We start from the raw sequence: 144,179 nt of genomic DNA, 5'->3' as shown, positions 1-144,179 counted from the left end.
AATAGAGAGTTTCAGTGGGAGCTTCTGTCCCTTGGTACATGGCTTTAAATCCAGGTAAGGTTGGACATTGGTTTGTGGGATGGTCCTCCTCACAAACAAAACACACTTCAACTGAATGCAATGGACATTCGTTCTTAGGGTGTCTCCTGGTACATCTAGGGCAGAAGATAGCCAAGGCTCTCTCAGCTTCTTCCTTCTTCTGCTGGATCCTGAATGTGTCCAGCTGCATGGCAATGGTCTGTCTCACCTCACTCTAAAGATCTTCCAATTGATTTGCAAACTCATGTTTGGAGAAAGGGACACCAGTTGAGAGGAGGTTTCCTCTACCTCGTTTCCGAGCTGCCCTGGAGTGGTTTCCAAACACAGTCTTGATGTCCTCATAAGGCAGTTGGTAAATATTCCCCCCAGCTAACATGTGAAGGTTATCTAAGAGGTCTTCAGGGACTCCTCGGAGCAGGACCAACTTGAGGGATTCAGGGTCAAGTGTGCACCTGGCCCGCTTATAGCTAAGTTGGAACCTCTCCTCATAATCCTCTAAGGACTCATCATTTCCCATGGTCATCCGAAATATTTCTCCCTTGGTTTCCTTGGACCTACAGTAGTCCCGGTACTTGGTATTGAAAGCTTGCTGCATCTGAGCCCAAGTAGTGATACTATTCCCAGGTAAGCCCATGAACCAGCGTAATGCTGCATCCTTAAGAGTTGAAGGGAAGAGTTTCAACTTCTGCTCATCTTCAGTATAGTCATAGGTTCTACAAAGGACAGCAAATTCAAACAGGAAGGTATCAGGATCTTCAGTAGTCAGTCCATGGAAGTGAGGTAAAGTAGAGGGGCTAATGTTCTTCATTTTCATCTCTCCATTGGTCTCTCGGATGGGGAAGGCACCTTCTATTCTCTCGTCTTCCCCTCTATTGTCAGCCATAGCTTCAGATGGGATGGTCTCTAATTCTTCTTCTGCTATAGGATCTTCGTATATCTCAGGAGGTTCACCTATAGGTTCTTCTGGATCACTGTCACCGAAGAAGAGAGAAGGGTGACTCAGTGATGTGGTGGGGGTGTTGGGTAAGAATTTGCCTGTTTTATCTCGATTCCTACGAGGCATGAAATGAAAAGACTTTTTTGATTGCTTTTGTCTTTTTTCTTTGGTACCTGCAAAACTGAAACAGATTGATCTACAACTAACTATCTTACTGAAATAAAGATGCAGAATTAAATTGAAAGCAGGAAAGAACTAATCTACTTTGCTCAAATGAAATTGCAGGAATGGAAATGCTAGTCTACGCTTGCAGAATTGAAACACTAATCTACGCTTGCAGAAATGAAATGGCAGAATTGAAATGCTAATCTATGAAAGCAGGAAATGCTAATCTATGAAAGCAGGAAATGCTAATCTATGAAAGCAGGAAATGTCTATGCTACTTTTGCAGAATGGAAATGAAATAAACTACTTAGCAGAAGGCAAGAGTAAGAAAATAGAAGAAAAGCAACAATTACTAATACTCTGAAGCTTCCCCGGCAACGGCGCCAAAAAGATGGTGGGCTCCAGTATTGTAGCAATAATGCTACAACTCCTAGAGCTTCCTATCTTTAATTTTATCAACCCGGTAGTTCGTAACAAACTTGGAAGCGACGGTGCTGTATGCACAAGTACTAGCTCTTGTCGCAGCTGTCACTTGGTCAGCTGGCACAAGTCCGCTAGGGCTCAAGCCAACTTCTATATGTTCTAAGAAGAAGCTTTCTAAATGATGAACGAAGACTATCTGAAAGGAAATTAACCTACTTTGCAAGAATGAACTGAAAGCCAACAAAACATGGAAACCCTAGTAAACCCTAATCTGACTAGTCTAATCTCTATGATGCAATGGTGGGAGTGCAAACTTCTAGAAATGATGCCATTACTTCTAGTGATATGAGATGCATGAATTTAAACTACTTCTACTGAAAAGAACATTGTTTTTATATTTTTGCTTAAGTGGTTGGAGTTATTATGACTTGTTTCTTATTAGGTTTTGACTGTGCAGGGGTGGTTTGAACGGAAAGAAAGCTTGGGAAAGGTCAGGAGGGCTAGGAGAGGTTCCAGGGGATCCAAAACATCATTCCATAGAAGTCCACAACATTCAGGTGCTCGGCAACCGAGTTTGCAGGCTTCTACAGGATGTCTGCAGGGGATCCTACAGGAAGCTCGGGATTTCTACAAGAAGTCTGCTAACTTCTACAGGATGTTCTGTGGTTGGAGTTTTGGGTGATGGAGGAGTGGAGGAGTTGTATGGGTGGATAGGTAGAATGGAAAGGGAGCTTATGGTGGCTCAGGGATAGAGATATGAGATGGAGAAAGAGTGGGTAAAGTTGGTTGGTGGATAGAAGGGTGGAAGCAATGAAAGGTCAAAAAGATGGAGCTACGTGAACAGTAGAAGTGTTGGAAGGCAAACGAGCTGAACAGAGGTTGGGTAGGTGACTTTAGGCATGGTTGAGAAGAAGAAGAAGATAACAGAGTGATGCAACGCAGTGTAAAGGAAACAAATCTGCACAAAACCGAGAATTCATCAACCTATCCTAACTGTGTTATTAAACTAACGAACAACAATGTAAACTTCAGAGAGAAATCGTGCATGGTGTTGGAATGAAGAAGTACTGCTCAAGATCAGAATGCATGGATGGATCTACAATTGAAATGACTGTGTTGCAGCTTGAATGAAAGTATAAGACTGCGTTTTTTGGTGGCTGGTACGGTCTACACCCCCAATCTCTAAATAGAGATGGCAGTGAGTGCACTGTCAATCTTTTCTTGGAGCTCTAATGAATGTTGATCCTCCTACTCCAATCTAAGCAACTAAAATCACTTGAACCATAAACTAATCCTACTCAATCACATAAAAGAAATCAAATCAGCAAACTGTAATTTCCAAATGCATGTCAAAACAGAGGAATAAAGTGCTGAAAGGAAAGACAAGTAACAATACAAGGAAAAGGAGGTCTATTGCTCTCAGGTTGGGCCCTAACCTGAGAGCTATAGCTCCCTTAAAAACTCAGAATTGAATCCAAAGCTGCCTGCCTTTATTGAATAATCATGAGTCTAACATCATGCCAAAACTGGCTTACAAACAGCAAAAACCGAGCTGTAGCTCGTGCTTAGAAATTGCAACAGTAGTTCAAAAGTTCAAAAATCTCCTATCAAAGGCTATGGCCTTAATATTTATACATGATGAGGATCCAGCTGGCTTCCTCAATACGTGGAGCTTGGCTGTCCAACTGAAAGTTAAACTACTGTTCCTGTAGAATCCGTTGGCTGCCTTTAAGCTCGGTGGGGAGAGCTGTTGGAGCTCGGAGTTAGGGTGGAGATCACGAGGGAGGTCATTTAAGGCTGTAGACAACCTCCCTATAAACCTGCAATGCCACCTTTGTTGTCTCCTTGTCTCCTTCTGCGTGGTCTTTGCTCCCTTTAATGCCAAAAAACCTGAAATCATCATGTATTAGCCACATAGATATAATGCCTGCCCTTCTTCCTACAAATAACACGAATATACCAAGAAATGAATGCATAAGTGATAAAAGATGAAGGGTTGAGCAAGGTAAGTAGGCCAAATGAGCCCAAATTGTTACCAAAAATTGGGTCTCATCATATATTATGGATTCTGCCTATCAACTTGAAAACATTCACTTAAAAGAAATGAAATGATTAATGAGGTACAAAAAACATTCTAGCATATGGTCACAATAGAGAAAACTAAACTGAACATCATAACACATGGATCCCAAAGAAATAGCTGCAACTTTTCATTAATCTCCTACTGAAAACTGATACAAAATGATGCTTACTCAAAGCCTAAGCATCCAATTGAGTCCAACCCTTTACAATGAGAAAGAAGAAGAAGATATAGACATTGATTCAGCCTCCTCCCATCCTCAGGGGTCGAATCCCTAGGATGAGGAACTCATCCATCAAAAACTGAATAAGAAACTGGAATTTAGGCAACTTAGCAACTAGGCTCTAAAAGGGAGGAAACTGATTCATTTGTCCTCAAGATAGCTTTTGATCTAATGAATCTACCTTCTAGTAACTATTATTCATCCTATTTACATTCCTAGTTACCATTTACATTAGTAGAATCATCATTCATGAGAGAAAACTCAAAATTACAGTGATGGCACAGTGAAGTGAAAATTCAGGATAAAATTGTCCTATGCGCAGCGCTTTTTGTAGGACCATTTTGGAGGCCTTACCGGTGTCACAATTGGGCCCAAAATAGCTTGTTGGAAATATCTTCAAGTCTACATTCTTGAACATCTTGCATTTTGGCATTTGGAGTTGATTTGACCCCTCAAAAACGGATTCTCCCAAGATTGCTTCTGTGGCTCAAAAAGAAGGCAGAAAGGTCATTTTTTGAGTGTTTTTCGACATTTTGGTTTACCAATTCTGCTACAAAAGCTTAGAAAATGTACACAGTGCATGTACTCATCATTTTGAATGCAAAAATGCTGACCATTTCCTCATTGGATGCCCCTAGGAAAAGTGTAGCACCAGTGGCGTTGCGCGTAGAGCCAAAATTTATGTGTCAAAAATTGCTAATTCTGCAAAAGGAAAAAATTCTTCAAAACTTACTTAAAATTTGTGGATAACACCACCATAAAGTGTCTTGGTTAGCCAAGGAATTTCCAGCAAGCAACCTAATTCTATCACCCTCCTTTTTTCCTTTGAGTGCTTGTTTTAGCCTTGTCTTCATTTGCTTGACCCTTATGTTGCAAATCTTGTTCCGGGTCATGTAATGGCAAGCCATGTGCCTGATGATCTGATTGTCCCTGTTGGTCTTTTGTAGAAGCTTCTCCAAATGAAAATTGACGCTGTCAAGTCAAGGTGGCCGGGGTTTCTTCTTCTTGCATTACTGACTTGCCCTTGTCACCTTTCCTCTTTGCTTTGAGAAGTTCCAGCTCCATGAGGACTTGTTTGTCACTTAGCTGTTTGTTCTCTTGCTCAAGGTATGAAATAACATACTTAGCTCTTGCCAAGTTGTCCATCAGTGCTTGGATCTATGCATCTTTTTCCCTTATGGTTATATTTTCATTTGTTGCCTCATCTTGAGCCTCCAAGTCAACTATCTCAATGCCATGATGGATGTGTGGTTGTTCTAGTTCATCATCTTCCATCAAATCAAATTCCATTTCCTCTTCATCATTGAGGCTTTCCTCTAGTGTCTTTTCCTTCCCTTTATGCACCTGCTGCACTTGTTGTGCCTGTTGTGTTGATGAAGAAGGAAGAGCCCCTTCTACATTTTGTGGAGCAAGCATTTGCCTATGATTTGATGAAGAAGGCAAGGCCCCTTCCACATCAAGTGAAGTAAACACTTTCCTATCCACTACAAACAACTTTATGGCCCCTCTTTGATATGTTTTGTAGGCTTCTGGCTTCTCAACAACTTTAGTCTCTTAAGCCTTCTCACTTTTCTTTACTTTGGCACTGCTGGAAGGCTTTTCTACTTCTTGGGGCACCGGTGGAGGAATATGAGGACCATTGAAGATGTCATTGACAATGAATGTATCCCATGAGATGTTGAGGAGGTTGAGGTGATGTAGCACAATCATCTTAATCAAGGAATAGTGATAGATACTACTCATTTGTTGGGGGTATGGCTTTTTATGTATAATGTAGGGCATCTCCTCAATGTTCCTGAATAATAAATACGGGATGTTCAACATTTTCACTCTTGTGAAGTGCATAAGAAGCCTAATATGATAGGTGTACAATCTAGAAAATCTGCCCTCACATGTAAAACACTTCATAATGATCCTCATCGTAGGGGCATACTTGTATTCAAGGAACCTGAAAGGAAAGGTCCTCTTCTTTTCATTCATGTACCTGGATTTGATGTATGGCTCATATTAGTGCTCATCCAAATCTTGTGCCTTATACCATTCCCCCCCCACATTTGGAATCCTTGTAGAATCAACAATGAAGGAGGATGAAACCGTAAATGTCACCCCGACAAGAGTTACCTTGTTATCATGGAGATTGGTTACAAAAGGCCTGGTTAGCTCAGGATGATGTTGAACTCTTTCCACCTGCTCACAAAACTCATAACACCCTAGATGCCTAAAAAAAGAGGTAGTCACATGAGAAGCCTATAACTCTCTGATGTTTGATGGTTCCTCTTTGATGATTCAGCCTCCCTTATGTGGCTTTCTTTGATGCTAAGGTTCATCTCCCAAACTTTCACTGCCATTGTTTTCCTCCTCCTCATAATCTTATCCTCTTTGTCCATGTTTGTTGAATTTTGAAGCTTTGAAACCCTAGATAAGGTAGTCAAGAAATGAGTTATGGTGAATAGGGATAGGGGAAGGGGAGAGGAGATTATGCGATGTAGGATGAGATATATATGATATGAGAGTGAGAAGGAGGGTATTTTTGGTAGGGATTGTTTAGTAAATAGGGTTTTAAGGATTTTGTTTCGGGGATTTACGGTATAAGGGATTTGAGGGAATTATGGCATAACGGATAGGTGGAGGGATTTGTTTGAGGGAATTAGGGTATAAGGGATATGTGGAGGGATTTGTAGGCAACCTAGGGTTTGAAATTTTAAATAGCAAACCAACTTCAAAATCATGAACTTAATGCCGGGAGGATAGTTCAAAGAGTTCACTTACTTGTTTAGAAGGTCTAAGTGGCAAAAAATAAATTTTGATGATTGAACGGGTGGTTTTGGTGCTTGTTGGGCCTATGTGCAGCCCGTTGTACAGGTGCACGACGCTCCAGTTCTATGCGCAGTGCTGTGTAAAATTGCACTGGAAAATCGGTCCTATCCACAGTGCTCCATCCTTATACACAACTCTCCATCTCCTATGCGCAACGCCTCCTTCTCCTATGCGCAATGCTCCATCTCCTATGCGCATCGCCTCCTTCTCCTATCTGCAATGCCTCCTCTTTGTTCAGCCACCAATTGGCTTTAATTCCCCTCTCTTCTTCAACTCTCTTCTTTCTCTTTGTCAAATTAAAATGATGAATTTGGAAAAGGAATTTGAAATCTTATATAGAGGTGATTTTGATTTTTCTTTAGCAAAAAACCACTTTCTAATGTTTTTGGAACTTTTTCTTTGTCTTCAAATCTCTATTTAATACCTTTCTCTCTTTTTCTCTTTGTAGGTGGATTACGCTTGGTTAGAACTAATTTCTTCAATGGTTTCATTTTCTTGCAAGAAGGAGAAATGCTTGGGGCAGCTGGGAACAATTATTACATGAAATGAATTGAATTACATCAAAAATATATATATATATATAAATCAACTAAAAATACTATGTTTTCATCTCAAAAACATGTTTTTGAGATGAAAATTACATTAGTGACATAAGATCTTTGTACAATCACCATGACTTACTAGCAATCACTCTTTGTTTATTGGCCATCCTCATACCTTTGATGCCCTTTATTTACACTAGAAACCATGCTCTTGACCTTGGAAATGAACTCTAAGTCCTAATGTAAAGACAACTGTCTTGACACTAAAAATTACATATTTGACACCACAACTGAATACAACATGTATATGGGTTAACACATGTACCTCATGAGGGAAGATTTTATTTTCTGAGAAGAAGACAACCATTAGTGGACCATTTTGACATGACCTAATGGAATGGTCCAAAAATTTAGTATGAGACACCTAAAATGAAAATGCAAAGAGCAGATTTGATCCCTGATGGAAGTATGCATATACTGACACTAACATTGGCCTTATTGGGGATGGAAACTCCTTGGAGGTGTCAATAACACCATATACCAAGTTCCTAGCTGATTAGGCCATTACGGTCAAACAAATGAAAGACTGAACTCTTTTTTTTGAAAAATAACTCGATAGAAACTAAAGACTGACTCTAAATTGACTCTAAAATGACTCAAAAACCAACTAAACTCATCACAAAGCATTTAAGCTTTATAGCCTTCACTTCGGGCCCCAAGCTCAAATGATATTGTACTTCAAAACTTGCAGGGAAAGGAAACTGGTATATACAATGACAATGAAACAACTTCAACAAGATGCATTAGAAACAGTAGTGTTTCAGGAGCCTACCATTCACTAGTCCTCCTGAGCATTCTTGACCATCCATTTCCTTTAATAAAAATGCATTATGTCCTCGATAAGCTGAGATTTTATACGGTCCTTTCCATAGATTTTCAAACTTACCATGTTTCCCTTTTTCTTCATTTTGTGCATCCCATCGTAGCACTACATATTCCAACTAAAAATTTTCTGCCTTGGTTTTGCGGGCATAAATTTTCTTTATATTCTCTTGTAGCCGAAAAGTGTTTTGAGAAGCATCTTCTCTTTTTTGTTGAAAGTGAATCATTTGATTGATCTGGCACTGAATATCATCTTCTTCACTGTCGGCTTCTTGTAATAATCTCATGACCAGGACTGCAAGGGATGTGGGAAACACTGTATCAGTACCATAAACCAATTCAAAAGGCGACATACCTATTGATTTCTTACTGCTTACTCTGTCAGCCCACAAAGCATTGACAAGCTTCTGATGCCAGTTCTTTTTGTTTGCCTCCAACATCTTCTTAATAATGTTTATGAAGGATTTATTTGAAGACTCAGCTAGTCCATTTCCCTGTGGGTAGTATGTTGTGGAATGACCCAATGTGATGTTGTATTTGTTGCAAAACTCAATAATTCTCTTCAACTTAAATGCTGTTGTATTATCTGTAATAATCTTATGAGGCCAACCAAAACGAGACAAGATATTGGACTCTAAAAACTGAATAATTAATGTGTCTATAGCTTGCCTTGTCGGAAGGGCTTCGATCCATTTGGTGAAGTAATCAGTAGCTGTCAAAATCCATATGTGATGTGTGATGATGTAGGATGAATTTATCCTATGAAATCGAGCCCCCGTTGCTGGAAAGGTGCATTAAATACAACTGGCTTCAAAGGAAGAGGAAGCATCTTCCTTTTTCCCTGAAAAACTTGACATTTGTGGCAGCTCATGACTATCTTATATAAATATGAAAACAAGGATGGCCAATAATATCCTACTCTCAAGATTTTATTACCTATTGTTTTCCAAAATAAGTGACCCCCACAATCTCCTCTATGAAAATCATTCATTACCTGCTGAGCTTCATTTTCAACCAAACAATTAAGGAGAACGCCTCCCAGATCTTTCCAATAGAGAGCACTATCTAAAATGCAGAATTTTTGCAGACTCGAGTTTTAGTGATCTACATTTACTTCTTGACATTCCAGGAGGAGGAGAAAGATGTTGAAGAACATATACTATATCGGAATACCAAGGTGAGTTGAGAAACATCTCTGATACTTGAATGTGGGTGCCACCATATTCGTCATCTGACATTGCTGCAATGAGATTTATGTCCAAAGCATGAAGATTCGACTCAGCCATGAGTTTTTCTAAGCCTTGACCTTTGATTAGTTTGGGACTTAATCTCAAGATCATACTCTAACATTGTTGCTATCCACTTACCTCTTCTTCCTTCTGGATCAGTTTTCATGAGGAAATCTTTGACAGTCATGTTAGGAACATATGCTATGTTATGTGAATGCAAAATGTAAACTCGGAAATACTTCAATGCCTTTATAAGAGCCAAAGCTTGTTTCTCAATGATATTATAGCGCAAAGCAGCATCTTTGATAGTTCGACAAAAAATGCAATGGGTTGTTCCACCTGATCCTTCTTTTGCATCAACACCACAACCAAAGTGTGCTCAGATACAAATGAAAATATAATAAAATCATGAGTATAATTGGGATTGATCAAAACCGGGGTTGTGGTCAAAGCAAACTTTACCAAGTTGAAAGATTTCATGGCATCCTTGGTCCATTTTAGAGTGTTGTCCTTCTTCAACATATTAGTTAACGCGCGCAAATGCTCAGCCAAATTTGGTATAAGTCTGCGTAAGAAGTTCATCTTACCGTTGAAATCTTGAATCTCCTTTTTGTTGCACGGAAATTCTATTTGTTGGATTGCCTCCACCCTAGAAGGATCAATGTGAATACCATCTTTAGAAATTATATGACCGAGGAGTTTACCTTCCTCCATGGCAAAAAGACTCTTCTTTGGATTTAAAGAAATCCCAAACTCCCTGCATTTCTTAAAAACAATCCTCAAGTGGTGTAAATGCTCCTCTTCCGAACTAGAAAATATTGTCAAGTCATCTAAATAAACCACTAAGAAAACATCCTTCTCACTAGCGAAATATATCCATGGCCCGCTGAAAAGTGGCCCCAACATTCTTCAGCCCAAATGGCATCTTGGCATACTGAAACGTTCCCCATGGTGTTGTGAAGGCAGTTTTGTCTTGGTCTTTTTCGTGCACCAAGATCTGATTGTAACCTGAGTAGCCATCTAGTAGCGACATCTGTGATGCTCCAACTACTTTGTGCAGAATATGGTCCATCTTAGGAAGAGGATAATTATCTTTCAAGGATACTTTATTTAGGTTCCGGAAATCAATGCACAACCTTATCTCTCCGGTCTTTTTTCGTACCAGGACCAAATTTGAAACCCAATTAGAGAATCTAATTGGAACAATGATACCAACTTTAAACAATCTATTTACCTCTTTCTCGATGGATGGAAACAACTTTGGATTGATTCTCCTCAATTTTTTTCTAGAAGAATTTTTATCCAACTTGATATGAATGGTATGCTGAATGATGTTCTTGTCATATACTTTCAAATCTGAGTAATCCCACGCAAAAACATCAGAAAATTCAAAAAGCAATTTAACATACTTTTCTTTTGACTCAGGAGATAATGTTTTTGATAACTTAACAAGCTTAGGTTGGTCTGTTGTCCTAATGTTTACATCTTCAACTCCTTTGTCAGTAGGAACCAAGGTTGGTTTTCTCGCCACATCATCTTGATCAAACAACTCCTCTAAAGGTATAAGACCTCTAGGAATAACATTATCCTTCAGCTGTAAAACATCCATCTGATTTACCTCAATGTCTTGTTCATCAGAATCACAAACATCATCAATGAAAGCATTCTTAAACTTCCCTTCATTCTGCAAAAAGGAATTAATTTCATTGTCATCCCAGAAAACTTGCCAATATCTCAAATTATCAGGAACAGTAGGCCTATGTTTGACATGAATTTCAAATTTATTGCTAGAATTCATTAGAATTTTCAGATTTCTTGCTACTGTAGCAAGTGAATCAGCAATGATGTTTTGACTTCTCGGCACCACTATCAATGTGTATTCTAGAAACATTTTCAAGATATCTAGGACTGCATTCCTATAAGCTCTCATCTATGGATTCTTCACTTGATATTCTCCTTTGACTTGTTTAATCACTAGCTATGAATCACCATAAACAGAGATCCTTTTCGCACCCAACTTCTTCAAAATATTTAGACCTGTAATCAATGCCTCATACTCCGCTTCATTATTAGAGCAATCGAAAGCTAATTTATAGGAACACACTCTAACATTACTTGGGACTTTGTCTGGCTGAAAAATAGGACTTCGAACCCAAATTCCAATACCTGCACCATCTTTACCCAAAGCACCATCGAAGTCCATGCTCCAAAGGTCATATTCATCTTCCAGATGTTGGAATTTTGCTTTAGTTTCGATCTTACCTTTGCTGGTTGCTTCATTTTTCTGCTCTTCACTGACTTTCTACTCTTGTGGAGGCTACTCAGAAGGAATTGTCATTTTTTCCATTTCTTGCTGAAAACATAGAGTCTTGGCTTGAGAAAGTGAACACACACTTGGAGACTCTCTTGGACAAAGCAAACAAAGATGTTGAGTTACAAAGGAAGATGGCCAAGTATTATGCAACGAGAAACCAAGTGGCATGGAGCAAGCTCAAAAGAACTCATGAGAAAATTGACAAATTGACCAAGCAAGAGGAGAGGAGGAGACTTGACATGCTTTTTGAGGCACCCCTACATGCCTCTAATATTTGATCAGTCACAAAAAACACATTTTTGGGCATCATTGACCATTTTTGAGTTTGAAGGAAGTTGCTCTATTTTTCAGTGCATTTTTTGCACAGTCATGATAGGCAAACGCGCAGTTTCATGGGCGTTGCGTTCGTTTTTGGGACATCCACTGAGGAAACGGTCAGCATTTTTGGATTCACAGTGATGAGTACATGCACCTTGTGCATTTGCTAAGGTTTTGGAGCAGAACTAGTTGACCAAAAGGGCCAAACACCCTCAAAAAATGACCTTTTTGCCCTCTTTTTGGCCTGGGCGCTGTGAGCTGAGCCGTCTTGGGAGAATTGACTTTTGGCAGGGTAAATGAACTCCAAATGAAAATATTCAAGATGTTACAGAAAGTAGACAGGTAGAGCTTTCCAACAAGCTATTGTGGGCCCAATTTGGACATCGGGAATACCTCCAAACGTGTAGCTGAAGTTGAAGGGTGCACCTGGAATTGGCGTTGCGCGCCTGGCATTGGCGTTGCATGCCTAGCACTGGTGCTGCACGTTTGACAGTTTGTCTATATTTTCACTGTTTTCTCCCAGTTTTCACTTTCACCTTGGAAAATCATGATTTTATCCTTGTAATTGATTAGTTGAATGTAATTATTATGCTTCTAGAGCTTACTAGGGTAGATTCATTATGTAAAACAAGTTCATGAGGTGTAATGTATCAGTTTTTTTGGGTTAGGGATGAGTCACTTTGACCACCCTATTTTCCTGTTAGCAGTTCAAATTTTATTCGAAACAGCTCCTCCTCTCATGGATTTGAATCCTTGAGCTTAGGATGAGTTGTTTGGGGTCTATATGATGCTTTTCCTTAGTCATTGTGTGGGTTCAACTCATATGGATGCTTAGGCTTTGAGTAGACATCATTTTGTATCAGTTTTCAGCAGGAGATTAATGAATAGTTGCAACTATTTCTTTGGGATCCATGTGGTATGATGTTCAGTTCATTTTTCTCTATTGTAATCATATGTTAAAATGTTTTTATACTTCATCAATCATTTCATTGCTTCTAACTAGATGCTTTCAAGTTGATAGGCAAAGCCCATCATATTTATGCTCTGTTTTGGGAAAATATTCGCAGTCTATGTTTTCTTCAGTTTAGGAAGAATCCATGTTGCTTACATGCTCTTTCTAGCTTCTCGCCTGTCTTGAAGCACCTCACCCATCAAACCCTAGATTGTTGAGCCTTGTGCCTACCTTGCCCCATTGAACACCCTGTAATTTTGACCTAATTTCCCTACCTTAACTGTTTGGCTCCTCCTGATCCAACAAAACGCTGCAAAATCAAATCAAACCTTGTGCCACTATACCTAGCCTAATATCATTTTCTTGATCTAGTCATCTTGGCTGAGATCCTTACAAAGAGAGCCCTCTCCTGGCCTAGTAGGGCTAGCTACTTTGCTAGCGTGGTTTGTGGTTACCTTGGCATTGCCTTCCTTCAGCCTGAGGTTCAATCCAAGTGATAACAGTAATGCTTCCAAAAGATGTTATTTAATAAATATTGTATAATAACATCATTCCAATCATTCCAATACAAGGGTTTGTCTGCATTAGCATTAATGTTTCCCTCTAATTCTGTCACTGGCCAACAAGGCTTACAATTGTTCCAATGTCACTAATTCCATTTGTGCATTAATGCACATCAAAATGCTCTTTGCTCTCCAACGATCATGGCCTAATGCAGGGCACAAAAAAAATAAAAATTAATTCAATTTAGTATAACTCACCATTGAATAAATTAGGAATATATGAAATGTATCTTAGTGGAATATATGGTTGTGAGTATTCATTATCTGACATTTTTGTCTCCTACCATCTCTGCTATCCATTTGCTTGCTATGTGAGAGATAATCGTTATTTTCCACAACATTCATAGATATGGAGAATTCCCTCTTTGTATGATGCATTTTTTTCTTTTTCAACTAAGCATATCTTTGTAATATATTTTTTGTTTAAACATAGCCTCATGTTAAGAAGATGCCTCTTTTAATTTAAGTGCTATGCTTTAGAATAGCTATAAGCTCCTGATATATTGATTTTTCATTCAAATCCTTATGACATGTTGGATCTTCATCTGATCTTTATCTTCAACTATGTTGTTGATGCTTTTCAAGAGATTTATTTTATTGATGATGAATATATTTTAATTCTTCTTGCATCCAAATTTTTGTGTTCATAAGAATAGTGTTGAAGGATTTAGAGAAATCCTACTGATGCAGTGAAATGTAGTAATGTAACTTAATTACTTACAAAACCTTCCTCATTTCAATAGGAGTCTCTTACACTCATAAAGGATATATACATGAAATTATTGTTTACATTAGTACAACATTTAATTAGTTGTTGAGATAGATGTCTACACATAGAGATCACAAACAATATGGTTCAGATGCAGATCTCATGATGCTTCATGATGAATGCTTATATAAAACAAACTTAAAAATATATAAAGAATCGGATCCTTCGCTTGATGGCAATACCTTTCCTTTTTCTTGCATCCATATATATATTTGAATATAATATAATTTCATACTCCGCTTAATGTCAATACCTTTGCTTTTGCTTCCATGCATATATTTGGATGGATCTTAGGTTTTTCATAGATCAAATGGTAATTAAATACAGGGATCATCATAATGTACATTGATGCATTCCATATAAACACTTAGATTTATCAGAAGGTGAAGAATTTTGAGAGAAAATTGATGAAGAAATTATACAATAAGTTAGCCTTATCTTATAACACGATTTCAATAGATATGAAATTGTCTTAGCAATACTATTTATGCTTGAAAATATTTATTTACACATTTATGTACAAGAGATATACATGCGTATATAATAAATTATCATTGAAGAATGGACTTTTGAATGGTGACTTATTGATGTTTCTAGCTCATGAAGAAAGTGGCGTGATCTCACAATTTGATTATGCTTTTGTTCTTGTTGCTTCTTAATTGCTTCAAATTGTTGACATAATCATAAGTCTCTTGTTCCTCTTCATTACTCCTTCCTGCACCTATAATCTCCCCCTTAGATCGTGATCAATTTCATATACTCTGTAGAATTTTAAGTTCTTATTTTGAAGTCACATTAGTGAACAGAGTTTGCGAAAATTATCCCTAGCTTGTCTCTCAGATATTCAAATTGTTCTCTAGCAAGAGGCCTGTAAATATATTTTTTATTTGTTTTTTTTTGGGTATGTACTCCAACTTCATTGTTTGGTGAGCGACTTATTCTCTGAGAAAGTGGTACTTTATAGGTATATGCTTAGTCTTTGAGTGGAGCATAGGATTTTTGAAATGTTTATTTCACTTTTATTGTTGCATTTGATAGATACAGGTTCATTAAAATTAACCTTCATATCATGTAGTGTATGTTTCATCCACAACACTTATGTGCAACAAGCTGCAAATGCTATAGATTCTGCTTCTGTTGTAGATAAAGAAGTTGATGATTATTTATTGCTTAAACAAGTAGCCAAAGACTCTCATAGGTAGAATGCACCACCACTTGTACTTTTTCTATCATCCACACAACAAGCCCAATCCACATTTGTGTATGTTGTCAATGTAAATTCCATCCCTTTTGGATACCATAGACCATAGCCTGTAGTTTGTTGGAAAATGTAACTATGTTCAGTCTTGATAATGTACTTAAGTAATTAAGTAACGTACTATTCAAAATAATAAAGAAAAAAAAATATTATTATTATTTTGACCTACTAAAGCATGGGTTTCATGCTTGGGTCACCATGTTTTAGGTAAAAGTCCCCATTGTGGACTTATAGGATTTATTCTGAGTCTAAAGAATTATTTTACATTTAGAGAGACACTTCTTGGGATTTTGAATCATGTAAAGAGGTTAAGAATTGAGTCAAATATGAATTATGTAATCTCCACACCATGTCAGCCTAATGGAATATCAAGTGGAACTAAGGACCCTACTCGACCCCACAAGAAGCCTATACAAGCAAGGTCATCGAATTCATTTGGAGCATCACTCTCTCATCAAGCTTGAATACTCTTGTAGCAGGGAAGAAGTGCAAAAATATTTTGTTGCTGGGAAGATGTGTGAAGTTCTCTTGTAGCTAGGAAATCTTGTTGACAAGAAGCCAAAGTGAGTGTGAGTTTGGTGAAGTCTAATGAGACAAGGAAAATAATAATTTTGGTGTCTCTCTCTGGCTATTCTGTGCTCTAGATTGGGAGATCAAATTCTTCCAAGTTTCAATATTGTCGGAAGGTGTGAGTTGTCATAAGTTGTTGAATAGTCGAAGTTGTTGGGAAGAGGTCGAAATTATGGGAGGTTGACTTGGTGTGGAGGGAATGTTTGGTCTTGGTCTAGTGTGAATAGTATCAAATAATACTATTGAAAGGGAGAATTATCTTAACTGGGTCTTCCCCTCGAGGGGGGTTTTGCCCTAGTGTGTGCCTACATCTTCATCTTGTGTCTATTGTTTTATGTGATGCTGCTTTTGGTAATTTGTTAATAAAATAAAGAAAGAAGATATAAATAATCATAATAATAAGAAACATCAAAAGTAATTATCAATATCAAGAAAATATTTACTACCTTAGTGATTTCTAACATGCTATCGGAGCTTTTATGAAGAAAGAAGAAAAAGGCAATTTCAACTTGATCCATTCATAGGTACTATCTCAGGGAAGGAGTATATTATATTTGAGGAAGATAACTCAATCAAGGGTGACAAAAAACTTGAAAGAGTATATAACTTCATATCCTGGAAGAAGAGGATTTACCTAATCCTCGAGAAGAACAAGGTGTTGGATTTGGTAAAAGGAAATGTAAACAACATTATAGAAGAAGCCATTGATGCTGACAAAGCAAAGTTTACGGATTTAGAATTGGTGGCTATGACTCTGATGATACAAGGGATAAAAAACAACCTTGTCCCATTCATATCTAACATTGATTATGCTTAAGATATGTATGAAGCCTTTTTGAAGCTGTTCACTATTAAGAACATTGGTCAAGTAGCAAGTTTGAAGAATGAGTTGAGGAATACAAAGATGACTAAAGAAGATATTGTGGCAACCTTATTTGTGAAGATAACTAGACTCAGAGATGATATCTTAGCCATCCATGAGATTTTTCCAAACAAAGAAGTTGTGATCACTACTCTATTATAATCGTCACCCTCTTGGAGTGGATTTGTTGCAGGTCTCAATAGTTCGAAGGTATCTCCCACCTTTGAAGAATTATGGACCACATGTAGTCAAGAAGAATTAAGGATCTCAATCATTGTCAATCCTGAAGGAGTATCAAATTATTATGTTTCTCATCATAAATGAAAGAGACCGAAGGAATCGAGGAAGAAAGTTGATAGGTCCAAGATAGAGTGCTATCAATGTCATAAGAAGGGTCACTACAAAAGTGACTTCCTAAGAATCCAAAGAATAATAAGAGAGGAATGGATCAATCCAAACTTGATGTACAAAGAGACTCCAAGAAAGTCATGCCCGAAAAATCTGACATTAGAAACTTACAATATTAAGTCCCTTGCTTGTAGCTTTATATAGCTTGTTTTATATGTTTTAGAATTTATAGGTTTTAAATATTTTGGAAAATGAATTTTTGTATTGTCTTAAGTTTGTAGGTTTCCATCAAGCTTTGGATGGAGCCCCCAACAACTCCCAAAGATAAGTATCTCATGTCTTTTCAGTATTATGTTGTTTTCGAAAATCATACCACATGGATTGGCTCCAAATGTTGAAGAAAATGGGGTATGATGGTCTTCATCCCTGACAATTCCATTGAATTACCATTTACGCAATGAGGATCCTCACTGGCCAACAAGGCTTACAATTGTTCCAATATCACTAATTCCATTTGTGCATTAATGCACATCAAAATGCTCTTCACTCTCCAACTGTCATGACCTAATGCAGGGCACAAAAAAATTAAAATAAAATAAAATAATATATATATATATATATATATATATATATATATATATATATATATATATATATATATATATATATATATATATATATATATATATATATATATATATATATATATATAAATTCAATTTAGTATAACGCACCATTGAATAAATTAGGAATATATGAAATGTATCTTAGTGGAATATATGGTTGTCAGTATTCATTATCTGACTTTTTTGTCTCCTGCCATCTCTGCTGTCCATTTGCTCGCTATGTGAGAGATAATCCTTATTTTCCACAACATTGATAGATATGGAGAATTCCCTCTCTGTATGATGCAATTTTTTCTTTTTCAAATAAGCATATTTTTGCAATATATTTTTTGTTTAAACATAGCCTCATGTTAAGAAGATGCCTCTTTTAATTTAAATGCTATGCTTTAGAATAGCTATAAGCTCCTAATATATTGATTTTTCGTTCAAATCCTTATGACATGTTGGATCTTCATCTGATCTTCATCTTCAACTATGTTGTTGATGCTTTTCAAGAGATTTATTTCATTGATGATGAATATATTTTAATTCTTCTTGCATCCAAATTTTTGTGTTCATAAGAATAGTGTTGAAGGATTTAGAGAAATCCTGCTGATGCAGTGAAATGTAGTAATGTAACTTAATTACTTACAAAACCTTCTTCATTTCAATAGGAGTCTCTTGCACTCATAAAGGATATATACATGAAATTATTGTTTACATTAGTACAACATTTAATTAGTTGTTGAGATAGATGTCTACACATAGAGATTGCAAATAATATGGTTCAGATGTAGATCTCATGATGCTTCATGATGAATGCTTATATAAAACAAACTTAAAAATATATAAAGAATCTGATCCTTCGCTTGATGGCAATACCTTTCCTTTTTCTTGCATCCATATTTGAATATAATATAATTTTTTACTCCGCTTAATGTCAATACCTTTGCTTTTGCTTCCATGCATATATTTGGATGGATCTTAGGTTTTTCATAGATCAAATGGTAATTAAATGCAGGGATCATCATAATGTACATTGATGCATTCCATATAAACACTTAGATTTATCAAAAGGTGAAGAATTTTGAGAAAAAATTGATGAAGAAATTATACAATAAGTTAGCCTTATCTTATAACACGCTTTCAATAGATATGAAATTGTCTTAGCAGTACTATTTATGCTTGAAAATATTTATTTACACATTTATGTACAGGAGATATACATGCGTACATAATAAATTATCATTGAAGAATGGACTTTTGAATGGTGACTGATTGATGTTTCTAGCTCATGAAGAAAGTGGCGTGATCTCACAATTTGATTATGCTTTTGTTCTTGTTGCTTCTTAATTGCTTCAAATTTTTGACATAATCATAAGCCTCTTGTTCCTCTTCATTACTCCTTCCTACACCTACAATCTCCCCCTTAGATCGTGATCAATTTCATATGCTCTATAGAATTTTAAGTTCTCCTTTTGAAGTCACATTAGTGAAGAGAGTTTGCAAAAATTATCCCTAACTTGTTTCTCAGATATTCAAATTGTTCTCTAGCAAGAGGCTTGTAAATATATTTTTTCTTTGTTCTTTTGTGGGTATGTACTCCAACTTCATTGTTTGGTGAGCGACTTATTCTCTGAGAAAGTGGTACTTTATAGGTATATGCTTAGTCTTTGAGTGGAGCATAGGATTTTTGAAATGTTTATTTCACTTTTATTGTCACATTTGATAGATATAGGTTCATTAAAATTAACCTTCATATCCTGTAGTGTATGTTTCATCCACAACACTTGTGTGCAACAAGCTTCAAATGCTATATATTCTGCTTCTGTTGTAGATAGAGAAGCTGATGATTATTTATTGCTTAAACAAGCAGCCAAAGACTCTCATAGCTAGAATGCACCACCACTTGTACTTCTTATATCATCCGCACAACAAGCCCAATCCACATCTGTGTATGTTGTCAGTCTAAAGTTCGTCCCTTTTGGATAACATAGACCATAGCCTGTAGTTTGTTGGAAAATGTAACTATGTTCAGTCTTCGATAATGTACTTAAGTAATTAAGGAACGTACTAGTCAAAATAATAAAGAAAAAAAAATATTATTATTATTTTGACTTATTAAAGCATGGGTTTCATGCTTGGGTCACCATGTTTTAGGTAAAAGTCCCCATTGTGGACTTATAGGATTTATTCTGAGTCTATAGAATTATTTTACATTTAAAGAGACCCTTCTTGGGATTTTGAATCAAGTAAAGAGGTTAAGTATTGAGTCAAATATGAATTATGTAACCTCTACACCATGTCAGCCTAAGGGAATATCAAGTTGAACTAAGGACCTTACTCGACCCCACAAGAAGCCTATATAAGCAAATTCATAAAATTTTGGAGCATCACTCTCTCATCAAGCTTGAATAATCTCGTAGCAGGGAAGAAGTGCAAAAATAGCTTGTTGCTTGGAAGAAGTGTGAAGTTGTATTGTAGCTAGGAAATCCTGTTGACGAGAAACCAAAGTGAGTGCGAGTTTGGTGAAGTCTAACGAGACAAGGAAAATAAAAATTTTGGTGTCTCTCTATGTCTATTTTGTGCTCTAGATTGGGAGATCAAAGTCTTCCAAGTTTCAATAGTGTTGAAAGCTGCGAGTTGTCATAAGTTGTTGAATAGTCAAAGTCGTTGGGAAGAGGTCGAAATTATGGGAGGTTGACTTGGTGTGGAGGAAATGTCTGGTCTTGGTCTAGTGTGAAGAGTATCAAATAATACTATTGAGAGGAAGAATTATCTTAACTGGGTTTTCCCCTCGAGGGGGATTTTGCCCTAGTGTGTGCCTACATCTTCATCTTGTGTCTATTGTTTTATGTGATGTTGCTTTTGGTAATTTGTTAATAAACTAAATAAAGAATATATAAATAATCATATTAATAAAAAACATCAAAAGTAATTATCAATATCAAGAAAATATTTACTACCTTAGTGATTTTCTAACATGCTATTAGAGCTTTTGTGAGGAAAGAAGAAAAAGGTAGTCTCAACTTGATCCATTCATAGGTACTATCTCAAGGAAGGAGTCTATTATATTTGTGGAAGATGTCTAACTCAATCAAGGGTGATAAAAAACTTGAAGGAGTATATAACTTCATATCCTGGAAGAAGAGGATTTACCTAATCCTCGAGAATAACAAGGTGTTGGATTTGGTAAAAGGAAATGTAAACAACATTATAGAAGAAGCCATTGATGCCGACAAAGCAAAGTTTACAGATTTATAATTGGTGGCTATGACTCTGATGATAGAAGGGATAAAAAACAACCTTGTCCCAGTCATATCTAACATTGATTATGCTCAAGATATGTATGAAGCCTTTTTGAAGCTGTTCACTATTAAGAACATTGGTCAAGTAGCAAGTTTGAAGAATGAGTTGAGGAATACAAAGATGACTAAAGAAGATATTGTGGCAACCTTATTTGTGAAGATAACTAGACTCAGAGGTGATATCCTAGCCATCGATGAGATTTTTCCAGTCAAAGAACTTGTGATCACTACTCTATTATGATCATCACCCTCTTGGAGTGGATTTGTTGCAGGTCTCAATAGTTCGAAGATATCTTCCACCTTTGAAGAATTATGGACCACATGTAGTCAAGAAGAATTAAGGATCTCAATCGTTGTCAATCCTGAAGGAGTATCAAATGCTTATGTTTCTCATCATAAATGAAAGAGACCGAAGGAATCGAGGAAGAAAGTTGATAGGTCCAAGATAGAGTGCTATCAATGTCATAAGAAGGGTCACTACAAAAGTGACTTCCTAAGAATCCAAAGAATAAGAAGAGAGGAAGGGATCAATCCAACCTTGATGTACAAGGAGACTCCAAAAGTCATGCCCGAAGAACCTGACATTAGAAACCTACAATATTAAGTCCCTTGCTTGTAGCTTTATATAGCTTGTTTTATATGTTTTAGAATTTATAGGTTTTTAACATATTTTGGAAAAAGAATTTTTGTATTGTCTTAAGTTTGTAGGTTTCCATCAAGCTTTGGATCGAGCACCCAACAACTCCCAAAGATAAGTATCTCATGTCTTTTCACTATTGCGTTGTTTTCAAAAATCATACCACATGAATTGGCTCCAAATGTTAAAGAAAATGGGGTATGATCGTCTTCATCCGTGAAAATTCCATTGAATTACCATTTACACAATGAGGATCCTCCCTTGTGTCTCCAAAGATTTTTGGGCATAATGCTCTAATGGAAATAGTGAAACATCCAAACCAAGCGGAGGCATAAACTAATGACCAAACTCTACATAATTTATTGCAAGTACTAAGGAATGAAACCACCAGTAGATCTTAGGAGAGGAATGCAATGATGAAATCTGAAAGAATCACATATTTGACGGCTAAGGGATATCTTGTATTAAATTCCCTTATTTATTAAGATGTCTTTCAACCAAAACAAGTGAAGTAAAATTCCAAAGCAACTATATCTTCAATCCTGCAGAGTATAAATTTGATGGGCGCTCCTACCCGTCAAGTAAATATAACTTTGATGGGCACTCAAACCCGTCAAGTAAATATTTTATGATGTGTCTCTTTTTAAATGTGCACTTTCTCCCACACATACACTTCTCTCTCTTTCTCTCTCTCTCTCTCTCTCTCTCTCTCTCTCTTTCATAGACACGCACACGCACATATCTGCTCCCAAATAGATATGGGTAAATTTCTATTTCACCCAAATTTACATTTTTTTTTTTTTTTTTTTTAAATTTACTTCAAGAGATTTGTGATTTGGGAGTTCTAGAAGGGGGAATTTGAAACCTCAAGAGTTCAACTTGGGAGAGCTACACCTTTATGAGGGCTATGAGACAACTAGATGGAGTTCATTCTAAAAGATTTCAAAATGATTGAATATGTTGACGAATACTTTACGAGACAAAGATCAAGACAAGTAGTCATAAATGAGGGAGGGTGTTGGAGATATTAAATCCCACCTTTATTGTGCTTGGAGTTCATTCTAAAAGATTTCAAAATGATTGAATATGTTGACGAATACTTTACGAGACAAAGATCAAGACAAGTAGTCATAAATGAGGGAGGGTGTTGGAGATATTAAATCCCACCTTAATTGTGCTTAATATTTGATATCAGTCATCATATGTATTGGTTATTGTAATCTCTATGTGAATTGTTTATTTGTTTTATGTAAGAGAGGGTTAGTTAGTTTGATTTAAGAGATTTTTCCAACTCATGTAAATATGTACTCTTGTGATGATAATAATAAATGTAGAATAGTTTTTCTGTGCAATAATTTCTACTCTCCACAATTTTATCTAAATTCATCAGTATTTCATAAGTTTATGTAAAGTTTTAAAAGTAGATAATTTTTTTTTGAAATAGTGAGAGTACTTATCATAAATTAGTTATGTATTAGTATTAAGGATAATAATTATTAATTATTATCTTAATAGATAAAAAATAGACAGTGGTTGTCAAATTCATTTTCGACACATAGTTTGTTTTAAGCTTTTCCAAAGTTGCAATAGTATATTTTTAAAAATATAGGGGGAATAGTTATCATTCAAAGCTCCATTAATAATAGAGATAAATACTATTGGTTGTTATCCATAACTGTAAACTAATTCGTCATAGATGTTCAAAGAATTGAAGTTAAAGATTTCATAAAAAATTGGAATTTTCATGTATGTTCCCATAGATAGAATTTGTTCAAAAAATATTTTTAATTTTGGATATAGAATTAAGATTAAGATATTTTTAATAAAACCATTTTTTATTTTTATTTAATATATAGTCAAAAGAATGATGATAGATTGAATTTGTTGCTAAAAAAAATTATTTCTTATTTTGGATATAAAATTAAGATTAAAGATATAATAAAAAAATATGATTTTATTGACTTGGTTAATATTATTTATATTAATATAAATTTTTTGGTTTTGGAAAAAAATTTAAAACTATTTTTAATTTCTGAGAAATCACTAACAAATACATTTACATTTAAGAGTGACAGTTTACTCATTACAAACTATGGACAAAATACATTAAATATATTTAATTAAGTTAATGACTGTGAGTGAGGAAGAATTTAACTGCAGTGCTAAAATCTAATTTGTGTTATTTTGATAGTCGAAAAAAACATTAAATAGGCGAGGGGAGGGGAGAAGATTGTTCGTTGAGGGGAGAAGATTGTTCGTTGATTGTAATGCCGGTGATTGTTCATACAGAGCAGCACAGCACAATTCGGGATGGGCAGTTACGTTTCTTGCGCTTCCAAGACTGTACCTTCCAGCACTGTGAAAGTCATCCATTGGAATGGCAGCGTACTAATGCTGGACAATCCTCAGCACTTTGTATGCCACGCCAATGGCTTGCAGATCGGGCGGAGGATTAATCCTCTCACGGCAGATGAAGAACTGGAATTGGGGCATCTCTATTTTCTTGTGCCCATGCCCAAGCTGCATTCCCTACTCTCTGAGACAGACATGGCCGCCCTGGGATTGAAGGCCAATTCCGCCATGAAAGCTAAAGCTAAAGCTACAAACAGAAGAAGCTCCAGAGCCAGCGCCAGAGGCAGAGTACTCCCTTTCTGTGGTGACCTCATGCGTCCAGAGCCAGAAACAGAAATGAAGACTGATGCATTATTGTTATTGGAGGAGGAGAAACAAATTAGCGGAGCGCAGGAGGAGAAGGAGCTGCTGGAGCTGAATTTGGAAAACGAAGAAGATCCAGAGGAGCTGCTGGAGCTGAATTTGGAAAACGAAGAAGATCCACAGGTGTTAAGGGCGCTTGCGCAGCTAAGATTGAACCCAAGCAAACGCTGGAAGCCAAAGTTGGAGACAGTTCAGGAGTTCCGGCCAAAGCTTCAGGATCTGTTGCAGTGGAATGTGGAGCTACATGAGAATTACTGAGCTGCACATTGAATTTTCTTTCTTCCACAATATGGATCAATCCTTTACAAACATACACATTCCTCCTCCGCGTCTGTTGGAATTCTGGGTTCTGTGCCAACACAACTTTTGCCTGTCTCAAATCTGCCAAAGATGTTGGAATTCTGGGTTCTGTACCAACAGATCTGCCAAAGATGTTGGAACTTCTACCTGTCTCAAATCTGCCAGGCGGCTGAATTACAGAGAGGCTCCTCTCTTCTTCATGTACTGCAAACTTGTATTTATTTGGGGACAATGATTATTATAAATATATTTGATTCTTTTATATATTGTGGATGGTTGTCCTATGCCTCCTTTTTATCCTGGCAATGGTTATGTTAATTTTAATATATTTAAAATTCATAAATTAAAACCCCAATTTCCCCAATTTTTCTTTTTAAAAGAAAAGGGAACTTCAAAATTCATATATTGGGGATGGTTGTCCTCCATTTTGCATTTAGGATTGTCCTTAAATCTATCCTTTATTTCTTTTTTTCATTTAGGATTGTCCTTAAATTTAAATGTAATAATGCTTTTGATATTAAAACTGGCATCTTTATATCATCCTCATCCATGGTTCCTTTTGGCTAGACTTTCAAGTAGTTTGTTGGATCCGCATTACGTTCGTGCTTTTTTTCTTGTTCTTGCACATTACCTACTAATCATAGCCATGCCCTCAAATCTTAAACTCAAATTTTAGAAAAGCAACAAAGTGTGGAAGTATCCTCTTTCAGGGCTCCCACAGGACATAGCCAAGACATCAAAGAAAAATACAAGGAAATTAAGGCAAGGAATGAAAGATTAAAGTTACAAAGTTATGCACATTACCAGAAGATGGCTCCAACAAACCAGACAAGGCAAATGTCAACCTTTGATATAAAGGAGGAAATTCAATGGAAGATTACCTTAAGATAGATATCCATCCTATTGACCAAATTGAGTTGCATAAAGAAAACAGGCGAAATGGTCTATTCCACCTTGACCAATAAGGAAATAGCAGCCCATCAACTTTAGAATTCATTGAACAACATATCTGCACAATTTCAGTTGGAAAATGCCTATACATAGAACACGAAATCAAGCACTTATTCACAAGCAAACCAAATTTTGCTAAGTATACAGAAGCCGATGAAATCTACAGGAAAATGATCAGAACAAAGTTACCTAACAGTGAATGGTGGACCAGTTTGACTGATTTGAAATCTACAGGAAAATGATCAGAACAAAGTTACCTAACAGTGAATGGTGGACCAGTTTGACTGATTTACTATAAAGTTATTGTAGTAAATATATAAGGTAAAAAGATAACTGCCAGGTAAAACAGGTAAGACATGATCAAACAACATAGGTAAAGAGTATCAGTAGGTCAAATATAAAAGTGATTCCAGCACATAACTACAAGGCAAACTGCAAGAGCCAAATCCAAGCAACAACAACCAGCACAGTCACAATTAAAGGGACAACAAACAAACGGTTCTCCATCTGTCTCTATCTTCATGTTGAAGATATCTTCTATTTCCTAGAATAATTCTCATATTGTTATGAGATATTTTGTATCAAATTTTGTATAAATACTTCACAAATTGAAGTAATTAGGTGGGACTAAAATACATTTATGTAGACATATTATTTTGGGCCAAGGAGCTATTATACTCAAGGCTGGACTGGTTTTGCTGGAAATGAAATAAAGCTGAGGACACTTCATTGGATTCTTGTGCACATTTGGAACAAATAAGTATCATTATCTCGTGTTTAAATATCATTTCCTCTTTATTTCATGAAATAGTCATATGTGTTTTTTATAAAATCTTAAAAGAAAACAAGGAATGATATCATCAGAATTAGCTTAAGTGCTCTCTGTTTTAACTCTTTGCTTTATTTATGTTTTCTACTAAACTGCCTTGGTATGGAGATTCTTAATTGCCCCCTTACTTCCGTAGTTTATCCCCCCTTTGGCCCATAGTACAGGATTCTTCATTGGCCTTTGCTACTAACCATCCTTCCTTTCTTCATCCCAATCCCGGTTAAGGATTCTTCATTGCCCTTGGCCCTGGTTAGGACTTTCCATTCATTGAAACCTGCAGATTTTCTCTTGCTGTGTTAGCCTGCCCTGTGAACTCTTACCTCAGTGATAAATCAAATCTAGTTAAACTTTCCTTGATTAACTCCATGGCCCAATGGCCTTAATATTTGCTCTGCCCATCTGTCTTCTTAATTCCACCACCCAATCAAAACAAACAACCCTGAACATTAAGAAACTAGCCTGAAATATTATTCAAACAAAACTAAATCATAAAGAGAGAGCCCTCTTTGGACTTAGGTTGGCTAGAACCTGAGTCTAAAAGATTGGTTTGTGGTTACCTTGGGCTATTCCTTCTTTGATAACTAAAGAAAAAACCTGAGTGATAACATGGTCAAAGCAAGCTTTACCAAGTTGAAAGATTTCATGGCATCCTCGGTCCATTTCAGAGTGTTGTCCTTCTTCAACATATTAGTTAACTCACACAAATGCTCAGCCAAATTTGGTATAAATCTGCGTAAGAAGTTCATCTTACCGTTGAAAGCTTGAATCTCCTTTTTGTTGTACGGAAAGTCTATTTTCTAGATTACCTCCACCCTAGAAGGATCAATGCGAATACCATCTTTAGAAATTATATGACCGAGGAGTTTACCTTCCTCCGTGGCAAAAAGACTCTTCTTTGGATTTAAAGAAATCCTGAACTCCCTGCATTTCTTAAAAACAATCCTCAGGTGGTGTAAATGCTCCTCATCAGAACTAGAAAATACTATCAAGTCATCTAAATAAACCACTAAGAAAACATCCTTCTCATTAGTGAAAGCTATATCCATGGCCCGCTAAAAAGTAGCCCCAACATTCTTCAGCCCAAATGGCATCTTGGCATATTGAAAAGTTCCCCATGGTGTAGTGATGATAGTTTTGTCTTGGTCTTTTTCGTGCACCAAGATCTCATTGTAACCTGAGTAGCCATCTAGTAGTGACATCTGTGATGCTCCAACTATTCTTTGCAGAATATAGTCCATCTTAGGAAGAGGATAATTATCTTTCAAGGATACTTTATTTAGGTTCCGGAAATCAATGCACAACCTTATCTCTCCAGTGTTTTTTCGTACCGGGACCAAATTTGAAACCCAATCAAAGAATTTAACTGGAACAATGATACCAGCTTTAAACAATCTATTTCTCGATGGATGGCAATAGCTTTGGATTGATTCTCCTCAAATTTTGTCTAATTTTTTTTTGATTTGGCTTGATAGGAATGGTATGTTGAATGATGTTCTTGTCATATACTTTCAAATCTGAGTAATCCCACGCAAAAAAATCAAAAAATTCAAAAAGCAATTTAACATACTTAGCTTTTGACTCAGGAGATAATGTTTTTTATAACTTAACAAGCTTAGGCTGGTTCGTCGTCCCAATGTTTACATCTGAAACTCCTTTGTCAGTAGGAACCAAGGCTGGTTTTATCGCCACATCATCTTGATCAAACAACTCCTTTAAAGGTATAAGACCTCTAGGAATAACATTATCCTTCAGCTGTAAAACATCCATTGATTTACCTCAATGTCTTGTTCATCAAAATCACAAACATCATCAATGAAAGCATTCTTAAACTTCCCTTCATTCTGCAAAAAGGAATTAATTTCATTGTCATCCCAAAAAACTTGCCAATATCTCAGATTATGAGGAACAGTAGGTCTATGTTTGACATGAATTTCAAATTTATTGCTAGAATTCATTAGAATTTTCAGATTTCTTGCTGTTGTAGCAAGTGAATCAGCAATGATGTTTCGACTTCTTGGCACCGCTATCAATGTGTATTCTAGAAAAAATTTCAAGATATCCAGGACTGTGTTCCTATAAGCTCTCATCCGTAGATCTTCACTTGGTATTATCCTTTGACTTGTTTAATCACTAGCTTTGAATCACCATAAACAGAGATCCTTTTCACACTGAGCTTCTTCAAAATCTTTAAACCTGTAATCAATGCCTCATACTCTGCTTCATTATTAGAGCAATCGAAAGCTAATTTATAGGAACACACTCTAACATTACTTGGGACTTTGTCTGGCTGAAAAATAGGAATTCGAACCCAAATTCCAATACCTGTACCATCTTTACCCAAAGCACCATTGAAGTCCATGCTCCAAAGGTCGTCTTCATCTTCCAGATGTTGGAATTCTACTTTAGTTTCGATCTTACTTTTGTTGGTTACTTTCTGCTTCGGTGGAGGCTGCTCAGAAGGAATTGCCATTTTTTCCTTTTCTTGCTGAAAAAAGAGAGTCTTGGCTTGAGAAAGTGAACACACACTTGGAGACCCAGTTGGACAAAGAAAACAGAGATGTTGAGTTACAAAGGAAGACAACCAAGTATTATGCAAGGAGAAACCAAGTGGCAAGGAGCAAACTCAAAAGAGCTCATGAGAAAATTGACAAATTGATCGAGCAAGAGGAGAGGAAGAGACTTGACATGCTTGTTGAGGCATCCCTACATGCCTCTAATATTTGATCAGTCACAAAAAACACATTTTTGGGCATGATTGACCATTTTTGAGTTTAAAGGAAGTTGCTCTATTTTTCAGTACATTTTTTGCACACTCATGATAGGAAAACTCGCAGCACCATGGGTGTTGCGCTCTTTTCTAGAACATCCAATGAGGAAACAATATGCATTTTTGGATTCAAAGTGATGAGTACATGCACCTTGTGCATTTGCTAAGGTTGTGGAGCAGAACTAGTTGACCAAAAGGGCCAAACACCCTTAAAAAATGACCTTTCTGCCCTCTTTTTCGCCAGGGCACTACGTGCTAAGCAGTGTTGGGAGAATTGACTTTTGGCAAGGGTAAATGAACTCCAAATGAAAATATTAAGGATGTTCTAGAAATTAGACAGACAAAGCTTTCCAACAAGCTATTGTGGTCCCAATTTGGACATCAGGAAAACCTCCAATCGTGTAGTTGAAGTTGAAGGGCACGCCTAGCACTCGTGCTGTGCGTTTGACAATTTGTCTAGATTTTCACTATTTTCTCCCATTTTTAACTTTCACCTTGGCAAATCATGATTTTATCCTTGAAATTGATCAGTTGAATGTAATTATGATGCTTTTATAGCTTACTAGGGTATATTCATTAGGTAAAACAAGTTCATGAGGTGTAATGTATTAGTTTGTTTGGGTTAGGGATGAGTCACTTTGACCACCCTATTTTCTTGTTAGCCGTTCAGATTTTGTTCAAAACAGCTTCTCCTCTCACGGGTTTGACCCCCTGAGCTTAGGATGAGTTTTTTGGGGTCTATATGATGCTTTTCCTCAGTCATTATGTGGGTTCGACTCAATTGGATGCTTAGGCTTTGAGTAGACATCATTTTGTATCAGTTTTCAGCAGGAGATTAATGAAAAGTTGTAGCTATTTCTTTGGGATCCATGTGGTATGATGTTCAGTTCAGTTTTCTCTATTGTAATCATATGTTAGAATGTTTTTTGTACTTCATCAATCATTTCATTGCTTTTAAGTGGATGTTTTCAAGTTGATAGGTAGAACCCATAATATTTATGCTCCGTTTTGGGAAAATATTCACAGTCTATGTTTTCTTTAGTTTAGGAAGAATCCATGTTGCTTACATGCTCTTTCTAGCTTCTCACCTATCTTGAATCACCTCACCCATTAGACCCTAGAGTTCTAAGCCATGTGCCTACCTTGCCCCATCGAACACCTTGCAATTTTGACCTAATTTCCTTGCCCTAACTGTTTGGCTCCTCCTGATCCAGCAAAACCCTTCAAAATCAAATCAAACCTTGTACTACTATACCTAGCCTAATATCATTTTCTTGATCCAGTCATCTTGGTTGAGATCCTGATGAAGAGAGCCCTCTCCTGTTCTAGTAGGGCTAGCTATTTGGCTAAGCATGGTTTGTGGTTACACTGGCAATGCCTTCCTTCAGCCTGAGGTTCAATCCAGGTGATAACAGTAACGCTTCCAAAAGATGTTATATAATAAATATTGTATAATAACATCATTCCAATCATTCCAATACAAGGGTTTGTCTGCATTAGCATTAATGTTTCTCTCTAATTCCGTCACTGACCAACAAGGCTTACAATTGTTCCAATGTCACTAATTCCATTTGTGCATTAATTCACATCAAAATTCTCTTCGATCTCCAAAGGTCATGGCTTAATTTAGGGCACAGAAGAAAAAAAAAAAATGATTTCAATTTAGTATAACGCACCATTGAATAAATTAGGAATATATGAAATGTATCTTAGTGGAATATATGGTTGTTGGTATTCATTATTTGACTTTTTTGTCTCCTGCCATCTTTGCTGTCCATTTTCTTGCTATGTGAGAGATAATCCTTATTTTCCACAACATTCATAGACATGGAGAATTCCCTCTCTGTATGATGCAATTTTTTCTTTTTCAAATAAGCATATCTTTGTAATATATTTTTTGTTTAACCATAGCCTCATGTTAAGAAGATGCCTCTTTTAATTTAAGTGTTATGCTTTAGAATAGCTATAAGCTCCTGATATATTGATTCTTCATTCAAATCCTTATGACATGTTGGATCTTCATCTGATCTTCATCTTCAACTATGTTGTTGATGCTTTTCAAGAGATTTATTTTATTGATGATGAATATATTTTAATTCTTCTTGCATCCAAATATTTGTGTTCATAAGAATAGTGTTGAAGGATTTAGAGAAATCCTACTGATGCAGTGAAATGCAGTAATGTAACTTAATTACATACAGAACCTTCTTCATTTCAATAGGAGTCTCTTGCACTCATAAATGATATATACATGAAATTATTTTTTACAATAGTACAACATTTAATTAGCTGTTGAGATATATGTCTACACATAGAGATTGCAAATAATATGGTTCAGATCTAGATCTCATGATGCTTCATGCTGAATGCTTATTTAAAACAAACTTAAAAATATATAAAGAATCTGATCCTTCGCTTGATGGCAATACCTTTTCTTTTTCTTGCATCCATATATATTTGAATATAATATAATTTTCTACTCCGCTTAATGTCAATACCTTTGTTTTTGCTTCCATGCATATATTTTGATGGATCTTATGTTTTTCATAGATTAAACGGTAGTTAAATACAAGGATCATCATAATGTACATTGATGCATTCCATATAAGCACTTAGATTTATTAGAAGGTGAAGGATTTTGAGAGAAAATTGATGAAGAAATTATACAATAAGTTAGCCTTATCTTATAACACGCTTTCAATAGATATGAAATTGTCTTAGCAGTACTATTTATGCTTGAAAATATTTATTTACACATTTATGTATAGGAGATACACATGCGTACATAATAAATTATCATTGAAGAATGGACTTTTGAATGGTTACTGATTGATGTTTCTAGCTCATGAAGAAAGTGGCGTGATCTCACAATTGGATTATGCTTTTGTTCTTGTTGCTTCTTAATTTCTTCAAATTGTTGACATAATCATAAGCCTCTTGTTCCTCTTCATTACTCCTTCCTTCACCTATAATATTCCCCTTAGATCGTGCTCAATTTCATATACTCTGTAGAATTTTAAGTTCTGCTTTTGAAGTCACATTAGTGAAGAGAGTTTGCAAAAATTATCCCTAACTTGTTTCTCAGATATTCAAATTGTTCTCTAGCAAGAGGCTTGTAAATATATTTTTTATTTCTTCTTTTGTGGGTATGTACTCCAACTTCATTGTTTGTTGAGCGACATATTCTCTGAGAAAGTGGTACTTTATAGCTATATTCTTAGTCTTTGAGTGGAGCATAGGATTTTGGAAATGTTTATTTCACTTTTATTGTTGCATTTGATAGATACAGGTTCATTAAAATTAACCTTCATATCCTATAGTGTATGTTTCATCCACAACAGTTGTGTGCAACAAGCTGAAAATGCTATATATTCTGCTTCTGGTGTAGATAGAGAAGCTGATGATTATTTATTGCTTAAACAAGAAGACAAAGACTCTCATAGGTAGAATGCACCACCACTTGTACTTTTTCTATCATCCACACAACAGACCCAATCCACATCTGTGTATGTTATCAATGTAAATCCTGTCCCTTTTGGATACCGTAGACTATAGCCTATAGTTTGTTGGAAAATGTAACAATGTTCGGTCTTCAATAATGTACTTAACTAATTAAGTAACGTACTAGTCAAAATAATAAAGAAAAAAATTTATTATTATTATTATGACTTATTAAAGCATGGGTTTCATGCTTGGGTCACCATGTTTTAGGTAAAAGTCCCCATTGTGGACTTATAGGATTTATTCTAAGTCTATAGAATTATTTTACATTTAAAGAGACCCTTCTTGACCCCACAAGAAGCCTATACAAGCAAGGTCATCGAGTTCATTTGGATCATCACTCTCTCATCAAGCTTGAATTCTATTGTAGCAGGGAAGAAGTGCAAAAATATCTTGTTGCTGGGAAGAACTGTGAAGTTCTCTTGTAGTTGGGGAAATCTTGTTGACGAGAAGCGAAAGTGAGTGCGAGTTTGGTGAAGTCTAATGAGACAAGGAATATCAAAATTTTGGTGTCTCTCTCTGTCTATTTTGTGCTCTAGATTGGGAGATCAAAGTCTTCCAAGTTTCAATATTGTCGGAAGCTGTGAGTTGTTGAATAGTCGAAGTTGTTGGGAAGAGGTCGAAATTATGGGAGGTTGACTTGGTGTGGATGGAATGTCTGGTCTTGGTCTAGTATGAAGAGTACCAAATGATACTATTTAAAGGAAGAATTATCTTAACTGGGTTTTCCCCTCGAGGGGTGTTTTTCCCAAGCGTGTGCCTACATCTTCATCTTGTGTCTATTGTTTTATGTGATGGTGCTTTTGGTTATTTGTTAATAAAATAAAGAATGAATATATAAATAATCATAATAATAAGAAACATCAAAAGTAATTATCAATATCAAGAAAATATTTACTACCTTAGTGATTTTTTAACATGCTATTGGAGCTTTTGTGAAGAAAGAAGAAAAAGGCAGTCTCAACTTGATCCATTCATAGGTACTATCTCAGGGAAGGAGTCTATTATATTTGAGGAAGATGTCTAACTCAATCAAGGGTGATAAAAAACTTGAAGGAGTATATAACTTCATATCCCGGAAGAAGAGGATTTACCTAATCCTCGAGAAGGACAAGGTGTTGGAATTGGTAAAAGGAAATGTAAACAACATTATAGAAGAAGCCATTGATGCCGACAAAGCAAAGTTTACAGATTTAGAATTGGTGGCTATGACTCTGATGATAGAAGGGATAAAAAACAACCTTTTCCCATTCATATCTAATATTTATGATGCTCAGGATATGTATGAAGCCTTTTTGAAGCCATTCACTATTAAGAACATTGGTCAAGTAGCAAGTTTGAAGAATGAGCCGAGGAATACAAAGATGACTAAAGAAGTTATTGTGGCAACCTTATTTGTGAAGATAGCTAGACTCGGAGATGATATCTTAGCCATCGATGAGATTTTTCTAGACAAAGAACTTGTAATCACTACTCTATTATGATCATCACCCTCTTGGAGTGGATTTGTTGTAGGTCTCAATAGTTCGAAGGTATCTCCCACCTTTGAAGAATTATGGACCACATGTAGTCAAGAAGAATTAAGGATCTTAATCGTTGTCAATACTAAAGGAGTATCAAATTCTTATGTTTCTCATGATAAATGAAAGAGACCGAAGGAATCGAGGAAGAAATTTGATAGGTCCAAGATAGAATGCTATCAATGTCATAAGAAGGGTCACTACAAAAGTGACTTCCTAAGAATCCAAAGAATAAGAAGAGAGGAATGGATCAATCCAACCTTGATGTACAGGGAGACTCCAAGAAGGTCATGCCCAAAGAACCTGACATTAGAAACTTACAATATTAAGTCCCTTGCTTGTAGCTTTATATAGCTTGTTTTATATATTTTAGAATTTATAGGTTTTTAACATATTTTGGAAAAGGAATTTTTGTATTGTCTTAAGTTTGTAGGTTTCCCTCAAGCTTTGGATGGAGCCCCCAACAACTCCAAAAGATAAGAATCTCATGTCTTTTCAGTATTGCGCTCATGTACTCATTTAGTTTTTATTATATTAAATACTAACCACATTTCTCCCTCTATTGTCTTGATTAGGAAAACATCTGCAAGAAGGAGGATCTCTCAAGACAAGGTTATTCAAGAGACAAAGGTATGCTTTGAATACATTGATTGAAAGGATTATTCATTTAATGATCTATTACTAACTTTTTTTATGACTATCTGTATTGAATCTTAGTAATTCTTATTTGGGTGATTCGTCTCTTGATAAACCTATCCACCCCACTCATATTCTTGATTGATTGTGTAGACCCTAGATAGGTTCTAGAAAAACCTAACCGAAGGTTATGCTAATGTGAATGTCTGAAACCCTAAACTACTGAGGGATATTGTGAAATTCTAGTTTAAGTTTTATTGATGAGGTCATGTTTAGAATTTTTGTATGGTCGGGAAATCCTAACTTGTTAGGATTGAGTGATAATGTCCAAAATCTTGGAACCTTTGAAGTTTTGGTAATATAGGGTTTGATGTGTTTATACATTAGAACCCTATCTCATTAGGGTTTGGTGGAATGTATGTTCTACATTGGAACCATAGCTCATTAGATTTTGGAGGAATGTGTGAGAAAGACCCTTATATTTTCTTAGAAACGTTTCCTTTGGTATGTGTGTGTTTTTGTGATCAAACCCTAGTGTAATAAAGATGGTTGTGTGTTTAACTCTTATTGATCATTGTGAAGTTGGGTTTTACTATCACAGGATAAGCAATGTATTTGCATGATGATGAAATCTAGGCATATATGTCCTTTTGGTTGAATTCCTAGGTTGGTCTAGGTCAATATGTATTGATATTGTTGATGATATGATATGCTTATGTATGGTTATAAGTTCCTAGATATGTGTGTTGACCTAGTAATTGATGGTCATGAGTCTTAGGTCTCAACAGAAGTCCTTGTCTTAGGACTTAATGGAAGTCCTTGTTTTAAGACTTAATGGAAGTCCTTCTTTTAGGATTTAATGGAATTCCTTGTCTGAGATAATAGGATGATGATATATGGAATTCTAGGGTGTTGTAGCTAAACCCTAGTGAAGTTAAATTGTCTAGTATGTGTGATATATCAATTGGAAATCTATTAAGTGATTATTAAAAATGAAAATCTATGGTTTTGCAGTTAAATCCTAGTAGTAACATTATCTAGTGTGAAATATAACAATCTAGGATCTATGTATTTAGTGATTGTTGAGTTTGTGGAATTTTAGGGTTTTGGTATTAAACCTCAGTTAATGTAAAATCTCTCAAATATGATGATTTGAGATCTATGTAAGATTGTTGAGATTGTGAAATTGGAATTCTGTGGTTTTGGAGTTAAACCTTAGTCAAAGTAGCTGATATATGATGACTATATGATTTGAGATTTGTGAAGAGATTGTTGAAATTTGAATTCTATGGTTGAATCTGATGATTGCTTCGAAATCTATGGTTTGCAACTAACTCTAGTGATAGCTAGTCATGTTAGTGGTTGTTTGATGGTTAATTTAAAATCTAGGGGTTGGAACTAACCCTAGTGGAAGTTCGTCAAGTTAATGACTAAATTGTTATTGACTTTGATTGATTTGTTTGTATGAAAGCTAGGATTTCTATGAATCCCTAATGAGAATTCTAACATATGTATTTTGAGAGGTTGTTAGATACTTTGTAGATATATATTTGTGTGAATTATTTCTAGGGTTTTCTATATGCTATAGCAAGGTATGTCATACCTCTGGAAGACACAATAAAACCCTAGATGGAATGAATGTTGTAATAGTCTAGGGTGTATAACAAAGTCCCTAGCAAGAGGTTGAAGGATATGTGTCTCTTGTTTGTAATTAAGTTTGGGTATCTGATATGCATAAATATGAAATTCTTCGGTGATTCTGATATGGCTAACATCATGGTTCTATAGATTAGGTTATACTTTCTATTTAAGTTGTGCAGGTACACAAACTTCAATTTGGTGAATATTCTCATTGATGTGATAAGAATGATGATATTGATGATAACTCTAATGAAATGGTTGGAAGCCACGAAAGATTCTCCAATGTCGAGAAGGAAAAAATTGATCTCCTAGAAGAAGCATGAATAAAAGTGATCTCCCTAAGTTTAAGAGAGAGTTTGAATAAAGAGGTGCTTCCTAGTTGAGAGGGAGGGCATAATTTGGTATTAACTGAAGAATAAACTCCGCAGGATATGTTGTTGCATGAGAAGTAGGAAGGAAAACATATGATTGAGGAATCTTATTTCAAAGGTTCAATTGATAGTCCTACTATGGAATGTTGAGAAGCAACATCAAGTTGTCTATAAAGACCCAGCAGGTTTGTATTTGATTATGTACATGTGAAAGTATCTTACTGATGGGGGTTATGTTTGAATAGGTGAATCTCTCAATTTCATAGTATGTTGGTTACCAATCAAGTTTGATTGGGAGAGATTGGTCATTCTTGATTTGTCAGATCAATGGGTGTTGAAGCTTTACAAGTGAAGCATTGCCTGGGAAGACATCTGGTTGACAGTTTATGTTGATTTCTGAAGTTGGAAAGGTGTTGTTGATCAAATAGCTATGTTTTGGATACACACCTGGATTTGTTTTTTGGTTTGATGGTTAGAAAGTAAGCCTGAGGGTACCCAAAGGGGATGAAATCTTGATTCCATCTTAGTCCGACCTAGGTAGATTTCCTTGGTCAGGAATTTGTTCCATGGCATTGTGGTGCCTAAACTGATGAGTCACTGGCTGGATAGATTGCACTGGTCAGGAATCTAGTCTATGGCATTGTGTGTTAGGATATTCCGACACATAGGATATAGTTAAGTTCAACTTGGTCTAGTATAGAGTTAGGTTAGAGTTAGGTAAAGTGTGTTTCTTTACCGTTGTACATTTTGTAACTTACAATCCGACGGTCACGATATGTAGTGATCCGACGGTTCACTCTCACCTCGGTATTACCGACACTTGATCCGTGGCTTGACACCCGATTGGTCCATGAGTTCTATTTAAAGCGCATGGAGGGTCATTGTTCGGGTAATCCGTGCATGAGAGAAGCTTATGTAAATTTTCATTCTTTGATTAATAAATTGTCTGTACCCACGTTGGGACAGGCCGTGGACTGTTTCCCTCCTTGCACTCTGAGGGTTTTAACCACGTCAAAAATACTGGTGTATTGATTTGAGATCTGGTTGTGAGCGGTGTCCTTTTGGTATTCTTCTGTGGAACTTACCCTGTAAATTCCTACATGGTATCAGAGCTATTTGAGGGCCGCGTCCGTTGGTGATCCAAATCTGAAGCCGGTAGAACTGCATGCGGCTGTCGTTTCCTAGATCTGCTGTTTCTGACTGCTTTCGGGCCGAGAGGACTGCTCTGTTGCGTTCGGAGCATCTGTTTCAGTGAGGAACCCCTTTCGTTTCACGCGAAAAGGTTTCCGGTAGCCCTAGCTGCGTCATTTTTCAGATCGGGAGGTATACAGTGTTTTTTTTTGCAGTTTACTGTCATTTTCTCTCTGCTTATTTCGGTTTCGGTTTATTTAGCCTTTTTTTTCCCGGATCTATACCTTTCATTTCTGCGTATGCTCTTTGCCCTGCGACTCTGTGCGATCTGGGCAAATCAGAAACAGAAAGAAAGGATTTTTCTCATGCGTATGCTCTTTTCCCTGCACCTTAGTGTGATCTCGGAAAATCAGAAACATTGAGGAAAATATTTAGTTTTTCGGCTAAAAGCTAACTTTGAGATTTTTTTTTAAAATTTCTAGTTTTTTGGCTAAAGCTAACTTCGAGCCGTAAGGTTCGTTTTTCTTTGGATATTCGTGTTGGGTTTTGTGTTTTGTGTTTTGTAGGGGAAAAGAGTCTTCCCAAGGCAAGCACGCAAATCGAGGCCCCCCCCCCCCTCTCTCTCTCTCTCTCTCTCTCTCTCTCTCTCTCTCTCTCAAATTTTTGTATAGATCAATTGGTTCAAAGACCTTTTAAGAGAGTAGAGGTCTTGGGTTCAAGTCTCCATTTTGTGGGGGCGGATTTTTTCATTCCCGCACATTCGCGCACTTTGCCGGCAACGTCAACAATTTTTTTTCAAAAAGCCATAACTTCTTCATCCGGAAGCCTTTTTCAGAGCCGTTTTTTTTAAAACCGCCTATTTTTTCGAGATCTATCCATTGGACCACTTACTTTCAGCATCTTCAGCTTCAGTTTTTTTCAAAAATGGAAAGTCCATGCCAAGTCATTCTTGACAGCACTAACTACTTCCAATGGGTAGCCTACATGGGAGATTTACTTAGAAGTAAAGGTCTCTTCAGAATAGCCACAGACCAAGAGAAGAAACCCAAAGATGAAGACAAGGCCGAAAAATGGGAAAATAGACAAGATCAAGCACGTGGTTTGATAGGAATGTCTGTTTCTCCTGATCTTAGATTCCACATTGCAGAAATTGAAACTCCTCATGAAGCATTAGAAAAACTTGCTAAAGTTTTTGGGATTAAAAATGAAATTAGAGCCCATCAACTTGAAAATGAGCTGCTTACTTTGGATCCTAATAATTTTTCTTGCATTGAAGATTTCTTGTCCAAATTCAAGAACCTTAGATATCTCTTGGAAGGTGTTAAAGTTAAGAAAGAAGATGGTAACCTTATTTATTCCATCCTTACTAAGTTGGGACCAGCCTACTCTGTATTTGTTTCCACTTTCCATTCTACCAGGGAAGCTTTCATTTGTCAAGGCAAAGACTACAAGCCCCCTTCCTTTGACTCCTTTTGTGATTCCTTAATAAGAGAACAAGAAAAACTCTTACACCTTGGTCTTCTTAATCTTGGAAACTCTTCCACGAAAGCGTTAGCCGCCCAGCAGCAACCAAATTCAAAGAATCCTAAGAAGTCTTATCCTCAAAGGAATGGTCCTAAACCAACTCAGCCTCAAGATGAAAGATCATTTCAGCAAAATGATAAGACCAATAAAAACAAATGGAAGAAGACTGATAGACATTGTAACTTTTGTAATCGAGATGGCCACTTAGAATCTAAATGCTTTAAGAAGATGGAAGCCTTGGAAGCCGCAATGAAGAAACATAACATCCATCTGGAGCCTACTTCAACTTCAACTTCCGGAACGGCACTTTCTGCATGTCATCGTCAATCATCTCAGTCTGGTTATGCATTAAATGTATCTTCTTCTTCTTCTCATTCTCATGAGTGGCTCATTGATTCTGGAGCCTCTTGTCACATGGCCAAAAACCAAGCCATGTTTTCTTCTTTAAATGATTGTAACACCAAAAATATATATGTTGGTGATGATAGATCTCTTAATGTTGTAGGGACTGGAACTGTTCATCTAGACAATGGTCAGTTCAATGATGTATTATGTGTTCCAAACTTATCCTGCAACCTTCTATCTGTCTATCAGATAACTCATTCAGGTGAAGGTAAAATTGTTGAATTTTCACCTCATGATGTTGTAATCAAGGATCTAAAAGATCCTAAACAGATTCTAGCTACTGGTCTTGCTGATGATTCCAAAAGGTTGTATAAGTTTCACAACTTTGGGTCATCCCATCTTCCCTCAGTATTTGTTGCTCATAATGATGAAGTGAGCAAACTTTGGCATGAGCGGTTTGGTCACTTAAACTATCGCTCCCTTCAGCATCTATGTAAAGAAAATATGGTGACAGGTCTTCCTATGGTATCTTGCAAAGATGGTGTTTGTTCCGGATGTGTACTCGGAAAACATCATCGGGACAGTTTTGACAAACGTGCCTCTTGGCACGCCTCAGCCCCTTTACAGCTTGTGCACAGTGATTTATGTGGTCCTCTTCCTGTTGCTTCATTCTCTGGCTGCAAGTACTTCTTAACTTTCATTGATGATTTCTCCAGACGCACTTGGGTATACTTCTTAAAACTCAAGAGCGAAGTATTTACCACCTTTTTGGCCTTCAAAGCATTTGTTGAAAAACAATCTGGACATCAAATTCTTAAGCTAAGAACTGATAATGGTGGAGAATATGTTAAAAATGCATTCATCAACTTTTGCACCGAAAATGGAATTCAAATGCAACATACTGTTCCATACACTCCACAACAAAATGGTGTAGCTGAAAGGAAAAATCGCACCTTAAAGGAAATGGCTAATTGTATGCTGCAATCTAAAGGACTCAGTCTTAGTTTTTGGGCCGAAGCAATTAATTGTGCAAATTATATAATCAATCGCACTCCTACTAAGGTTCTAGAGAATATCACTCCAGAAGAAGCTTGGAGTTCCATTAAACCAGATGTAAGTCACTTTCGTGTGTTTGGAAGTGAAGCATGGGCCCATATTCCAGATGAAAAGCATAAAGCTTTAGAACCTAAGAGTGAGAAATGTACTTTTGTTGGATATTCTGAAGATGTAAAAGGTTATAGACTTATTCCATTTAAGTCCAAAAATGTTATCATTAGAAGAGATGTAAAATTTGATGAAAATAAATCGGCCTGCGAGCCTAGTCCGGCGGATGTGCCACCTCTTCCTATCTCTTCTATCTTTGAAAACATTTCTTCTTCTGATGATGAAAGCGAGGATGATAATCCTTCCCCACCTTCTCAGGATCCTCAACTTCCAAGATGGGTCCGTGCTACTCGGGATGCAGCAGGTGATCTTGCCGGTGATCCTACAGATCAGCGACGTACACGTTCTCAGTTTGAAAGAGCCTCTTCTTTACTGGCTCAAGCTCCAGTAAATCATGATCCTGACACTTTTGCAGAAGCTTCAGGCCATCCACATTGGGAAACAGCTATGAATGAAGAATATCATTCATTGATGACAAATGATACATGGGATCTTGTTCCTCTACCAAAGGGACGCAAACTTGTTAGATGCAAATGGGTTTACAGAACCAAGTATGGACCAGATGGGAAAGTTGATAAACATAAAGCTCGTCTAGTTGCTAAGGGCTTTTCACAGGTTGAAGGCATTGACTACACTGAAACCTTCTCTCCAGTTGCCAAAATGAACTCTATCCGCCTTGTTCTTTCCCTTGCTGCCTCTTTAAAATGGGAAGTCCATCAAATGGATGTTAAATCTGCCTTCTTGCATGGGGACTTGCAGGAAGAAATCTATATGGAACAACCCATTGGCTTCATACAAACAGACTCCAGCCTCGTTTGTCGACTTAAGAAATCCCTTTATGGCCTCAAGCAAGCTCCTCGAGCTTGGTATGCCAAAATGGATAGCTTTCTTTTAGAATCTGGCTTTTCTAGGTGTCATTCTGACAATACTGTCTACACCAAGAAAGTGGGCAACTCTCTTATCATCCTTGTTCTTTATGTTGATGATCTTATTCTTACTGGTAGTGATCCCAACCTTATAAACCATGTGAAGTCCAGCCTTAAAAAGAAATTTGAAATGACAGACTTAGGACACTTACACTATTTTCTCGGTCTTCAAGTCTTGCAATCCCAAGAGGGTATTTTCCTTTCCCAGTCCAAGTATGCTTGTGATATTCTTCGTCATTTTCACATGGAAGACTGTAAGCCAGCCCCTTCTCCCTTTCAGTCTGGAGTCAAACTTTCAGTCTCTTGTACTTCTCCTGAAGTTGATGCTACCTTATACCGTCAACTTGTCGGAAAACTCTTGTATTTAACCCATACTCGTCCTGATCTTTCCTTTGTTGTTGGCCTTGTTGCTCGTTTTATGCAAAACCCCCGTGAAAGTCATTGGAAAGCAGCTAAAAGAATACTTCGTTATGTTCGAGGTACAGTACAGTTTGGGATTCATTACAGTGCCAAAGCAGCTCCTCTGTTAGTTGGTTTCACTGATTCTGATTGGGCTGGTGACCTTGATGATCGGAAGTCTACTGCCGGTTATGTCTTCACTCTTGGTTCAGGACCTATTACATGGGCTTGTAAGAAACAGGCTGCCATTTCTCTTTCGTCAGCAGAAGCAGAGTATCGTGGTGCCGTGGAAGCTAGTAAGGAAGCCTTGTGGCTTCGTCAGATCCTATCAGAGTTTGGCTTTGAGCAGCAGCATCCAACCACACTTTGGTGTGATAATCAAAGTGCCATTCAGCTATGCAAAGATCCAGTCCAGCATCAGCGCAGCAAACACATTGAACTACACATGCACTTCATCAGAAAGCTCATTCATGACCATGTTCTTGAAGTGCAATATTGTCCAACAGATGATCAGGTTGCAGACATCTTCACAAAGGCTCTCACAGAGGCGAAGTTCACTAAACTTCGATATATGCTTGGAGTTCAGGAAGTTGTCACTAAGGGGGGATAGGCTCTAGTGCCTCCTTCCTTCTCCTATTGTGTCATATTTGTAAATCCTTCAATCCTATCCCAAGTTGTTCTTAAGGGGGGATGTTAGGATATTCCGACACATAGGATATAGTTAAGTTCAACTTGGTCTAGTATAGAGTTAGGTTAGAGTTAGGTAAAGTGTGTTTCTTTACCGTTGTACATTTTGTAACTTACAATCCGACGGTCACGATATGTAGTGATCCGACGGTTCACTCTCACCTCGGTATTACCGACACTTGATCCGTGGCTTGACACCCGATTGGTCCATGAGTTCTATTTAAAGCGCATGGAGGGTCATTGTTCGGGTAATCCGTGCATGAGAGAAGCTTATGTAAATTTTCATTCTTTGATTAATAAATTGTCTGTACCCACGTTGGGACAGGCCGTGGACTGTTTCCCTCCTTGCACTCTGAGGGTTTTAACCACGTCAAAAATACTGGTGTATTGATTTGAGATCTGGTTGTGAGCGGTGTCCTTTTGGTATTCTTCTGTGGAACTTACCCTGTAAATTCCTACATTGTGGTGCCTAAAGTTCTTCATGGTTCATATAGTTAAGATCTTCCATTGTATTTGTACATTATGAATACCTCCCTAGTTAAGAGCGAGTGTTGGAAAATGTAACTATGTTCGGTCTTCAATAATGTACTTGAGGCATTATGTAATGTACTTGTCAAAAGAATAAAGAAAAGAATTATTATTATTATTATTATTATTATTAATGTGACTTATTAAAGCATGGGTTTCATGCTTGGGTGACCATATTTTAGGTCAAAGTCCTGATTGTGTACAACTGGTATCAGAGCCGAAGGTCTATTTGGCTGATAAACTCGCAGGAAAGAAGGGTTCCTCGTTCGAGTGGGAGAAATGGTGGAAGATGGTAAGTTTAGGGTTGAGAAATTTAACGACCAAAACTTCTCACTGTGGAAGGTGCAGATGGAAGATTATCTGTATCAAAAAGATCTGTACCTACCATTGGGCGGAGAAACAAAGATGCCGATGGGTATGACAGATGAAGAATGGAACCTTCTCGATAGAAAGGCACTGGGAATAGTACGGTTGTGCCTCACAGCGTCGTTTGCCTTCAACATTTCGAAGGAAACTGTTACAAGTTAGTTAAGTTCTGTAGGGGTAAACTTTGATGATAAAGTTAGAGCTCTGTTATTCTTATGCTCATTGCCAGAAAGTTGGAATGGTTTAGTAATGGCCACTAGTAACTCTGTTTTTGATCTAGTACTTTAAAGTTTGATGATGTTTTCGGTGCTATCCTTAGCGAGGAAATGCGACAGAAAAGCTCCGATGAGACATCGGGTAATGCTTTGAGTGCAGAGTCTAGGGGAAGAAAAATGGAAAGAGGAAGGAGCTCAGGATATTGCAGTGAATCAAGGAAAGGCAGATCCAAGTCCAGATCGTGGATAGTGTGTTGGAAATGCGGAAAGAAAGGACACCTAAACAAAGAATGTAGATCTCGGAAGGGAAAAGAAGGATATGCACAACAAGAAAACAATCATGAAGCAAATGTGACAGGTGAGGTGTTACAAGATGCTTTGATTCTTTCTTTCGAAAATATTACGGATTCCTGGGTGGTAGATTCAGGGGCCTCATTCCATGCCGCACCTGATAAGAAATACTTTCATGACTATGTTCAAGGAGATTTTGGACAAGTCCGTTTGGGTGATGATAAACCCTGTAAAATTGTTGGAATGGGTAAGGTTCTTGTAAAACAGCAGAATGGAAGCCAATGACTACTAAAGGAGGTAAGGCATGTTCCAGATCTGAAGAAAAATCTGATTTTAACAAGGCAGTTAGGCGGTGAAGGTTGTGTGACAAATTTCACAGATAAAGCTTGGAAGGTCACCAAAGAAGCCCTGGTAATAGCAAAAGGCGAAAAGGTTGGTACATTGTATTTATGCAATGGTATTTCTAACTATGTTAATGCTTTAACTTCCAAAGGAGCAGATGTAGCATTATGGCATCATAGGCTCGGACACATGAGTGAGAAGGGGATGAAGATTCTTCACTCAAGGAATTTGTTGTTGGGTTTGAATAATGTTGATTTGGACTTCTGTGAGAATTGCATTTACGGAAAACAAAAGAGAGACAGATTTCTTAGAGTTGGGAAAGAAAAGAAGAGTGAAAAATTAGAGCTTGTGCATACAGATGTATGGGGACCTGCTCAGGTATCATCTCTCAATGGCTCTCGTTATTATGTTACTTTTATTGATGATGCAACTAGAAAAACTTCGATTTATTGTATTAAGAATAATCTGATGTATTTGATACTTTCAAGAAATGGAAAGATTTGGTTGAGATTGAGATAGGAAAGCAATTGAAGTGTCTCAGATCAGATAATGGAGGTGAATATTGCAGCAAAGAGTTTGATAGGTACTGTTTAGAGCATGGAATTCGCAGAGAGAAGACAGTTCCAAGAACACCACAAGAAAATGGTGTGTCAGAAAGAATGAATAGAACAACCATGGAGAGTGCAAGGTGCATGAGATTGCATGCAGGATTGCCTTTACAATTTTGGGCAAATGCTGTAGATACTGATGTTTATCTAATAAACAGAGGGCCTTCAAGTTCCTTGGATGGTGGTGTTCCAAAGGAAGCATGGATAGGAAAAAAGGTAAACTACTCTTTTTTAAAGCCTTTTGGTTGTGAAGCTTTTGCCCATATTAATAAAGAAAATAGAACAAAGCTTGAGGCAAAATCAAAGAAATGTACCTTTATTGGATATGGTGTTAATGATTTTTGTTATCGCTTATATGATTATGGAAATCACAAAATCATTAGGAGCAGAGATGTAATATTGAATGAAAAGGTCTTGTATAAGAATCAGTTGCATGAAAAGAAACAGGAAAAAGAAAACAAGGAATACATAGTTCTTCATGAGATCACAGAAAAATTAAAGGTGCCTGAAAATAATAATAATCAATAGCCACAACAACAAAAACCACCACAACAGCAACAGGCACCCCAAACACCTGAAAGCGGTGTTAGAAGATCTACCAGGATAAGTATACCCCCTGAACGATACTCTCCTTCTTATATTATTTATTGTTGACTGGTTCTGGTGAACCCGAATGTTATGAAGAAGCAATGTAAGTTGAAAGCAGGAAGAAGTGGGAGCTAGCCATGGAAGAAGAGATGGACTCCTTAATGCATAACCAGACTTGGGACTTAGTCAAGTTGCCTGTAGGTAAAACTGCATTGTAGAATAAATGGGTTTACAGGCTAAAGGAAGAAGATGGAGGAAAACAGAGGTACAAAGCTATACTTGTGTTGAAGGGGTTTGCACAGAAGAAATATATTGATTTTGATAAAATATTTTCTCCTGTTGTTAAAATAACTTCAATCATAACTATTTTAAGTCTAATAGCAGTTGAAGCTTTGCATCTTGAGCCGTTAGATGTAAAGACAACCTTTCTCCATGGGGATTTGGAGGAAGAGATATATGTGTAGCAACCACAAGGATATGAGGTAAAAGGGAAGGAGAAACTAGTGTGTAGGTTGAAGAAGAGCTTGTATGGCTTAAAACAAGCTCCAAGGCAGTGGTATCTAAAATTTGACAAGTTTATGTCTGAACAAGGTTATACTAGATGTCACTCTGATCATTGTGTTTATCTGAAAAAGAAAAATGATGGCAGCTACATTATATTATTATTGTATGTGGATGACATGCTTGTTGCAGGGTCTAACATGCAGGAAATAAATGTGCTCAAAATAAAACTAGAAAATTCATTTGCAATGAAGGATTTGGGAGCTGCAAAACAAATCCTTTGTATGAGAATAACTAGAGACAGGAAAAATCGCAAATTAACATTGTCTCAGAATGAGTACATACAAAAGGTGTTGAAAAGATTTAATATGCACAATGCAAAACCAGTTAGTACACCTTTAGCTAGCCATTTCAAACTTAGTAAGGAAATGTGCGCAAAGACCCAAGAAGACATGGATTATATGTCTAAAGTTCCATATGCATCAGCATTTGGAAGCTTAATGTATGCAATGGTCTGCACAAGGCCTGATATTGCACATGCAGTGGGAGTTGTAAGCAGGTACATGAAAAATCCAGGAAAGGGACATTGGATGGCAGTGAAATGGAATCTCAGATATTTGAAAGGTACCACAAATCAAGCATTATGCTTTGGGGGTTCAAACATTTCTCTACAGGGATATGTTGATGCAGATATGGCAGGTCATAGAGATAACAGGAGGAGCACTACAGGATATGTATTTACTGTAGGTGGAACAGTTTTCAGTTGGGTTTCAAAAATCCAAAGTGTTGTTTCACTTTCAACAACAGAAGCAGAGTATGTTGCTGCTATAGAGGCTAGTAAAGAAATGATATGGTTACAAAGGTTTATGGGTGAATTGGGTAAGAAGCATGATATGGGCACATTATATAGTGATAGCCAAAGTGCCATTCATCTTGCAAAGAACTCAACATTTTACTCCACGACTAAACACATACAGCTCAAGTACCATTTCATACGATCAGTGTTCGAAGATGGAGAGTTGAAGCTGCAAGAGATACACACTAGCTAGAATCCTGCAGATATGCTAACAAAAGTTGTAACCAGGGAGAAACTAAGAATATGCTCAATTTCAATTGGTCTTCAAGGATGACGATGAAGATGAGAAACAACCAGGTCCAAAGAGGAGTCATTGTCTAGCAAATGAAGCAGCGGTGGAGTTGCTACAATCATTCTCCAAGTGGGAGATTGTTGGGTGTGGAGCATGATTATTTAGAGGTCTTGGTTTCAGCCGGATGTATACCCCAGGAAGTTTGTACACACCTCCATGCGGGGGGGTGCGGGGGGGACTTATCCCCCCCGCAAGGGTCCAGGGTGGCTAATCCCCCCCGGCTGGGAGGTCCGGGGGCCAGCGGTCCCCCGGCGGGGGTTTCAGCGGTAGCGCCCTCGAAGCTAAAAACAGATGTAAAATTTCCTTGTAAAAGTATAGTAATTTCTAGTCAATCTGGGCCGTTGATTAGGCAGATGATCTAATGGTAGAACTTACGTTTGGTTTAGGGTTTTTTTCCCTAGAAGGAAACCCCTCTCTTTGTATGAGGGCATTGTATTGAGGCTGTGTAATAGATGTGTATTCTCTGAGTGAGAAATAGAGAGGTGAGACTGTGAGAGAAAACAGAGGATATTACAGTGGATTTGTCGTAGGTTGTGTCTCTTCATTTTCGTTCGATAATAGAAAGGAAGGAATGGTTGTTCGGGGTGGACGTAGCCCAAACTAGGTGAACCACGTATATCTGTGTCTCTCTGGTTTTATGCATTTTCTGTGTTTATATTTATGCAATATTCTATGTATTCCATTGCTCTGTAATATATAATTTTCTAGACGATTGAAGCTTTCTTACCATGCCATAGTTCATAAGGTTTCTTATCACAGTTTGGTTTTGAGATGCCTTATTAAGAATATGTATTGTTTTATGTATTGCCTCTACCCAATAAGTTTAAGGAATGTTTCTTTCTTGCATCATGGCTATGGCCATTTGCTGAACAAATCTATTTTGTCTTTCTACAACTCCATTTTGTTGAGGTGTGTCTGCAATAGTATGTTTTCATTTTATGCCAAATTCATTACACAGATCAACAAACTCATCTGAGGTAAATTCACCTCCTCTTTCTAACCTTATGCACTTTATATTGCATCCTTTTTCATTTTCTGCCAATGCCTTGAATGTTTTAAATTTCTCAAATTCTTCTGACTTATTTATGTGAAATTCCATCCAAGTCAATCTCGAATAATTATCAATTACCAGTATGGAATATTGTTCTCCTCCTAGTGCTTTTGTTCTGGAAGGCCCACACAAATCCATATGAACTGTCTACAAAGGCTTACTACTTGATAGTTTGTCTTTGACTTTAAATGATGTTCATGTTTGTATACCCATTTGACATGACTTGCAAATAATGTTTTGAGGCTTATTTAATGTTGGTAGATCTCTATCTGCACTCTTCTTATCAAGTCTGATGATGTGATCAAAATTGGGATGCCCCAATCTCCTATGCCACAACCAGGATTCATCTTGTTTGCTAATGTAGCATTCTTCACTTTCTTCCTTCAAGATATATACATTATTCTCAGTTCAAACTCCTTTAGCCAGACCATCTACAAACAATACACCTTGAGCATTTTCTCTTCCATTGTTTAGACCTACTATACCCTTTCCTCTATCTTCCTACTTCATCATTGTTGAATGTGACATTTCCAGTTTTATTTTCATTTAGGGAAACAAACTTTTTTTTATCTCATGTCATATGTCTAGAGTCTCCACTTTCCATGTACCATTTATTGTTTTGATCTTGAGCATACAGAACTAGGTCACGCATACCGGGTTTCATTTCTTATACCTTATTTCTCCATTGCATGCATCCATTTGTTCTAAAAATATTCTGAGATAATAATCTATTGTGTTTAAGTTGACATTGATATGACTTGTACCCAAATTTGTGACAATAGAAACATTCAGTGATATCAAGGAGAGGAGAAAATGCATTTTTGTCTAGATTCATGTTTGTTTTAATGTTTGTGAATCCTTTATTTCTTATCTTAAAATTTCCCAAATAAATTCTTCTGACATAAGCTCTACAATTTATAGCTTTATGTCCAAAATTTTTACAGCAGCACCATTAAATAGTTTGGACAGGGTAGTGGATGTTGTTTGAGAATCTAACCATGTTGACATTTGATAACCCTGTCTCCTAAAGAAGTGTGGTTTCTCATAGATTGTTGTTTTATTTTCCATTTCTTTTGCCTTCTATACTTTTCTGACAATGTTTCTTTGTAGTTGTTCCTTTGATGTTAAAGTGTTGCTCAAATTTTTTCTCTCAGATTGATGTGAGTTGTCATCCTCTCCCCTAGAAACTTTTACAAAGGTGATTGTCCTTTTGTCCCATGTCTTGGATTTACTAGATCCTCCTTCATAGCCTAACCCAATCTTTATGAGTGGAGACTTGTGAGCATTTAATATCACATCCATTTTTTCAGGCGCCTTTATATGTTGAATATTCATGTTCAGTTCAGTTTGAGCCTTCTCTAGCTTATTCTTCAGACTTACCACCTCTTCTTCCAATCTTTCGCACTCTTGGCTTTTCTCTTTTATTTGCTTCATTAAAATGTATTCAATATTCTTTGCTTCTTCAAGTTAAAATTTCAACTTGATAATGTCTTCTGAATTTGATTATTCTTTACATATTTCAATAGGATCTCTTTATGCTTCCTATTCTTTAGTTTAATCCTTTCTATTTCATCTAGGGCATTAATTAACTCCTCCTCAAGGTCTAACTCACCTTCCTCTTCTTTTGCATATTCTTGGCAATCCTTTTCAGTTATTCCAAGGCCATCAACATGAATTCATTGGTTCCGTATTCACTAGAGGATTCATTGGAACTTTTAGATCCACTGTTATCTTCTTGAGCATAGAAGCTTTTTCTTTTGAATTTTCTCTCTTTCTGCATTTTTTTAGCTTTGTTCTTCTCTTTCCCTTTACGCTGATTTTCTTAATTCTTATAAAGAAATTTTGATGCACAATTTCCCACTCTTCCACAATTAAAACACTTCAATGGAAGTTTTCCTTTGTACTTACCTATGTCTTTCTTCAACCTTTTGACAAATTTCACTTCTTCTTCATTAGAACTTGAGCATGAACACTCCTTCTCTTCTATGGGCTTGTCACCTTGAAAGTGTCCTCTCTACTAGCTTCCTTTGCTTTTGGAATCCTCATCTCATATGATGTCAAAGAGTAAATTAGTTGATCTATGTTCAGAGTTTCAAAGTTTGTGGTCTGTTCCATAGTTGAAACCTTAAGATTGAATTTAGAAGGAAATGACCTCAATATATTTTTCTATATTCAAGCTTCTGTGATCCATAATGAATTAAGCAAAGTCTTTTAGTAGAAATCACATACGAAAAAATTTTGGCCGATGTGTTTCGAACCAACAAGTGTGGTTCATCATCAGGACCTGATGAAGAGGCAGACCATGGCAAAGGCTTAAATAGAGAGCAATGTAGAGACATAATTTCCAAGTAACGGCTATATTTGAACAATAATACTTAAATTATGATATTAATTTATTAATATATTAAAACAAATATTATTAACGTTATATTAAACGACTAGTTTTTGAAAAATAATATTTAAATTATGATATTAGTTTATTAATTTATTAAAAACAAATATTAAAAAGTAACCACTATATTAAACAACGAGTTTTTGAGAAATAGATTTAAATTAATTTATTAAAATAAATAAATAAATAAAATAAAAGTCAAACTCTATAGAAGGAGGGAGGTCAAAAATTATAAAAACAAGTCAAGACCCTAATTGAGACAAGATCATTTGATAAATAAAAAAATTAATGGAAATAAAATAAACTAAATGATCAATAATTAATGGAAAAATAAATAAAATAAAGCAAATATATACACAAGTCAAAAGAAATATATATATATATATATATATATATATATATATATATATATATATATATATATATATATATATATATATATATATATATATCTATATATATATATGTATATACACACACACACATATATATATATATACACACACAAAGAAAAGTAATCTTTGATTGTGTCTCCTAGACCCATCATGATATTTACGAATTCATCAACTCTTAAAAAGAATTTAGCTATATCTTCATCTTCATTCATTTTTAAAGTCTCAAACTGCGTTCTATACACTTGTAATGTGCCATCTTCACCTTTTTATCTCCTTCATGAATATTTTCTAATTTAACCAAGATGTCTTTGGTTGTCTCACAATGAATTACTTTGGACCTCAAACTCACATAGACCACTTAGAAGTGCGCTCATAGCTTTTGCATTAGCTATAAAATTCAGTTTGGAACCTTCGGCATTTTAGGCTGAAAGTGATGTGAAGGAAAGATGCTACTCCTTATTACATCAGATTTTTGTAGGCTCCAACCTATAAGAGGCTCATACCTCAAAGGAAGATTCAACTCCCACAAATGTTCTATAGGCTATAGCCCACAGCAGGCTCCTACCTCAACAGGCTAGAACCTATTATTTTTCAAGCTACAATATAGAAAGGGGCGGAAATCTCTCAAGCACAACATCAAGTCACAAATGTTGGTCACTTCATTCACAGTTTTGTTGTCAAGTCTACTATTGCACTACTTCACCTTTTCCACTTTGTGTCTCTTCTATTGTTACTCAAAAACTTTATTATGCAGATTGGTTTTTTCTCAAAAATCCATTTTTCCATTCCACATTTTATATTTTATAAGCAAGCCTTATTGGTTGCTTTTATTCTTTGTAGGAATATGAAATGAGGCATTGTCTCTTGGTCTTCCAAAAAAAAAATTGTTCATAAACTTGTCTCTTCATTTTCAATTTTAGAAAATTAATTTGTAACATAAACTAGAGCTGAAATAAAATCGCTCAACCAGTAATGATTATTTTGTGTCATACATTTTCTGTTCAATTAAAACATTTATTTTTCAACTTGTGTCTCAATATTTTATGTTCCATTTGACAATGTTTAGCATTTACATTGATTAGCATAACCTTTTCACTTCACATCGCTTTCATCCTTTTGCATTCAAACATAAATTATCACCAATTCAACATTCAACATACATGTGATCAATGACATCAATGCCAACATTACCAACATAAAGATTAAAAAAACTACTTTTTCAACTAATACCTTCGACTTATCATCCTATCATTCTACTCAAATTTCGAGTGGGAGAACATGTTGGATGCATAATTTAATTCCTCATCGAAGGATTACCCATGTTGCATAGTTTCAATGGACCCTGCTACACAAAAAATGAGAAATACATGAAAAAAAATATTGCAATCACGTTTTTCATGTTTCTCATTTTTTGTGTAGCATGGTACATCAAAAGTATGCAACATGGGCACTCCTTTGAAGAGGATATTAAATTATGCATCTAATGAGTGCTCTCACTCTAAATTTGAGTAAAACCTAGTGAGATAAGTTTAAAAAGTAGTTTTTTCTTTTTTCCCTCTAAAATTTGATGATGTAACATAATATTATTTTATTATTTCGAAAATTATTTTACACTGTTCCTTAGGAGGCCCATTTTAGACCTCAAAATTTTTCTAATGATGAGATTAATAACATACCCCAAAACCAAAGTAATCAATAGATCCATCATCACATAGAGGAAACCTTTGGAAAATTCCAATTTTTTAGAGATCAACGTGGGTATCTAGTACATATCAGTGCAATGAACATGGATAGTCTCATCTTGTAAAATACATAGTATGATTTCGACACATTGTCTCTCACAACAAAGTGTGATGATCGTGAAACTCAAGAAAAAATTTAAAAACTTTGAAAATATTTAAAAGATCTACATTTTTAGAGTCAAGTTGGTTTGCGAGAGACTTGGGAAAATTTTGACTTAAGAAAATAAGTAATACTATCGAGGAACAACTTGTTTCCCATTGGAATTGCTAATTTTGTTTGGTAGACAAATTTCTCTTGTGGATAAGATCAATCTCCCAAGGTTTGGAAACCAAACACTAGAACAAAACAATCAAATACATATATACATTCTCTATGTTACCATCAAATTATAGATGTAAGATTGGATGAATGGTTCATACCTTTTTCAAAATAATTGTTGTTGTTGTTGTTTTTTATATCTTTTGATCTCATTCTCAATGCTCCAAGAAAATATCTGCAAATAAACAAACATAGAAATTATCAAAGCATGTGATACATAAATGATTTACTATAATATATACAAGTGATCAAGGAATCTCATAACAAGCACCATAACAATGAATGTTGGAAAGAAATATGCACTTGTATTAATAATAAAAATGAGTTAGTTACAATCAAAGCCTTGATGTTGATAGCTTCCTCCCAATAGCCCTCAATTCAAACCTTGCTTTCAAAAACCTTCAATGTATACTTTAGTAAAGAGGAAGTATAGTTTCAAGACTAAAAAGTCCAACCCCTTTTCATTTGAGTGAGTTGTATTTGTAGGACAACGATGGAAATTTGAGATCCACTTACATAGGAGTTAGATCCCCAATGGAGGGAATGGGATCCACTATCGTAGGGATGAGATCCATTATGGTAGGATTTCAAGTCCATATCCTCGCCGCTTAGAAAGATACCTTCACAAGGATTCTAGAATGGAAGCTTTGTAACCTTTTTTATTTTTTACCCAAGTAAAAATACTATGCACTTTTAATGAAGGAAAGTGGCGATCATGTTGCAATACATTTATTATGCAATATTCAACATCATGGGTTGTAATACTAGCACCTAAAATGATCTCCAAAAATAGGGTTTTAATGATATGTAGTCTAGCATTCTTATACTTCATGGAGAGGTATTTACTCCATATTTCTTAGGGATTGATGACAACAGTTATTTGGAAGGCTAAAGATAAAGATTTTACATCATTTGCATGGATGTGACAAATTAATGTGCAACATGAATCCTTAGTCTAGAAAATGCAGTAGCAATGAAGCTTTTGTAATTAGTCTCCAAATGGAAGATTGTTGGTTGTGGAGCCTGATTATCTTCCTAATTCAAGGGTCTTTCTTTTAGTTATGTTTGGATCCCAATTATTAATGGGGAAGGGTGTAGGGGTGATTCCCTCCTACTATTTTCATCAAGGTGTCTATGAGGGGTGAAAATCATCTTCTAGATCCCCTTATTATTGTCACAAATAGTAGAGACATGCATGTGTGGATTGTATCTATGATTTGGAAGTTCATCATCATAACTTTACAAGGTTTAAAAGCCATTTCAAATGCTAACAACCTCCAATGATGCTAGGAAACTTTTGTCACACCTAGAAGGCTATACCTTTTGTTGGAATAGGGAATAGCTTGAAGGAGTCTCATTGGTCCAAGCATTGTTTTCAAATGCAAAGCATTCGAAGGATGTCTAGTTGTGTCAATGTGTGTTTCTTTCAATGGTGTAGGTCTTAAGAGATTGTCATAGATTTATGGCTTAACTATATAATAATACCATGCTAAGTAATGATATCAAATCATTAGGCATTTTTTAATTGTTGGATAATATTGGAGATAATCCTTCAACCACTTCCTCTTGAATGAATAATTAGTAGTTAGATCTTACAAAAACCTCCAATATCTATTAAAAAAAGAAACATTATTTTATTAAGTGAACTGGAGCTAAGATTGAATATCTTCTTAAAGATTGTTTCATTCATTCTTCTTTGTTTATATTTTGTATGCCTAGTCTTCCATCCAATTTCAACGTGAATCTCATGACAATTTGCTCTCTTTTTAGCACTATCAAATTTCTTCTATTTCATATAGTAAATAGGTCATTTTAATATTTCATATTATGGTTGATCCGAATGGAAAGTGATATCCACCGATGATATTGAATGATGTAGCTCAAAAAGACACCAAAAATACAATAAATAATGGGCCTCACCTTTCAAAAAGATGGATTTGTCGACCATGATGTAGTTGTAGCAATTTTTCTCAGTTAATAAAAAGTTATATTTTTTCATAGGTTGTGATGAATTCAATGTGTGTATTTTTCTATCATTTTTTTTAGAATAATTTCAAGAAATGTTTTGTGATCTCTCCTCTCTCTCATCATTCAAGCCTCCCAAAACTTATACCCTGAGATCTGGATGAGTGGTTTCAGAGAAAGTTACACCTATGTGGAAATTAGGTTTGATAAGGGTTTCTAGCCTCCCAAAACTTAAACCCCCAAGCTCTAGATGAGTGGTTTTAGAGCAAGTCATAACTCTATCAAAATTGGGGTTTTATAATGGTTTCTAGGGTGGAACCGTTAGCTTCATTCCATAAATTGTCCCATCTACAACTTTTTGGATACCCTTTGTTGAGAATACCCTCAGTTGATGCTTCTTGCCTCATGGCTTGCTTCCACAATTACAGAACCATAGTTTCACATATAAAACCATGCACACGAGATTCATTGAGTAGAACCCCTAGAAAACTCGGGAATAGTTGTGATTAATATATTAATGTAATGACTAGGAAATTGAAAATAGAATTGAACTCTATAATGACACCTCTAAGCCTAAAGATTGAAACCCTATAACTCTTCGTGAGGAATTTTAGGCTCAAAACCAAACAATAGGAGCTACTATTGCAGATGGGGATTCTTTGTTTGGTATATGTCCTCACATTTATAATGAGATTTTTCAGTGTGCTTCAATATGAAAGAATGATCCATGAGTCCAATTTGTATTTCAACTATATAACCACTTTGTACTTGATGTAAAAAGGTTTCTATGAAATCTAGAATTGGCTCCATTTCGATATGTTATGCACTCCCCATCTTTCTTGAGCACCATGACCACTGGGGATGAATAAGGACTAATGCTAGGACGAATGACACCTGCTTCCAAAAGTTCCTTGATGATTTTTTCTATTTCATTCTTTTGGGTGAACGGATATCTATAGGGGCACACATTTGGGGGTTGGGCCCCTAGAACCAAGGTGATGCTATGATCATGTTCCCCTCGCGAGGGTGGAAGCTCATGAGGCTTGTCAAAGACCGGCAGATGGTTATTTAAAATCTATTGCATCTCAGGATGAATTGGCAGAGGCTTGGTTTCGACTGCCTAGATGGCATTAAATTGAGCTACAACTCCATGATTGCCCTTTTTTAACAATTTTTCCATCCTATGCGAGCTGATGATAGAGGGGGCTCCCACCTGGAGTCCATGGAGGGTATGTGTGTAGTTGTTCTGCTTAAAACTCATATATAAATCCTGGAAATCCATTGTGATTGGCCCAAGGGTGCGGAGCCATTCAGCGCCAAGGACAATGTCGCAACCCCCCATGTGTATGGCAAACATGTGAGTTTTCAACTGATAATCCCCCATTTGAAGTTTGACATTTTCACAGTGGCCTTCACATTTCATTGTGCCTCCATCCGCAATTTGAACTTGGAAGTTAGAAACTGCTCGTACAAAACAATGCACTGCTTCTGCGACTTTTTGATGGATGAAATTATGTGTACTTCCACTATCGATCAAGACTACTACTGGCTGATGTTTAATAAAACCTCTGATTTTGAGAGTTTGAGGGGAAGAAATCCCTGCCAAAGCATGCAACGAAATAACTGGTTCATCAGAGACATTGTCCTTTTGATTGTCTTCTTCTAGCGGCTCATGTTCCTCCAGTGGTGGATCTTCCTCTGTTGATCTGTAGTCAGTGACATAAATTTGAAAAAATTTGGGCTCCTTGCATTTATGACCTGGGGAGTATTTTTCATCACAGTAGTAACATAGGCCTTGCTTTCTTCTTTCGGCCATTCCGAGGTGACACCTTTTGGACCTTAAGTGTTTGAGTTGTGTTGTGAGCCTGTGGGGGGCGACCTTTAGCGGAGAAATTTGGGCGACTGTATTGGGCTGTTAATGCACGTTCCACGTTACGAGCTACCTTGCATGCCTCCGTCCATGTGGGAGGGTGGTGCAGTAGGACTTGGGCTTTGATAGCTTCTTTAAGACCGCTGATAAACATTCCGTGTAGAACACATCTGAGAGACCCCAAGTGCGGAAGGCTAAGGCTTCAAAAGCTGTAATATATTCATCCACTGTACCATTCTGTCGCAGCTTAGTAAGACGACCCAAAAAATATGGTTCCTGGTCAAAGCGGTCTTGAAGAGCTTTGGTGAATTTGGTCCAAGTCTTAAAAGGTCCAGTGCAACGTTGATGCCATTCCCACCATTGCCACCTTTCATTGTCCAAGTACATGCTCCCCAACATAAGCTAAGTCTCATCATCGAAGATGCGATTCAGTTTGAAATACTGCTCCATTTGTGCTATCCATGCCGACGGGTGAGAACCGTCAAATTTATGCATACCCAACTTGGGAGGTCGCTGACTGGGTTGTGGGTGGGTGTGCCAGACGTGAGGAGAGTGGCTAGACTTACCCTCATTGTGTTCATTTCCATTATACACCTCCTCGTGGGCTTGCTCCTTGCCCTTCGGGCCTATTTTCTCGACCATGCTACATAGTACGGTAAGCTGAATGTGGAGGTTTTGCAATGATTCTTCAAGTTTGTCCATCCTTTCATTGGCCATCGCTTGAGCTCTAGTTTCGACCATACACCAACCGGATTTTTTGAAAATTGGGACCGCCTAAAAAAAATTTCACTAAGAAGCGAATGGTACCACCATGCTTAGCTCGTCATCCTGATTCTGATGGGCTAGATCACTAATAAGCGCCCCAAAAGATCTCAGTTTTTTTTTTTTTCTTCTGAAAACTCCTAACAGAGTTTTACTCCATCCTAATCAATACTGCAGTGACCAAATCCTCAGAATGTCAATGCGGCCAAAAGTCCTGCGAAAATTGTACCCCGGTATAGAACCCTTCACAATGACTCCGATCTGGTGGATCTGAGAGATCTGAATGGCGGATCTGATAGCTCTGGGCGAAGGAACAAACTGGTTCTATGGATCTGATGGATCTAATAGATCGGAATGGTTGATCTACGAACTCGAGACTGCGGGACTGATGTTTGCTACTGTTGCACCCCTTTGCACAAGCGGATCTGGAAGAGATGAAGTGTGATCCCCCGATAGAAAAGGGAACTATGGTCTTGAGGAGTGTCAGGTGCTACAGATCGCAATATACATAAGGGTCTAGCAGTAGTACTCGGCCCAATGTTTCAGGGCTCTAACTAAGGAGGATCGACCATACGCTTAGCCGTACAACCTAACTACCCTATCGTACGGGCGAGTAATCTCTCCGAGTGTTGTTCTCGGTGTACTGTAGTCGTGAGATGGCCGACGGTTTATCTATGGTGAGGTTTCAAGGGAGCCTGTTGGGTCCCTATAATACTAGTGATTACCCCATTACTATTGTAGTTATACCCCTTATTTATATTGTTGTGCCCCTATTACCCCCATATTGTTATTTCTGTGCCCCATAGAATCCCTCTATTGTTATTTTTGTGGCTTTATATTATTATTGTTACGTCGGCTGGATTATATTGTGACTCCTTAGACTCCTATATATAGAAAGGAGGTTTTGTCATTTGTATCATCCAAGAATTGTTCATTTATGTAATGTAAAGGAGGTTGCACCCTCGAAGAGGCTGAATTCTAAGGCGTTGATCTTTCTTTTCTATCTTTTCTTGAGCTGGTTTTATAACATTTGGTATCAGAGCTTTGGATTCTAGGGTTTCGCTGCTCCAAACAGGTCATCGTGGCATTTTCGCTATAACTTTTTTTCTGTGACGTTTCAGAAGTCGTAAAAAAAACCCATTTGAGAAGAAAGCGTGCTGAACCTTGGTTCCAAATTTCAGAGCTTTTTGCGCGATATTTTTGGAGATATGATCTGAGGACGTTGGTCTTTTTGCAGACTCCTGAATTACACTCAAAACAGGTGACCTGGGGAAAATCGTCATAACTTTCTTTCTGAGCATCGGATTGAAATTTCGTAAGAAGTTCAGAAAGAGGACGGACTGTAGTTTGCTTTTATATATCTTTCAGAGTCAAAGGTTGAAACAGTGACACGTGGCACTTCATACAAGTTCGCTCTACTGAACTAGTCTATAATCAGGTCACTGCGGGAGATTGTGCATAACTCTTTCTTGGAGAATCCAATTTGGATCAGACTAGTGGCATTGGAAAGAGGACATAGAAGGCTACTACAGGTCATAATTTCAGAACTGGATGATTCAAAATTACAGAGATACATCAGATTCAATATCAGGCTTCTACAAAGTAAAAAAAGGTGTGTAGTTTTTTTTTTTTTAATTTTTGCATAAGCTTGGTTTGAAGGAATTCAAAGGGCATAGTAAAGCATTATTATCGGTAACTGATGCCCCGAGGAAAGAAAATGCAAACACCTAGTAAGGAACCTGAAAGCTCTAGCATGACTCATGAAGAAGAGGAAGAAATGCTACATGATATATCAAAATTACAAGAACAAGTGCAACAAATGTCACGCTCACAAAAGCTAACAGATGCTAAGATAAATGGCGTGGAATCTAAGATAAAGGGTATGGAAGCTAAGGTGAATGGCATGGACGCTAAAATTGATGGCATGGATGATAAGATGGAAGAATTGAAGATAAATATGAATAAGTTGCTACAAGAAATGGTCACTAAGGGTGAAAGAGTACTAAAGGAAACTCATGATGAGAACAAAAGAAATGTTAATCATGATTCCATAGACTCTAATGTTGGATCAAAGACTCACCATGTTCCAAAAATCGATATGAGGAAGTTTGATGGCAAGGATCCCGCCACATGGATATTACAGATGGAGCAATTCTTCGATCTCAATAATGTGCAAAACACACAAAAGGTACGTATGGCAACTTTATATTTGGAACCAAATCAGTTTGTATGGTATCAATGGCTTTGTTCTCGTAAAAAATTTATCACTTGGGCAATTTTTACGGAAGAATTGATAGCACATTATGAGGATACAAAAAGCAACACTTTTTTTAGCCAATTGATAAGTCTCAAACAAAAGGGTTCAATAATGGAGCACATTGAGGAGTTCCAAAAATTGAACATAAGGGTAAAAGATATTCCAGAGGAGCATAGGATTGATGTGTTCATAGGGTCTTTAAAGGATAATATCCAACATGATGTGCGCCTTTGGGAACCTGATTCATTAGAGAAGGCATTCAGGTTAGCAAGAAAAATGGAAAGCAAAATTATGGCAACTAGGAAGCATACCATTCACAACTATAAAGACGGAAGTGTTGTTGCCCATAGTCTTCCACAACCTACAAGGTTGACACCACAACAATTGGAAAAAAAAGAGCAAAAGGGCTTTGTTACAATTGTGATAGCAAATACACAAAAGGTCATAAGTGTGCTGAGAAGAAATTATTCTACATAGATTGTGAAGAGGAAGAAGAAAAGGAGCAAGAAAGGTCAAAAGGATATATTCCAGGAACAAAGCCTAGATGAAGAAAAATAAATCCGACCATATCTTGTAATGCATTGGCGGGAATTACCACTCCTCAAACCATCAAGATAGAAGGACAAATCAAGAAGAAAAAGGTAATAGTGTTGATTGATTCAGGAAGCACCCACAATTTTATTCATTGTAGGGTAGCAAAAGAATTGAATTGCTTCCTATATCCAGCACCAGAGTGTCAAGTGATGATTGCAAATGGAGGAACAATAAATTGTTCTGGAAAGTGCCATAATATCAAGCTATCCATGGGAGAATATGTATTGACTAGCCCAATGCTTTCCATTCCAATGGGAGGTGCTGATGTTGTACTAGGAGTCCAATGGCTACAATCCTTGGGTACAATAGCTTTTAATTTTCAAGAACTTTTCATGAAATTTTCTGTGGAAGGAAAGGAAGTTGAATTAAGGGGTATTGCAGGGAAACCAGGAAAGATAATCAGCTCTAATGGCATGACAAAGCTTCTAAAAAAGGAGCAAAGAGGTGTAATTGCACAATTATGTTCGCTAGATGTTTCCACATTGGAATCATCTATTTCTCCAGATCTCCAAAAAGTCCTGGACAATCATTCCAAGGTATTTGAGACTCCCAAAGGTCTCCCACCTATGCGTGATCATGATCATGCTATTCATCTGATTCCAGGAAGTGTTCCTCCAAACATCAGGCCGTACAGATATCCATATGTCCAAAAAAGTGAAATTGAACGTATGGTTGCAGAAATGCTAGAGGCTGGTATAATTCAACCGAGTCAAAGTTCTTTCTCAGCTCCAGTAGTATTGGTGCACAAGAAGGATGGATCATGGCGCATGTGTCCAGATTATAGGGAGCTCAACAAGCTCACTATTAAAGATAAGTTCCCCATTCCTGTCATTGATGAATTACTGGATGAATTGCATGGATCAATTTACTTCACCAAGTTGGATCTTCGTTCGGGATATCATCAAATCAGAATGAAGATTGAAGACATTCCGAAAACGGCATTTAGAACTCATGAGGGTCATTATGAATTTTTGGTCATGCCTTTTGGCCTTACCAATGCACCTTCAACATTTCAAGGTTTGATGAATTCAATTTTCAAACCATTCCTTAGAAAATTTGTGTTAGTATTTTTTGATGATATACTAATCTACAGCAAGTCTTGGAAGGATCATGTTGAACATGTTGACAAGGTGCTACAACTATTGGAGGAGAAACAATTATATGCAAAAAGATCCAAATGTTTCTTTGGAGTCCAGGAGGTGGAATATTTGGGTCATATTGTATCTCATGAAGGAGTTAAGGTAGACCCTAGCAAAATTAAAGCCATTAAGGAATGGAAAATCCCCACATCCATAAAGCATCTGCGAGGATTTCTTGGGTTGACAGGGTATTATCGCAAGTTTGTTAAGAATTATGGGAGAATAGCAGCACCTCTAACAACATTATTGAAGAAAGATTCATTTTCATGGACTCCGGAAGCAACAAAGGCCTTTAAACATCTTAAAGAGGCAATGTGCCAAGCACCGGTCTTAGCTACACCGGACTTCACAAAAACCTTTATTGTGGAATGTGATGCTTCAGGAAATGGAATTGGTGCTGTTCTAATGCAAGATGAAAGACCCATTGCTTTTGAAAGTCGTCCAATCAAGGGAAAGTTTTTAAGCAAAGCTATTTATGAGAAGGAAATGTTGGCAATACTCCATGCACTTAAGAAATGGCGACCCTACCTAATGGGAAGACACTTCAAGGTAAAAACGGATCATGATAGCCTTAAATACTTTTTAGAACAAAGATTATCCTCTGAAGAGCAACAAAAGTGGGTCACAAAGATGTTGGGTTATGACTTTGAAATCATCTACAAAAAAGGGAAGCAAAATGTGGTGGCAGATGCACTCTCAAGAAAGGATGAGGATGTGGAAGCATTGTTGTGTGCCATTTCTATTATCCAACCAGATTGGATAAACGAAGCAAAGGAGGAATGGAAGAATGACGAAGAAGTGTGGGCACTTATTCGAAAGCTACAACAAGATTCCAGTACTTCTGATACATTTAGCTGGAAAAATGATTCGTTATGGTACAAAGATCGCTTATACCTCTGTAAGAATTCCCAGCTAAAACAAAAGATTCTTATGGAATTGCACACTTCTCCCTTAGGAGGGCACTCAGGATTTTTAAAAACTTACCACAGGGTTAAGAAGGAATTTTTTTGGGATGGCCTTAAATCAGATATTCAAAAGTTTGTGGCGGAATGTTTGGTTTGCCAACAAAATAAAGTTGAAACAATTAAGACACCGGGTCTATTACAACCTTTATCCATTCCAAGCCAACGTTGGGAGGAGGTTTCAATGGATTTTATCACAGGTTTACCCAAGTCTGAGGGAAAGAGTGTCATCATGGTGGTAGTTGACAGACTTACCAAGTATGCACACTTTTGTGCATTATCACATCCATTTAAAGCCAGTACAGTTTCTACTGCATTTATGGAAACAGTTCAAAAGCTACATGGAAACCCAAAGATTATTGTAAGTGACAGAGATCCCATTTTCACTGGAAATTTTTGGACAGAATTATTTTCTTGTCTTGGTACTCAGTTAGCTCATAGCTCATCTTATCATCCTCAATCTGATGGGCAAACTGAGATAGTAAACAAATGTTTGGAAGGATATCTTCGTTGCTTTGTATCTGATAAACAGACACAATGGGTCAAATGGTTGCCTCTGGCTGAATGGTGGTATAACACTTCCATACAGCAACAAAAATGACCCCATTTATGGCACTTTATGGGTACCAACCACCATCAATCACATCATATTTAAGAGAAAATTCTAAGGTTCAGGCAGTGGAACATCACATCGAACATCAACAACAAGTCCTCCAACTCTTAAAGGATAACCTCGTGTTGGCACAAAATAGAATGAAACAACAGGCAGATCAACATCGCAGTGAAAGAAGTTTTGATGTAGGTGATTGGGTATTCCTACGGCTACAACCATATAAGCAAATGTCCCTAAAGCAAGCTAAGAAGGATAATAAATTATCACCAAAGTATTATGGTCCGTACAAGGTGTTGGAAAAGATTGGTACTATGGCATACAAATTGGAGCTTCCTGCAGCTTCTCGATTGCACCCAGTTTTCCATGTTTCATGTTTAAAGAAGGTTATAGGCGACAAGCTCCCAGTTCAAACAATATTGCCAGAACTTGACGAGGAAGGAAAAATTATATTGGAACCGGAAGCAGTCACAGAAACAAGAACTCGACAGCTACGAAATCGATCAATTTCAGAGTATCTTATCAAGTGGAAGAACTTATCCGCTGAAGATTCCACATGGGAGGATGAGAATTTTATGCAGAAGTATCCAGAACTACTCAAGCGTTGAGGACAACACTTTTTTGAAGGAGAGGGGCATGTTGGGTCCCTATAATACTAGTGATTACCCCATTACTATTGTAGTTATACCCCTTATTTATATTGTTGTGCCCCTATTACCCCCATATTGTTATTTCTGTGCCCCATAGAATCCCTCTATTGTTATTTTTGTGGCTTTATATTATTATTGTTACGTCGGCTGGATTATATTGTGACTCCTTAGACTCCTATATATAGAAAGGAGGTTTTGTCATTTGTATCATCCAAGAATTGTTCATTTATGTAATGTAAAGGAGGTTGCCCCCTCGAAGAGGCTGAATTCTAAGGCGTTGATCTTTCTTTTCTATCTTTTCTTGAGCTGGTTTTATAACAGAGCCTAGGGGGCTTCCGATATACCCAGAGGGTACGTGGAAGACAGTCGGTGCGCGGTTCTGTCTAATGCGCTACTACTCGAAGGGGTACCCATAGGGGTTACAAGGGAGTCCAACAGACGTGACCACCTCTTGTATTTCCTACGTACATGCCTCCCCAAATCCGCAGGTTTATGCGCCAACGACAGATCCCGTGGTTTAAAGACACCGGAACACGTCTCTAGCCAAAAAAAATAAAAATGATAAGAAATGGAGATCCCACCGGCCCTGGAAAGTGCTCTGATACCACTTGTTATGCTCTTAACCTGCAAAATGATACCCAAATATAGAATATGCGAAGAAAAGATACCTAGAACCCAGAATATCAATGATTTTATTATTCAGAGAGTAATGTTCACTTACCTCTTCGAGGGGGAAACCTCCAATAGAGCAGAGCTTGATTACAAAATAAGACATGATGCTCCTCGTAGGGAGTCTCTATCCTTTATATATGACTCATACATGCAATACCACGAGCCAATACCGTGGGTTTTATTAATACCATCTATTTAATACTACGGCCCATTTACAACTAACTGTGGTTCCGTCATTAATTGCGGATTAACCACTTACAATTATTAATATGGGCTTTATTGACTCTTGACTATGACGTGATCCCATTACATAAATAAGGGGGTTAGGGTGGGACCCTAACACGATAGCTGGTATCCCTTGGGCATAATCATTTGAGGAACCCTTTACCCTGGTCTTCTAGTCATTGCCTCTTCTTTATTGGACTCTCATATTTCTTTGCCTTGCAATGAACATAAGTTTGTGTGTTGATGGCACCATTTTTTTGTCGAATACCACTCTGGTTGGTTATTTTTTTGGTAAGGAGATTTGGGATTCTGGCACCAAACTTGCGGCAACATCCTTGATTTCCATTATTCCCTCATATATTTCTTAGTATTTTTTTGGATGTATGCTAATGAAGGGGTGGCGATATTTTCCCTACTTTTAACTTTCTACTTGTTTGTGAAGGTTGTCAAAACTAGATCCCTGGCCTAGTCGGTCACCTCGACTTTCACTTAATTTTATATGATCTATCTGAGGAGGTTATATTCCAATCATTAATTAATTCCAATCTATGTTGTGGCTCTTCTAGTGACTAGGAGATATTCATTTCTATTATGCACCACATACAATTGCATGTATATTCCAGAAATGCTTGGTGTTATAAAGATCTGATTTGTATGGTTTAATGAGCATGTGTAGAATGGAGAACACATGGTTGCCATGGGATTCTTCTTCTTGTTGCAAGTATTTTGCTTTGTAGACCGGGTTAAACATAACCTAGATGACCCAAAACTCTTTCAAGCCTTTTTGAAGATAATTGTGACTAGCGCAATAAGAGTAGGGCACTTAACACTTGGACTTGGCATGACATCATATATCTCCTTGCATTGGGTTTTTCTAATCCCTTCTCGATCCAACATATGTAAAATATTATATACCATTCATTGCCTCTATTTCAGAGCATTAACCAATAGTTTGATCATCATTTATGGTTGAGTTTCACATCTTTCTTTTCTTCTTCCCAACAAGGCTCTACTTTTTTTTCAAAAGATTTACAGATGACAATATTTTTGTTGTGCTATATGGTCTTACTAGTTTATATTGATTTATGGTTCATATAATCCTTGTCGTAGCTCTAGTCATGTGTCTAATAAGTGCTGTAGTAATATCTTCACCTGTGAAAAACTGTGGAAAAATACGGCCAGTCTGGTTCATAGTAAGCCTAATTTTGCATCTGCGACTACCCATAAAGGCTCAAGTAATTTAAAGCCATCTGCAAAGGTTTCTACAAATCAAGGATTGTCATTCTAGAGAAAGGGTACAAGAACCATATTCTTAGGTGTACCTTACTTACTTATGAGATATGTCACCCATTGCACTTAGGTGAAATCAAAGGCATATTCATCTCCCTCTATTATTCTTGTTGTTAGGGTACCCATGGTGAAAGGGTTATCTTTGATGGAAATAGTGAAGCATACTTTTCGATATAACAAAATACACCTCTTGATGTCAAGGTAAAGTCATGATGGGACTATATATATTAAATTGCAATGATGGGAAACAAAACTATTATTATTGACAACAATGCATGGAACAATACACACATTGTCATTATTTTGATTATCTTGTTAATGGAGAGTATTGTGTTGACAAAGGGGTAGCTCCTAAAATGTTATATTGTCTTATGTATAAATTATGCTACTATATATTTTCGGAGCTTGGTACTGAGTATGATAGGGCTACTAGGTGGGATCGAGCTAGGGGGTTCAAATAGGAAACAAAAATGTGAAACTTGAGTACTTGGAGGGTGCCTTTACAACAGCTAATTGGATAGTGATATTTTACAAATTGAAGCCACTGGGATTTCTACCATACCTTGGCATACCCAAAGAAGAACTATCTTGAAGTCCATTTTCTACGCCATACACTGGTTGCATCGCAATTGGCCCAGAAGTATTACAAGGTAATTTTATCCTTAGACCTTAATTCGTCAAGGTTATGGCTCACCCAAAAACCCACAATTATGAGTTAACAACACAAAACCCTTCTCTAGGCTTGCCAAACTTTAAAAACTTATTAAGGGAAACCCTTTATGCACTTTATCACATTATGTGAATATTGCATAGGGTAAATATCATCATCCTATAACATGTACTCGCCTTTAGGGACTCAGGTAGATTTGAGCTTTGATAATGACAACTTTGACATGGCAAGACAAACAACATGAGCTAAACCTTGGGGCTATCTATCTATTTATTTATATATCTATAGAGGAGTATTTGTATTAATAGGCAAAATAGTTGTGACATTGTTATGTAGTGTTGATAAATTCCATTTCCTTATAGAGCTATAAGTATAAAGAATGAGAATCATAACATTTTCAAAATAGTGTAAGCTAGAAATATTGCAGGGCTTTTACTCTAGATTTTGCAAGTTTAACTTCTTAAAAACTTTTTGTAAGGGGAAAAATATATAAATATAAATTGGCTAGAAACTTACATCATTTTGACTTAATGACTATGGTCTCCTCATTGGTGTTGTCAACCTCCTGCTAATATATGATATATACCCCACGGTTGATAGAGTCTTTAAGGAGTACTTACAGTGGAGAGAGCTTCACATGATTTGCAAGGTAGGTAAGCAGGGCCCAAACAATAGTCTAGAGAGAGACATTTTATTCATTTGCATTCCCTCTTAATATGGTGAGAGAATTGTTAGACTTTATTACCATTGATGAAGAGTTAGAATGTATTTAACAACTTCAACATAAAGGAGGTTATGAGCTATATCGATGTCACCATACATAGACCTGAATTAGGATCTTTGGGTCCCTCTTTTCCCAATGAATGTTGTTATGATGGTCTTCATCCCTAACAATTCCATTGAATTACCATTTGATGGGCACTCCTACCCGTCAAGTAAATATAAATTTGAAGGGCACTCAAACCCATCAAGTAAATATTTTATGACATGTCTATTTTTAAATGTGCACTTTCTCCTACACATACACTTCTCTCTCTCTCTCTCTCTCTCTCTCTCTCTCTCTCTCTCTCTCTCACACACACACACACACACACACACATATCTGCTCCCAAATAGATATGGGTAAATTTTTATTTCACCCAAATTTACAGTTTTTTTTTTTTTTTTTAAATTTACTTCAAGAGATTTGTGATTTGGGAGTTCTAGAAGGGGGAATTTGAAACCTCAAGAGTTCAACTTGGGAGAGCTACACCTTTATGAGGGCTATGAGACAACTAGATGGAGTTCATTCTAAAAGATTTCAAAATGATTGAATATGTTGACGAATACTTTACGAGACAAAGATCAAGACAAGTAGTCATAAATGAGGGAGGGTGTTGGAGATATTAAATCCTACCTTTCTTGTGCTTAATATTTGATATCAGTCATCATATGTATTGGTTATTGTAATCTCTATGTGAATTGTTTATTTGTTTTATGTAAGAGAGGGTTAGTTAGTTTGATTTAAGAGATTTTTCCAACTCATATAAATATGTACTATTGTGATGATAATAATAAATGTAGAATAGTTTTTTTGTGCAATAATTTCTACTCTCCACAATTTTATCTAAATTCATCATTATTTCATAAGTTTATGTAAAGTTTTAAAAGTAGATAAATTTTTTTTGAAATAGTGAGAGTACTTATCATAAATTAATTATGTATTAGTATTAAGGGTAATAATTATTAATTATTATCTTAATAGATAAAAAATAGATAGTTTATTGGTGGTTGTCAAATTCATTTTCGACACATAGTTTGATATAGTTTGTTTTAAGCTTTTCCAAAGTTGCAATAGTATATTTTTAAAAATAGGGGGAATAGTTATCATTCAAAGCTCCATTAATAATAGAGATAAATACTATTGGTTGTTATCCATAACTGTAAACTAATTCATCATAGTTGTTCAAAGAATTGAAGTTAAAGATTTCATAAAAAATTGGAATTTTCATGTATATTTCCATAAATAGAATTTGTTCAAAAAATATTTTTAATTTTGGATATAGAATTAAGATTAAGATATTTTTAATAAAACCATTTTTTATTTTTATTTAATATATAGTCAAAATAATGATGACAGATAAAATTTGTTGCTAGTAAAATCAAGATTAAAGAAACACGTGAGTTATCTAAGAGTCAAAAGTATTTGTTAATAACAAATACATTTAAAGAAATACGTGAATTATCTAAGAGTCAAAAGTATTTGTTAATAACAAATACATTTACATTTAAAAATGACAGTTTACTCATTACAAACTATGGACAAAATACATTAAATATATTTAATTAAGTTAATGACTGTGAGTGAGGAAGAATTTAACTGAAGTGCTAAAATCTAATTTGTGTTATTTTGATAGTCGAAAAAAACATTAAATAGGCGAGGGGAGGGGAGAAGATTGTTCGTTGATTGTAATGCCGGTGATTGTTCATACAAAGCAGCACAGCACAATTCGGGATGGGCAGTTACGTTTCTTGCGCTTCCAATGTTGAAAATTTGTGAAAATTCCATAATAGACAGACAAAAAAAAATGCTCTGTTTTTATACTCTGTTTTAACACAGAAAACCCAGAAAATCGCTTGCTGGAAATGGTGTTTCAGCAACACAGTTTTTTTTAGTTGCTGTAACTGGTGTTTCAGCAACGCTGATCGTGGTGTTTCAGCAACGTAAATTTTTTACGTCGGGTATTTTTTTGGTTACGGTGTAACAGCAACAGGAAAAGATTAACTTGCGTTTATTAAAAGTAAACTAACTGTTACAGGAATTTCATAAAAGATTGTTCTTTAAAAAAAAACTTTCCTCTTGACAGAGGGATTCAACAAGGCTACTTTTAGAGACAGTTCAAGACTTAAAAATTTCATGATGTAAACAGAAAATACATTACTGAGTCTGCACTGCTGTATTTTGCAGAAAACAAAATATTATGTCTCCTCTGAAAAATCAACACGCTCTTTTTGACTGCTGTGTCTGCACTTTGCATTGCTGTGACTGCACTCCTGTGCATTTACAAAACATGTTGCTGTAACACTCTGTTTCAGCTCAGAACGCTGCTGTAACACGCTGCTGTAACATTTTACACTGCTGTGAGTAAAATACTTTCATACATTCATGCTGCTGCACACATAAAAAAAACTTCTGCACTGCTGTGCATTACAAAGAGAGCTTTGTCTCTGTTCCTCAAAAAAAACTTACGCACACTACTGTGTCTGCATTACATTTTTCAGATTTTTCAAAAACTGAACTTCACATCTTTTTACTTGCCGTAAAAGCAAAACTATACCTGTGAATTAAAATAAAGTAAAATTAAAATCCTACCTACATTTACCAACTACAGCAATAAATTACCATCATTCCGTGAGTGACCACCATTCCGTAATAAATTGCTGTGTAATGACTGATTCAGGAAAAGACTGGAGCTGCGGCTGTTTAATGGCAGTTTCATCAATGTAGAGGTATGGTTGTTGATTCATCAGTACAGGAGTATGGCAAAGGACAGGCCCTGCAGTTGAAAATAATATTTCAACACTCCCCTTTAGTTTCAACTGCTGGGTTATCAGTCATACCCAGACATTTCCTCAAAAATTCAAAACTTTTCTGTCCCAAAGGCTTGGTTAGAATGTCTGCAACCTGCTCCTGAGTTTTGCAATGTACTAAGACAATTTCTCCATTATTTACCAACTCTCTGATATAATGAAACCTTGTGTCTATGTGTTTCGTTCTCTTATGAAACACATAATTTTTGGATAATGCAATAGCAGAACTGTTGTCACAATAAATCACAGTTCCTTTTACCTGCTCTTGGCCTAAGCTCCTTAACATCCTTCCCATCCAGACTGCTTGACATGCTGCTGCTGTAGCTGCCACGTACTCTGCTTCTGCTGTAGACAATGCCACAATTGGCTGTTTCTTGGAAGCCCATGAAATGGCTCCTGAACCCATATGAAAAACATAACCGGAAGTGCTTTTCCGATCATCTACACTTCCAGCCCAATCACTATCAGTGTATCCAACTAAATTTGAACATTCTGAAGTAGTATATAAAATTCCAAACCTTTTGGTACCTTTGACATACCTCAGAATTATTTTTGCTGCCTGCCAATGTGCTTCCTTTGGCCTCTCCATAAATCTGGAAATCAAACTAACAGCATACATTAAATCAGGTCTAGTTGTTGTTAAATACATAAGGCTTCCCACAATGCTTTTATACAAGCTAGGATCAAAATCCCTGCTGTTGTCCTCTCTGCTGAGCTTTAATCCCATTACTGTGGGAGTGATCGCTGCCTTGCATTCTTCCATCTTAAATCTGTCCAAAACTTGATTTACATATCTTGCTTGAGATATAAAAATTCCTTTTTCATTTTGATCTACTTCTATGCCTAAGAAGTATCTCAACAAACCCATGTCAGTCATTTCAAATTCATCCTTCATGACAGATTTAAAATTCTCAATAAGATAAATATCATTTCCTGTGAAAATAACATCATCTACATACAAGACAACAATTAAAATTTTACCATCCTTTTCCTTGATGTAGACTGTGGGCTCTCCTTCACATTTGTCAAATTCATTATCCAATAGATATGAATCTATCCTGCTGTACCATGCTCTTGGCACTTGCTTCAGCCCATAAAGAGCTTTCTTCAATTTGCACACTTTGTGCTCTTCACCTTTCTTCTCATATCCGACAGGTTGTTCCACATAGACCTCTTCCATTAACACTCCATTTAGGAATGCTGATTTCACATCCATTTGGTAGACTTTCCATTTGTTTTGTGCTGCTATGGACAACACTGCTCTCACGGTTTCCATTCTTGCAACCGGTGCGAAAGTCTCCTCATAATCTCTCCCATACTGCTGTTTGTACCCCTTGACAACCAACCTTGCCTTGTGCCTTTCTATCTTGCCTTCAGCATTGCTCTTGGTCTTGTAGACCCATTTCACACCAATAACTTCTTTGCCTTTTGGTAGCTCAACCAAATCCCATGTTTTGTTTCTCTCTATGGCATTAATTTCCTCATCCATAGCTTCTATCCATTTCCTATCTTTGATTGCATCTTCGAAATGAATAGGATCATCAACATGACAATACAAGGCAAATAAGGAATTCATTCCTTCTTCATAAATTTCACTTAGATTTCTAAATTTCTTACCTCTTTCACTTGGTGTGCAAGTGCTTGAAGATGCACTTGAATTTCCTCCTTGTGGTGTGCTTGGAGAAGCACTCTCATTGATCCTCAATGGTGTTCCTTGCTGTCCTTGTGTTGGTGCTACTGTTTGGGGATTCATTTCAGCCACCTCCTCTTCATCTTCATCATGAGACAAACAGTTTTTAATGTTCACTGTTTTCTCTATGCTTCCATCCCAAGCTTCCTCTTCAATGAATTGAACATCCCTACTCACAAAAAACTTCTTGGTAGATGGAATGTACAGCCTGTAGGCTTTGGATTCATCACTGTATCCAATGAAGATGCATTTCTCCCCTTTGCTATCCAACTTCCTCCTTAGCTGATCTGGTATGTGTGCATAGGCCACACACCCAAAAACTCTCATGTGGGTGACTCCTTGCTTTCTCCCACTCCATGCCTCTTCTGGCACTTTGTTCAAGACTGCTTTTGTAGGACACCTGTTCAATATATAAACTGCACAATGTACAGCTTCAGCCCAATACTCATTTGGCAAATGCTTTGCCTTCAACATGCTCCTTGCCATTTCCATGATGGTTCTGTTTTTCCTTTCAGCAACTCCATTTTGCTGCGGAGTGTACCGAGTTGTGAACTGTTTATGTATTCCATTTTCTCTACAAAATTTTAGGAATTCATTTGAGATATACTCACCTCCTCTATCAGTTCTCAAAACTTTTATATGCAGCCCGCTTTGGTTCTCCACAAGTGCTTTGAAATTTTGGAATTTCTCAAAGACTTCACTTTTGTTCTTGAGGAAATATATCCAAGTCTTTCTTGTAAAATCATCAATGAATGTCAAGAAATATAGGCTGCCAGCTAATGATGGAGCTTGCATTGGTCCACACAAATCTGAGTGGATAATCTCTAAGGGTGTCTTTGCCCTTATGCTCTTCCCTGATGGAAAACTTTCTCTGTGTTGTTTTCCCAAAATGTAGCCTTCACATAGGCTGTCTGGTTTCTCTATCAATGGTAATCCCTTTACCATTCCTTTTCTGCTCAATAGGTTTAGACCTCCAAAATTTAGATGCCCAAATCTCAAGTGCCATAACCAGTTCTCATCCTTTGGCACGCTTTGGAAGGCCTCTTGGGTGACTGCTGCCATTTCCTTCTTGTTCTTCAATTCTGCCCTGATCCGGAGAGGGAACATCCTATTCCTTGTCATCTTCACTTCAGCAATGCATCTTTTGCTGGGTGGTATGTCCATGATGGTGCACACATCATTTACAAAGTAAACATTGTAACCCCTTTGGATAAGCTGTCCAACACTCAATAGGTTACATCTCATTCCGGGGACATAGTAGACATCTGCTATGGTTTTCCTTTCTCCTTGCTTTGTAAATATTTTTACCTCCCCTTTTCCCATAACAGACACTTTACTATCGGTTCCTAGTGTGACCTCTGATTTCAAATTTTGATTTAAGGCTGAAAAGAGGGCTATATTCCCTGTCATATGGTTGCTGCGACCTGAGTCTAAAAACCATATGTCCTCACTATGTGTTTCAGCCATGTTACAAGCCAACATGACATTTTCTTGACTGCTGTTTTCTCTTGTAACATTTGCATTTTGTCTGCTGTTCATATCATGCTGTTTCTTTCTACAATCACTAGCATAATGTCCATACTTTTTGCAATAATAGCATTGAACATTAGATTTATCATACCTTTGTCCTTGAGCATGATACTGTTCTCTTTGTTGGCTGCTGCCTTGACCTTGATTCTGATTTGGATTGCTGCCTCTTCCTTGTGCATTTGATGGGCTGTTCCTTCCACCTCTGTTCTGGTTTCTGCCTCTTCCTCTTCGGTTTCCTCTTCCTTGACCTCTTCCTCTTCCAAAGGACATCTGGGTCTTGAAGGCTTGCTCAAGGGATGAGTTTTCATTCCTACTCAACCTCTGCTCATGAGTTATCAGTGATGCATGTAGCTCATCAACTGAATACTTTGAGAGATCCTTCGTCTCTTGAATGGTGGTGACTATGGCATCAAACCTTGAGGGTAAGATCCTCAATATTTTCTCCACTATTCTTCTCTCTTCAATTGTTTCTCCATGAGTTCTCATTTGTGTGATTACACCAATCACATGAGTGAAGAATGATTCAATGTTGTCTGACTCCTTCATTTTCAAGTTCTCAAAATCCTTTCTTAGCAATTGTAGTTTTGCTGTCTTCACTCTCTCCATGCCTTGATAGGCTGTCTTGAGGGTTTGCCATGCTTCATTTGATGTTTTAGCTGCTGCTATCCTTGGAAATATACTCTGGTCTACTGCTAGATGCAACAATAAAGTGGCCTTTGCATCCTTCTTCCTATTGCTCTTCAGCTGATCCTTCTCTCCCTGAGTTAATGCATTGAACTCAGTTTCATCTGCTGGTTCTTCAAAACCATCTTCAACTATTTCCCATAAATCTTGAGAGGCAAACAGGGCTCTCATAGTTATTGACCAGTAGTCATAGTTCTTCCCATTAAACTGTGGGACCTGGGTGTTAAACATACCCATACCAGTGCTTGTGCTAGCCATTCTTTCAATACTTGACTGTGTAAAAAAAATTCACTGACTGTCTTCACTCTGCTGGTGAAGTTGCTACAGCAATAAACCCTTCCTTCAGCTTCTTTGACACTTCAAAGAGCCTGGACTAGCTCTGATACCATGTTGAAAATTTGTGAAAATTCCATAATAGACAGACAAAAAAAAATGCTCTGTTTTTATACTCAATTTTAACACAGAAAACCCAGAAAATCGCTTGCTGGAAATGGTGTTTCAGCAACACAGTTTTTTTTAGTTGCTGTAACTGGTGTTTCAGCAACGCTGATCGTGGTGTTTCAGCAACGTAAATTTTTGACGTCAGGTATTTTTTTGGTTACGGTGTAACAACAACAGGAAAAGATTAACTTGCGTTTATTAAAAGTAAACTAACTGTTACAGAAATTTCATAAAAGATTGTTCTTTAAAAAAAAACTTTCCTCTTGACAGAGGGATTCAACAAGGCTACTTTTAGAGACAGTTCAAGACTTAAAAATTTCATGCTGTAAACAGAAAATACATTACTGAGTCTGCACTGCTGTATTTTGCAGAAAACAAAATATTCTGTCTCCTCTGAAAAATCAACACGCTCTTTTTGACTGCTGTGTCTGCACTTTGCATTGCTGTGACTGCACTCCTGTGCATTTACAAAACATGTTGCTGTAACACTCTGTTTCAGCTCAGAACGCTGCTGTAACACGCTGTTGTAACACGCTACTGTAACACTCTGTTTCTTCCTTGAAACATTTTACACTGCTGTGTGTAAAATACATTCATACATTCATGCTGCTGCACACATAAAAAAAACTTCTGCACTGCTGTGCATTACAAAGAGAGCTCTGTCTCTGTTCCTCAAAAAAAACTTACGCACACTGCTGTGTCTACATTACATTTTTCAGATTTTTCAAAAACTGAACTTCACATCTTTTTACTTGCCGTAAAAGCAAAACTATACCTGTGAATTAAAATAAAGTAAAATTAAAATCCTACCTACATTTACCAACTACACCAATAAATTACCATCATTCCGTGAGTGACCACCATTCCGTAATAAATTGCTGTGTAATGACTGATTCAGGAAAAGACTGGAGCTACGGATGTTTAATGGCAGTTTCATCAATGTAGAGGTATGGCTGTTGATTCATCAATACAGGAGTATGGCAAAGGACAGGCCCTGCAGTTGAAAATAATATTTCAACATCCAAGACTGTACCTTCCAGCACTGTGAAAGTCATCCATTGGAATGGCAGCATTCAGGACCTTCCTAAAGGCGGCGGCCGCTGGATAAAGGCGGCAAAGCTAATGCTGGACAATCCTCAGCACTTTGTATGCCACGCCAATGGCTTGCAGATCGGGCGGAGGATTAATCCTCTCACGGCAGATGAAGAACTGGAATTGGGGCATCTCTATTTTCTTGTGCCCATGCCCAAGCTGCATTCCCTACTCTCTGAGACAGACATGGCCGCCCTGGGATTGAAGGCCAATTCCGCCATGAAAGCTAAAGCTAAAGCTACATACAGAAGAAGCTCCAGAGCCAGCGCCAGAGGCAGAGTACTCCCTTTCTGTGGTGACCTCATGCGTCCAGAGCCAGAAACAGAAATGAAGACTGATGCATTATTGTTATTGGAGGAGGAGAAACAAATTAGCGGAGCGCAGGAGGAGGAGGAGCTGCTGGAGCTGAATTTGGAAAACGAAGAAGATCCAGAGGAGCTGCTGGAGCTGAATTTGGAAAATGAAGAAGATCCACAGGTGTTAAGGGCGCTTGCGCAGCTAAGATTGAAGGTGTTAAGGGCGCTTGCGCAGCTAAGAGCTACATGAGAATTACTGAGCTGCACATTGGATTTTCTTTCTTCCACAATATGGATCAATCCTTTACAAACATACACATTCCTCCTCCGCGTCTGTTGGAATTTTGGGTTCTGTGCCAACACAACTTTTGCCTGTCTCAAATCTGCCAAAGATGTTGGAATTCTGGGTTCTGTACCAACAGATCTGCCAAAGATGTTGGAACTTTTACCTGTCTCAAATCTGCCAGGCGGCTGAATTACAGAGAGGCTCCTCTCTTCTTCATGTACTGCAAACTTGTATTTATTTGGGGACAATGATTATTATAAATATATTTGATTCTTTTATATATTGTGGATGGTTGTCCTATGCCTCCTTTTTATCCTGGCAATGGTTATGTTAATTTTAATATATTTAAAATTCATAAATTAAAACACCAATTTCCCCAATTTTTAAAAGAAAAGGGAACTTCAAAATTCATATATTGGGGATGGTTGTCCTCTCTTTTGCATTTAGGATTGTCTTTAAATCTATCCCTTATTTCTTTAGATTGTCCTTAAATTTAAATGTAATAATGCTTTTGATATCATCCATGGTTCCTTTTGGCTAGACTTTCAAGTAGTTTTTTGGGATCCGCATTACGTTCGTGCTTTTTGTCTTGTTCTTGCACATTACCTACCTAATCATAGCCATGCCCTCAAAGGGAGAAATGCTTTCTTCTTTGATGATGATATGTTAGATTGTATTTGGTTAATATTGATATTATCAATTACGAGATTCATTTCGATATCTATCTTTCTCTAGGATTCTTTAGAAACACTAAATCCCCAAACTTCACATCCATAGAAGATAATAGCAGTAACAAGAGTCTCCAAAACAAGTTCCTTCTTATCCCATAGCCAAAAATTTGCTAATTTATAATTGTTTTCAAACTCATAATAAGCTTTCCGTAATCCATTTAACATTTTATCAATTGGTGTAGTTCCAAATGAGCCTGTATTGACTATCAATTTTGAGAATCGTATTTGTAAAAGGTACTTCCTCCAAGTGACCTCCTCCCGCCTACATTTTTAGTTGTTACCCTACCGGAGGATGAGAATGTCGCATGTTTCAACCATATAACCATAAGATTTCTCCGATAAAATCCTCCAATATGCTGATGTGTACTAAAGCCCATGTGAATCCATGTTTTACCATTTAATGGCAAAATGTAATGAATTTATGACTTCGAAGTTATTAATGGTTTCATTATTATGAAACAATATCATAAGATTTTTCTCATAAAAGACATAGATTCATATGAAATTGGCTATTCTCTCTGAGTTAGAAAGTTTCTTCTTATGCTTGTATTTCTCTTAGCAGGTCAGTCCAAATAAGAAAAATTCAGCAAAAATGAAAATCTTCAATGCCAGAGACATTTCAAATAATATCACAGAATCAATCGAAAAAGAAGGGTGAGAGGATCAAAACTCTCTCAAAGGTTGACTTGGAATGTCATTGGAATTTCTTAGTTAAACCACATAGTCAGTGGCTGATGTTGAGGTGTCTCTCCAACACAGGCACTCATCTGCTTCCAACACTCAACGATGTGCTATTCACTACACGAAAGCGCATTCAACCTCGTCATCCACCTGAATTAAAGCTTCCATTATTTCTTACTAGTTGGCGCTACAGACTAGTATTTGTAAGAATAATAACATAGTGAAAAGAACAATGGTGTCACACAGGCCATAATGCCTCGTTATGGTTAACCAAGACCTGTAACACTCCACAAAAGGATGAAAAAGAATATAAAGATTTGTTTCAACCATAGTCTTTTATATGTTTGTCACTAAAAGAAAAGAGGGTGGGATCATATATATTATTTTTAAGGATAGGTGCACTGTAAATATATCAGAAAACACAATGTGTGACCAACACACTTGTGTGTCTCATAACATGGAGAGGATTCAAATTTTATAATGAAACTAGTATAGAAATATTTTATTCAAAGATTTAAAATGAGTTGAGAGGGATCAAATTTCTTCATGTGTAAATTTATTTTAGAGTGTAAAAGGCAGTGCATAATTGTTTATTGTTTAAGTTGTATTTTTTGGATGTTAGAGAAATTACATAACATATGCATTTTAACCAAAGATTTAACATGAGTTGAGAGGGATCAAATTTCTTCATTTGTAAACTTATTTAGAGTGCAAAAAAGCAATATGTAATTATTTATTGTTTAAATTGTATTTTTGAATGTTATAGAGATTACATAACATGTCCATTGATTTTTATCAACCCACATTAAACTGGTTTTTGTTATTAATATATTTTTATGTATACGTCAATATTAATTCATATTAAAATGTTTTATTCATAACTCACATTGGATGTTTTGTTGTATACAACATTAAAATATTTTCTTTTAACATTTTTGTTTCTATATATATAGATATATGAAGTTGATATCACGTGTTAAAATATTTTTGAAAAGTATAAGGTTTTAACATCTTACTCACATATATTTTTTTATTTTTTGTTATAACTGACAATTTCTTTTATTTAGAGAAAATTTTGTTTTTATTTTAAGAAGGAACTTACACATCACCTTCACATTGGGTTGTAGAATGAGCCTCTCAGCTAAAAGCTATATGCGAAGTTGATATCACGTGTTAAAATATTTTTTAAAAGTATAAAGTTTAAATATATTACTCACATATATTTTTTTATTTTTTATTATAGCCCACATTGTTTTTTATTTAGAGAATATTTTATTTTTATTTTAAGACAGACAAACATACTTACACATCACCTTCACATTGAGCTACAGAATGAGCCTCTTGGCTCAACAAGAGAAGGGTTATTTGTTAAATTTGTTAGCATGGAGGCATAGAGTAAGTCCTATACTTCGAATGAAAAAGTGAAGAACAATGTTAAGGCTATTTGTCATCAAAATCGTTGTTCGTAATGGACAGAGAGGCAATGCAAAATGGATGTGGGAAAACTCTCTTTCAAGACTCAAATATTAACAAACATGGTACTCCCTGATGGAGATAAAAAGCATATTAATTTACTAGCAATGAAAACTCGAGATTTCTACATATGCTTTGTTAAGACAAATGGGACACGGTGTATAATAGTTGTAAAATTATTAGAGCACATATACAGATCTAGTTCAAGAATAACGACACAAACTTGTAAGAATTAAAAAGAAAATCAGAATTGAGAATGAATTCAATTACACAATATTGGTTTGAGAATCAATACATAAATCAACTAAGATAAGCTTAGTTGTACATGGAATAACTAAGGATAATTAAAGCTAACTAAAGCTAAGTGTGCTTTATGTTCTGTTAATGTGTACATGTACCACATGCAAGCTTGAGAGTTAACTAACTAAAGCCAAGTGCACACCATATGTAAGCACTCGAGTTAAATAACTAAAGCTAAGTTCACATCACATGTAATCACTCGAGTTAACTAACTAAAGCCAAGTGCACATCACATGCAAGAAATAGAGTTGAACTAGAGCTAATTAAGCCTAACTAGGTGCATGTACAACGACACCCCCCTTAAGCATATCTCAGGTGAGTGTAATGCAAAATGAATGGGTCCCAAAAACAAGGCCATTTTATCTACCCATGCACAATGCATGAAAAAGAGGAAAGAGGGAAAACTTAGTGGGAATAAAACCTCCCTCATAATATAATGCAAAAATTAGAGAAAAGAAAACTACAAAGCAATTGTGTCCTTCACCCCAAGATGATCTCGGAGAAATTGAAACTTCTTCTCAGTGAATGTCGTAGTGAAGATGTCATTAGTCAGTGTAGAAATGGGACAGTACTACAGATCAATGATCCCATCATGCATCATTTTTCCAATGAAGTGCATGTGGATCTCGATATGTTTGGTCCACTTCCGCTGCACTGGATCTCTACAAAACTTTAGCGTACTTTGATTAGAGTAAGTCCTATACTTTGAATGAAAAAGTGAAGAACAATGTTAAGGCTATTTGTCATAGAAAATGGTGTTCATAATGGGCGAGAGGGGCAAGGCAAGATGCATGTGGGAAAACTCTCTTTCAAGAGTATTAACAAACATGGTACTCCTTGATGGAGATAAAAAGCATATTAATCTACTAGCAATGCAAACTCGAGATTTCTACACATGCTTCGTTAAGACAAATGGGATACAGTGTATAATAGTTGTAAAATTATTAGAGCACATATATGGACCTGGCTTAAGAATAATGACACAAACTTGCAAGAATTGAAAAGAAAATTAGAATTGAGAATGAATTCAATTACACAATATTAGTTTGAGATCAATACATAAAGCAACAAAGTTAAGCTTGGTTGTACATGAAATAACTAAGGATAATTAAAGCTAACTAAAGCTAAGTGTGTTTTATGTTATGTTAATGTGTACATGTACCACATGCAAGCACTAGAGTTAACTAACTAAAGCGAATTGCACACCATATATAAGCACTCGAGTTAACTAACTAACGCTAAGTGAACATCACATGTAGTCACTCAAGTTAACTCACTAAAGGCAAATGCACATCACATGTAGGAAATAGAGTTGAACTAAAGCTAATTTAGGCTAACTAGGTGCATGTACACCAACATCCCCCCTTAAGAATATCTCAGATGAGTGTAATGCAAAAAGAATGGGTCTCGACAACAAGGCCATTTTAGGTACCCATGTAATATGCATGAAAAAGAGGAAAAAGGGAAAACCTAGTGGGAAGAAAATCCCCCTCAAAATATAATGCAAAAATTTGAGAAGAGACAACTTCTAAGCAATCGTATCTGTCACCCTAATACGATCTCATATAAATAGAAACTTCTACTAAGTGAATGTCTCAGTGAAGATGTCATTAGTCGGCTCAAAACTGGGACAATACTATAGATCGATGATCCCATCATGATCAGTTCTCCAATGAAGTTCATGTGGATCTCGATATGTTTGGTCCGCTTCCACTACACTGGATCTCTGCAAAAGTTTAGTGTACTCTGATTATCACACCATATTATAGTCAGACAATGGACACTAATACTCAAAAATAAAATGTTGTATCCATATGGCATGAATAGTGGCATTGACTACTCCTTTGTACTCAGACTCTATTGATGATAAAGAAATAGCAACATGCTTCTTGCTTAACCAACAAATTGAGTTAGATCCCAAATTAAGTACATAAACACAAGTGGACTTGCAATCAAGATTGTCGCTATCCCAATATGAATATGTGAACCCAATGAGATCCAAATAATAATTTGTTGCATATTTAATCCCATAGGTGATTGTCCCCTAGACATATCGAAGGATACACTTTGCAGATTTCCATTCTAAATCATGTGGCTCCTGCATGTATCTAGAAATGACTCCTATGACATATGGGAGATTAGGACGGGAGTGAGTGAGATGAAGAATATTCCCCACAAGCTAATAGTATAATGTGCAATCAACCAATGGTGTGTCTTTACCATTCCCAAGCTTTATCCCTGATAAGAAAGGTGTGGTTATTGGCTTGTAGTCACTCATGTGAAATCGTGGGAAAAGTTATCTAACACACTTTGGTTGAGAAATGGTAATCTCAAAACCACTTTGATTGATCTCTAGTCTAAGGAAAGAAATTATCAAGCCCATATCTGTCACAAAAAACCGCTTATGCAATGTAGTTTTAATCTCAACAATGGTAGAAGTTGATTTTTTTTTTTTCAAAAGATCATCTACATAGAGTACAATGATCAACAAGGAGTTCACTTTCTTCAATAAATAAAAATTAGGATCATATTTGTAGCGTACAAAATTTTAAGATAACAAATAGGAATCCATCTTTGTATACCATGCTCTAGGTTCCTGTTTGAGGCCATAGAGAAACTTCTTTAGTTTGCATACCATAGATGAATTTTTCACACATCCCAATGGCTACTCTATGTATATTTCCTCCTCAATATCACCATGAAGAAAGGAATTGTTCACATGTATATGGCACACCTTCCATCCTCTTGCTACTACAATGGAGAGAGCTAGCAGAATGGAATCCATTTTTTCCATAGGGGAAAAATTCCCATCATAGTCAACACCATGTACCTACTAAAAACCTTTTTCCACCAACTGTGACTTATATCGACTAACTTGTCCATATGCGGCTTTCTTGGTCCAGTAAACCCACTTGAACCTGATAAGTTTACAATTGGAAGGTAGTGTAACTAGGTCCCAAGTCTGGTTCTCAATGAGAGAGTTGTATTCCTCATCCATAGTTGCTTCCCATTCAGGATTCCTAGCTGCTACTGCATAATTTTTTGGATCTGATGCATGCATCATATAAGATTTCATGGGTAGGTAGGGCTCCATAGCTAAGACTGCTTGTGGAGCTTCCTCAAAGTAAGCTATAGTGGCAAGATCATGTAAGCGATCAGTCATGTTGTTAAACACACACATGGCAGCAACATAATATGAATGATAAACAGGAGAGTACCTTTATTATTAACAAATGATATACATTTATAGTACATGGTGTGACCCTTGTATTCATATTCCAAGTGGTCTCTTGGACTCCTTTTGGTTGTTCAACTTCCACACCAACCCTTGAATTAGGTTTCCAACATTCCCCCCCTTAATCTGAAGGGTTATGTATGAGTCCAAGAAGAGAGTTGTAATATAAAATGTGAAAAAATGCATGGCGGAACTAGGATGAATGTGCTCTCTGAAATGTTGGTATAAAGGGAGGTGGTTTAAGGATGATGACCAACAATGGAACGCTTAGTGCAGTTCCCAAAACTCTTCCAAGTCTGGCATGAAGCTCAGGTCTTCTGCTAGAGGAAGTGCTCCTGATGTTTTGAAGTGGGAAACCTTCAACCATGAAAGGGAGGTCTCACCCCGCATAAAAGGAAGAACCTCAACCTGAAAAGCGAAGTCTCAACCTGTGATGGTTTAAGGATGACCAACAAATCTGGAATGCTTAATGCAATCCCTGGAACTCTTCCGAAACTAGCAAGAAGCTGAAGTCTTCTGCTAGAGGAAGTGTCCCCAATTCTTTGAAGAAGTATCACCGATTGAAGGCATGCTCAGGGGCATCTTTGTCTCTGGCTACAAATTTGAATCTGGTATGACAGGTTGTGGCTCAGGCTCGCTTGATGTGGCTTTGAAGCTTGTAGATTACCATCATTTCCCTCCCTGTCATATACAAGGTGAGATGATGGAGAAAACTCAACTGCACGACTATTCAATACTCTAGAACAAGTTCTGACATGTGACTGGAATATCTTCTTAGCTGTTGATGTCCATTGCCAAGAAGCGATCCATCCAAGATGAATCTTTGTTCTTGCAGGAGGTCTGTTTCTAAAGCATCTGTTTGAAGAATGACTGGTTTTATGATAGTGCTTACATGGATGAAGATCAAAGCAGTGATATTTCGGATGGAAAACTCGGTCACAGTGTTGGCATTTCACAATCTATTGCTATGGAAGAGGAGCAGAATCTGGAATAGCTGAAGGTGAACTATCATGAAGAGCAGGTGAAGATGAATCGTCTTGAAGAAATCCAGCACTTTGAAATTGGATTGGTTTGGAGTAGTCTGGAATATGAAAGGACACGTCCTTGTCATATCCAAGACCAGTTCTGTGCTTGTTGTGGACAAGCTCTTCCCAAGGTCTGATGACCGACTTGGGAAGTGCAGACTGAATTTCTGCATCTGCATGTACAACTGTTGATTCATTGGGTACTAGATCTGAATGAACTGTAACATTATTGACTTGTTGCTGATGGATTTCTGCCTCAATATTCTGAATGGAAATAGGTTCAGAATGACGACTCCATTGTTGTAATTTTGCTTGTTGTAGCTGAGATTCAAGCTGCAAAAAATCATTTTTTTCCTGTGCATTTTGCAGATAGGTTTGGATGTCAAAGAGAGTGTCTTTGTTGACCTTCACCGTGTCTTCAACAGTATGTAGGTTTTAACCCTGTACAGAAATTACCTGCATACGAATTCTTAAACAAAGAAAATAAACAATGCGAGAACATAACCCATAAAACACATATGCACAGAGATTTTTCCCTGGATCCCAAAACCGGGACTACCAGCTTGATTTTTCATTATGTTCCTTTCAATGTTACAATACATATTTATACATGCCGAAGCATCCAATACCATGGACCGAAAACCTTCGCGTCCAAAAAACATGTGCGAAAATCATGCACAAAACCATAGGTTGGTCCGCCCAACCTAACATATGGTCCAAAACCAACAGTGGGGTTATGGGTGCCCTTCAAACCCCCTATTAACTACGTGGAAAGAATATAACACAACCCAACAGTCTCCCACTTGTTGTTTTCCTTCCACAGGGGGCCACAGGAGAGCTTAGTCATTTTTCAGCCCTGAGATTCCCATTGCTTCTCTACACCAAGAGAACTTCTTAGACCTCACAGATTTTGTCAATGCATCTGCAGTATTCTTCAAAGTGTCCACCTTTACCAGCAACACCTTTCTGTCTTCTATCATATCCCTCACAAAGTGATACTGAACATCAATGTGCTTTGTCTTTGAATGATAAGTAGGGTTCTTTGCCAAGAAAATTACACTTTGGCTGTCACAGTCTATTCTTATAGCTCCCTGTACTAACCCCATACTTGAACACAATCTCTGCAACCAAACTGCTTCCTTGCTTGCATGAGTGGCTGCCATGTATTTTGCCTCTGTAGTTGATAGTGCCACTACGGATTGTTTCTTACTCATCCAACTGGCTGCACCTCCAAATAGTTTAAACACATACCCACCTATAGATCTTCTCTTATCCAGATGTCCAACCTAGTCTGCATCAACAAAGCCATGAATATCCAACACTCTGTCCAATCCTGGTCTTCCTTGGTAGCACAAACCATAATCATTAGTGCCACGCAAATACCTGAAAACCCGCTTCACTGCTGTCCAGTGCTCCTTCCCAGGTTTTGACATAAACCTGCTCAATACTCCCATTGCATGTGCAATGTCTGGTCTAGTACAGACCATTGCATACATCAGGCTACCCACTGCACTTGCATATGGAACACGGGACATGTCCTCTTCCTCTTCTTGTGTCTTGGGACACTGTTCAGCAGATAACCTCACACCTACAGGAATAGGAACCTTCACTAGTTTACTATCCTGCATATTAAACCTCTGGAGTATTGTCTCGACATACTTCCTCTGGTTTAACCAGAGCTTCCTCTTTGACCGATCTCTTTTAATTTCCATGCCCAAAATATAGTTTGCAGCACCAAGATCTTTCATGTCGAATTTGGAGGACAATTGGGTCTTCAAATCCTGGATAATTTCTTTGTCATTTCCAACCAACAACATATCATCCACATACAAGACCAGATAAATAATACGGTCACCAATTAATTTAAAATACACACAATGATCTGCTTTGCCTCTGGTGAAGCCAAGTCGCCGTATAAATGTATCAAATTTCTGATACCATATCCTTGGTGACTGTTTTAACCCATACAGAGACTTCTTTAACTTGCATACCAGTTCTTTCTTACCCTTCACCGCAAAGCCTTCAGGTTGCTTCATGTAGATTTCCTCTTCCAAATCCCCGTGAAGAAATGTTGTCTTCACATCCATCTGTTCTACCTCAAAATCAAAAGCAGCAACAACAGATAAAAGTAATCTAATAGAATTTACCTTGGCAACAGGAGAAAAAATATCACCAAAATCAATTCCCGGCACCTGGGAATAACCTTTTGCTACCAACCGAGCTTTGTATTTCTCCACCTTTCCTTCTGCATTTGTCTTCTTCTTGAACACCCATTTGCTGCCAATGGGTTTCCTTCCTGCCGGCAACTCCACCAGATCCCAAGCCTCATTTTTGTGCAAAGATGCCATTTCATCGACCATGGCCTCTTTCCAGAGTTTTCCATCCTCTGAATCCACTGCTTCCTTCACAGTTCTGGGATCACCATCAGTAACAAACAAAGCAAAATTTGAACTGAAAGCAGATGGACTATACCTTTCTGGCTGCCTTCTTTCTCGAATTGATCTTCTCACAGCCGAAGTTTGTGGCTCTTCATCTTCTGATTCCTCCTCTGCTGCAGAGTCTGATTCTTCCTCCTTTGGCTCAAACTCTATCTTCTCAGGTTCCTTTGGTTGGACTTCATGTTGAATAACATCTTTTACCTCTCTGAACAACACATCTCGGCTGTACACAACCTTCCGTGTGACTGGGTTCCAAAGCTTATAACCCTTTAAACCATCCTTATACCCAATAAAGATGCACTTTTCAGATTTACTATCCAACTTGGTTCGTTTCTCCTTTGGAACATGTACATATGCATCACATCCAAATACCCTTAGATGTGAAAGAGAGGGTTTCTTACCAGTCCATACTTCTTGTGGAGTCTTATCCTCCAACGCTGATGAAGGTGATCTGTTGATCAGGTAACATGCAGTATCCACCGCCTCTGCCCAGAATTCTTGTCCTGACTTGGCACCACTGAGCATGCTTCTTGCCCTTTCCATCAACGTCTTGTTCATTCTTTCTGCGACTCCATTTTGCTGAGGTGTATATGGAGTAGTATTCTGCCGTGCTATACCACACTTCTTACAAAATTCTTCAAATTCCTTGCTGCAAAATTCTCCACCATTATCTTTCCTCAGCACCTTTATCTTCTTCTCTATCTGATTTTCCACTAGAGCCTTAAATTCTTTAAACCTGTCAAAGACTTCAGATTTCTTCTTAAGAAAATATATCCATGTATTCCTTGAGAAGTCATCTATGAATGATACATAGTACACAGACTTACCCAGTGATGGAACCTTCACAGGTCCAAACACATCAATGTGCACAAGCTCTAATATTTGTTTCGTCCTCTTACCACCAGAGGGGAAACTCACCCGATTCTGCTTCCCATATACACAATTTTCACAGAAATCAAAATCCAGAGAGCTATTATTCATACCTTCTACCATACCTTTACCATGAAGTATTCGAAGGCCCTTCTCTCCAATATGTCCAAGCCTTTGATGCCACAACATGGTCTTCTCTCCAGAGACCACTAGATTCTCTACTCCATTTTCAGGAACCATAGAACTATTGCATCCATCAACAACAGTGCTACCTTGCAGCTTGTACAGAGTTCCAATTCGAACTCCCCGCATTAATATCAGTGCTCCTCGAACCATCTTGCAGGTATCTTTCTCGAACACCGTCTTTACACCTGCATCATCCAACTTGCTTACAGAAATCAGATTTCTGGCCAATGCAGAAATATGTAGAACACCCGGAAGTGTTCTAACCCTTCCACCTCGCAACTTCAACTTTACTTTTCCCCGACCAATGATTCTAGCCTTCCTATCATCTCTTAAGAAGATATCACCACCATCGTATTTCTCATACTCGCAGAACCACTCTCTATGGGGAGTGAAGTGAAAGGATGCACCTGAGTCAATCAACCATGCCTCATGATCTACATGTGTACTTGAAGAAGCCAAGTACACATCCCCACCTTCATTTGAGGTGGTTTTCACCTCTGCAGAAGGAGCATCATCAGATCCCTTTCCTTTATCATGAGCTTTAGATTTACAATCCCTTCTGAAGTGCCCTTCCTTTCCGCATTTCCAGAACACCACCTTTGTAGGTTTTCCTGGAGATTCAGATCTCCCTCTAGATTTAGATCTCCCACTCGATGACTTATTTTTGTTTCTGTTCTGGGACCGTCCTCGTACAGACAAGGCATCACCATTCTGGTTGTCCATATTTTTCTGTCTCATCTCCTCCGTCAGCAAGGCTGAGACTATTTCATCAAACTGCAAAGCAGTTGCATTGCTACCTATTGTAATAACCAGACTATCCCACGAATCTGGTAGAGAACACAACAGACTGATGCACTTATCTTCATCTGAAATTTTATTATCAACAGATAATAACTAACTTACCACAGTATTAAACGCATTCAGATGCTCTGTCACCGAGTCTCCATCTTTCATCCTCAGGTTATATAGCTTTTTCCGCAGGAACAGTTTATTCACCAGAGACTTAGATTGGTACAAAGTCCCTAACTTGACCCACAAAGCCTTTGTCGTAGCTTCCCCTGATACATTCAGCAATACTGAATCTGATACACACAATCGTATTGTGCTCTTTGCCTTCTGATCCAACTTCTTCCATTCTTCATCGGTCACTCCCGATGGTTTAGTACCTGGATCTACCGTGATCCACTGATCTTTATCCACCAACAGATCCTCCATCTTAAGTTTCCACAACTCAAAATTCTGACCATTGAACTTCTCAATCTCTATCTTTCCACTGCTCGCCATCTTCTTTCACTACCAGAATCGATCTCGCAGATCTCCCACTGAACAGGGTCTACCACAGGCCCGAGCGAAACCCCTCAGCAACAAAGGCGTCCCCTTGAAGCCAAAACAGCTCTGATACCAAATGTAGGTTTTAACCCTGTACAGAAATTACCTGCATACGAATTCTTAAACAAAGAAAATAAACAATGCGAGAGCATAACCCATAAAACACATATGCACAGAGATTTTTCCCTGGATCCCAAAACCGGGACTACGAGCTTGATTTTTCATTATGTTCCTTTCAATGTTACAATACATATTTATACATGCCGAAGCATCCAATACCATGGACCGAAAACCTTCGCGTCCAAAAAACATGTGCGAAAATCATGCACAAAACCATAGGTGGGTCCGCCCAACCTAACATATGGTCCAAAACCCATAAAGTGGGGTTACGGGTGCCCTTCAAACCCCCTATTAACTATGTGGAAAGAATATAACACAACCCAACACAGTAGACAACATTAATGTGCTCAATAGCTCTAAAAAATTATTGATTATGGCCATTATCTAAGCAAAAATGAAGACCTCAAATGATTTCAACTAGAAATAAATCCCAAGAGATAGAAGTGGAGCCGGGCCCAAAATAGTCAAAAAAATCTGATATATTTCTGCAATTATCTCCAAAATAACGTTGTAATTTGACTTTATATGTTTCAATGATTTAAATAGTAGCCACGCACCAACCATGCATCATATATGTGAGCCAACATACCCATACCAAATTACAGTCTTCATAGAAAGATACCAATGAACCATGCACAATCTTTCAGAGTAAATTGTGAGCTTTAAGGTTCCCCATCAAATGCATGAATGCTGGGCTGAATCGAAAGCAAAGCAAGGCATTTGTGGTGTACCCAAAAGTTTCAGCAGCTCTCTGGAGGATGTTGAATTTGCTCGCCAGGGTTTTGTTTATGACATGCACCCTTCTTCAGCTTTAGTTGAAGGAAGAAAATGCAAGATGCAGGAACCTGCAAAAGGATCAATGCGAATTCCTAGCGTTGCCAACATGTCGATTCCAAGGTAGTTCTTGGTCATAATAAAGTCTCTGCCTCTGGCTTATATGAATACATTGGAACACCTCTATGCTCAGTACAAGGTAGGAAAAATTTGCAAAGAAACCATCATAAGGAATGTCAAAATGATTGTTGGAGATAAGTTGTTGATTGCAGCTATCCAAAGCATTCGAGGCCAGACTAAATGTACACAAATGCTAAACAGAGTGGAGCATGATCCACATTCAATCCTGGATTCTGACAGGCTAAATCTAGATAATGAGTCTACTACATCAAAAAATAATAAAGATCATATGGAGGTTATTAATGGAGTAGATAGTGTTCCCCATTCTTTGTTGGCATCCTACAATCCACATCTAGCAAATGTGCCGCAATAATCAAACTTCATGATTTTATCCATAGTAGAACACACAATAATGGTCCATTGTACGGTGTTGGTGATCCGGATTTAAGCAGGAACGCAATAGATTACAGAGATAACCATAAATACAGAGATGCGATAACCATAAAAACAGAGATGCAGCGGAAATAATACTTCATTTCATTACTGTCAAATACTGAAATATGCTTACAAATAGAAATAACCCAGCTAGGGCGATGGTAGCTTATCTCTGAGAAGAGATGTGTGGGCTACATGCCTCTGAACTGTTTTGAACTGTGTTACAATGAGGCTCGAGGGCCTATTTATTGTTGAGAAACAATGGAAAACCCTTCACATTCCAAAACCTAACCCTAGAAGATGAAAAGCCAAATTGTGGGCCCCGTTTTTGGGTAAGTTGGTACATCAACTTCCTGGGGTCGCGAATTGGTCGTACTATCTCCGTTTGACACGCATGATAGCCCGTTGGAAAGATCTCTCCGAGGACTACGACAAAAAAGACAATTTTTAGGCAGAAAAATCGCTGGCGGTGGATTTCCCAAAAAACGTCGTTTAGGGCCTCAAAACGGCTCCGGAAGTTTAGGACCCAAAAAAATGCTAAAAATAGTAAACTGTGCTATAATTAAGGAAACAGAAAAACTGAAAGAGACAGTTGTGGGGATCCAAATGGGATAGGTGGGTGGCCACCAACATCCACCTGGATCAGTTGGTGTTTATCTTGCTCCAGAAGATCGCTCCTACCTCAGTGCTTCATTTTCGGATTTTCGGATTTTCGGATATTGGTTTGAGAATCGTATTTGTAAAAGGTACTTCCTCCAAGTGACCTCCTCCCGCCTACATTTTTAGTCGTTACACTCTAAAAGCCTATCGGAGGATGAGAATGTCGCATGTTTCAACGATATAACCATAAGATTTCTCCGATAAAATCCTCCAATATGCTGATGTGTACTAAAGCCCATGTGAGTCCACGTTTTACCATTTAATGGCAAAATGTAATGAATTTATGACTTCGAAGTTATTAATGGTTTCATTATTATGAAACGATATCATAAGATTTTTCTCATAAAAGACATAGATTCATATGAAATTGGCTATTCTCTCTGAGTTAGAAAGTTTCTTCTTATCCTTGTATTTCTCTTAGCAGGTCAGTCCAAATAAGAAAAATTCAGCAAAAATGAAAATCTTCAATGCCAGAGACATTTCAAATAATATCACGGAATCAATTAGTGAGAGCCTATTACAGGCTAACCTGATATTGGACCGCCCTGAGGATACTTTACCTGATGTAAAATTGTTGACTAGAGCATGGAAAGAATCATCGAAAAAGAAGGCTGAGAGGATCAAAACTCTCTCAAAGGTTGACTTGGAATGTCATTGGAATTTCTTAGTTAAACCACATAGTCAGTGGCTGATGCTGAGGTGTCTCTCCAACACAGGCACTCATCTGCTTCCAACACTCAACGATGTGCTATTCACTACACGAAAGCGCATTCAACCTCGTCATCCACCTGAATTAAAGTTTCCATTATTTCATACTAGTTGGCGCTACATACTAGTATTTGTAAGAATAATAACATAGTGAAAAGAACAATGGTGTCACACAGGCCATAATGCCTCATTATGGTTAACCAAGACCTGTAACACTCCGCAAAAGGATGAAAAAGAATATAAAGATTTGTTTCAACCATAGTCTTTTATATGTTTGTCACTAAAAGAAACGAGGGAGGGATCATATATATTATTTTTAAGGGTAGGTGCACCGTAAATATATCAGAAAATACATTGTGTGAATCTGATAATATGGAGAGGATTCAAATTTTATAATGGAACTAGTATAGATCTATTTTATTCAGAGATTTTAAATGAGTTGAGAGGGATCCAATTTCTTCATGTGTAAATTTATTTTAGAGTGAAAAAATCGCTGGCGGTGGATTTCCCAAAAAACGTCGTTTAGGGCCTCAAAACGGCTCCGGAAGTTTAGGACCCAAAAAACTGCTAAAAATAGTAAACTGTGCTATAATTAAGGAAACAGAAAAACTGAAAGAGACAGTTGTGGGGGTCCAAATGGGATAGGTGGGTGGCCACCAACATCCACCTGGATCAGTTGGTGTTTATCTTGCTCCAGAAGATCGCTCCTACCTCAGTGCTTCATTTTCGGATATTGACAAAAATGGTGAACAACTCATATATAGCGGCAGAAATGACCCCTCACCTGCCAAATTTAGCGATATAAAGGACTGTGCATGGGATTATACTCAGAAATTGAGTTGCAAAGTTTGTTAAAATCAACAGGTCAATCCAGACCCACACCCAGTTAATTGGGAATGTGAAGAGATACGCAGCAATTAAGGTGCCCAGAATTCTCAATGGTGTTTGCGTTTGTGTTCCCCAATGGACATGACAAAGATGGAGATGCTGGTTATTTTGAAAAACAATGCACAATGGAACCTTCGAGTAATAGCAAGAAGTCTATTCAACGGAGCAATGGATGTTTCTCTCTCAGGATCTTCGGTCTTCTAGGTGGAACTCCGATGGCTGAAATCAATCAACCTCTTCGTCTTCTCCTCTTTCTCCTTCAATAGTGCTAACAAGGATACACCAGATACCTTAACAAATTTAAACCTAACTCCAGGAATATCTCCCACGACATGCCCCTTTCGCCCAAATCCAGCGATCAACACCTTGTCGTTTTCTTCAATGTAGTTTAAACAACCATCGTTGGGAACAAAAGCAACAATCTTCTTTCCATTCTTAATAAGTTGAACTCTTGCACACTTCCTAATGGCAGATTTGCAGCTGAAACAAGAGTGCAAGCTCAAGGAAATACTGGAGAAATAATATCAAATGCACACTTGCCTGATATGAATTATGTTACCTACCAAAGATTGCAGCAGCATGAAATCGGTCATTTTCTTAGTTCACCTAACAGAAGCTCTAGTTCTGGGTAATTGATTTCAAGTTGTAATCCATTGAACCAAAGCCAGGAAATCCCCTTCTGCACAATAATTTTCTTTGGTAAATGCTCAGCGTGCAAACTTACCTACAGTTAGTGCCTGTGGTGTTGGAGAAAATAACGCTAACAAGCTGACCCAATGAGTGTTGACAAGCTGACCAGAATTATTACAAAGAAACAGCTGAGTGAAATGAATGAGCAGATTCAGAAAGGTAGGACAAAAATGGCCACAAATAACTCTGAGTGAAGGAGTGTTTCTCTGCACAGCAATGAAATAGGAGAATACTGGCAACGCAAGCTGATATAAAACATTTGAATTTGCAGACCTAGGAGGCCAATTTTTACTATTTCAGTATTATGAGTAGAGGTGCAGGACTAACATGCACATAAAGGCCACAGAAAAAGCTCACATAAACAAGTGGTTCATACTTGAGCAGGGCAAGAGATCGCCCGCTCTGATACCATGTTAAACACACACATGGCAACGACAGAATATGAATGATAAACAAGAGAGTACCTTTATTATTAACAAATGATATACATTTATAGTACATGGTGTGACCCTTGGATTCATATTCCAAGTGGTCTCTTGGACTCCTTTTGGCTTTTCAGCTTCCACACCAACCCTTAGAGGATTAGGTGTCCAACACATGTTGTGCCATTTGGTCAAGAATACTCCTGTTATCACCTAGATTGAACCTCAGGCTGAAGGAAGGTAATGGCAGGGTAACCACAAACCATGCCTAACCAAGTAGCTAGCCATACTAGGCCAGGAGAGGGCTCTCTCCATAAGGATCTCATCCAATATGACTGGATCAAGAAAATGATATTAGTCTAGGTATAGTAGCGCAAGGTTTGATTTGATTTTGAAGGGTTTGCTGGAACAGGAGGAGCCAAACAGTTAGGGCAAGGAAATTAGGTCAAAATTACAGGGTGTTCGATGGGGCAAGGTAGGCACAAGGCTCAACACTCTAAGGTTTGATGGGTGAAGTGATTCAAAGACAGGTGAGGAGCTAGAAAGAGCACGTAAGCAACATGGACTCTTCCTAAACTGAAGAAAACATAGACTATGAAATGTCTACCCAAAACAGAGCATATATATTATGGATTCAGCCTATCAACATGAAAACATTCACTTAAAAGAAATGAAATGATTAATGAGGTACAAAAAACATTCTAACATATGGTCACAATAGAGAAAACTGAACTGAACATCATAACACATGGATCCCAAAGAAATAGCTGCAACTTTTCATTAATCTCCTGCTGAAAACTGATACAAAATGATGCTTACTCAAAGCCTAAGCATCCAACTAAGTCCAACCCTTTACAATGAGAAAGAAGAAGAAGATATAGACATTGATTCAACCTCCTCCCATCCTTAGGGGTCGAATCCCTAGGATGAGGAACTCATCCATCAAAAACTGAACAAGAAACTGGAATCTAGGCAACTTAACAACTTGGCTCTAAAAGGGAGGAAACTGATTCATTTGTCCTCAAGATAGCTTTTGATCTAACGAATCTACCTTCTAGTAACTATTATTCATCCTATTTACATGCCTAGTTACCATTTACATCAGTAGAATCATCATTCATGAGAGAAAACTCAAAATTACAGTGATGGCACAGTGAAGTGAAAATTCAGGATAAAATTGTCCTATGCGCAGCACTTTTTGTAGGACCATTTTGGAGGCCTTCCCGGTGTCACAATTGGGCCCAAAATAGCTTGTTGGAAATATCTTCAAGTCTACATTCTCGAACATCTTGCTTTTTGGCATTTGGAGTTGATTTGACCCCTCAAAAACGGATTCTCCCAAGATTGCTTCTGTGGCTCAAAAAGAAGGCAGAAAAGTCATTTTTTGAGTGTTTTTCGACCTTTTGGTTTACCAATTCTGTTACAAAAGCTTAGAAAATGCATAGGGTGCATCTACTCATCATTGTGAATCCAAAAATGCTGACCATTTCCTCATTGGATGCCCCTAGGAAAAGCACAGCACCAGTGGCGTTGCGCATAGAGCCAAAATTTATGTGTCAAAAATTGCTAATTCTCCAAAAGGAAAAAATTCTTCAAAACTTACTTAAAATTTGTGGAGAACACCACCATAAAGTGTCTTGGTTAGCCAAGGAAGCTTCAGCAAGCAACCTAATTCTATCACCCTCCTGTTTTCCTTTGAGTGCTTGTTTTAGCCTTGTCTTCATTTGCTTGACCCTTATGTTGCAAATCTTGTTCCGGGTCATGTAATGGCGAGCCATGTGCCTGATGATCTGATTGTCCCTGTTGGTCTTTTGTAGAAGCTTCTCCAAATGAAAATTGACACTGTTAAGTCAAGGTGGTCGGGGTTTCTTCTTCTTGCATTACTGACTTGGCCTTGTCACCTTTCCTCTTTGCTTTGAGAAGTTCCAGCTCCATGAGGACTTGTTTGTCACTAAGTTGTTTGTTCTCTTGCTCAAGGTATGAAATAACATACTTAGCTCTTGCCAAGTTGTCCATCAGTGCTTGGATCTGTGCATCTTTTTCCCTTATGGTTATATTTTCATTTGTTGCCTCATCTTGAGCCTCCAAGTCAACTATCTCAATGCCATGATGGATGTGTGGTTGTTATGGTTCATCATCTTCCATCAAATCAAATTCCCTTTCCTCTTCATCATTGAGGCTTTCCTCCAGCATCTTTTCCTTCCCTTTATGCACCTGTTGCACCTGTTGTGCCTGTTGTGTTGATGAAGAAGGAAAAGCCCCTTCCACATTTTGTGGAGCAAGCATTTTCCTATGAGTTGATGAAGAAGGCAAGGCCCCTTCCACATCAAGTGGAGTAAACACTTGCCTATCCACTGCAAACAACTTTATGGCCCCTCTCTGATATGTTTTGTAGGCTTCTGGCTTCTCAACAACTCTAGTCTCTTAAGCCTTCTCACTTTTCTTTACTTTGGCACTGCTGGAAGGCTTTTCTACTTCTTGGGGCACCGGTGGAGGAATCTGAGGACCATTGAAGATGTCATTGGAAATGAATGTATCCCATGAGATGTTGAGGAGGTTGAGGTGATGTAGCACAATCATCTTAATCAAGGAATAGTGATAGATACTACTCATTTGCTGGGGGTATGGCTTTTTATGTACAATGTAGGCCATCTACTCAATGTTCCTGAATAATAAATATGTGATGTTCAACATTTTCACTCTTGTGAAGTGCATAAGAAGCCTAATATGATAGGTGTACAATCTAGAAAATCTACCCTCACATGTAAAACACTTCATAATGATCCTCATCGTAGGTGCATACTTGTATTCAAGGAACCTGAAAGGAAAGGTCCTCTTCTTTTCATTCATGTACCTGGATTTGATGTATGGCTCATATTAGTGCTCATCCAAATCTTGTGCCTTATACCATTCCCCCCCCACATTTGGAATCCTTGTAGAATCAGCAATGAAGGAGGATGAAACCGTAAATGTCACCCCGACAAGAGTTACCTTGTTATCATAGAGATTGGTTACAAAAACCTGGTCAGCTCAGGATGATGTTGAACTCTTTCCACCTGCTCACAAAACTCATAACACCCTAGATGCCTAAAACAAGAGGTAGTCACATGAGAAGCCTATAACTCTCTGATGTTTGATGGTTCCTCTTTGATGATTCTTCCTCCCTTATGTGGCTTTCTTTGATGCTGAGGTTCATCTTCCAAACTTTCACTACCATTGTTATCCTCTTTGTCCATGTTTGTTGAATTTTAAAGCTTTGAAACCCTAGATAAGGTAGTCAAGAAGTGAGTTATGGTGAATAGGGATAGGGGAAGGGGAGAGGAGCTTATGCGATGTAGGATGAGATATATATGATATGAGAGTGAGAAGGAGGGTATTTTTGGTAGGGATTGTTTAGTAAATATGGTTTTAAGGATTGTGTTTCGGGGATTTAGGGTATAAGGGATTTGAGGGAATTATGGTATAAGGGATAGGTGGAGGGATTTGTTTGAGGGAATTAGGGTATAAGGGATATGTGGAGGGATTTGTAGGCAACCTAGGGTTTGAAATTTTAAATAGCAAACCAACTTCAAAATCATGAACTTAATGCCGGGAGGATAGTTCAAAGAGTTCACTTACTTGTTTATAAGGTCTAAGTGGCAAAAAATCAATTTGGATGATTGATAGGGTGGTTTTGGTGCTTGTTAGGCCTACGTGCAGCCCCTTGTACAGGGGCACAACGCTCTAGTTCTATGCGCAGTGCTGTGTAAAATTGCACTGGAAAATCAGTCCTATCCGCAGTGCTCCATCCCTATACACAACGCTCCATCTCCTATGCGCAACACCTCCTTCTCCTATGCGCAGTGCTCCATCTCCTATGCGCATCGCCTCCTTCTCCTATGCGCAATGCCTCCTCTTTGTTTAGCCACCAATTGGCTTTAATTCCCCTCTCTTCTTCAACTCTCTTCTTTCTCTTTGTCAAATGAAAATGATGAATTTGGAAAAGGAATTTGAAATCTTATATAGAGGGTGATTTTGATTTTTCTTTAGCAAAAAACCACTTTCTAATGTTTTTGGAACTTTTTCTTTGTCTTCAAATCTCTATTTAATACCTTTCTCTCTTTGTCTCTTTGTAGGTGGATGATGCTTGGATAGAACTGATTTCTTCAATGGTTTCATTTTCTTGCAAGAAGGAGAAATGCTTGGGGCAGCTGGGAACAATTCTTACATGAAATGAATTGAATTACATCAAAAAACAAAATATAAATCAACTAAAAATACTCTATTTTCATCTCAAAAACATGTTTTTGAGATGAAAATTACATTAGTGACATAAGATCTTTGTACAATCACCATGGCTTACTAGCAATCACTCTTTGTTTATTGGTCATCCTGATACCTTTGATGCCCTTTATTTACACTAGAAACCATGCTCTTGACCTTGGAAATGAACCCTAAGACCTAATGGAAAGACAACTGTCTTGACACTAAAAATTACATATTTGACACCACGACTGAATACAACATGTATATGGGTTAGCACATGTACCTCATGAGGGAAGATTTGATTTTCTGAGAATAAGACAAACATTAGTGGAGCATTTTGACATGACCTAATGGAATGATCCAAAAATTTAGTATGAGACACCTAAAATGAAAATGCAAAGAGCATATTTGATCCCTGATGGAAGTATGCATATACTGACACTAACATTGGCCTTATTGGGGATGGTAGCTCCTTGGAGGTGTCAATAACACCATATACCAAGTGCCTAGCTGATTAGGCCATTACGGTCAAACAAATGAAAGACTGATTTTTTTTTTTTTTTTGAAAAATAACTCGATAGAAACTAAAGAATGACTCACAATCGACTCTAAAATGACTCAAAAACCAACTAAACTCATCACAAAGCATTTAAGCTTTATAGCCTTCACTTCGGGCCCCAAGCTCAAATGATATTGTACTTCAAAACTTGCAAGGAAAGGAAACTGGTATATACAATGACAATGAAACAACTTCAATAAGCTGCATTAGAAACAGTAGTGTTTCAGGAGCCTACCATTCACTGGTCCTCATGAGAATTCTTGACCATCCATTTCCTTTAATAAAAATGCATTCTGTCCTCGATAAGCTGAGATTTTATACGATCCTTTCCATAGATTTTAAAACTTACTATGTTTCCCTTTTTCTTCATTTTGTGCATCCCATCGCAGCACTACATCTTCCAGCTGAAACTTTTCTGCCTTGGTTTTGCGGGAATAAATTTTCTTTATCTTCTCTTGTAGCCGAAAAGTGTTTTGAGAAACCTCTTCTATTTTTTGTTGAAAGTGAATTATTTGATTGATCTGGCACTGAATATCATCTTCTTCACTGCTGGCTTCTTGCAATAATCTCATGACCATGACTGCAAGGGATGTGGGAAACACTGTATTAGTACCATAGACCAATTCAAAAGGCGACATACCTATTGATTTCTTACTGCTTACTCTGTCGGCCCACAAAGCATTGACAAGCTTCCGATGCCAGTTCTTTTTGTTTGCCTCCAACATCTTCTTAATAATGTTTACGAAGGATTTATTTGAAGACTCAGCTAGTCCATTGCCCTGCGGGTAGTATGTCGTGGAATGACCCAATGTGATGTTGTATTTTTTGCAAAACTCAATAATTCTCTTCAACTTAAATGTTGTTGCATTATCTGTAATAACCTTATGAGGCCAACCAAAATGAGACAAGATATTGGACTCTAAAAACTGAATAATTAACGTGTCTGTAGCTTGCCTTGTCAGAAGGGCTTTGATCCATTTGGTGAAGTAACCAGTAGCTGTCAAAATCCATCTGTGTTGTGTGATGATGTAGGATGAATTTATCCTATGAAATCAAGCCCCCGTTGCTGGAAAGGTGCATTAACTACAACTGGCTTCAAAGGAAGAGGAAGCAACTTCCTTTTTCCCTGAAAAACTTGACATTCGTGGCAGCTCATGACTATCTTATATAAATATGAAAACAAGGATGGCCAATAATATCCTGCTCTCCAGATTTTATTAGCTGTTGTTTTCCAAAATAAGTGACCCCCACAATCTCCTATATGAAAATCATTCATTACCTGCTGAGCTTCATTTTCAACCAAACAATTAAGGAGAACCCCTCCTGGATCTTTCCAATAGAGAGCACTATCTAAAATGAAAAATTTTGCAGACTTGAGTTTTAGTGATCTACCTTTACTTCTTGACATTCCAGGAGGAGGAGAAAGATGTTGAAGAACATATACTATATCGGAATACCAAGGTGAGTTGAGAAACATCTCTGATACCTGAATGAGGGTGCCACCATCTTCATCATCTGACATTGCTTCAATGAGATTTATGTCCAGAGCATGAAGATTCGACTCAGCCATGAGTTTTGCTAAGCCTTGACCTTTGATTAGTTTGGGACTTAATCTCAAGATCATACTCTAACATTGTTGCTATCCACTTACCTCTTCTTCCTTCTGGATCAGTTTGCATGAGGAAATCTTTGACAGTCGTGTTAGGAACATATGCTATGTTATGTGAATGTAGAATGTAAACTCGGAAATGCTTCAATGCCTTTATAAGAGCCAAAGCTTGTTTCTCAATGATGTCATAGCGCAAAGCAGCATCTTTGATAGTTCGACTAAAAAATGCAACGGGTTGTTCCACTTGATCCTTCTTTTGCATCAACACCACAACCAAAGTGTGCTCAGATACAAATGAAAATATAATAAAATCATGAGTATAATCAGGATTGATCAATACCGGGGCTGTGGTCAAAGCAAACTTTACCAAGTTGAAAGATTTCGTGGCATCCTCGGTCCATTTCAGAGTGTTGTCCTTCTTCAACATATTAGTTAACTCACGCAAATGCTCAGCCAAATTTGGTATAAGTCTGCGTAAGAAGTCCATCTTACCGTTGAAAGATTGAATCTCCTTTTTGTTGCACGGAAAGTCTATTTGTTGGATTGCCTCCACCCTAGAAGGATCAATGCGAATACCATCTTTAGAAGTTATATGACCGAGGAGTTTACCTTCCTCCATGGCAAAAAGACTCTTCTTTGGATTTAAAGAAATCCCAAACTCCCTGCATTTCTTAAAAACAATCCTCAAGTGGTGTAAATGCTCCTCATCTGAACCAGAAAATACTGTCAAGTCATCTAAATAAACCACTAAGAAAACATCCTTCTCACTAGCGAAAGCTATATCCATGGCCCGCTAAAAACTGGCCCCAACATTCTTCAACCCAAATGGCGTCTTGGCATACTGAAAAGTTCCCCATGCTGTTGTGAAGGCAGTTTTGTCTTGGTCTTTTTCATGCACCAAGATCTGATTGTAACCTGAGTAACCATCTAGTAGCGACATTTGTGATGCTCCAACTACTCTGTGCAGAATATGTTCCATCTTAGGAAGAGGATAATTATCTTTCAAGGATACTTTATTTAGGTTCCGGAAATCAATGCACAACCTTATCTCTCCTATCTTTTTTCGTACCAGGACCAAATTTGAAACCCAATTAGAGAATCTAATTGGAACAACGATACCAGCTTTAAACAATCTATTTACCTCTTTCTCGATGGATGGCAACAACTTTGGATTGATTCTCCTCAATTTTTTTCTAAAAGGTTTTTGATCCGACTTGATACGAATGGTATGCTGAATGATGTTCTTGTCATATACTTTCAAATCTGAGTAATCCCATGCAAAAACATCAGAAAATTCAAAAAGCAATTTAACATACTTAGCTTTTGACTCAGGAGATAATTTTTTTGATAACTTAACAAGCTTAGGTTGGTATGTTGTCCTAATGTTTACATCTTCAACTCCTTTGCCAGTAGGAACCAAGGTTGGTTTTATCGCCACATCATCTTGATCAAACAACTCCTCTATAGGTATAAGACCTCTAGGAATAACATTATCCTTCAGCTATAAAACATCCATCTGATTTACATCAATGTCTTGTTCATCAGAATCACAAACATCATCAATGAAAGCATTCTTAAACTTCCCTTCATTCTACAAAAAGGAATTAATTTCGTTGTCATCCCAGAAAACTTGCCAATATCTCAAATTATCAGGAACAATAGGCCAAAGTTTGACATGAATTTCAAATTTATTGCTAGAATTCATTGGAATTTTCAGATTTCTTGCTGCTGTAGCAAGTGAATCAGCAATGATGTTTTGACTTCTCGGCACCACTATCAATGTGTATTCTGGAAACATTTTCAAGATATCCAGGACTGCGTTCCTATAAGCTCTCATCTATGGATTCTTCACTTGATATTCTCCTTTGACTTGTTTAATCACTAGCTATGAAGAACCATAAATAGAGATCCTTTTCGCACCCAACTTCTTCAAAATCTTTAGACCTGTAATCAATGCCTCATACTCCGCTTCACTATAAGAGCAATCAAAAGCTAATTTATAGGAACACACTCTAACATTACTTGGGACTTTGTCTGGCTGAAAAATAGGACTTCGAACCCAAATTCCAATACCTGCACCATCTTTACCCAAAGCACCATCGAAGTCCATGCTCCAAAGGTCATATTCATCTTCCAGATGTTGGAATTCTGCTTTAGTTTCGATCTTACCTTTGCTGGTTGCTTCATTTTTCTGCTCTTCACTGACTTTCTGCTCTTGTGGAGGCTACTCAGAAGGAATTGTCATTTTTTCCATTTCTTGCTGAAAACATAGAGTCTTGGCTTGAGAAAGTGAACACACACTTGGAGACCCTCTTGGACAAAGCAAACAAAGATGTTGAGTTACAAAGGAAGATGGCCAAGTATTATGCAAGGAGAAATCAAGTGGCATGGAGCAAGCTCAAAAGAGCTCATGAGAAAATTGACAAATTGACCAAGCAAGAGGAGAGGAGGAGACTTGACATGCTTTTTGAGGCGCCCCTACATGCCTCTAATATTTGATCAGTCACAAAAAACACATTTTTGGGCATCATTGACCATTTTTGAGTTTGAAGGAAGTTGCTATGTTTTTCAGTGCAATTTTTGCATAGTCATGATAGGCAAACGCGCAACGCCATGGGCATGTTCTTTTTTTGGACATCCACTGAGGAAACGGTCAGCATTTTTGGATTCACAGTGATGAGTACATGCACCCTGTGCATTTGCTAAGGTATTGGAGCAGAACTAGTTGACTAAAAGGGCCAAACACCCTCAACAAATGACCTTTTTTCCCTCTTTTTGGCCTGGGCGCTGCGCGCTGAGCAGTCTTGGGAGAATTGACTTTTGGCAGGGTAAATGAACTCCAAATGCAAATATTCAAGATGTTACAGAAAGTAGACAGGTAGATCTTTCTAACAAGCTATTGTGGGCCAAATTTGGACATCGGGAATACCTCCAAACGTGTAGCTGAAGTTGAAGGGTGCACCTGGCATTAGCGCTGTGCACCTGGAATTGGCGCTGCGCGCCTAGCACTGGTGCTGCGCGCCTAGCACTGGGGCTGCGCGTTTGACATTTGTCCATATTTTCACTGTTTTCTCCCAATTTTCACTTTCACCTTGGAAAATCATGATTTTATCCTTGTAATTGATTAGTTGAATGTAATTATGATGCTTCTAGAGCTTACTAGGGTAGATTCATTAGGTAAAACAAGTTCATGAGGTGTAATGTATCAGTTTTTTTGGGTTAGGGATGAGTCACTTTGACCACCCTATTTTCCTGTTAGTAGTTCAAATTTTATTCGAAACAGCTCCTCCTCTCATGGATTTGACTCCCTAAGCTTAGGATGAGTTGTTTGGGGTCTATATGATGCTTTTCCTTAGTCATTGTGTGGGTTCGACTCATTTGGATGCTTAGGCTTTGAGTAGACATCATTTTGTATCAATTTTCAGCAGGAGATTAATGAATAGTTGCAACTATTTCTTTGGGATCCATGTGGTATGATGTTCAGTTCAGTTTTCTCTATTGTAATCATATGTTAAAATGCTTTTGTATTTCATCAATCATTTCATTGCTCTTAACTGGATGTTTTCAAGTTGATAGGCAGAACCCATCATATTTATACTCTGTTTTGGGAAAATATTCACAGTCTATGTTTTCTTCAGTTTAGGAAGAATCCATGTTGCTTACATGCTCTTTCTAGCTTCTCACCTATCTTGAAGCACCTCACCCATCAAACCCTAGATTGATGAGCCTTGTGCCTACCTTGCCCCATCGAACACCCTACAATTTTGACCTAATTTCCCTACCCTAACTGTTTGGCTCCTCCTGATGCAACAAAACCCTGCAAAATCAAATCAAACCTTGTGCTACTATACCTAGCCTAATATCATATTCTTGATCTAGTCATCTTGGCTGAGATCCTTACGAAGAGAGCCCTCTCCTGGCCTAGTAGGGCTAGCTACTTTGCTAGCGTGGTTTGTGGTTACCTTGGCATTGCCTTCCTTCAGCCTGAGGTTAAATCCAAGTGATAATAGTAACGCTTCCAAAAGATGTTATTTAATAAATATTGTATAATAACATCATTCCAATACAAGGGTTTGCTTGCATTAGCATTAATGTTTCCCTCTAATTCTGTCACTGGCCAACAAGGCTTACAATTGTTCCAATGTCACTAATTCCATTTGTGCATTAATGCACATCAAAATGCTCTTCGCTCTCCAATGATCATGGCCTAATGCAGGGCACAAAAAAAAAAAAACAATCAATTTAGTATAACTCACCATTGAATAAATTAGGAATATATGAAATGTATCTTAGTGGAATATATGGTTGTCAGTATTCGTTATCTGACTTTTTTGTCTCCTGCCATCTCTGCTATCCATTTTCTTGCTATGTGAGAGGTAATCCTTATTTTCCACAACATTCATAGATATGGAGAATTCCCTCTCTGTATGATGCAATTTTTTCTTTTTCAAATAAGCATATCTTTGTAATATATGTTTAAAAATAGCCTCATGTTAAGAAGATGCCTCTTTTAATTTAAGTGCTATGCTTTAGAATAGCTATAAGCTCCTAATATATTGATTTTTCATTCAAATCCTTATGACATGTTGGATCTTCATCTGATCTTCAACTTCAACTATGTTGTTGATGCTTTTCAAGAGATTTATTTTATTGATGATGAATATATTTTAATTCTTCTTGCATCCAAATTTTTTAGTTCATAAGAATAGTGTTGAAGGATTTAGAGAAATCCTACTGATGCAGTGAAATGTAGTAATGTAAGTTAATTACTTACAAAACCTTCTTCATTTCAATAGGAGTCTCTTACACTCATAAAGGATATATACATGAAATTATTGTTTACATTAGTACAACATTTAATTAGTTGTTGAGATAGATGTCTACACATATAGATTGCAAACAATATGGTTCAGATGTAGATCTCATGACGCTTCATGATGAATGCTTATATAAAACAAACTTAAAAATATATAAAGAATCAGATCCTTCGCTTGATGGCAATACCTTTCCTTTTTCTTGCATCCATATATATATTTGAATATAATATAATTTTATACTCCGATTAATGTCAATACCTTTTCTTTTGCTTCCATGCATATATTTGGATGGATCTTAGGTTTTTCATAGATCAAATGGTAATTAAAAACAGGGATCATCATAATGTACATTGATGCATTCCATATAAACACTTAGATTTATCAGAAGGTGAAGAATTTCGAGAGAAAATTGATGAAGAAATTATACAATAAGTTAGCCTTATCTTATAACACGCTTTCAATAGATATGAAATTATCTTAGTAGTACTATTTATGCTTGAAAATATTTATTTACACATTTATGTACAAGAGATATACATGCGTACATAATAAATTATCATTGAAGAATGGACTTTTGAATGGTGATTGATTGATGTTTCTAGCTCATGAAGAAAGTGGCGTGATCTCACAATATGATTATGATTTTGTTCTTGTTGCTTCTTAATTACTTCAAATTGTTGACATAATCATAAGCCTCTTGTTCCTCTTCATTACTCCTTCCTGCACCTATAATCTCCCCCTTAGATCGTGATCAATTTCATATACTCTGTAGAATTTTAAGTTCTTCTTTTGAAGTCACATTAATGAAGAGAGTTTGCGAAAATTATCCCTAACTTGTTTCTCAGATATTCAAATTGTTCTCTAGCAAGAGGCTTGTAAATATATTTTTTATTTGTTCTTTTGTGGGTATGTACTCCAACTTCATTGTTTTGTGAGCGACTTATTCTTTGAGAAAGTTCTACTTTATAGGTATATGCTTAGTCTTTGAGTGGAGCATAGGATTTTTGAAATGTTTATTTCACTTTTATTGTCGCATTTGATAGATACAAGTTCATTAAAATTAACCTTCATATCCTGTAGTGTATGTTTCATCCACAACACTTATGTGCAACAAGCTGAAAATGCTATAGATTCTGCTTCTGTTGTAGATAGAGAAGCTGATGATTATTTATTGCTTAAACAAGTAGCCAAAGACTCTCATAGGTAGAATGCACCACCACTTGTACTTTTTCTATCATCCACACAACAAGCCCAATCCACATCTGTGTATGTTGTCAGTGTAAATTCCATCCCTTTTGGATACCATAGACCATAGCCTGTAGTTTGTTGGAAAATGTAACTATGTGTTGGAAATAATACTGAGAGGGGGGGGGGGGGGTGAATCAGTATTATCAGATCAGATAAAACTTTTCAATTTCATACTCAGATTCATACACACAGCTTTAGTTAAGGATATCAGCGTATATACGCGACTTCGTTAAGGGCAACTAGCGTACATGCAGTAATCTTATGATTCAGTTAGCTTATCTTCAGTAAATGCATCAGAACATTATTAACCATATTAACAGTAAACAATTGCAGTATAATAGAACAGATCATCACACATAAGGCACACACATGAACACCATGATATAAGGTGGAAACCCAATGTGCGTGAAAACCACCTGCTGCAATTTTGTTTCTATCTTCCTTTAATAAGAAACTTCTTTTACAATGTACTGGTGCAGTCCTTTACCAGCACACAGGCTACAACCTGCAGAGGGCTACAACCCTCTTAGCTCTTGTACTAGTCGATCCATTTACTAGTACGTAGGTGCCTGCCTACAGAATGCTCCAACCTTTACTCGTTCTCCAGCTGCTCCTGGAAGGGAGCTACTACCCCCTGGCTCTTGTACTGGCTGATATGTTTACCAGCACGTAGGTGCCAGCCTACTGAACTCTACGATCTTCCCGGGACCACGTTTCATACATTTTCATACTGGATCCATAAAACAACCTGCATCATCAATCTCTGAATCACCCAATACTGAATCACTGAAACCCTGTCAACAACATAGACAACATAACAGTAACCAGATCCAACTTCATCTTCAAATATCATACATCACATTGTATACGCTACTTGGACAAACCCAACCTGCGTGTATACGCTCTTTTGCCAAAGACAACCTGCGTACAGATCTGCAAATCCTAACTTATAATTCTGCAGCTATACCAGACATCAAAACATACCCAGATCATAACAATAAACATGCGTCAATAGATCTAGTCTATCCACAGTCAAACCATATGAAGATAATCATTCCAAGCCTTGAGATCCCGTTCCATAGTTCATCATCCTCCACATGAGTGAAACCATGGTTCAGATCACCAACCCATAACCAGCATTTGGATCTCACACTTCATCAGATATTCATTACTCACTCACACTCTTTGGCCTAATGATCTTCTCCTTATATAGGTTTAGGCCTTTCATAATACCACGGTCCAAAACCATAGTAAAACGATACCATCAACTCAATACTAGGGATCAACACGTCTGTCGAGATACTTTGGTCCAAAAACATAGGCTCAAGTACCGAGGACTAACTACCACAGACCAAAAGTAAGCTTTCCGACACGTACGCTCTTTTCCGTTCATGAACCTGCGTGTATATCCTACATGGTATATAGCGAACCTGCGTATACGCGACTTGGTATATAGCGAACCGGCGTGTATACGCGACTTGGGCTTAATGAACCTGCGTATATGAATTTTCTCTTCTTCTTATAGTCTGATCATCAATTCCTTGCTACTGACCTTCTACACTATGATTTGCCATCAGTGTGATTTGCCATCAAGGACAACACTTATCTCATAATGCCAACAATCTCCCCCTTTGGACTTGATGGCGAAGCTAGCTTGTCACACTTAGAACTATCATCTGATTCCTTTGAGCTATCCTCCATCAGTCACATCTGATATCTCTTCTGAAGATTCATCCAGTTATACATAAGTGAGATATTCTTCTATGAGAGGGTTGCCATCAAGTACAACACATGCATCATAATGCCAACAATCTCCCCCTTTGGACTTGATGGCAACAACACCAAATCACTCTCCCCCTTTGACATCAAGGGCAAAGGGTGGACCAAGATGTTCTCTTCCTTTGCTGAAAATTTCGCTGTCCATACTCCCCCTGAGCATCTGTTAAAATCTCTGAATGATCTCCCCCTTTGAATATGCCAAAGTGTACCAATCTGTCAATGCTCCCCCTGAGTACATGCCGAGTCTCTGTACTGCTGAAGTGTGTTGTTCATGCTCTTCCTGACTGTAGGCAAGATCTGCAAAAGATGTTCTTCAAGAAGAACATGACTCTATACATCATAAAAGACCTTCCTATCACCAAAGACTCATACATACATCCATCTCTCAACTAAGTGAGGATATACAAAAGTTGACTCATCCACCCAACCAAGTGGGGATACATCAAAAGTTTACATATGACAACCAATCACATTGCATCAATCATCCCAGGCATAGTGGGGAAACCAAAATAGGTCGTTACATGACCTTGACACCATGAAAGAGATACCACAAAAGAGATATATGACATAGAGACGAAATATCTAGAGTAAGACTTATGAATGTCACCAATAACTGATATTGGCAGCATCTGTCAATCACCATTCAGATCAGCAACCAAGAGATCCTTTTGTTCTCCTTTCGCCCTTTGTTCCACCTGAAACCAACAATGAATGTGAACTAGAACCAAAAGCTTCTAAGATAATGCCAACAATGCATCATTGGAAGATTATCTGTTCCCCCTGAACCTGTGCCAGATGGTCTCTGTCAGACCCATATCAGACTCTCTGTAACCAACATCTGTCCCTGCTGATTTCCTTCAAAATTCCATAAACGCGTCTGCATCCACATAAACAAGCGTATATACGCGGATAGGCCTTATGAAACTCGCGTACAACCATTTCCATATCAGCAACCTGTAAAATGTCCTGCAACAAGGTATGTCTGGACATAGATGTCAACTCCTCCTTTTTAAACATCATCCTGAAATCATTCACATTATGTGTGAAACCACCATAGCCATTACATCAACGTCAAGATCTACATGATCCAAGTATCATTACTTGGGAACATCTGCATCAATCAACATATGTAAGTATCAACCTATCATCATATAGATAAGAACTCATCACCATGTCTCCAACAAAGCAACTTTGAGTAGTCATCCATGTATCAGCATTATGTATCTTGAGCTCAAGCTCATTTGACAAAGCTTCTTGATATCATCAACAGCAACAATCCTTATCCACAAGAGTGCCTGCATCATAACTGTATGATCTTTATGCATATGATGACAGCAGCATATGAGTGACTCATCATCAAGTGAGGAAGATGTGTATTCAAGCTTTGTACTTCTCCTTATCCTTATGAAGATCACCATGTAAGCACCATATATGCATCATCAAGGAATCAACCATAAATCTGATCTGAACATCAACTAAGAATCATACGAGATTTTATCATGGACAACTCATAACCACATCATAGCAAGATATATCATTTAGCCATATAAGCATCATCACCAAGGACTAATAACCATAATGCCAACAATGAATTATTAAAGGCATATGCTCCCCCTCAACCTGTGCCATCTGTTTGTTGTTAGATCTGAACATGCATACATCAGTAGTAAGCATCAAGACATCATCATCATCAAGTTAGGATTAAAGCACTTCTAGCATCTTACAAGTATCAAGACATTTCAAGACATTCTCAGCAGACTGTAACTGTTAACCAATAGAGCAGATACTGGATTGAATCATATCAGACTCCTTTTCTGAGCCTGTCCCCACTGCTTTTCCACAGACTGATATATACGCGACTTTGCAGTGTATAACTCGCGTATATACGCGACTTCAATTTATGAAACTTGCGTATGAGTTTCAGGACACTGAAGTTTTACACCTTCAGCTCCCTCTGAGTTTATTATGTCTGTGTTGTGCTGAACCTGAGTATTTTGTGTTGTGCCACATCTTTCTGGCTGGACTTCCTTCTTCTTCCATATCTTCATGTGTGATGTTGTTTTCTCTTTTTGGTGAGATGTTCGTCCTTTGTTCCTGCATTCCTTTGCTATATGTCCAAGCTTGTTACATGCATAACATCTTACATGTTTCATATTCCTCCTGTAGCAATCAGCAGCTTTGTGACCAAACATATTGCAAGCAAAGCAATATCCATTAAAGTGCCTTGAATGTGGAGATCTTTCTTCATGATGGTCTTGAACTCTTCTTCTTCCACATCTGGCTGCAACATGTCCAAGATTATGGCATACATAACATTCAACATTATTCATAGGAGGAGTAAAAGATTTTCTTTGAAGAATTTCTTTCCTTGGTTGATGATGAGATTGACCTTTCATCTCCTTGTTGATCATTTTGGATTTCTCTTTATAGTCCCTTGCCTCACCTTGTGAACTAGATTCACCTTCAACAGATTCATGAAAACCAAGACCAGTATTTATAATAGGAGACCTTTGACTACTAAGAAGATCATCCAAGGCTTTAGTACTATCTTGAAATCTCAACAGTTTATCCTTTTCTTCTAATTTACCTTTCAAGATATTTACCTCAACTTGAAGTTGTTCCTCCTTTTCTAGACATTGCTTCTTCATGTCTTCTTCAGCTTTCCTTCCTTCTTCCAACTGATGCCTTAGTTTGAGAATCTCCTTTTCTTGCTCTTCATTCAGATCTTGTTGCATTTGACGAATTCTGAAGGCACATTCCAGTTTAGATTTTAAGCTGATATCTTCGTTTACCAGTTTTTCAATAGCTTGGAGTAGATCTTTATTCTGCTTCTTTGATTCTTCAAGATCTTCCTTTAGCGAGCGGATCGTGGCTTCAAGACTTTCATAGTAACTGGATCTATCTCTGAGTTTCTTGATGGTTGTGCTTCTTTCATTGACTTCATCTCTTAATGATGTCACTTCACCCTGCAACTTTTGACATTGATTTTCCTTGTCCTTGAGTAACTTTCTTACCTTGTTTCCTTCCTCTGATTGAGCTTTTAGTTTGGTAACTTCTTCTTTGAAAGCATATTCCCTTTTGTTCAATAGATCTTGTTGATCTTAAATTTTGTCTGTAAGCCTTCTAAATACTGCCTCTATTTGATATCTTTCTTGTTCACCCATAAGAGCAAGTTCAATAGTTTCACTATCACTTCCATCTATTTCACACGGAAATATAGCTGGAACATCAGAGGATAACACATTCATACCTGATAATGATTCTGAATCTGATTCTGAATCTGAAGAGCTTCTTATACCTAATCCCCAATCGATTTTCCCACTGTCATAGTTCTTCTGAGATGTCTTCTTCTTCTTAGGTGCTTTCTTCTTAAGCTTCTTTCCCATAGTTCCACGGATCTCCTTCAAGTGATCAAGCTTCTACCAAAGGACCTGCTCTGATACCAATTGTTGGAAATAATACTAAGAGGGGGGGGGGGGGGGGCTGAATCAGAATTATCAGATCAGATAAAACTTTTCAATTTCATACTCAGATTCATACACGTAGCTTCAGTTAAGGATATCAGCGTATATACGCGACTTCGTTAAGGGCAACTAGCGTACATGCAGTAATCTTATGATTCAGTCAGCTTATCTTCAGTAAATGCATCAGAACATTATTAACCATATTAATAGTAAACAATTGCAGTATAACAGAACAGATCATCACACATAAGGCACACACATGAACACCATGATATAAGGTGGAAACCCAATGTGGGTGAAAACCACCTGCTGCAATTTTGTTTCTATCTTCCTTTAATAAGAAACTTCTTTTACAATGTACTGGTGCAGTCCTTTACCAGCACGCAGGCTACAACCTGCAGAGGGATACAACCCTCTTAGCTCTTGTACTAGCCGATCCATTTACTAGTACGTAGGTGCCTGCCTACAGAATGCTCCAACCTTTACTCGTTCTCCAGCTGCTCCTGGAAGGGAGCTACTACCCCATGGCTCTTGTACTGGCTGATATGTTTACCAGCACGTAGGTGCCAGCCTACTGAACTCTACGATATTCCCGGGACCACGTTTCATACATTTTCATACTGGATCCATAAAACAACCTGCATCATCAATCTCTGAATCACCCGATATTGAATCACTGAAACCCTGTCAACAACATAGACAACATAACATTAACCAGATCCAACTTCATCTTCAAATATCATACATCACATTGTATACGCTACTTGGACAAACCCAACCTGTGTGTATATGCTCTTTTGCCAAAGACAACCTGCGTACAGATCTGCAAATCCTAACTTATAATTCTGCAGCTATAGCAGACATCAAAACATACCCAGATCATAACAATAAACATGCGTCAATAGATCTAGTCTATCCACAGTCAAACCATATGAAGATAATCATTCCAAGCCTTGAGATCCCGTTCCATAGTTCATCATCCTCCACATGAGTGAAACCATGGTTCAGATCACCAAGCCATAACCAGCATTTGGATCTCACACTTCATCAGATATTCATTACTCACTCACACTCTTTGGCCTAATGATCTTCTCCTTATATAGGTTTAGGCCTTTCATAATACCACGGTCCAAAACCATAGTAAAACGATACCATCAACTCAATACTAGGGATCAACACGTCTGTCGAGATACTTTGGTCCAAAAACATAGGCTCAAGTACCGAGGACTAACTACCACGGACCAAAAGTAAGCTTTCCGACACGTACGCTCTTTTCCATTCATGAACCTGCGTGTATACCCTACTTGGTATATAGCGAAACTGCGTATACGCGACTTGGTATATAGTGAACCGACGTGTATACGTGACTTGGGCTTAATGAACCTACGTATATGAATTTTCTCTTCTTCTTATAGTCTGATCATCAATTCCTTGCTGCTGACCTTCTGCACTATGATTTTTTATCAGTGTGGTTTGCCATCAAGGACAACACTTATCTCTTCCTCCTGTAGCAATCAACAGCTTTGTGACCAAACATATTGCAAGCAAAGCAATATCCATTAAAGTGCCTTGAATGTGGAGATCATTCTTCATGATGGTCTTGAACTCTTCTTCTTCCACATCTGGCTGCAACATGTCCAAGATTATGGCATACATAACATTCAACATTATTCATAGGAGGAGTAAAAGATTTTCTTTGAAGAATTTCTTTCCTTGGTTGATGATGAGATTGACCTTTCATCTCCTTGTTGATCATTTTGGATTTCTCTTTATAGTCCCTTGCCTCACCTTGTGAACTAGATTCACCTTCAACAGATTCATGAAAACCAAGACCAGTCATTATAATAGGAGACCTTTGACTACTAAGAAGATCATCCAAGGCTTTAGTACTATCTTGAAATCTCAACAGTTTATCCTTTTCTTCTAATTTACCTTTCAAGATATTTACCTCAACTTGAAGTTGTTCCTCCTTTTCTAGACATTGCTTCTTCATGTCTTCTTCAGCTTTACTTCCTTCTTCCAACTGATGCCTTAGTTTGAGAATCTCCTTTTCTTGCTCTTCATTCAAATCTTGTTTCATTTGACGAATTCTGAAGGCACATTCCAGTTTATATTTTAAGCTGATATCTTCGTTTACCCGTTTTTCAATAGCTTGGAGTAGATCTTTATTCTGCTTCTTTGATTCTTCAAGATCTTCCTTTAGCGACCGGATCGTGGCTTCAAGACTCTCATAGTAACTGGATCTATCTCTGAGTTTCTTGATGGTTGTGCTTCTTTCATTGACTTCATCTCTTAATGATGTCACTTCACCCTGCAACTTTTGACATTGATTTTCCTTGTCCTTGAGTAACTTTCTTACCTTGTTTCCTTCCTCTGATTGAGCTTTTAGTTTGGTAACTTCTTCTTTGAAAGGATATTCCCTTTTGTTCAATAGATCTTGTTGATCTTTAATTTTGTCTGTAAGCCTTCTAAATACTGCCTCTATTTGATATCTTTCTTGTTCGCCCATAAGAGCAAGTTCAGTAGTTTCACTATCACTTCCATCTATTTCACACGGAAATATAGCTGAAACATCAGAGGATAACACATTCATACCTGATAATTATTCTGAATCTGATTCTGAATCTGAAGAGCTTCTTATACCTAATCCCCAATCGATTTTCCCACTGTCATAGTTCTTCTGAGATGTCTTCTTCTTCTTAGGTGCTTTCTTCTTAAGCTTCTTTCCCATAGTTCCACGGATCTCCTTCAAGCGATCAAGCTTCTACCAAAGGACCTGCTCTGATACCAATTGTTGGAAATAATACTGAGAGGGGGCGGGCTGAATCAGTATTATCAGATCAGATAAAACTTTTCAATTTCATACTCAGATTCATACACGCAGCTTCAATTAAGGATATCATCGTATATACACGACTTCGTGAAGGGCAACTAGTGTACATGCAGTAATCTTATGATTCAGTTAGCTTATCTTCAGTAAATGCATCAGAACATTATTAACCATATTAACAGTAAACAATTGCAGTATAACAGAACAGATCATCACACATAAGGCACACACATGAACACCATGATATAAGGTGGAAACCCAATGTGGGTGAAAACCACCTGCTGCAATTTTGTTTCTATCTTCCTTTAATAAGAAACTCCTTTTACAATGTACTGGTGCAGTCCTTTACCAGCACGCAGGCTACAACCTGCAGAGGGCTACAACCCTCTTAGCTCTTGTACTAGCCGATCCATTTACTAGTACGTAGGTCCATGCCTACAGAATGCTCCAACCTTTACTCATTCTCCAGCTGCTCCTAGAAGGGAGCTACTAACCCCTGGCTCTTGTACTGGCTGATATGTTTACCAGCACGTAGGTGCCAACCTACTGAACTCTACGATCTTCCCGGGACCACGTTTCATACATTTTCATACTGGATCCATAAAACAACCTGCATCATCAATCTCTGAATCACCCAATACTGAATCACTGAAACCCTGTCAACAACATAGACAACATAACAGTAATCAGATCCAACTTCATCTTCAAATATCATACATCACATTGTATACGCTACTTGGACAAACCCAACCTGTGTGTATACGCTCTTTTGCCAAAGACAACCTGCGTACAGATCTACAAATCCTAACTTATAATTCTGCAGCTATACCAGACATCAAAACATACCCAGATCATAACAATAAACATGCATCAATAGATCTAGTCTATCCACAGTCAAACCATATGAAGATAATCATTCCAAGCCTTGAGATCCCGTTCCATAGTTCATCATCCTCCACATGAGTGAAACCATGGTTCAGATCACCAACCCATAACCAGCATTTGGATCTCACACTTCATCAGATATTCATTACTCACTCACACTCTTTGGCCTAATGATCTTCTCCTTATATAGGTTTAGGCCTTTCATAATACCACGGTCCAAAACCATAGTAAAACGATACGAAAAACTCAATACTAGGGATCAACACGTCTGTCGAGATACTTTGGTCCAAAAACATAGGCTCAAGTACCGAGGACTAACTACCACGGACCAAAAGTAAGCTTTCTGACACGTACGCTCTTTTCTTTTCATGAACCTGCGTGTATACCCTACTTGGTATATAGTGAACCTGCGTATACGCGACTTCGTATATAGCGAACCAGCGTGTATATGCGACTTGGGCTTAATGAACCTGCGTATATGAATTTTCTCTTCTTCTTATAGTCTGGTCATCAATTCCTTGCTGCTGACCTTCTGCACTATGATTTGTCATCAGTGTGGTTTGCCATCAAGGACAACACTTATCTCATAATGCCAACACTATGTTCAGTCTTGATAATGTACTTAAGTAATTAAGTAACATACTAGTCAAAATAATAAAGAAAAAAAATATTATTATATTTTTGACTTATTAAAGCATGGGTTTCATGCTTGGGTCACCATGTTTTAGGTAAAAGTCCCCATTGTGGACTTATAGGATTTATTCTGAGTCTATAGAATTATTTTACATTTAAAGGGACACTTCTTGGGATTTTGAATCATGTAAAGAGGTTAAGTATTGAGTCAAATATGAATTATGTAACCTCCACACCATGTCAGCCTAAGGGAATATCAAGTGGAACTAAGGACCCTACTTGACCCCACAAGAAGCCTATACAAGCAAGGTCATCGAATTCATTTGGAGCATCACTCTCTCATCAAGCTTGAATACTCTTGTAGCAGGGAAGAAGTGCAAAAATATCTTGTTGCTGGGAAGAAGTGTGAAGTTCTCTTGTAGCTAGGAAATCCTATTGACGAGAAGCCAAAGTGAGTGCGAGTTTGGTGAAGTCTAACGAGACAAGGAAAATAAAAATTTTGGTGTCTCTCTCTGTCTATTCTGTGCACTAGATTGGGAGATCGAAGTCTTCCAAGTTTCAATATTATTGGAGCCTGCAAGTTGTCATAAGTTGTTGAATAGTCGAAGTTGTTGGGAAGAGGTCGAAATTATGGGAGGTTGACTTGGTGTGGAGGGAATGTCTAGTCTTGGTCTAGTGTGAAGAGTATCAAATAATACTATTGAAAGGAACAATTATCTTAACTGGGTTTTCCCCTCGAGGGGGGTTTTGCCCTAGTGTGTGCCTACATCTTCATCTTGTGTCTATTGTTTTATGTGATGCTGCTTTTGGTAATTTGTTAATAAACTAAAGAAAGAAGATATAAATAATCATAATAATAAGAAACATCAAAAGTAATTATCAATATCAAGAAAATATTTACTACCTTAGTGATTTTCTAACATGCTATCAGAGCTTTTGTGAAGAAAGAAGAAAAAGGCAGTATCAACTTGATCCATTCATAGGTACTATCTCAGGGAAGGAGTCTATTATATTTGAGGAAGATGTCTAACTCAATCAAGGGTGATAAAAAAAGTGAAGGAGTACATAACTTCATATCCTGGAAGAAGAGGATTTACCTAATCCTCGAGAAGAACAAGGTGTTGGATTTGGTAAAAGGAAATGTAAACAACATTATAGAAGAAGCCATTGATGCCGACAAAGCAAAGTTTACAGATTTAGAATTGGTGGCTATGACTCTGATGATAAGAGTGATAAAAAACAACCTTGTCCCATTCATATCTAACATTGATTATGCTCAAGATATGTATGAAGCCTTTTTGAAGCTGTTCACTATTAAGAACATTGGTCAAGTAGCAAGTTTGAAGAATGAGTTGAGGAATACAACGATGACTAAAGAAGATATTGTGGCAACCTTATTTGTGAAGATAACTAGACTCAGAGATGATATCTTAGCCATCGATGAGATTTTTCCAGACAAAGAACTTGTGATCACTACTCTATTATAATCGGCACCCTCTTGGAGTGGATTTGTTGCAGGTCTCAATAGTTCGAAGGTATCTCCCAGCTTTGAAGAATTATGGACCACATGTAGTCAAGAAGATTAAGGATCTCAATCATTGTCAATCCTGAAGGAGTATCAAATTCTTATGTTTCTCATCATAAATGAAAGAGACCGAAGGAATCGAGGAAGAAAGTTTATAGGTCCAGGATAGAGTGCTATCAATGTCATAAGAAGGATCACTACAAAAGTGACTTCCTAAGAATCCAAAGAATAAGAAGAGAGGAATGGATCAATCCAAACTTGATGTACAAGAAGACTCCAAGAAAGTCATGCCCGAAGAACCTGACATTAGAAACTTACAATATTAAGTCCCTTGCTTGTAGCTTTATATAGCTTGTTTTATATGTTTTAGAATTTATAGGTTTTTAACATATTTTGGAAAAGGAATTTTTGTATTGTCTTAAGTTTGTAGCTTCCCATCCAGCTTTGGATGGAGCCCCCAACAACTCCCAAAGATAAGTATCTCATGTCTTTTCAGTATTGTGCTGTTTTCGAAAATCATACCACATGGATTGGCTCCAAATGTTGAAGAAAATGGGGTATGATGGTCTTCATCCCTGACAATTCCATTGAATTACCATTTACGCAATGAGGATCCTCACTGGCCAACAAGGCTTACAATTGTTCCAATGTCACTAATTCCATTTGTGCATTAATGCACATCAAAATGCTCTTCACTCTCCAACTGTCATGACCTAATGCAGGGCACAAAAAAAATAAAATAAAATAAAATAAATAACATATCTATATCTATATATATATATATATATATATATATATATATATATATATATATATATATAGATATATATATATTCAATTTAGTATAACGCACCATTGAATAAATTAGGAATATATGAAATGTATCTTAGTGGAATATATGGTTGCCAGTATTCATTATATGACTTTTTTGTCTCCTGCCATCTCTGCTGTCCATTTGCTCGCTATGTGAGAGATAATCCTTATTTTCCACAACATTGAAAGATATGGAGAATTCCCTCTCTGTATGATGCAATTTTTTCTTTTTCAAATAAGCATATTTTTGCAATATATTTTTTGTTTAAACATAGCCTCATGTTAAGAAGATGCCTCTTTTAATTTAAGTGCTATGCTTTAGAATAGCTATAAGCTCCTGATATATTGATTTTTCGTTCAAATCCTTATGACATGTTGGATCTTCATCTGATCTTCATCTTCAACTATGTTGTTGATGCTTTTCAAGAGATTTATTTTATTGATGATGAATATATTTTAATTCTTCTTGCATCCAAATTTTTGTGTTCATAACAATAGTGTTGAAGGATTTAGAGAAATCCTGTTGATGCAATGAAATGTAGTAATGTAACTTAATTACTTACAAAACCTTATTCATTTCAATAGGAGTCTCTTGCACTCATAAAGGATATATACATGAAATTATTGTTTACATTTGTACAACATTTAATTAGTTGTTGAGATAGATGTCTACACATAGAGATTGCAAATAATATGGTTCGGATGTAGATCTCAAGATGCTTCATGATGAATGCTTTTATAAAACAAACTTAAAAATATATAAAGAATCTGATCCTTCGCTTGATGGCAATACCTTTCCTTTTTCTTGCATCCATATTTGAATATAATATAATTTTCTTCTCCGCTTAATGTCAATACCTTTGCTTTTGCTTCCATGCATATATTTGGATGGATCTTAGGTTTTTCATAGATCAAATGGTAATTAAATGCAGGGATCATCATAATGTACATTGATGCATTCCATATAAACACTTAGATTTATCAGAAGGTGAAGAATTTTGAGAAAAAATTGATGAAGAAATTATACAATAAGTTAGCCTTATCTTATAACACACTTTCAATAGATATGAAATTGTCTTAGCAGTACTATCTATGCTTGAAAATATTTATTTACACATTTATGTACAGGAGATATACATGCGTACATAATAAATTATCATTGAAGAATGGACTTTTGAATGGTGACTGATTGATGTTTCTAGCTCATGAAGAAAGTGGCGTGATCTCACAATTTGATTATGCTTTTGTTCTTGTTGCTTCTTAATTGCTTCAAATTTTTGACATAATCATAAGCCTCTTGTTCCTCTTCGTTACTCCTTCCTACACCAATAATATCCCCCTTAGATCGTGATCAATTTCATATACTCTATAGAATTTTAAGTTCTCCTTTTTAAGTCACATTAGTGAAGAGAGTTTGCGAAAATTATCCCTAACTTGTTTCTCAGATATTCAAACTGTTCTCTAGCAAGAGGCTTGTAAATATATTTTTTCTTTGTTCTTTTGTGGGTATGTACTCCAACTTCATTGTTTGGTGAGCGACTTATTCTCTGAGAAAGTGGTACTTTATAGCTATATGCTTAGTCTTTGAGTGGAGCATAGGAATTTTGAAATGTTTATTTCACTTTTATTGTCACATTTGATAGATATAGGTTCATTAAAATTAACCTTCATATCCTGTAGTGTATGTTTCATCCACAACACTTGTGTGCAACAAGCTGCAAATGCTATATATTCTGCTTCTGTTGTAGATAGAGAAGCTGATGATTATTTATTGCTTAAACAAGCAGCCAAAGACTCTCATAGCTAGAATGCACCACCACTTGTACTTCTTCTATCATCCGCACAACAAGCCCAATCCACATCTGTGTATGTTGTCAGTCTAAAGTTCGTCCCTTTTGGATAACATAGACCATAGCCTGTAGTTTGTTGGAAAATGTAACTATGTTCAGTCTTCAATAATGTACTAAAGTAATTAAGGAACGTACTAGTCAAAATAATAAAGAAAAAAATATTATTATTATTTTGACTTATTAAAGCATGGGTTTCATGCTTGGGTCACCATGTTTTAGGTAAAAGTCCCCATTGTGGACTTATAGGATTTATTCTGAGTCTATAGAAATATTTTACATTTAAAGAGACCCTTCTTGGGATTTTGAATCATGTAAAGAGGTTAAGTATTGAGTAAAATATGAATTATGTAACTTATACACCATGTCAGCCTAAGGGAATATCAAGTTGAACTAAGGACCTTACTCGACCCCACAAGAAGCCTATATAAGCAAGTTCATCAAATTCATTTGGAGCATCACTCTCTCATCAAGCTTGAATAATCTTGTAGCAGGGAAGAAGTGAAAAAATATCTTGTTGCTTGGAAGAAGTGTGAAGTTGTATTGTAGCTAGGAAATCCTGTTGACGAGAAACCAAAGTGAGTGCAAGTTTGGTGAAGTCTAACGAGACAAGGAAAATAAAAATTTTGGTGTCTCTCTATGTCTATTTTGTGCTCTAGATTGGGAGATCGAAGTCTTCCAAGTTTCAATATTGTTGAAAGCTGCGAGTTGTCATAAGTTGTTGAATAGTCAAAGTCGTTGGGAAGAGGTCGAAATTATGGGAGGTTGAAATTACAGAACCATAGTTTCACATATGAAACCATGCACACAAGATTCATTGAGTAAAAACCCTAGAAAGCTCGGGAATAGTTGTGATTAATATATTAATGTAATGACTAGGAAATTGAAAATAGAATTGAACTCTGTAATGACACCTCTAAGCCTAAAGTTTGAAACCCTGTAACTCTTCGTGAGGAATTTTAGGCTCAAAACCAAACAATAGGAGCTACTATTGCAGATGGGGATTCTTTGTTTGGTATATGTGCTCACATTTATAATGAGATTTTTTAGTGTGCTTCAATATGAAAGAATGATCCATGAGTCCAATTCGTATTTCAACTATATAACCACTTTGTACTTGATGTAAAAAGGTTTCTATGAAATCTATAATTGGCTCCATTTCGAGAGCTGGTATCCCTTGGGTAGAATCATTTGAGAAACCCTTTACCCTAGTCTTCTAGTCATTGCCTCTTCTTTATTGGACTCTCATATTTCTTTGCTTTGCAATGAACATAAGTCTGTGTGTTGATGGCACCATTTTTTTGTCGAATACCACTCTCGTTGGTTAGTTTTTTGGTAAGGAGATTTGGGATTCTGGCACCAAACTTGCGGCAACATCTTTGATTTCCATTATTCCCTCATATATTTCCCTACTTTTAACTTTCTACTTGTTTGTGAAGGTTGTGAAAACTAGATCCATGGCATAGTCAGTCGCCTCAACTTTCACTTAATTTTATATGATCTATTTGAGGAGGTTATATTACAATCATTAATTAATTCCAATCTATGTTGTGGCTCTTCTTCTTTTTTCCGAGGAAAAAATCTGTAACTTTTTATTAAAAGAAATGAAAAGTTACAATTGCAGATGCATGATGCATTTCCGTAAGCTGCCCAATGGGCTCGAGTGCCATGGCACCCTACGCAACGTTACTGGATTAACGTGCAAAAAATGATGAGAAAAGAAGAGAGAGAAAAGGAGAAAAAAGAGAGAGAGAGAGAGGGAAGAGAGGTGAAGGCAAAAACTGAATTACATATGTGAGTGAAACTCACGCTTCAGGTTTTCCTTCCTTTTTTCTTTTCGACCTTGCGCCATCCTCCTTGAGTGGGCTCGATCGAGGCTATGACTAACTGTGTTTCTGCTTTCTGCGTGCCTGAGTCCTTGTCTGAATCTGATGTGTCTGAATGGTGGTGCCGCTTTATCCCTCCCATGTTCTGTTCATCATTTGTCTTCTCTGCCTGATTTGGGTGGTGCTGTGAAACCTTGGTATCTGTTGTGGTTTCCTTCTGTTTCCCCATTTCTTGGGGGACCTCAGCTGTCTCTGCGGTAGTATCTTCCTCTTCGGCTTCTGATTCTTCATCTTCTGAGACCGGAGGGGAAAAGAACCATCCTTTCTTCTGCTTCCCTTTCTTCTTTCTTTTGCTATTTAATTTTTTGGCTTCTGGACATGTGCTTTGCAGGTGTCCTGTTTGTCTGCATAGCCTACACCTAAAGGCAGTATTTTCATAGTCTAGTGCTTGCAACCAGTTTTGTTGTTTATAGATCACCCTTATGTTGTCAGGCAGCCCTTTACTTAAATCCACTTCCACACAGATTCGTGCGAAAGTGAAAATCCTCTCATCAATCCTTTCCATATCTGTTTTGATGTATTTCCCGATGCTGTTCCCGATTCCTTCCAGGACTCGTTCACTCCAGAAATGTAGGGGGAGGTTGTAAAGACGAACCCATACCGGCACTTTGGAGACTGTCATTTTGTTTAGGTCGAAGTCTGTAAACCATGGGGTTATAAACAGCCCTGTCGTTCCCCAGAACCAAGGCCCAGTATTGATAATTATATCTCTGACTTCCCTGGATGCAAATCTGACTATGAAAAACCCTTTAGAGCATAAGTGTATTTCGCATTCCATGGTCCAATTTTTGAAGATCCAGTGGAATAGATTCGTTGGTGTTGGCCAAAAGCTGTTGAATCGGCATATGAGGGCCTGCGATTCATATGACTTAACATAGTCATCCAGCCCTGTGGAGTCAAAATTAAGGGCTAGAGTTTGCCCTAGCTGTTCAACTATGTATGGCCGAGGTGTGTATCCGCCTTGATCTGGGGAGGAGCCTGATTCTCTGTTTCCTTGGAGAATGTTTTTATATGATGAAGCTCCCTTGGGTTTTTGCTGGGGTACTGATTTCCCCTTTTCCCCTCCTAAACTGCTTGGCTGTCCCTGAGATGGTGCCCCTCCTCTCAGCCTGAGATTCAAGAGAATGGTTTCTCCTGGGCTGATCTCGTAGCTTTCCAGGGTTCTGTGGTCCTGGAGAGACCACCTATCACTGACTAGGTGTTGGATCTGGCCTGGATAGCCAGTCAGAGCACAAATTTGCTGCTTTAGCAGCGAAACAGAACTATCTCCACTTACCCATACTAAGAAAGATTTCTTCTCAGGGGTTTTGATAAAAATCTGAAAACTATTTTTGGTTACCTGATGTATGCACTCTGGCTGAGCTCTGCCAAAAACAGTGTCTATACTGGTTGTCAGATGATCTTGCTGTGAACGTTCTTCCAGATCTTTCCTCTTATTGGGTTGATCTGCCTTTTGTATGGCGAGGAAGGCGTGTCCTCTGATCGTTCGGTGCCTATTCCCGCCGATCTGAAGACTGGGTGCCGTATAATCTTGAAAATTACTCCAATCTGTTAGATCCGGCCTGGATCTGAGGAGTTTGAACCATGCAATTGTGTGATGGTTCGGATCTGTTGCATGCAGTCCCTCATTCTTGCATGCAAAGGACAGCAGTGGGGTTAGCGGCCTGAAGAACAGCCAGCAGGCTATGCCTGCATAGATCGACCCGAACCCTGTCGATTCTCCGCCCCTGAAATAGATTCTGTGCCAAGAGACAGAGATTGTCTGCCGATCTCTGTCCGCATTCAGTTTCCCGATCTTATCCTTCCGATCTACCTTTAAATCGTTCAGTCCTTCAATCATTTCTGCTATGGCAGTGGCGTCGGGGTCTTCCCTAGCAATGGACCGGATAATCGCACCCTTCCATGATGATCGATGGGGTTTCGGGGCCTCCTTCGGCACGCGCTTGTGGCCGAGACTGCAAAGACCAGGGCCTATGGCCTTCCCTTCCGCGCCACCTCCAACACTCACCCAGACAGCGGCTCCATTCCCAGCGTAGAGAAAGCACGCTACGGTGGCTCTTCTAGTGACTAGGAGATATTCATTTCTATTATGCATCACATACAATTGCATGTATATCCCATAAATGCTTAGTGTGATAAAGATCTGATTTGTATGGTTTAATGAGCATGTGTAGAATGGAGAACACATGGCTGCCATATGATTCTTGTTCTTGTTGCAAGTATTTTACTTTGTAGACCGGGTTATACATAACCTAGATGACCCAAAACTCTTTCAAGCCTTTTTGAAGATAATTGTGACTAGCGCAATAAGAGTAGGGCACTTAACACTTGGACTTGGCATGACATCATATATCTCCTTGCATTAGGTTTTTCTACTCCCTTCTCGATCCAACATATGTAAGATATTATATACCATTCATTGCCTCTATTTCAGAGCATTAACCTATAGTTTGATCATCATTTATGGTTGAGTTTCACATCTTTCTTTTCTTCTTCCCAACAAGGCTCTACTTTTTTTTCAAAAGATTTACAGATGACACTATTTTTGTTGTGCTATATGGTCTCACTAGTTTATATTGATTTATGGTTCATATAATCCTTGTCGTAGCTCTAGTCATGTGTCTAATAAGTGCTATAGTAATATCTTCACCTGTCATAGCTCTAGTCATGTGGCATAACGCTCTAATGGAAATAGTGACCTAATTTCCCTACCCTAACTGTTTGGCTCCTCCTGATCCAGCAAAACCCTTCAAAATCAAATCAAATCTTGTGCTACTATACCTACCCTAATATCATTTTCTTGATCTAGTCATCTTGGCTGAGATCCTTACGAAGAGAGCCCTCTCCTGGCCTAGTAGGGCTAGCTACTTGGCTAAGAACGATTTGTGGTTACCTTGGCATTGCCTTTCTTCAGCCTGAGGTTCAATCTAGGTGATAACAATAATGCTTCCAAAAGATGTTATTTAATAAACATTGTATAATAACATCATTCCAATCATTCCAATACAAGGGTTTGTCTTTCATTAGCATTAATGTTTCCCTCTAATTCCATCACTGGCCAACAAGGCTTACAATTGTTCCAATGTCACTAATTCCATTTGTGCATTAATGCACATCAAAATGCTCTTCACTCTCCAAAAAATAAAAAAAAAAAATAATATATATATATATATATATATATCTATATATATATTAAATTTAGTATAACGCACCATTGAATAAATTAGGAATATATGAAATGTATCTTAGTGGAATATATGGTTGTCAGTATTCATTATCTGACTTTTTTGTCTCCTGCCATCTCTGTTGTCCATTTGCTTGCTATGTGAGAGATAATCCTTATTTTCCACAACATTGATAGATATGGAGAATTCCCTCTCTGTATGATGCAATTTTTTCTTTTTCAAATAAGCATATCTTTGCAATATATTTTTTGTTTAAACATAGCCGCATGTTAAGAAGATGCCTCTTTTAATTTAAGTGCTATGCTTTAGAATAGCTATAAGCTCCTGATATATTGATTTTTCATTCAAATCCTTATGACATGTTGGATCTTCATCTTCAAATATGTTGTTGATGCTTTTCAAGAGATTTATTTTATTGATGATGAATATATTTTAATTCTTCTTGCATCCAAATTTTTGTGTTCATAAGAATAGTGTTGAAGGATTTAGAAAAATCCTACTGATGTAGTGAAATGTAGTAATGTAACTTAATTACTTACAAAACCTTCTTCATTTCAATAGGAGTCTCTTGCACTCATAAAGGATATATACATGAAATTATTGTTTACATTAGTACACCATTTAATTAGTTGTTGAGATAGATGTCTACACATAGAGATTGCAAATAATATGGTTCAGATGTAGATCTCATGATGCTTCATGATGAATGCTTATATAAAACAAACTTAAAATATATATAAAGAATCTCATCCTTCACTTGATGGCAATACCTTTCCTTTTTCTTGCAACCATATTTGAATATAATATAATTTTCTACTCCTCTTAATGTCAATACCTTTGCTTTTGCTTCCATGCATATATTTGGATGGATCTTAGGTTTTTCACAGATCAAATGGTAATTAAATATAGGGATCATCATAATGTACATTGATGCATTCCATATAAACACTTAGATTTATCAAAAGGTGAAGAATTTTGAGAAAAAATTGATGAAGAAATTATAGAATAAGTTAGCCTTATCTTATAACACGCTTTCAATAGATATGAAATTGTCTTAGGAGTACTATTTATGCTTGAAAATATTTATTTACACATTTATGTACAAGAGTTATACATGCATACATAATAAATTATCATTGAAGAATGGACTTTTGAATGGTGACTGATTGATGTTTCTAGCTCATGAAGAAAGTGGCGTGATCTCACAATTTGATTATGCTTTTGTTCTTGTTGCTTCTTAATTGCTTCAAATTTTTGACATAATCTTAAGCCTCTTGTTCCTCTTCGTTACTCCTTCCTACACCTATAATCTCCCCCTTAGATCGTGATCAATTTCATATACTCTGTAGAATTTTAAGTTCTTCTTTTGAAGTCACATTAGTGAAGAGAGTTTGCGAAAATTATCCCTAACTTGTTTCTCAAATATTCAAATTGTTCTCTAGCAAGAGGCTTGTAAATATATTTTTTATTTGTTCTTTTGTGGGTATGTACTCCATCTTCATTGTTTGGTGAGCGACTTATTCTCTGAGAAAGTGGTACTTTATAGGTATATGCTTAGTCTTTGAGTGGAGCATAGGATTTTTGAAATGTTTATTTCACTTTTATTGTCACATTTGATAGATATAGGTTCATTAAAATTAACCTTCATATCCTGTAGTGTATGTTTCATCCACAACACTTGTGTGCAACAAGCTGCAAATGTTATATATTCTGCTTCTGTTGTAGATAGAGAAGCTGATGATTATTTATTGCTTAAACAAGCAGCCAAAGACTCTCATAGCTAGAATGCACCACCACTTGTACATTTTCTATCATCCGCACAACAAGCCCAATCCACATCTGTGTATGTTGTCAGTCTAAAGTTCGTCCCTTTTGGATAACATAGACCATAGCCTGTAGTTTGTTCGAAAATGTAACTATGTTCAGTCTTCAATAATGTACTTAAGTAATTAAGGAACGTACTAGTCAAAATAATAAAGAAAAAAAAATATTATTATTATTTTGACTTATTAAAGCATGGGTTTCATGCTTGGGTCACCATGTTTTAGGTAAAAGTCCCCATTGTGGACTTATAGGATTTATTCTGAGTCTATAGAATTATTTTACATTTAAAGAGATCCTTCTTGGGATTTTGAATAATGTAAAGAGTTGAAGTATTGAGTCAAATATGAATTATGTAACCTCTACACCATGTCAGCCTGAGGGAATATCAAGTTGAACTAAGGACCTTACTCGACCCCACAAGAAGCCTATATAAGCAAGTTCATCAAATTCATTTGGAGCATCACTCTCTCATCAAGCTTGAATAATCTTGTAGCAGGGAAGAAGTGCAAAAATATCTTGTTTCTTGGAAGAAGTGTGAAGTTCTATTGTAGCTAGGAAATCCTGTTGACGAGAAGCCAAATTGAGTGCGAGTTTGGTGAAGTCTAATGAGACAAGGAAAATAAAAATTTTGGTGTCTCTCTATGTCTATTTTGTGCTCTAGATTGGGAGATTGAAGTCTTCCAAGTTTCAATATTGTCGGAAGCTGCGAGTTGTCATAAGTTGTTGAATAGTTGAAGTCGTTGGGAAGAGGTAGAAATTATGGGAGGTTGACTTGGTGTGGAGGGAATGTCTGGTCTTGGTCTAGTGTGAAGAGTATCAAATAATACTATTGAGAGGAAGAATTATCTTAACTGGGTTTTCCCCTCGAGCGGGGTTTTGCCCTAGTGTGCGCCTACATCTTCATCTTGTGTCTATTGTTTTATGTGATGCTGCTTTTGGTAATTTGTTAATAAACTAAAGAAAGAAGATATAAATAATCATAATAATAAAAAACATCAAAAGTAATTATCAATATCAAGAAAATATTTACTACCTTAGTGATTTTCTAACATGCTATTAGAGCTTTTGTGAAGAAAGAAGAAAAAGGTAGTCTCAACTTGATCCATTCATAGGTACTATCTCAGGGAAGGAGTCTATTATATTTGAGGAAGATGTCTAACTCAATCAAGGGTGATAAAAAACTTGAAGGAGTATATAACTTCATATCCTGGAAGAAGAGGATTTACCTAATTCTCGAGAAGAACAAGGTGTTGGATTTGGTAAAAGGAAATGTAAACAACATTATAGAAGAAGCCATTGATGCCGACAAAGCAAAGTTTATAGATTTAGAATTGGTGGCTATGACTCTGATGATAGAAGGGATAAAAAACAACCTTGTCCCAGTCATATCTAACATTGATTATGCTCAAGATATGTATGAAGCCTTTTTGAAGCCGTTCACTATTAAGAACATTGGTCAAGTAGCAAGTTTTAAGAATGAGTTGAGGAATACAAAGATGACTAAAGAAGATATTGTGGCAACCTTATTTGTGAAGATAACTAGACTCAGAGATGATATCTTAGCCATTGATGAGATTTTTCCAGACAAAGAACTTGTGATCACTACTCTATTATGATCATCACCCTCTTGGAGTGGATTTGTTGCAGGTCTCAATAGTTCGAAGGTATATTCAACCTTTGAAGAATTATGGACCACATGTAGTCAAGAAGAATTAAGGATCTCAATCGTTGTCAATCCTGAAGGAGTATCAAATTCTTATGTTTCTCATCATAAATGAAAGAGACCGAAGGAATCGAGGAAGAAAGTTGATAGGTCCAAGATAGAGTGCTACCAATGTCATAAGAAGGGTCACTACAAAAGTGACTTCCTAAGAATCCAAAGAATAAGAAGAGAGGAATGGATCAATCCAACCTTGATGTACAAGGAGACTCCAAGAAAGTCATGCCCGAAGAACCTGACATTAGAAACTTACAATATTAAGTCCCTTGCTTGTAGCTTTATATAGCTTGTTTTATATGTTTTAGAATTTATAGGTTTTTAACATATTTTGGAAAAAGAAATTTTGTATTGTCTTAAGTTTGTAGGTTTCCATCAAGCTTTAGATGGAGCAGCCAACAACTCCCAAAGATAAGTATCTCATGTCTTTGCAGTATTGCGTTGTTTTCAAAAATCATACCACATGAATTGGCTCCAAATGTTGAAGAAAATGGGGTATGATGGTCTTCATCCGTGAAAATTCCATTGAATTACCATTTACACAATGAGGATCCTCCATTGTGTCTCCAACGATTTTTGGGCATAATGCTCTAATGGAAATAATGAAACATCCAAACCAAGCGGAGGCATAAACTAATGACCAAACTCTACATAATTTACTGCAAGTACTAAGGAATGAAACCACCAGTAGATCTTAGGAGAGGAATGCAATGATGAAATCTGAAAGAATCACATATTTTTTGGCTAAGGGATATCTTGTATTAAATTCCCTTATTTATTAAGATGTCTTTCAACCAAAACAAGTGAAGTAAAAGTCCAAAGCAACTATATCTTCAATCCTGCAGAGTATAAATTTGATGGGCACTCCTACCCGTCAAGTAAATATAACTTTGATGGGCACTCAAACCCGTCAAGTAAATATTTTATGATGTGTCTCTTTTTAAATGTGCACTTTCTCCCACACATACACTTCTCTCTCTTTCTCTCTCTCTCTCTCTTTCATAGACACACACACACGCACATATCTGCTCCCAAATAGATATGGGTAAATTTCTATTTCACCCAAATTTACAGTTTTAATTTTTTTTTTTAAATTTACTTCAAGATATTTGTGATTTGGGAGTTCTAGAAGGGGGAATTTGAAACCTCAAGAGTTCAACTTGGGAGAGCTACACCTTTATGAGGGCTATGAGACAACTAGATGGAGTTCATTCTAAAAGATTTCAAAATGATTGAATATGTTGACGAATACTTTACGAGACAAAGATCAAGACAAGTAGTCATAAATGAGGGAGGGTGTTGGAGATATTAAATCCCACCTTTCTTGTGCTTAATATTTGATATCAGTCATCATATGTATTGGTTATTGTAATCTCTATGTGAATTGTTTATTTGTTTTATGTAAGAGAGGGTTAGTTAGTTTGATTTAAGAGATTTTTTCAACTCATATAAATATGTACTATTGTGATGATAATAATAAATGTAGAATAGTTTTTTTGTGCAATAATTTCTACTCTCCACAATTTTATCTAAATTCATCAGTATTTCATAAGTTTATGTAAAGTTTTAAAAGTAGATAATTTTTTTTTGAAATAGTGAGAGTACTTATCATAAATTAGTTATGTATTAGTATTAAGGATAATAATTATTAATTATTATCTTAATAGATAAAAAATAGACAGTTTATTGGTGGTTGTCAAATTCATTTTCCACACATAGTTTGATATAGTTTGTTTTAAGCTTTTCCAAAGTTGCAATAGTATATTTTTAAAAATATAGGGGGAATAGTTATCATTCAAAGCTCCATTAATAATAGAGATAAATACTATTGGTTGTCATCCATAACTGTAAACTAATTCATCATAGTTGTTCAAAGAATTGAAGTTAAAAATTTCATAAAAAAATGGAATTTTCATGTATGTTTCCATAGATAGAATTTGTTCAAAAAATATTTTTAATTTTGGATATAGAATTAAGATTAAGATATTTTTAATAAAACCATTTTTTATTTTTATTTAATATATAGTCAAAAGAATGATGATAGATAGAATTTGTCGTTAAAAAAAAAAAATTATTTCTTATTCTGGATATAAAATTAAGATTAAAGATATAATAAAAAAATATGATTTTATTGACTTGGTTAAATTTTTTGGTTTTGGAAAAAGATTTAAAACTATTTTTAATTACTAAGAAATCACATTCTTCACACATAAAGAAATATGTGAGTTATCTAAGAGTCAAAAGTTTTTATTAATAACAAATACATTTAAAGAAATACGTGAGTTATCTGAGAGTCAAAAGTATTTGTTAATAACAAATACATTTACATTTAAGAGTGACAGTTTACTCATTACAAACTATGGACAAAATACATTAAATATATTTAATTAAGTTAATGACTGTGAGTGAGGAAGAATTTAACTGAAGTGCTAAAATCTAATTTGTGTTATTTTGATAGTCGAAAAAAACATTAAATAGGCGAGGGGAGGGGAGAAGATTGTTCGTTGATTGTAATGCCGGTGATTGTTCATACAGAGCAGCACAGCACAATTCGGGATGGGCAGTTACGTTTCTTGCGCTTCCAAGACTGTACCTTCCAGCACTGTGAAAGTCATCCATTGGAATGGCAGCGTTCAGGACCTTCCTAAAGGCGGCGGCCGCCGGATAAAGGCGGCAAAGCTAATGCTGGACAATCCTCAGCACTTTGTATGCCACGCCAATGGCTTGCAGATCGGGCGGAGGATTAATCCTCTCACGGCAGATGAAGAACTGGAATTGGGGCATCTCTATTTTCTTGTGCCCATGCCCAAGCTGCATTCCCTACTCTCTGAGACAGACATGGCCGCCCTGGGATTGAAGGCCAATTCCGCCATGAAAGCTAAAGCTAAAGCTACAAACAGAAGAAGCTCCAGAGCCAGCGCCAGAGGCAGAGTACTCCCTTTCTGTGGTGACCTCATGCGTCCAGAGCCAGAAACAGAAATGAAGACTGATGCATTATTGTTATTGGAGGAGGAGAAACAAATTAGCGGAGCGCAGGAGGAGGAGGAGCTGCTGGAGCTGAATTTGGAAAACGAAGAAGATCCAGAGGAGCTGCTGGAGCTGAATTTGGAAAACGAAGAAGATCCACAGGTGTTAAGGGCGCTTGCGCAGCTAAGATTGAACCCAAGCAAACGCTGGAAGCCAAAGTTGGAGACAGTTCAGGAGTTCCGGCCAAAGCTTCAGGATCTGTTGCAGTGGAATGTGGAGCTACATGAGAATTACTGAGCTGCACATTGAATTTTCTTTCTTCCACAATATGGATCAATCCTTTACAAGCTGTTGGAATTCTGGGTTCTGTGCCAACACAACTTTTGCCTGTCTCAAATCTGCCAAAGATGTTGGAATTCTGGGTTCTGTACCAACAGATCTGCCAAAGATGTTGGAACTTCTACCTGTCTCAAATCTGCCAGGCGGCTGAATTACAGAGAGGCTCCTCTCTTCTTCATGTACTGCAAACTTGTATTTATTTGGGGACAATGATTATTATAAATATATTTGATTCTTTTATATATTGTGGATGGTTGTCCTATGCCTCCTTTTTATCCTGGCAATGGTTATGTTAATTTTAATATATTTAAAATTCATAAATTAAAACACCAATTTCCCCAATTTTTAAAAGAAAAGGGAACTTCAAAATTCATATATTGGGGATGGTTGTCCTCTATTTTGCATTTAGGATTGTCCTTAAATCTATCCCTTATTTCTTTTTTTCATTTAGGATTGTCCTTAAATTTAAATGTAATAATGCTTTTGATATTAAAACTGGCATCTTTATATCATTCTCATCCATGGTTCCTTTTGGCTAGACTTTCAAGTAGTTTGTTGGGATCCGCATTACGTTTGTGCTTTTTGTCTTGTTCTTGCACATTACCTACCTAATCATAGCCATGCCCTCAAAGGGAGAAATGCTTGCTTCTTTGATGATGATATGTTAGATTGTATTTCGTTAATATTGATATTATCAGTTACAAGATTCATTTCGATATCTATCTTTTTCTAGGATTCTTTAATATATTTAAAATTCATAAATTAAAACACCAATTTCTCCAATTTTTAAAAGAAAAAGGAACTTTAAAATTCATATATATATACACATTTTTGTTTATTTTGATTTTTTAATTCATTAAAATTTAAATTTTAAAAATATTTTATTTAATGATATTTAAAATTTTCAAATATGTTTTTTATTTAGTGGTATTTTAAAATAATGATAGTGAAATTAAAATTTATTTCCCCAATTTTAAAAAGAAAACGGAATTATTTGAATTTCTTAAAATTTTTGTTTTTATATTACCAAAATATTTTCATGGCTTAGAAAGATATGTATTCTATTAAATATTTTGAAATTGTAATTTAATTTAGGTATACATATGACACTTCGAAAGTGTTTTTCATTTTAACTCTTTTAGAGTCATAGAGATAATAGAGTCTTTTACCCCAAATATTCTAGGAATTATCCAATGGCATCTTTTATATAGTTACTATAGTAAATCTATAAGGTAAAAAGATAACTGCCAGGTAATACAGGTAAGACATGATCAAACAACACATGTAAAGAGTATCAGTAGGTCAAAGATAAAAGTGATTCCAGCACATAACTACAAGGCAAACTACACGAGCCAAATCAGAGCAACAACAGCCAGCACAGTCACAAATAAAGGGACAGCAAACAAACAGTTCTCCATCTGTCTCTATCTTCGTGTTGAAGATATTTTCTATTTCCTAGAATAATTCTCATATAGTTATGAGATATTTTGTATCAAATTTTGTATAAATACATCACAAATTGAAGTAATTAGGGTGGATTAAAATACATTTCTGTAGACATATTATTTTTTAGCTAAGGAGCTATTGTACTCAAGACTGGACTGGTTTTGCTAGAAATGAAATAAAGCTGAGGACACTTCAATGGATTCTTGTGCACAGTTGGAACAAATAAGTATCATTTTCTCATGTTTAAATATCGTTTCCACTTTATGTCATGAAATAGTCATATGTGTTTCTTATAAAATCTTAAAAAAAAAAAAGGAACGATATCATCAAAATTAGCTTAAGTGCTCTCTGTTTTAACTATTTGCTTTATTTATGTTTTCTACTAAACTGCCTTGGTTTGGGGATTCTTAATTTCCCCCTTACTTCCGTAGTTTATCCTCCCTTTGGCCCATTGTACAGGATTCTTCATTGCCCTTTGCTACTAGCCATCCTTCCTTTCTTCATCCCAATCCCAGTTAAGGATTCTTCATTGCCCTTGGCCCTGGTTAGGACTTTCCATTCATTGAAACCTGCAAATTTTCTCTTGCTGTGTTAGCCTACCCTGTGAACTCTTACCTCAGTGGTAAATCAAATCCAGTTAAACTTTCCTTGATTGACTCCATGGCTCAATGGCCTTAATATTTTCTCTGCCCATCTGTCTTCTTAATTCCACCACCCAATCAAAACAAAAAACCCTGAACATTAAGAAACTAGCCTGGAATCTTATTCAAACAAAGTTAAATCATAAAGAGAGAGCCCTCTTTGGACTTAGGTTGGCTAGAACCTGAGTCTAAAAGATTGGTTTGTGGTTACCTCGGGCTATTCCTTCTTTGATAACTTCTAAGGAAAAAAACCTGAGTGATAACATGGTCAAAGCAAGCTTTACCAAGTTGAAAGATTTCATGGCATCCTCGGTCCATCTCAGATTATTGTCCTTCTTCAACATATTAGTTAACTCACGAAAATGCTGAGCCAAATTTGGTATAAATCTGCGTAAGAAGTTCATCTTATTGTTGAAAGCTTGAATCTCCTTTTTGTTGCACGGAAATTCTATTTGCTAGATTGCCTCCACCCTAGAAGGATCAATGCGAATACCATCTTTAGAAATTATATGACTGAGGAGTTTAACTTCCTCCATGGCAAAAAGACTCTTCTTTGGATTTAAAGAAATCTTGAACTCCCCACATTTCTTAAAAGCAATCCTCAGGTGGTGTAAATGCTCCTCATCTGAACTAGAAAATACTGTCAAGTCATCTAAATAAACCACTAAGAAAACATCCTTCTCAGTAGCGAAAGCTATATCCATGGCCCGCTGCAAAGTGGCCCCGACATTCTTCAGCCCAAATGGAATCTTGGCATATTGAAAAGTTACCCATGGTGTTGTAAAGGCAGTTTTGTCTTGGTCTTTTTTGTGCACCAAGATCTGATTGTAACCTGAGTAGCCATCTAGTAGTGACATTCGTGATGCTCCAACTACTCTTTGTAGAATATGGTCCATCTTAGGAAGAGGATAATTATCTTTCAAGGATACTTTATTTAGGTTCCGGAAATCAATGCACAACCTTATCTCTCCGGTGTTTTTTTGTACCGGGACCAAATTTGAAACCCAATCAGAGAATCTAATTGGAACAATGATACCAACTTTAAACAATCTATTTACCTCTTTCTCGATGGATGGCAAGAGCTTTGGATTGATTTTCCTCAAATTTTGTCTAAAAGGTTTTTTATCCGGCTTGATAGGAATGGTATGCTGAATGATGTTCTTGCCATATACTTTCAAATCTGAGTAATCCCACACAAAAACATCAGAAAATTTAAAAAGCAATTTAACATACTTAGCTTTTGACTCAGGAGATAATGTTTTTGATAACTTAAGAAGCTTAGGCTGGTCGATTGTCCCATTGTTTACATCTTCAACTCCTTTGTCAGTAGGAACCAAGGTTGGTTTTATCGCCACATCATCTTGATCAAACAACTCCTCTAAAGGTATAAGACCTCTAGGAATAACATTATCCTTCAGCTGTAAAACATCCATCTGATTTACCTCAATGTCTTGTTCATTAGAATCACAAACATCATCAATGAAAGCATTCTTAAACTTCCCTTAATTCTGTAAAAAGGAATTAATTTCATTGTCATCCCAGAAAACTTGCCAATATCTCAAATTATCAGGAAAAATAGGCCTATGTTTGACATGAATTTCAAATTTATTGCTAGAATTCATTGGAATTTTCAGATTTCTTCCTGTTGTAGCAAGTGAATCAGTAATGATGTTTTGACTTATCGGCACCGCTATCAATGTGTATTCTGGAAACATTTTCAAGATATCCAGGACTACGTTCCTATAAGCTCTCATCTGTGGATTCTTCGCTTGATATTCTCCTTTGACTTGTTTAATCACTAGCTCTGAATCATCGTAAATAGAAATCCTTTTCACACCTAACTTCTTCAAAATCTTTATACCTGTAATCAATGCCTCATACTCCACTTCATTATTAGAGCAATCGAAAGCTAATTTATAGGAACACACTCTAACATTACTTGGGACTTTGTCTGGCTGAAAAATATGACTTTGAACCCAAATTCCAATACCTGCACCATCTTTACTCAAAGCACCATCGAAGTCCATGCTCCAAAGTTCGTCATAATCTTCTAGATGTTGGAATTCTACTTTAGTTTCGATCTTACCTTTTCTGGTTCTTCATTTTTCTACTCTTCACTAACTTTCTTCCCCTGTGGAGGCTGCTCAGAAGGAATTGCCATTTTTTCCTTTCCTTGCTGAAAACAAAGAATCTTGGCTTGAGAAGGTGAACACACACTTGGAGATCCTCTTAGACAAAGCAAACAGAGATGTTTAGTTACAAAGGAAGACAACCAAGTATTATGCAAGGAGAAACCAAGTGGCAAGGAGCAAGGTCAAAAGAGCTCATGAGAAACTTGACAAATTGACCGAGCAAGAGGAGAGGAGGAGACTTGACATGCTTGTTGAGGAATCCCTACATTCCACTAATATTTGATCAGTCACAAAAAACACATTTTTGGGCATGACTGACCATTTTTGAGTTTAAAGGAAGTTGATCTGTTTTTCAGTCCATCTTTTGTACAGTCATGATAGGCAAATGCGCAGCGCCATGGCCGTTGTGCTCCTTTCTGGGACATCCAATGAGGAAACAGTCAGCATTTTTGCATTCATAGTGATGAGTATATTCACCCTGTGAATTTTCTAAGGTTTTGGAGTAGAACTAGTTGACCAAAAGGGCCAAACACCCCAAAAAATGACCTTTCTGCCCTCTTTTTCGCCAGGGCGCTGTGCGCTGAGCAGTGTTGGGAGAATTGACTTTTGGTAGGGCAAATGAACTCCAAATGCAAATATTCAAGATGTTCTAGAAAGTAGACAGGCAGAGCTTTCCAACAAGCTATTTTGGGCCCAATTTGGACATCGGGAAAACCTCCAAACATGCAGTTGGAGTTGAAGGGCGTGCCTGGTATTGGCACTACATGCCTAGCAATCATGCTGCATGTTTGACAATTTGTCCAAATTTTCACTATTTTCTCCCATTTTTCACTTTCACGTTGGAAAATAATGATTTTATCCTTGAAATTGATCAGTGGAATGTAAATGATGCTTTTAGAGCTTACTAGGGTAGATTCATCAGGTAAAACAAGTTCATGAGGTGTAATGTATCAGTTTGTTTGGGTTAGGGATGAGTCACTTTGACCACCCTATTTTCTTGTTAGCAGTTCAGATTTTGTTCGAAACAGCTCCTCCTCTCATGGATTTGACCCCCTGAGCTTAGGATGAGTTGTTTGGGGTCTATATGATGCTTTTCCTCAGTCATTATGTGGGTTCGACTCAGTTGGATGCTTAGGCTTTGAGTGGACATCATTTTGTATCAGTTTTCAGCAAGAGATTAATGAAAAGTTGCAGCTATTTCTTTGGGATCCATGTGGTATGATGTTCAGTTTAGTTTTCTCTATTGTAATCATATGTTAAAATGTTTTTTGTACTTCATCAATCATTTCATTGCTTTTAAGTGGATGTTTTCAAGTTGATAGGCAAAACCCATCATATTTATGCTCTATTTTGGGAAAATATTCACAATCTATGTTTTCTTCAGTTTAGGAAGAATCCATGTTGCTTACATGCTCTTTCTAGCTTCTCACCTATCCTGAATCACCTCACCCATCAAACCCTAGAGTGCTGAGCCTTGTGCCTACCTTGCCCCATCAAACACCTGCAATTTTGACCTAATTTACTTGGCCTAACTGTTTGGCTCCTCCTGATCCAGCAAAACCCTTCAAAATCAAATCAAACCTTTTGCTACTATACCTAGCCTAATATCATTTTCTTGATCCAGTCATCTTGGCTGAGATCCTTACAGAGAGAGCCCTTTCCTGGCCTAGTAGGGATAGCTACTTAGCTAAGCGTGGTTTGTGGTTACCCTAGCATTGCTTTCCTTCAGCCTGAGGTTCAATCCAGGTGATAATAACAACACTTCCAAAAGATGTTATTTAATAAATATTATATAATAACATCATTCCAATCATTCCAATACAAGGGTTTGTCTGCATTAGCATTAATGTTTCCCTCTAATTCCGTCATTGGCCAACAATGCTTACAATTGTTCCAATGTCACTAATTCCATTTTTGCATTAATGCACATCAAAATGCTCTTTGATCTCCAACAATCATGGCTTAATTTAGGGCACAGAAGAAAAAAAAAAATTGGTTTCAATTTAGTATAACGCACCATTGAATAAATTAGGAATATATGAAATGTATCTTAGTGGAATATATGGTTGTCGGTATTCATTATCTAGATTTTTTGTCTCCTGCCATCTTTGCTATCCATTTGGTTGCTATGTGAGAGATAATCCTTATTTTCCACAACATTCATAGATATGGAGAATTCCCTCTATGTATGATGCAATTTTTTCTTTTTCAAATAAGCATATCTTTGTAATATATTTTTTATTTAAACATAGCCTCATGTTAAGAAGATGCCTCTTTTAATTTTAAGTGTTATGCTTTAAAAGAGCTATAAGCTCATGATATATTGATTCTTCATTCAAATCCTTATGACATGTTGGATCTTCATCTTCAACTATGTTGTTGATGCTTTTCAAGAGATTTGTTTTATTGATGATGAATATATTTTAATTCTTCTTGCATCCAAATATTTTTGTTCATAAGGATAGTGTTGAAGGATTTAGAGAAATCCTACTGATGCAGTGAAATGTAGTAATGTAACTTAATTACTTACAGAACCTTCTTCATTTCAATAGGAGTCTCTTGCACTCATAAAGGATATATACATGAAATTATTGTTTACATTAGTACAACATTTAATTAGTTGTTGAGATAGATGTCTACACATAAAGATGGTAAATAATATGGTTCAGATGTAGATCTCATGATGCTTCATGATGAATGCTTATATAAAACAAACTTAAAAATATATAAAGAATCTGATCCTTCGCTTGATGGCAATACCTTTTCTTATTCTTGCATCCATATATATTTGAATATAATATAATTTTCTACTCCGCTTAATGTCAATACCTTTTCTTTTGCTTCCATGCATATATTTGGATGGATCTTAGGTTTTTCATAGATCAAATGGTAGTTAAATACATGGATCATCATAATGTACATTGATGGATTCCATATAAACACTTACATTTATCAGAAGGTGAAGAATTTAGAGAAAAAATTGATGAAGAAATTATACAATAAGTTAGCCTTATATTATAACATGCTTTCAATAGATATGAAATTGTCTTAGAAGTACTATTTATGCTTGAAAATATTTATTTGCACATTTATGTAAAGGATATATACATGCGTACATAATAAATTATCATTGAAGAATGAACTTTTGAATGGTGACTGATTGATGTTTCTAGCTCATGAAGAAAGTGGCGTGATCTCACAATTTGATTATGCTTTTGTTCTTGTTGCTTCTTAATTGCTTCAAATTGTTGACATAATCATAAGCCTCTTGTTCCTCTTTATTACTCCTTCCTGCACCTATAATCTCCCCCTTAGATTGTGCTCAATTTCATATACTTTGTAGACTTTTAAGTTCTGCTTTTGAAGTCACATTAGTGAAGAGAGTTTGCAAAAATTATCCCCAACTTGTTTCTCAGATATTCAAATTGTTGTCTAGCAAGAGGCTTGTAAATATATTTTTTATTTGTTCTTTTGTGGGTATGTACTCCAACTTCATTGTTTGTTGAGTGACATATTCTCTGAGAAAGTGGTACTTTATAGGTATATTCTTAGTCTTTGAGTGGAGCATAGGATTTTTGAAATGTTTATTTCACTTTTATTGTTGCATTTGATAGATACAGGTTCATTAAAATTAACCTTCATATCCTGTAGTGTATGTTTCATCCGCAACACTTGTGTGCAACAACCTGCAAATGCTATATATTCTGCTTTTGTTGTAGATAGAGGCGTTGATGATTATTTATTGCTTAAACAAGCAGCCAAAGACTCTCATAGGTAGAATGCACCACCATTTGCACTATTTCTATCATCCACACAACAGGCCCAATCCACATCTGTGTATGTTGTCAGTGTAAATTTCGTCCCTTTTGGATACCATAGACCATAGCCTGTAGTTTGTTGGAAAATGTAACTATGTTCGGTCTTCAATAATGTACTTAAGTAATTAAGTAACGTACTAGTCAAAATAATAAAGAAAAAAAATATTATTATTATTATGACTTATTAAAGCATGGATTTCATGCTTGGGTCACCATGCTTTAGGTAAAAGTCCCCATTGTGGACTTATAGGATTTATTCTGAGTCTATAGAATTATTTTACATTAAAAGAGACCCTTCTTGGGATTTTGAATCATGTAAAGAGGTTAAGTATTGATTCAAATATGAATTATGTAACCTCCACACCATGTCAGCCTAAGGGAATATCAAGTCGAACTAAGGACCCTACCCGACCCCACAAGAAGCCTATACAAGCAAGGTCATTGAATTCATTTGGAGCATCACTCTATCATCAAGCTTGAATTCTCTTGTAGTAGGGAAGAAGTGCAAAAATATCTTGTTGCTGGGAAGAAGAGTGAAGTTCTCTTGTAGCTGGGAAATCCTGTTGATGAGAAGCCAAAGTGAGTGCAAGTTTGGCGAAGTCTAAAGAGACAAGGAAAATCAAAATTTTGGTGTCTCTCTCTGTCTATTCTGTGCTCTAGATTGGGAGATCGAAGTCTTCCAAGTTTCAATATTTTCGGAAGCTGCGAGTTGTCGTAAGCTGTTGAATAGTCAAAGTTGTTGGGAAGAGGTCGAAATTATGGGAGGTTGACTTGGTGTGGAGGGAATGTCTGGTCTTCGTCTAGTATGAAGAGTATCAAATGATACTATTTAAAGGAAGAATTATCTTAACTGGGTTTTCTCCTCGAGGGGGAGTTTGCCCTAGCATGTCCCCTGGAATAATACTATTGAAAGGAACAATTATCTTAACTGGGTTTTCCCCTCGAGGGAGGTTTTGCCCTAGTGTGTGCCTACATCTTCATCTTGTGTCTATTTTTTTATGTGATGCTGCTTTTGGTAATTTGTTAATAAACTAAAGAAAGAAGATATAAATAATCATAATAATAAGAAACATGAAAAGTAATTATCAATATCAAGAAAATATTTACTACCTTAGTGATTTTCTAACATGCTATCAGAGCTTTTGTGAAGAAAGAAGAAAAAGGCAGTCTCAACTTGATCCTTTCATAGGTACTATCTCAGGGAAGGAGTCTATTATATTTGAGGAAGATGTCTAACTCAATCAAGGGTGATAAAAAACTTGAAGGAGTATATAACTGTTGATCACTTTAATTGCTTATTAATTCAAACAACCAAGTGATACATAAATTGTCAACCCAGGGAAGTCTTGTTATTTCAAAGGCAACTGCGTACTATATGTACTCAATCTTAAAAGCAATAAAAGTTGTAGTAAAGACTAGTCACACCTTGCTTAAGCAAACTGAAGCTCCACTCTGAGTTACAGAACAAACAATCTATTGTAGAGGGCTACCAGCTTAATTTCATTAAAGGAGTAATCTAATGAAAAAGAATCAATCTGCAAAGGAAAGCACTAGCTATGCTGTAACAGAGAACAGGACCATATTCCCAGAGCGGGAATCTTGAACACCTGTTTCTGATTATCAAGCTACCAACTCACTCTGTAAACTTAATTGCCAATGCAACACACATGAATTAACTGTGGATAAAATAAACACTGCAGCAATCGATTGGAAAGAAAACAGAGTTTCAACAATAATGCAAAAATGATATTCAGTTAACAGTACTGTTAACAGAGCATGAACGAAAGACACACTTAAAGCACTGCGGAAATGTAATGGGTGAATCTTGTGATGAAGGTGGGCCATGTCCTTCTCACAAGATTCCCCAGCAGATGAGAACTAGAAAGAAATGTTCAGAACGAGATTTTATTCATCCATCAATATATCATGTTACAGAAAAAAAAAAGGATTCCAGTCCTGTTCCTTCAACTAAGCCCTTTCCTACAATTTTTTCATCCCCCTCTAATGTAGATGTCTCCTCTTTTTAAAGAGGAGACATCTATTACAATAGATTACATTGTAAGTCCTATTTTAACCCTTTATACAAAAATAGGGAAGTCACTTTTCCCTTTAACAAAATGTTGTTACAAAAATACTATCTTTAGATCATGATCGATACATCCAATGTAGCAGCTCCTTCGGTGATCTTCTTCTGTTGTTGTCAAATCTAGACTGAAAATCACAACTATTCAGCCACGAGATTTGTGCGTCGTTCCTACTGTTTCAGTAACTATAGAAGTAATCTTGCAATCTCCAGGCAGTTTCAACAACGTGGACTGCACATTGTTCTTTAACTGTTCAACAACTATCAATTCAATGGTTAATAATGAAGATAGCATAATTATATGTAAAATAATTAAATGTATAGTGCTGAGAAGAAATATTGTGTACCTTTGGGATAATTGGGTTAAAAAAATAAAAAGGACTTTAAATATAAGTTGAAAACGGATGACATCATAGTAAATTGTATGGTCAAAAAGAGACAATATGAGGTCCTAACATCCCCCCCAACTGAAAGGGTTGCATGTCCTCATGCAACTTTTATTCTGAGTCTGAGTCCGAGTATTGGGCTGCACAGTGCAGATTACTTAGACATTAGGTATAGAAGGTGTTATCAACTAAATCTCTGAAACCCTAGACATTATGTAATCTCTGTCATGCTGCGAGCTCCTCCTTTTTGGACAACCTGAAGTAAGCCTTATATTGTTGTACTGGTAGCCATAGAAGAGGGAAGTGAAGATGGTATCCTAACCATTTTTCGGCACACTGTTGAATGCATTTGATATAGTTAGGTAGCCGTGAAATTTCTGTTTGAATATTAAGAGGGTTAAAGGGATGATATTCCTTTCTCTCCTTAGGACAGTGTTCCCAAAATAGATTGTTTGCCTGTAAGGCAAGAGCTCCCTTGGCTTTAACATAATGCTGGCAATCTTTTAAGACTGCTGCTTGTAACTCTCTGATATGCTCAGTCATTCCTGGTTCCCTTAAGAACCGATGATATTCAGCAATGAAAACAACATCATTCTGTGGATCGGATCGAATCCACAGAAGGTGATTATCTTCATTCTGTTTTGCTGAAAGGAAGGCATTTTGCCACGTGAACTGATTGGCCAGGAAAGAGACAAAGGCTCTAATCTGAATGTCCCCAACCAGAGGGATCAGATTAAGCTTTCTATCCTCAGGCATGGCTTCATTATGGAGGTATAGTTCACAGAGTAAATTTTGTTCACTGACTAATGCCTCTGTGAATGTTTTGATAAATTGCTGAGGTGTAGATACCTCATGAGGTTGTCAATCTCTGATTGCCTTTACTTGGAAGAACGCTAGGCGCTTTGCAAGAAACACAGAATAATTAAAGGATGGTTTCCTGGTGGCCAGTAATCTTTGAACCACATTAAACATGAGGAGCAATATGGTTTTTAACTGCTTATTTTCCCTGTTTTGTGCACGAGACTGTTACAAAATTTCCCAGTTTTCATATATATGATTTTGCCACGATAATTTGTGCTCCTGCAAGATCTTTTCTTGCGACACAACATATTCCTTCTTCCATTTATCCATTTGTGCTTGAATGCTATTGGTCTGAGTGAAAACAGTCTTTGAACGCCGAGGTTCAGTCTGAGTAAACGCAGTCTTTGTAGGCCTTGGTGCAGGACTTTCAGTTTTAACAACCAGAGTAGGCCGAGATATTTGTGGTTTAACCTCTTTTTCAAAAATCTTTGAAGGCCCTGCTGGTTCTTGTGTAACAGCAGGGCGTTCCTTTTTAATTGTAACAGAAGTAGGTGCAGGAGTGGCTCCAGGAAATGGAACTTCAACTATCTTATAACCAGCTTGATGATAAATATTACCACATTGGC

The 144,179-nt window shown here is 37.0% G+C and overlaps 4 pseudogenes; all 4 read left to right on the top strand.

The window, feature by feature from the left end:
- Positions 1-30,755: 30,755 nt before the first annotated feature.
- LOC149198214 (dolichyl-diphosphooligosaccharide--protein glycosyltransferase subunit STT3B-like) lies at positions 30,756-76,953 on the top strand (annotated as a pseudogene).
- Positions 76,954-90,029: 13,076 nt separating this feature from the next.
- Positions 90,030-90,644, top strand: LOC149198213 (uncharacterized; annotated as a pseudogene).
- A 2,368-nt stretch (positions 90,645-93,012) lies between these two features.
- Positions 93,013-121,860, top strand: LOC149198212 (dolichyl-diphosphooligosaccharide--protein glycosyltransferase subunit STT3B pseudogene; annotated as a pseudogene).
- A 1,293-nt stretch (positions 121,861-123,153) lies between these two features.
- Positions 123,154-124,794, top strand: LOC149198211 (dolichyl-diphosphooligosaccharide--protein glycosyltransferase subunit STT3B pseudogene; annotated as a pseudogene).
- Positions 124,795-144,179: the final 19,385 nt, after the last annotated feature.

Source organism: Pinus tabuliformis, chromosome 2_2 (genome assembly GCF_031772625.1).
Source record: "Pinus tabuliformis cultivar Carrire ecotype Pingquan chromosome 2_2, CPIR1, whole genome shotgun sequence".
Lineage (NCBI taxonomy): Eukaryota > Viridiplantae > Streptophyta > Pinopsida > Pinales > Pinaceae > Pinus > Pinus tabuliformis.
The sequence above is the reverse complement of the archived record's forward strand: the minus strand, read 5'-3'. Positions and strand labels throughout refer to the sequence as shown.